Source organism: Castanea sativa, chromosome 4, assembly GCF_040712315.1.
Source record: "Castanea sativa cultivar Marrone di Chiusa Pesio chromosome 4, ASM4071231v1".
In the NCBI taxonomy this organism is placed as follows: domain Eukaryota; kingdom Viridiplantae; phylum Streptophyta; class Magnoliopsida; order Fagales; family Fagaceae; genus Castanea; species Castanea sativa.
In genome coordinates this window covers 36,850,860-36,995,038 of record NC_134016.1, presented here as the reverse complement: position 1 = coordinate 36,995,038, position 144,179 = coordinate 36,850,860, and the positions used below count along the sequence as shown (strand labels likewise).

General features: G+C 37.8%; 9 protein-coding genes and 1 pseudogene across 9 annotated transcripts; 5 read left to right on the top strand and 5 right to left on the bottom strand.

The window, feature by feature from the left end:
* Positions 1–13,013: 13,013 nt before the first annotated feature.
* On the bottom strand, positions 13,014–14,045 carry LOC142632816 (uncharacterized). Its single transcript, XM_075807147.1, has 3 exons — positions 13,767–14,045; positions 13,535–13,715; positions 13,014–13,087 (listed from the first exon to the last, which is right to left on the bottom strand). Exons 1-3 carry the CDS (start codon positions 14,043–14,045, stop codon positions 13,014–13,016), a joined length of 534 nt encoding a protein of 177 aa, XP_075663262.1.
* Positions 14,046–31,672: 17,627 nt separating this feature from the next.
* On the bottom strand, positions 31,673–32,152 carry LOC142632814 (uncharacterized). Its single transcript, XM_075807146.1, has one exon. It carries the CDS (start codon positions 32,150–32,152, stop codon positions 31,673–31,675), a length of 480 nt encoding a protein of 159 aa, XP_075663261.1.
* A 31,742-nt stretch (positions 32,153–63,894) lies between these two features.
* Positions 63,895–64,988, top strand: LOC142630401 (pentatricopeptide repeat-containing protein At3g47530-like). Its single transcript, XM_075804389.1, has one exon. It carries the CDS (start codon positions 64,077–64,079, stop codon positions 64,815–64,817), a length of 741 nt encoding a protein of 246 aa, XP_075660504.1. The 5' UTR covers positions 63,895–64,076; the 3' UTR covers positions 64,818–64,988.
* Positions 64,989–65,835: 847 nt separating this feature from the next.
* LOC142632813 (carotenoid 9,10(9',10')-cleavage dioxygenase 1-like) lies at positions 65,836–67,905 on the top strand (annotated as a pseudogene).
* A 1,769-nt stretch (positions 67,906–69,674) lies between these two features.
* LOC142630893 (pentatricopeptide repeat-containing protein At3g47530) lies at positions 69,675–72,186 on the top strand. The gene has a single exon (XM_075804951.1). It carries the CDS (start codon positions 69,742–69,744, stop codon positions 71,632–71,634), a length of 1,893 nt encoding a protein of 630 aa, XP_075661066.1. The 5' UTR covers positions 69,675–69,741; the 3' UTR covers positions 71,635–72,186.
* A 1,044-nt stretch (positions 72,187–73,230) lies between these two features.
* LOC142631534 (malate dehydrogenase, chloroplastic) lies at positions 73,231–76,721 on the bottom strand. The gene is made up of 2 exons (XM_075805703.1): positions 76,588–76,721; positions 73,231–74,821 (listed from the first exon to the last, which is right to left on the bottom strand). The coding sequence occupies exon 2, from the start codon at positions 74,811–74,813 to the stop codon at positions 73,575–73,577; it is 1,239 nt and encodes a 412-aa protein (XP_075661818.1). The 5' UTR covers positions 74,814–74,821; positions 76,588–76,721; the 3' UTR covers positions 73,231–73,574.
* A 5,216-nt stretch (positions 76,722–81,937) lies between these two features.
* On the bottom strand, positions 81,938–84,132 carry LOC142631144 (geranylgeranyl diphosphate reductase, chloroplastic). The gene is made up of 2 exons (XM_075805236.1): positions 83,344–84,132; positions 81,938–82,865 (listed from the first exon to the last, which is right to left on the bottom strand). The coding sequence occupies exons 1-2, from the start codon at positions 84,040–84,042 to the stop codon at positions 82,164–82,166; spliced, it is 1,401 nt and encodes a 466-aa protein (XP_075661351.1). The 5' UTR covers positions 84,043–84,132; the 3' UTR covers positions 81,938–82,163.
* Positions 84,133–88,474: 4,342 nt separating this feature from the next.
* On the top strand, positions 88,475–90,506 carry LOC142631711 (GDSL esterase/lipase At1g74460). The gene is made up of 5 exons (XM_075805996.1): positions 88,475–88,788; positions 89,047–89,177; positions 89,291–89,530; positions 89,624–89,873; positions 90,001–90,506. Exons 1-5 carry the CDS (start codon positions 88,554–88,556, stop codon positions 90,309–90,311), a joined length of 1,167 nt encoding a protein of 388 aa, XP_075662111.1. The 5' UTR covers positions 88,475–88,553; the 3' UTR covers positions 90,312–90,506.
* Positions 90,507–97,324: 6,818 nt separating this feature from the next.
* Positions 97,325–98,215, bottom strand: LOC142630700 (uncharacterized). The gene is made up of 3 exons (XM_075804726.1): positions 98,062–98,215; positions 97,915–97,973; positions 97,325–97,798 (listed from the first exon to the last, which is right to left on the bottom strand). Exons 1-3 carry the CDS (start codon positions 98,141–98,143, stop codon positions 97,682–97,684), a joined length of 258 nt encoding a protein of 85 aa, XP_075660841.1. The 5' UTR covers positions 98,144–98,215; the 3' UTR covers positions 97,325–97,681.
* Positions 98,216–135,143: 36,928 nt separating this feature from the next.
* LOC142631671 (cyclic dof factor 3) lies at positions 135,144–138,562 on the top strand. The gene is made up of 2 exons (XM_075805901.1): positions 135,144–135,483; positions 136,925–138,562. The coding sequence occupies exons 1-2, from the start codon at positions 135,151–135,153 to the stop codon at positions 138,194–138,196; spliced, it is 1,605 nt and encodes a 534-aa protein (XP_075662016.1). The 5' UTR covers positions 135,144–135,150; the 3' UTR covers positions 138,197–138,562.
* Positions 138,563–144,179: the final 5,617 nt, after the last annotated feature.

Genomic DNA, 144,179 nt, shown 5'->3' with positions numbered 1-144,179 from the left:
CCACAAGGTTTGTGGTCCGAGGACTACACTTAACCAAGTTTCGTTTGATTCTTAAGAACGGTAACTTCAAATGTTAATTTCCCCAAAGTAGGAGGTCCGAGGACCCGCATAACTAAGGTTCTGTTTTAACAAATGACAAGACATCAATTTCCACAAGGTTTGTGGTCCGAGGACTACACTTAACCAAGTTTCTCGTTTGATTCTTAAGAACGGTAACTTCAAATGTTAATTTCCCCAAAGTAGGAGGTCCGAGGACCCGCATAACTAAGGTTCTGTTTAACAAATGACAAGACATCAATTTCCACAAGGTTTGTGGTCCGAGGACTACGCTTAACCAAGTTTCTGTTTGATTCTTAAGAACGGTAACATCAAATGTTAATTTCCCGAAAGTAGGAGGTCCGAGGACCCGGCATAACTAAGGTTCTGTTTAACAAATGACAAGACATCAATTTCCACAAGGTTTGTGGTCCGAGGACTACACTTAACCAAGTTTCTGTTTGATTCTTAAGAACGGTAACTTCAAATGTTAATTTCCCCAAAGTAGGAGGTCCGAGGACCCGCATAACTAAGGTTCTCCGTTTAACAAATGACAAGACATCAATTTCCACAAGGTTTGTGGTCCGAGGACTACACTTAACCAAGTTTCTGTTTGATTCTTAAGAACGGTAACTTTAAATGTTAATTTGCCCAAAGTAGGAGATCCGAGGACCCCGCATAACTAAGGTTCTGTTTAACAAATGACAAGACATCAATTTCCACAAGGTTTGTGGTCCGAGGACTACACTTAACCAAGTTTCTGTTTGATTCTTAAGAACGGTAACTTCAAATGTTAATTTCCCCAAAGTAGGAGGTCCGAGGACCCGACATAACTAAGGTTCTGTTTAACAAATGACAAGACATCAATTTCCACAAGGTTTGTAGTCCGAGGACTACACTTAACCAAGTTTCTGTTTGATTCTTAAGAACGGTAACTTCAAATGTTAATTTCCCCAAAGTAGGAGGTCCAAGGACCCGCATAACTAAGGTTCTCGTTTAACAAATGACAAGACATCAATTTCCACAAGGTTTGTGGTCCGAGGACTACACTTAACCAAGTTTCGTTTGATTCTTAAGAACGGTAACTTCAAATGTTAATTTCCCCAAAGTAGGAGGTCCGAGGACCCGCATAACTAAGGTTCTGTTTAACAAATGACAAGACATCAATTTCCACAAGGTTTGTGGTCCGAGGACTACACTTAACCAAGTTTCTGTTTGATTCTTAAGAACGGTAACTTCAAATGTTAATTTCCCCAAAGTAGGAGGTCCGAGGACCCGGCATAACTAAGGTTCTGTTTAACAAATGACAAGACATCAATTTCCACAAGGTTTGTGGTCCGAGGACTACACTTAACCAAGTTTCTGTTTGATTCTTAAGAACGGTAACTTCAAATGTTAATTTCCCCAAAGTAGGAGGTCCGAGGACCCGGCGTAACTAAGGTTCTGTTTAACAAATGACAAGACATCAATTTTCACAAGGTTTGTGGTCCGAAGACTACACTTAACCAAGTTTCTGTTTGATTCTTAAGAACGGTAACTTCAAATGTTAATTTCCCCAAAGTAGGAGGTCCGAGGACCCGGCATAACTAAGGTTCTGTTTAACAAATGACAAGACATCAATTTCCACAAGGTTTGTGGTCCGAGGACTACATTTAACCAAGTTTCTGTTTGATTCTTAAGAACGGTAACTTCAAATGTTAATTTCCCCAAAGTAGGAGGTCTGAGGACCCGGCATAACTAAGGTTCTGTTTAACAAATGACAAGACATCAATTTCCACAAGGTTTGTGGTCCGAGGACTACACTTAACCAAGTTTCTGTTTGATTCTTAAGAACGGTAACTTCAAATGTTAATTTCCCCAAAGTAGGAGGTCCGAGGACCCGGCATAACTAAGGTTCTGTTTAACAAATGACAAGACATCAATTTCCACAAGGTTTGTGGTCCGAGGACTACACTTAACCAAGTTTCTGTTTGATTCTTAGGAGTGGTAACTTCAAATGTTAATTTCCCCAAAGTAGGAGGTCCGAGGACCCGGCATAACTAAGGTTCTGTTTAACAAATGACAAGTCGTCAATTTCCACAAGGTTTGTGGTCCGAGGACTACACTTAACCAAGTTTCTGTTTGATTCTTAAGAACGGTAACTTCAAATGTTAATTTCCCCAAAGTAGGAGGTCCGAGGACCCGTCATAACTAAGGTTCTGATGAACAAATGACAAGACATCAATTTCCACAAGGTTTGTGGTCCGAGGACTACACTTAACCAAGTTTCTGTTTGATTCTTAAGAACGGTAACTTCAAATGTTAATTTCCCCAAAGTAGGAGGTCCGAGGACCCGCATAACTAAGGTTCTGTTTAACAAATGACAAGACATCAATTTCCACAAGGTTTGTGGTCCGAGGACTACACTTAACCAAGTTTCGTTTGATTCTTAAGAACGGTAACTTCAAATGTTAATTTCCCCAAAGTAGGAGGTCCGAGGACCCGCATAACTAAGGTTCTGTTTAACAAATGACAAGACATCAATTTCCACAAGGTTTGTGGTCCGAGGACTACACTTAACCAAGTTTCGTTTGATTCTTAAGAACGGTAACTTCAAATGTTAATTTCCCCAAAGTAGGAGGTCCGAGGACCCGCATAACTAAGGTTCTGTTTAACAAATGACAAGACATCAATTTCCACAAGGTTTGTGGTCCGAGGACTACACTTAACCAAGTTTCGTTTGATTCTTAAGAACGGTAACTTCAAATGTTAATTTCCCCAAAGTAGGAGGTCCGAGGACCCGCATAACTAAGGTTCTGTTTAACAAATGACAAGACATCAATTTCCACAAGGTTTGTGGTCCGAGGACTACACTTAACCAAGTTTCGTTTGATTCTTAAGAACGGTAACTTCAAATGTTAATTTCCCCAAAGTAGGAGGTCCGAGGACCCGCATAACTAAGGTTCCGTTTAACAAATGACAAGACATCAATTTCCACAAGGTTTGTGGTCCGAGGACTACACTTAACCAAGTTTCGTTTGATTCTTAAGAACGGTAACTTCAAATGTTAATTTCCCCAAAGTAGGAGGTCCGAGGACCCGCATAACTAAGGTTCCGTTTAACAAATGACAAGACATCAATTTCCACAAGGTTTGTGGTCCGAGGACTACACTTAACCAAGTTTCGTTTGATTCTTAAGAACGGTAACTTCAAATGTTAATTTCCCCAAAGTAGGAGGTCCGAGGACCCGCATAACTAAGGTTCTGTTTAACAAATGACAAGACATCAATTTCCACAAGGTTTGTGGTCCGAGGACTACACTTAACCAAGTTTCGTTTGATTCTTAAGAACGGTAACTTCAAATGTTAATTTCCCCAAAGTAGGAGGTCCGAGGACCCGCATAACTAAGGTTCCTGTTTAACAAATGACAAGACATCAATTTCCACAAGGTTTGTGGTCCGAGGACTACACTTAACCAAGTTTCGTTTGATTCTTATGAACGGTAACTTCAAATGTTAATTTCCCCAAAGTAGGAGGTCCGAGGACGCGGCATAACTAAGGTTCTGTTTAACAAATGACAAGACATCAATTTCCACAAGGTTTGTGGTCCGAGGACTACACTTAACCAAGTTTCTGTTTGATTCTTAAGAACGGTAACTTCAAATGTTAATTTCCCCAAAGTAGGAGGTCCGAGGACCCGGCATAACTAAGGTTCTGTTTAACAAATGACAAGACATCAATTTCCACAAGGTTTGTGGTCCGAGGACTACACTTAACCAAGTTTCTGTTTGATTCTTAAGAACGGTAACTTCAAATGTTAATTTCCCTAAAGTAGGAGGTCCGAGAACCCGGCTTAACTAAGGTTCTGTTTAACAAATGACAAGACATCAATTTCCACAAGGTTTGTGGTCCGAGGACTACACTTAACCAAGTTTCTGTTTGATTCTTAAGAACGGTAACTTCAAATGTTAATTTCCCCAAAGTAGGAGGTCCGAGGACTCGGCATAACTAAGGTTCTGTTTAACAAATGACAAGACATCAATTTCCATAAGGTTTGTGGTCCGAGGACTACACTTAACCAAGTTTCTGTTTGATTCTTAAGAACGGTAACTTCAAATGTTAATTTCCCTAAAGTAGGAGGTCCGAGAACCCGGCTTAACTAAGGTTCTGTTTAACAAATGACAAGACATCAATTTCCACAAGGTTTGTGGTCCGAGGACTACACTTAACCAAGTTTCTGTTTGATTCTTAAGAACGGTAACTTCAAATGTTAATTTCCCCAAAGTAGGAGGTCCGAGGACCCGGCATAACTAAGGTTCTGTTTAACAAATGACAAGACATCAATTTTCACAAGGTTTGTGGTCCGAGGACTACACTTAACCAAGTTTCTGTTTGATTCTTAAGAACGGTAACTTCAAATGTTAATTTCCCCAAAGTAGGAGGTCCGAGGACCCGGCATAACTAAGGTTCTGTTTAACAAATGACAAGACATCAATTTCCACAAGGTTTGTGGTCCGAGGACTACACTTAACCAAGTTTCTGTTTGATTCTTAAGAACGGTAACTTCAAATGTTAATTTCCCCAAAGTAGGAGGTCCGAGGACTCCGCATAACTAAGGTTCTGTTTAACAAATGACAAGACATCAATTTCCACAAGGTTTGTGGTCCGAGGACTACACTTAACCAAGTTTCTGTTTGATTCTTATGAACGGTAACTTCAAATGTTAATTTCCCCAAAGTAGGAGGTCCGAGGACTCGGCATAACTAAGGTTCTGTTTAACAAATGACAAGACATCAATTTCCATAAGGTTTGTGGTCCGAGGACTACACTTAACCAAGTTTCTGTTTGATTCTTAAGAACGGTAACTTCAAATGTTAATTTCCCCAAAGTAGGAGGTCCAAGGACCCGGCATAACTAAGGTTCTGTTTAACAAATGACAAGACATCAATTTCCACAAGGTTTGTGGTCCGAGGACTACACTTAACCAAGTATCTATTTGATTCTTAAGAACGGTAACTTCAAATGTTAATTTCCCTAAAGTAGGAGGTCCGAGGACCCGGCATAACTAAGGTTCTTTTTAACAAATGACAAGACATCAATTTCCACAAGGTTTGTGGTCCGAGGACTACACTTAACCAAGTTTCTGTTTGATTCTTAAGAACGGTAACTTCAAATGTTAATTTCCCCAAAGTAGGAGGTCCGAGGACCCGGCATAACTAAGGTTCTGTTTAACAAATGACAAGACATCAATTTCCACAAGGTTTGTGGTCCGAGGACTACACTTAACCAAGTGTCGGTTTGATTCTTAAGAACGGTAACTTCAAATGTTAATTTCCCCAAAGTAGGAGGTCCGAGGACCCAGCATAACTAAGGTTCTGTTTAACAAATGACTAGACATCAATTTCCACAAGGTTTGTGGTCCGAGGACTACACTTAACCAAGTTTCTGTTTGATTCTTAAGAACGGTAACTTCAAATGTTAATTTCCCCAAAGTAGGAGGTCCGAGGACCCGGCATAACTAAGGTTCTGTTTAACAAATGACAAGACATCAATTTCCACAAGGTTTGTGGTCCGAGGACTACACTTAACCAAGTTTCTGTTTGATTTTAAGAACGGTAACTTCAAATGTTAATTTCTCCAAAGTAGGGGGTCCGAGGACCCGGCATAACTAAGGTTCTGTTTAACAAATGACAAGACATCAATTTCCACAAGGTTTGTGGTCCGAGGACTACACTTAACCATGTTTCTGTTTGATTCTTAAGAACAGTAACTTCAAATGTTAAAGGTACTTATAACTTTGAAATGTTAACCAACAAAAGCACGTTTTATTAATAATAATACCTTCTAAGGTTATTTACATTCCACGGACGTGGTATAATTCTTTCATCTAGGTCAGCTAGCCGATATGACCCTATGCCTGCTACTGAAATAATGCGATAGGGGCCTTCCCAGTTGGGTCCTAGCTTACCCCAAACTGGGTTCTTAGAAGTCCCTACAACTTTTCTTAGTACAAGATCACCAGGTGCAAGTGGCCTTAGCTTCACATGGGCATCATATCCCCGTTTTAGCTTCTGTTTATAGTAAGCCATTTGGACCATAGCTGCCTCGCGTCGTTCCTCAAGTAAATCAATACCTTTCTCCAGGAGTCCATTGTTATTCTCCGGGCTAAAAGAGCTCGTCTTTAGGGTGGGAAAACCAGATTCCAGAGGTATCACCGCCTCGGCTCCATAAGTCATAGAGAATGGCGTTTCTCCCGTGGACCTGCGCGGTGTGGTCCGATACGTCCATAGAACATGAGGGAGCTCTTCTACCCATCTGCCTTTCGCATCGTTCAACCTTTTCTTAAGCCCACTGACTATGACCTTGTTAACGGCCTCGGCTTGCCCATTTCCCTGAGGATAAGTTGGGGTGGAGTATCTGTTTATGATACCCATGTCACCACAATATTGCCTAAAGGCCTTGCTGTCAAATTGAACGCCATTGTCTGAGATAAGTGTGTATGGTATACCGAATCTAGTGACAATATTTTTCCAGACAAACTTCTTGGAATCAACATCTCTGATATTTGCTAAGGGCTCGGCCTCAACCCATTTAGTGAAATAGTCCGTTCCCACAAGAAGCCATCTTTTGTTTCCTGCAGCTCTCGGAAATGGCCCCACTATGTCCAATCCCCACTGCGCAAAAGGCCAAGGACTGGAGAGAGGGTTAAGAACTCCACCAGGTTGATGAATATTAGGGGCGAACCTCTGGCATTGATCACATTTTCTAGCATAGTCCTGAGCCTCTCTCTGCATATTGGGCCACCAATAACCCTGAGTAAGAGCTCTATGGGTTAAGGACCTTCCCCCAGTGTGGCTTCCACAAATCCCCTCATGCAATTCCTCCAGTAATGCTTCCGTTGATTCAGGGTGCACACACAACAAGTACGGTCCTGAGAAGGATCGTTTGTACTGCTTCTGGTCCTCGGACAACCAGAAACGTGGTGCCTTTCGACGTATCTTTTCTGCTTCAGATTTATCCTCAGGAAGGATATCATCCTTAAGAAAAGATATGACCGGGTCCATCCAACTAGGTCCAAGCCTTATTAGATGGATGCGAGCCGCCTTGGCGGGGATAAGAGTTGGCTCTAGCAAATCCTCCACAAGGATAATCCTGGGCAAATCCTGAGCCGAGGACGTTGCTAACGTAGCCAAAGAATCCGCGTGGGTGTTTCCACTCCTAGAGATGTGAGCTAAGACAAAGGAGTCAAATTCTGCTTGCTGACGCTTGACCTGGGCCAAATATTCCTGCATTCTTGGGTCCCTAGCCTCCATGGTCCCCATGACCTGGCCGACCACTAACTGAGAGTCCGAGAACACATGGACTTCCTTTCCACCCATCTTATGTTCCTACCAGAACTGCTTCGTACTCGGCTTCATTATTAGTAGCCGAGAATGACAGCCTTAGAGATTTTTCGAAGACAATTCCCTCAGGGGATATCAGGACAAGTCCGACACCAGACCCTCTTTGATTAGCTGCCCCATCCACATACATTTTCCAAGTCGAAGGCACTGTGGCTGTGATCACACCAACTGATTTTCCATCCATGTGTGCTTCTTTTAGAGTTTCTTCTAGCAATGGTTCAGAAAACTCTGCCACCAAGTCAGCGAGGACCTGGCCTTTCACTGAGGTGCGAGGCCTGTATTTAACGTCAAAAGCTCCTAAAATGGTTCCCCACTTTGCCCCATCCACATACATTTTCCAAGTCGAAGGCACTGTGGCTGTGATCACACCAACTGATTTTCCATCCATGTGTGCTTCTTTTAGAGTTTCTTCTAGCAATGGTTCAGAAAACTCTGCCACCAAGTCTGCGAGGACCTGGCCTTTCACTGAGGTGCGAGGCCTGTATTTAACGTCAAAAGCTCCTAAAATGGTTCCCCACTTTGCCACCCTACCAGAGTAGTCCGCGCTGCGTAACACCGCCTTGAGAGGCAATTGGGTCAGAACCACTATAGTGTGAGACTGGAAATAATGAGGAAGCTTGCGCGTGGCGTGAACTATGGCCAGAAGCGCTTTCTCCAACAGTAGATAGCACACCTCGGCCTCATTCAAAGACTTACTAACATAGTAGACCGGTCTTTGCACCCTGCTGTCATTCCTTATAAGGACCAGGCTGACCGCGTGGACGGCCACTGCCAGATAAGCAAACAAGACCTCGTCCGCCTCGGGGCGAGACAAGATGGGTGGCCGAGAAAGATATTGCTTAAGCTGCTGGAAAGCTAATACGCAGTCCTCGGTCCATTGAAACCTTTTCCACTTATTCAACAATTGGAAGAAAGGACGGCATCGGTCAGCTGACCGAGAGATAAACCTATTCAATGCAGCAATCATTCCGGTCAATTTCTGGATCTCTTTTGGGTTCCGAGGCGGCTGCAAATTCTGAATAGCCTTGACCTGTGCTGGGTTCACCTCTATGCCTCTGTGAGTAATCATGTATCCCAAAAACTTTCCGGACCCCACGCCAAAAGAGCACTTTTAGCACCTGGAAGGTATCGGCTAGATCTTTGACGTGTGAAGGTATTGTTTTACTCTTTACCACCATATTGTCCACATATATTTCAATAGTCTTCCCCAGTTGCTGTTCGAACATCCTGGTCATCATTCTTTGGTAAGTAGCCCCAGCATTTTTCAATCCAAATGGCATGACCTTATAGTGGTAGTTCCCCGTTGGAGTAATGAAAGCAGTCTTCTCTTGATCCTCCAACACCAGGGGAATCTGATGGTAACCCTGGAAGGCATCCAAAAAACTCATCCGAGGATGTCCGACAGTGGCATCCACTAGCTGATCAATATGCGGCATTGGGAAAGAATCCTTGGGGCAGGCCTTGTTCAAATCTGTGAAGTCCACACATACTCTCCACGTTCTATTCTTCTTTTTTACCACAACCGTATGCGCCAACCATTCGGGGTAGAAAATTTCTTTAATAGCCCCAGCCCTCTTGAGTTTGAGCACCTCTTCCTTCACAGCCTCGGAGTGTTCTTTAGAAGAACGCCGAGGTGGCTGTCTTCTCGGAACAATAGCAGGGTTGACATTTAAATGATGACAAATGAAGTTCGGATCCACGCCTGGAGCCTCATAGGGGTCCCACGCAAAAACGTCAATATTGTCCTTCAGAAATTCCAACAACTCCATCTTCTCCTGGTGTGGCAAACGTATGCCAACTTGGAAGAACTTCTCTGGGTCATCTGCTATCAAAAACTTCTCCAACTCCTCACAATGAGCCTCCTCTCCTGTCATCAATCCAGATGCATTAGGAGCTGTTAACTGCTATAATTCTTTGGTGACCAGAGCCGAAGATTCGGCTTCCGTCTGGTGCAGCACTGCAGCCGATATGCATTGCCTGGCCACCGATTGGCTGCCGAGGACCTCTTCAACACATTCCCCCGAGGGGAACTTAACCTTAACATGTAAGGTAGAGGAGACAGCTCCAAGAGCGTGCAGCCATGGCCTGACAAGGATGGCTGTATATGGAGAGTAAGCGTCAACCACAATGAAATCCACCTCAACCGTTTCTGAGCCGGATTGAACGGGCAAACGGATCTGTCCTTTCGGCACAACGGCTCTCCCTTCGAAGCTTATAAGTGGCGAGTCATAAGGAGTAAGATCTTCCAGCTTCAATCTCAACCCCTTAAATAGATCAGGGTACATGATATCTGCACCGCTGCCCTGATCTATCATCACCCTCCTCACATCATAGTTCCCTATCCTAAGCGTAACTACAAGAGCATCGTCATGGGGTTGGATAGTCCCTACCTTATCCTCCTCGGAGAATCCCAAGACGGGCAAATTTAGCTTCAACCTCTTCGGCCTGCAGCCCAACTCCTCGGCCTGAGGATGTGAAACTGTCATCACCTTGGTGGGAGCCGAGCCGGTCCTGCCAGGTGCAGCAAAAATAACATTTATTGTTCCTAACGCCGGCCGAGATGAATTATTCCTCTGATTGTTTAAACCAGATTGACTGCCCTGCCCGCTAGGTTGGCACAGGTGCTGCTTCAGTTTTCCTTCACTGACAAGCTGCTCCAAGTGGTTCCAAAGGGTCCGACAGTTCTCAGTAGTGTGGCCCACATCCTGGTGGTACTGGCAAAAGAGGTTTTGATTCCTCTTCGTAGGGTCTCCTGCCATCTTATCAGGCCATCTAAAGAAGGGCTCCTTACGAACTTTCTCCAGCAACTGATGTACTGGTTCTTGGAACACAGTGTTCACTGCCTGAGGTGCTGCCGAGCCGGACTGTCCAACGTAATCTCGCCTCGGCTCGTTATTGTGGTACCTGTCCGACCTGAAATCCCTTCTCTCCTGCGGGATAACCTTCTCCTTACCCTTTCCTTGCTGTTGGTCTTCCTCCACTCTCTTGTACTCGTCAATTCGGTCCATGAGGCGACGTACGCTGCGGATAGGCTTTTTAGTCAAAGACTTTCTCAGGTCGTGATCAGTAGGAAGACCTACCTTAAAGGTATTGAGCGCCACCTCATTAAAGTCGCCATCTATTTCATTAAACATCTCCCAATAACGGTTAGAGTATGCTTTCAACGTCTCTCCATCCCTCATAGTCATGGATAACAGCGAGTCCAATGGCCGAGGTACTCTGTTACACGTGATGAACCGCGAAGCGAATGCTCCAGTGAGCTCTCCAAACGAACCTATAGACCCCGATTTAAGGCCGTTGAACCACCTCATAGCAACAGGTCCCAAGCTAGAGGGGAAAACTTTACACATCAGAGCCTCATTATGAGAGTGCATCGCCATCCTCTGGTTAAAGTGACTCACGTGCTCCACCGGATCAGTCCGGCCATTGTAGATGGTAAAGGTGGGTTGAGTAAACCTCCTGGGAAGCCTCCCCTTCTCTATCCTCCGTGAAAACGGAGATTTGGAGAGTTGATGCAACGCCCGACTCATAGCATCGTTCCCTAAGCCCCTAGAAGGAAACTTCTTGCGTCTGCGAGCTGGTTGGTCGTCCTCCTCGCCAGAGGACATTGCACTGGGGGGTGAGCATGACCTTGAGCTGTAGCTACCTCCCCGTACCTCCTCCGAGGAAGGATTAGATGAGGACGGTGAAGACCTGCGTCTGGCGCGGCGTAACTTTCTTTTCAGACGACCAATCTCCCTCTGCATGGCCCTAGCACCATCCTCGTGGGTGGTGCTACCCCCGCCCTGAGTATGGCTAGCCCCGGGGTATTCTGTATGGACACTTCCCTCACGATCCCTTTGACGCTCAAGGCGCTCGAAATGATCCTTCGGTTGTGATCCCTGTGACTCTGCATGGTGAGAACCTAGGCCTGCCATGGTATCCCAACCTTTTCTAGACTAGATTCCCTACAGACGGCGCCAATTGTAAGTGCACAATTGCACCTGGACCCAAAGAAGATTATGGGCTCAGGCCCAATGAGCCTTAAACAATAAAATTTGTAGAGTGTGGGCTTGAAATCTAGGTTAAAGATACTGAGAACTTGACAACAGCCTGAGAGTTACAAACACTTGTGAATAACAATTGTTAACTGCAAATAGGCCTCCTCGGATATAAGCCGAGGACCAATTCTGTATTATTTCTCTTTCTTTCTTACAGGTTACAATCCTTAATTTCTTTTCTTTTTCTTTAGAGAGAGAGAGTAAGCGAGAGAGAGAAAGAGAGAGATCCCCCATTCTTTTGCATTCCTCCCCCTTAAATACCCCTTTTTTAGATGCCTTTTGGGACCCTGACTAGAAGTTTCTGCCCTACTGTTCAGGGGTCACTTCCCCATTAATGCGGCCAGGGAGGTAGGTGCAAAGCCTTTAATGCGGAGGTGGCAGCCTTTGCTCTAGATATTTTCCTTAACACTGGTGTATCGAGAAGGTTCAGGGTTTCCCCCTTTAACCATTAGTCTTTCTAGAGTTGTGCTTTGACCTTCATAATGAGGCTTTGAATTCTCTTGGGCTTGTCCGAGGAGAAGCTCGTCCTCGGCTGCACCCTTGGACCCTCGGCGTATTGGCCAATTCGTAGAGTTCAAATCTGGGGCAGGTCGGCCTTCCATGCTACAGTCCAAAGGCCCATATGCCCATTTGGGTCCTTTTACTCCCCACAATTATATTATTTTTTTATTCCACCGTCAACCACGTCAGCTTTTGCCGTTAGTTGGGTTGCAGAAAGGACCTAAATGTCAGACGTTAATTGGTTTAGGGACTAAAAGTGATAAAAAGAAAATGTAGGGACCAAAATGAAAAAAGTGCAAAATATAGGGACAAAAAGTGCATTTACGCCTATATTTTTGCCAGATAAAATACAAATAAAAAAGAAAGAAAAATGCAATGTTCATAATATTTTTCACAACACTTTTACAACAAATTCTAAGTAGTAGGTTGTTACAGCCTGTTATTGATGGCAAAAAAATAATTATAGTGATATTTTCAAATAGAAAACAAAAAGTAACTTAAAACTTAGGATTTGTTGTAAAAAATATTGTGAATGTTACACTTCTAAAAAAAAGGAATAATAATAAGAGTTGAGTTAGCAAACTTTTACTAGTTTTCATCTAAGGGTCCGTTTGGATAGAACTTATTGCTGAAAACTAAAAACTGAAAATACTGTAACAAAATAATTTTTAAATGTGTGAATAGTACTGTGGGACCTAATTTTAATAAAAAATTGCTGAAAAAGTGCGTGAACAGTGCGTGCACAGTACGCTTACAGTGTGCACACAGCGCGTTTTGTCCCCCGCAGAAGAAATGAAAAAAAAAAGGAGAAAACGCAAAAAGCAAAATGCAGCTCTAATAATCCGGATCCAAAAGGGCAATAAGACTACCATTAACACCACTCTTTTACTTACCACTATTAATCTACCATATCAACAAGTATAAAAATTTTTTGTCAAATTCTGTTTATAAAATTTCTAAAAAAGAAAAAATTCTATGTAGTTTATGTTAATTAGTAGTAATTTTGAATCTAAAAGACAAGATAGTTAATTTTTGTCTTAGGCCCCCAAATGCATCAAGCCGCCCCTGTAGTTTCTGAAGAATCTAGTGGAGAGAAACTAAGTTCGATGACATTAAGGAAGCTTAAGGCTGAGAAGTCCAAGAAACAACAGGCAGAGTGACTCGATAACGGTTAATGTGTGCCCTTAGGGCATATATTAACTATTAAGCATTCATTTTAATCAATTTTTTTTTATAAAAAATTAAAAGTAAATAGCAACCTAAATCAGTAAAATATTAAAAGTAAATAGCAATTTGCTACAGTAAACTAGTAGCGGATTGTCAAAGATTTTTAAATATGGCATCATATGTACCTCAGTTATTGTAGTTTGTGGTGCTAAAAATAATATTTTAGCAATTTTGCTAATGCTCTAACACATATATATAACACCAACGGAAAATTAATACACATATAGACACAATCAATAATACTGGGACTCCATAGGTCATTATGCGGCATTGGGTATCGGCACAAGGGACAGATGTGACTTGTTTCTAGCCACCTAACAATACAATCTCCATGATAGATATGCGAACACGGCATGCGAGTGACTTCAGAACCAGTATGGAACTCTTCCATGCAAATGACACATTCTTGAACCGACTTCAACCCTTGTTGAAACCTAACCTTCTCCAAAGCCTTAATGGAACATTTAGTTGCCGGAATAGGCTCATACGTCTCCATGGAATCCAAAATTACACTATCAAGCTCCTCCTCCTCCTCATTAGAGTCTTCATCATCATCATCATCAATAATCTCCTCTATTACAAGTTTCACTATGCGCAACAGGTTCACAACAATTGGCATCCTTGACGTCCCAGCAGATCCAGCAACACTAGCTATTTCTTGTAACACAGGATCGTGATTTTCAACTGGGATGTCAAAGTCGCAAAGCAAAAAGGATAAGCGATCACCGTTGTCTTGCAACAGAACCTCATGTTTGGGGAGCCACACTGATTTTCTGTGAAGGCTTATTTGTTCGTAGGAAGTTGTCGGTGGTTCATGATCATGACTGTTGCCAACGTCTAAGCTCTCTTCTAGCCGCATTACCTTAAGCATATAAATTTCGATAGGAAAGCCGTCCAAACACTGCGATGGTGGCTGGTTCCTGGGTTGGCTTTCCTGCCATACCCTGAATTTAACGTTTTCATAGAAGTTGGATCTGCGTCGGGACATGTTTGAAAGTTGACAAGATAGGGAACGAAAGAAAAAGTAAGAGATGTTGCAGAGACCTCGAGAAAGAAATTGAGAGATCTTTGGAACGTAACCTATGCAATATTTTGTGTGTGTATATATATTAGATATAGAATTATAGACTAAATAGACATGTTGGGAAACAGCATTGTTCGCGGAATAGAGTTCTTGTTTACCCACTTGTTTTTCAAACTTTATCTTAAAGAAAGAAATACCCAACCTTATATGAAAAAAAAAAAAAAAACCTACCCACCCCAATATTTTTCCTATCCTTTTAGATTTAGGAAACCAATTACTTTTAAACTTTTATAAAAATAAATAATTGATTAATTCTCAGAATGACAATCACACTTAAGTTTAGGCTAAATTGCATCCTAAAGTTTGGGGGTATTTGAGTTTTATACCATAAAATTTTATTCTGTTTACATTAGCCGCCGTTTGCGTTAGTAGCCCATTTGTCTACATTTTTTGTTAAATGTCACATAAGTTTGCCCCACATATTTGTTTTTTATGATATTGTTTTTTATGAAGGGAGTGAGAAAAAAATTCCTAAGAGGACTCAAAAAAGAATAAATTATTAATTAATTGAAAATAAAGCCAAATAAAATAAAATCAGTAGAAATCCTAATAAGCGTGAGATTTGGAAAATGATAAATAGTTTAATTAAAACTTGTTTCTTTGTGTTTAGATTTTGTCAAATAAAATAATAATTTAAAAAATATAAATGACGTTGAAAATTGTGAGCACATCAAGCTTATGTGCTATGAAGTCAATAATAAGTCAAATACTTTAATTTTATATTATACTAGTTGTAGGGATGACACACCTAGTAGTGTATGTTGAGCTGTGGGCCATGTCCGAGAACACCTAGTAGTCTGAAGAAGGATAAACATCATCGCAGAAGTCCACGTTATTGAATGAAGAAAGGGGTTTGGTCATGAGGGTTCAGGAAGGAGGTTCAAGGACAAATGACACATCGGCTAATCGAAGCAGAGGTAAGAAGGTGTGGTATGCTATCAAGAGCAACACTCCGAAGGCTTCTATTAATAAGGATAAACATCAGGAAAACATAAGACAAAAGGAAGCTAAGAAATATCTAAGAAAAAGCTGTTATCACAGCATTGAATATTCTGCAGCTAACTCTCTAGTCGCATTAATGTGGAGGTGATACCTAAATAGTGATATTTAGCCTTAGAGTTACTCCCAAAGGCTTCAGGAATGTGCTGATGGGACAAGGATCAAAGCTAGCAACTTGACCTACACGTGGAGGGTGGAGATAAAACAAAAGAAGGGAATATAAGGAAGAAAGACACCATTATAGAAGAGGGGCATATGAGAATTGAGAGAAAGACACGGTAGCAATAAAAACTAGATTTGTAGTCAAATTCAAAGGAAATATATTCAAGAACTAATCTCCTCGGATTAAACCGAGGTCGATTTTCTCTGAATAAAACTAGTATATTTTTGTTTTCTTGTCATCTGGACTCACTATAATTGTTATCCAACTCATTAGAGCCTAATTTTCTAACCCACTCTCTACAAATTCATTATATTGGGCTCTTTGGGCTTAGATCATTTTACCTTTTAAGCTTAGGAACAAAACTGTGTCCTTACACTAGTATTATTCCTGTGCATTTCACGATTTTGACTATAAATTTTTAGAATAATTTTATTGGAAAATAATATATTAATAAGAACTTGAATCTAAATCATATAAATTGTATATAAAGTATTGCTCTTAAAAGGCCCCAAGCAATCACACAACATATATATGAAAAAATTCCATAATTTAATAATTAAAACCTAAAAAAACTTAACTAGAATTTTTCATTTTCCAAAAAAAAAAAAAACGTAATTGTTTTATGCACTTCAAGAGCACTACAATTTTTTTTCTTTCTTTCAAACCTTTATTTACAATTTTAATGGCCTCTTTTATCTAAAGAGGATCACCTTAAAGATGAGTGGAGAGTAATGAAAATATAATATTAGAGGATTCCTAAGGAAGATATTGGACATAAACTGTGGGTACCCGAGGGCCGAGGATGAAGTTGAAGAGTTGCAATATGGGCCACGGGCCCGAGGAGGAAGGTTGCTCGGGAGGAGGAAGAGATGAGTCAAAATGACTCTGGGGCGTTCCAAGTGGGAGGAGGAATCTGATGAGAGAGAATCAAAGGTCATAGGGGAGTTTCTAGTTTGAAGTAGGCTGTTGCCTCCGCATCAAATGGTGAACAACAGCTTTATTAGCTGTATTGATGAGGAAGTGACCTGAACAGTGCGATTCACAGCTAAGCAACTTCTTCTACCACCTTTATCAAATGTTTAAGGGGGGAGGTGTCATAAGGAGAATTTGGTTAGGTAAAGATAGGAGGTCAAGATGTGAAGTAGGGGAGAGTATATAAGAAAAAGAAAGTTTTCAGAGAAAAGGGATTCGGATTTTAGATAAAAGAAAAAGGAAAAGTAAAAGAAGAACATTGAGAGAAGAGAGTGAATAGTATATTTTCTATAATATGAAGTCTTCCTTCCTTATTCTCATCCTCAGGTTGAGCTCTCTATTGTTGTTTGTTTCATTTTCTTACAAATTTATTGATTTGGGCCTAGGTTGAATTGTACAAACTCACTGTTCTAGGTGAGCTTGGGCTGATAGATTTCCTGGTCCTTACATAGACAATTGTTAAAAAAATTATTAGTTCAAGCAAAGTTGTAGGATCAGATTGAGGTGTGGATTCTTTTTCATGATGTAGGTTCAATATTTCTTGGTTATAGCGATCTTGTGAAGGAATATTTTTTAAATGTCTTGTGGGTGCTAAATATAAGTATGAATATTGGTATTTGTAAAAACCAAAACAAAAATGAATTAGAGTGAAATTAGACAAGGACAAAATTTAGCTACAAAATTGGTTGTAGCTTAAGGCTACAAACTCACTCAATAAAATAAATATTACAACATAATTTGAAAATTTAACCGTTGAATTGCATGTTCTTACACACATGTTAAATTTTGTGTTAATCAGATATTATTTATTATATAATTGATAAGCTTATATTTCGTGCATAATTTTAAATTACAAAAACTTGCAATTTAATAAATTTATTGATGACACAGCTATTGATCTTTAATTTTCTTGAAACTTTGCAAGTATGAAGGATATAAGAAGAAGATGTAATCCAATGGTGGATTTGTCAAAATTCATCTCCAATAAAAAGATATTAAATAAGTTTGTAACCTAAGGCTACAACTAATTTTGTAACTAAACTTTGTCCATTAGACAATCTTTTCCACGCACATATAATATTACTAACAACAAAAATAAAAATGAGAAATAGTAACATGAAAATTTTACTATTCAAGAAAATTAATTTAATCTAATAAGGCATGTATAAACATAACACAAATACAAACCAGCTGAAATAAAAAGATGAAACCCTTTTTGTAGTAGAGAATACAAAATTTGATCATTCTTAAATAATAAATAGATAAAGTGTAAATATTTATAGAGGTTTATATAATGTATTTCATGGATTTAAAATTGCCTTTATGACTCATAAGCAAAACCTATAAAAAAAAAAAACACATAAACGTAGAAGAGAATTACATGCTTGCAATAGTGTGGATGATATGTTTGATAAAGCATTCTACTATATGGATTTCACAAGTATCAAATTGCCTAAGTAAAAAGAAAAAAACAATATAAAACAAAAAGAGCGTTAGATTTCTAATCAACATAGAAATTATGAGAGAAGGAGAATTATTGATAATGGGGGAGAGAATTGATTAGAATAATAAGTAGTGTTTCTTTCCAAAAAAATAAAATAAAAAGAAAAAGAAAAAGAAAGAAGAAGCCTTAAAAAGAAGAAGTTGTGATAGGAATATATATAAGAATACAGTAAAAACTCTCTCTCTCTCTCTCTCTCTCTCTCTCTCTCTATATATATATATATATATATATATATATATATAAAGAAATCCTAACTTAATTAGGATTCAAAAAAGTCTTCATCAAATAGATAATCTCAAAATATAATAATAACCATTATAATTTTCAATCCACGTAAATGGCACCCATAATCCTATTTTGATAATTTCAGAGGGTCCTAGCCATGAATGTTTCTCTCTAATTGGTCTGTCTCCATAAGAAAAAGATTTTTTTTTGGAAAATTACAGTAAACCCACATGTGGTTAGACTCATTTTCACTTTGCCTATCCACCCGTGATTTAAAACTTGGCATTTTGCCCACCTAAGGTTACCTCTGTTAACATTCTATAACCCACCTCTGTCAAAAACATATATAAAAAAGATCTAAATGCATATTTGTAAAAATTGTGAAACTTTAGTTGAAGAACATTCTTCATCTACCTAAGAATTTTCTTGAGCCAATCAATTCAAATAAGTCACAAGAATTTACCAATCAAATCAAATCTTTCTTTTGTGTGTTTAATACGCATAAAAAAAAATCTAGCATTCAAAGCAAAAAAAAAGAAACCCACAAAAGTCCGAACACCACCATGACCTAGCCAAAAAATCCCAGCAAAAACTCATTTTCCACGATGACCCACCTTTCATAGCCATAAAAAACCACAACAGTAGTCATGAATCTATTAAACCCACAAAAAACTTAGCACCACCATTAGAGATGGCAAAATATGCCTGACCCGCGAGTACTCAATCTGACCCGACCCTAATGGGGCGGGTCTTACCTAACTCTTGAAGCAAATGGGGCGGGTTTGGGTTTTATTAAGAAATCCAAAACAGGTTTGGGTATTATGCAAACCTGGCACGAACCTGACTTGTATACATATATAATATAAATAAAAAAAAATTTTAAAAACCATAACCCTAGGTATAAATATCTTCTAAACTCTCTCTTCATCTCTCAGCTCTCTCACTCACACGACCACCTCTCCCTCTTCATCTCTCAGCTCTCTCACTCACATGGCCACAATCAGTCAAGCATAACTCCCTGACTCTCTTATCTCCGGTTTGCCCTTGTCGATCTCTCACAACCCTTTCATCTCCCTTGCCCATCTCGCACAACCCATATGGCCATATCCCTCACCTATCTCGCACCGATACCTTGCCAGTCAGCCACCCTCTCACGGCCTCACTCAATCCCCCTCACGGCCTTACTCAACTACCCTTTCACGGCCTCACTCCACCTTGTTCTCCATTTTTTTTTTTGGGTTTAGTTTGTCTCAATCATGTGAGTTAGTGTTTGTGTTTATGATTTCAGTGTTTATGTTTGCGTTAAGATTTGTGTTTGTGTTTGTGATTTTGGGCTGGAAAATCATAAATTTGAAATTTGTGTGTTTGTAATTTCTCTTTTTGATTTTGGGCCAGGCATGATGGGACGGGACAGGTTTAGGGTGAAAAAAAACTCTTTTATTAAACGGTCGGGTTCAGGTCACAGGGATAGGCATCCGGGTTGAGTTCGAGCATTAAAAAACCCGCCTCAAACTCGATTCATTATCATTCCTAACCACCATGACCCAACCAAGAAAGAACCCAGAAAAAATTCCTTTATCCCAGTGATTCACCCTTCATCAGCCACAAAAAAACACACAACAATAGTCATGAATCTAGTAAAGTAGAGAAGGATGAATCTGATTTGTATAGGAAACGTTGAATTTGACTTGGTGAGGTAGATAGGTAACCACAGAGTTGCGGGAATAATGCGAACAAGTGTGGCGACTAAGATTCAATGAAGGTGCTAACGCGAGTCATCGGCGGATCTACTTCTCTCACGCTAGATCGCTGGTGGATGTACTTCTCTCTCATGCAGATCAACATTGGATCTCTCTTTCTCTCTCTCTCTCTCTCTCTGTGAAAGGGCTAGAGTTTGGGGAGGATCTCATCTCTCTCTTGGCTGTGGATGGCTTTTCTTTTGCATTTAGGCACTAATTGTGTTATATTTTTCTCTTTTCCTTTTTCCTTTTTGGATTTTTATGGATATCACAATTTTGTTTAAATTTTTAGCTTAAAGAAAATTTTTACAAAGAAGTAGAATGTTCATATAAAGCCAAACCTTCATAATATTTACAAAATATCTTTAGATCTTCTTTTCTCTTTTTTGTTTGTTTGTTTGTTTTGTTTTAATTTTAACGATGAAATTGATGAGGTGGGTTACGGAACCCTAATAGAGGTAATCTCAGGTGGGCAAAGTGTTAAGTTTTAAACTATGAGTAGGTAAAGTGAAAATGGGTATAACCACAAGTGAGTTTACTGTAATTTGCCCTCCTTTTTTTTGAGGGAATAAGAAAAAGACTTGAGTTATCAAAAAAAAAAAAAATTGGGTAATGAATTTATGTATTTAAAAAAAAAAAAAAGACTTTATGGGGTTACCAAGTAGACTTGGATGTGTATGTATATTCCAATATGTGTATGTAACTCCTTTTATTCACGTAAAAAGGAAAAGAAAAAAAAGTTAATATGAATAAAATGTAGGTTGCATGTTTTCTATTTATTTAAATTTTTTGTATATAGAAAGTAGCCGGCATGTTTTGTTAAAACAATTATTGATGTAAATTGCATGTTTTGTTAAAATATTTATTGTTATTTTATCCAAAGATGTTGATAATAATAAATAAACGGTTGTTTTTTTCTTAAAAATTACTATAATTTGGTGCAATCAAAACTTCTAAACCCAATTTTTATTATATAGTATATAATATATCATATAGATATCAATATAGATATGATAATTTCCATTAGTTAGCTAGGGGAACAAGGGAATTCTACTCAAGATATTATTAGGGCATATGTGATTTGATGTTAGGAACATATGTCAACATTTTATATATTGACTAATCCTTTAACAAAACGCACTTTACTTGTAATTGGGTAGATCTAGGATGTGTTTAATACTTCAAGAAATAAGGTTTCAAGTTCAAGTGTTAAAGCCATGCAAATCTGTCCAAGAATTAAGTAAGGAAGTGTTGTTCATTAAAGCTCAACAGATAACTCGACAGCTAGTATCTATCGAGGTTTAAAAGAGCTGTTTTAGCCTGAGGCTCGGCAGTTGCTCGACAGCTAGGGTATTTGTCGAGATTTATGAAGTTCAGTTTTTCAGAGCTGATTTTCATCCAATCCGTGAATGTATGTTTGGGCTTTCTTTTCTCACAACCCTAAACATGTATAAAAATTATTTTAAGGGCCATCTAGGATTGCGCGAGTATTGAGCAAAGTCTTGTTCATGCAAATTGTGACCGGAAACAATATTTGCCCTAGTTCTTCTTTTTCTTATAGAAGATGCTGTGTTTGTACACCATAAGATTTTGTGACCAAGCAACTTCATGATTTTCATCGTGTGATGAACAGAAGAACTTTGTAGCCAAGTTACGTACTAGGATCCGCGCATCTATTGGTTAGTTACAACTAGGAGCCATGCAATACAAGAAGAGATTGTTAGTACAGAACAAGTCCAATTGGGTATTGAGATAAGGGTTCAACTGTAGGTTGGTATAAGGTATTGAGATTCTTTTACTTGTAACAACTTGTTTTGATAATAGTGGATTCTTAGAGTGGTGATCTTAAAATCACTTGGTGGGATTTTTGCCTCGGAGGTTTTCTCCATTCGTAAACAAATCACCGTGTCATTTAATTTCCGCTACATATTTAGTTATTTGGTGATTTGTTTGTGCTACCACGCTCATTGCATGTATTTGAACCTAATTAATTCACTTGGCTAATTAATTGGTTAATTCATTACAAAGGGGTCAATACAATTCTTGGCCTATCTGATATTTTTTATAAAAATGATATATTTTTTAAAAAATATTATGATTAAAGTTTTTTAATGACCAGGAATAATATTATTACACATAAAACTAATTAGACCCAAAAGTTTTAAGCAACAGATTAATTAATTGATAAAACAAGTTATTATTATCAATCAAGAAGACTGAAGAATTTTTGTAATAAAAAAAAAAAAAAAAAAGACTCAAGAATTCGAACTATGGTTGAGTTAGAAAAATTTTTGGGATTAAGTTAAACATGTAAAGATTACTTACACATTAATTAGAGTAAAAGTAGTTTTAGAAAACATAAAATATACTAAACTAATTAATTTAAGATAAAATAAAATAATTATGAATGTCATTTTTATATGCTTACCAATTAACATATGCTATGAAAAAATAATATGCACAAATTAAATATGATCAAATCCAAGGGGCCAACAAGGATAAAATATATCACGATTTCAAGATCTTGGTACAAAATTTTTCATAATGACTACTAATAAATAAAGAAACAAACTTCAATAACAACTCATTCTCAAAAAAAAAAAAAAAAAACCTTCAATAACAACTAATATTTTCAAAGAAATTGAGCTAGAATCACATATAAACATAAAACTAAAATTTGATCAAGAAATTGGTGCTTAATTCCCAATCTTAACAGCCTTGTGGCATTGGGTATCGGCACAAGGGGCATACGTGACTCGTCTTCAACCACTTGAAGATACATTTTTCGTGATAGACATGCGAGCATGGCATGCGAGTGACATTCGAATCAATTTGAAACTCTTCCATGCAGATAGTACATTCTTGAATCGAGTTTGGTCCTCCTTAAAACATAACCTTCTCCAAAGCTCGAATGGAAGATTCCGCCGCCGGAATGGGCGTAGGTTCATAAGTCTCTACGAAGTCCAAAACTATTCTGACACTGACCACCTCATATTCATCATTGAATGAAACCACCACATCATGAATTGTCATGGGTATCTTTATTACGCGTTTCATAAGGCGCAATAGATCCACAACAATTGGCATCCTCAATCCCCTAGCCGATTCAGCCACGCTTTTTATTTTTTGTAACAAAGCACCGTGATATATCAATGGGATTCCCAAGTCGTGAAGCAAACAGAAGCGGTCACCATTGTCACGCAACAACACCTTATCATCTTCAGACAACAAGGAGAATACCGTTGATGAAGCAGAAGCTCGTCAGTTTCTTTGGGTTCGTCCAGACGGTGCCGGTAGCGCTCTGGCGACGCGATGGAAGCGAGAACTCACTCAAATGGTCACCGGTGTGGTGTCTGCCACAACGCCTTCAATGCCAAAGTTAGAATGAAAGAAGGTGGCAGTCAAAATATCAAAAATAGCTCAATATATGTTATGATTCTGTGTGTACCTCGTATTAGTGTTGTGAGGGCTTTATATATCCTTCTGGACTATAGCCGTTGTGGTGTTAATGTCTTCCTTGATAATGTCTCTGGCGGAGTAATGGATTTTAATACGTTTCCACCGGTTCGTCCAGCTGGTCTTGTAACGGTCCGGGACATTATTGGCAGCATTGAATAGTATTAACGTTCTCGCCAATGACGCAGATAATCTGTCAGGTTCGTCTGTGGAGGCGACCTCGTCCGTGTTCAACTTCGTCAGCCCCATCAGCTGCCCCCCCGGGTTCCATGGTCGTCAATGCGTGTCCTGATGACCGTGGAAGACGAAAAGTTTTTTTTTTTTTTAACCTTTGGGATTTCGTGACACATTGAATGCGTAGTGGCAGCGTTACGCGGGTCGTGGCCATGTGGCATGATATGGTTGGAGAAGGTTTATGTCCTCACTGCATGACCCTTGGGTTTCCCGCCGATTTTCAGTTTTTTTTCCTTTTGGTTTTTAGACTTCTCTTCTCCAACTTTACCTTTCATTTTCTTCCAATTTTCAGTTTATCCCTCTGAGCATCTTTTTCACCTATTTCTCCATTTTCCTTTGAGCTGGTGCGTGTTTGGTCGTTGGGCTTCCTGCTTCTCTTCTTTGAGGTATGTTTTTCTTCTTCCTCTTTCTTTTCTCTTTTTCTCTTTGCAAATATCTGATTTCTTTTTCTTTTTGGCTTCTGCTTCTTCTTTTTTTTTTGTGGGGATTTTAGCACTTTCCTGTTTACTTGTACTTTGCCTGGGTGTCCATGGTTAGTAATTTAGAGGTTAGAGTAGCTTGCCCTTCGATTTCCTTTCTTTTTGCTCGCTTAGGGGGGTCCTTAGGTGTTTTTCCCAATTTGGAGGGTTTCATTTTTTAGGGTAACAACTTAGGTGTTGTCTTGGGCGACTTGTTTCCATTGCTCCGACAGTCAGTCGATTGGTTCAAAGGTTTGGTGAGGGAGCCACGGTCGATGTCTGAGGTTAGGTCTAGTGATCTCGAGATGGGGTTGTCGTCTAGCGGCGACCTTATGGAGGGGGACACAACCGCGTCGACCTTTAGAGAAGTTAGGCCTTTTCATGCCCTCGTGGAGGCGTGTGGGTTAGACTTTGACGCCGTGGGTAGGTTTAGGGATAGGTTTCAATTTCCGGAACGGGTTCGCGTTGGTCGGCCTACTGACGAGGAGAGGGCTTGTCAGTTTTTTCCAGGTGAAGTGTGCTTCTATGAGGCCACTTTTACTTGTGGTCTTAGGCTTCCCATCCATCCGTTTGTGATGGAGCTCTTAGCTTATTTGGGTATCGCTCCTAGGCAGCTTATGCCTAATTCATGGAGAATAGTGGTCAACTGTATGGAAATATGGTTGGCTGCTAACGGGGAGATGATCAAGGTAAATGAGCTTGTTTATTTGTATCGTTTGAAAGAGTCCAAAGAGTACGGGTATTATGAGCTTGTACCTTGGGAGAGAAGAACTAGGATCGTCAAGGGCTTACCTTCGTCCTTCAGGTACTGGAAGTCCAGATTTGTGTTTGTGTCTAGGGACAATTTTGAGACCCCCTCTAGCCAGGATTGGGGTGATATCCCCAGATTGCTTCGTCGGTGGGGAACCCCAACTTTAGGTGCGTCAGTATCCTTTCTTGTGTTTTTTTGTTTGTTGGACCCGATGTTATCGTCACTAACTTCTTTCGTTCATGTGCAGTTAAACGGAGGCTAAAGCTCAAAAGCAGGTACAAGGAGCGTGTTGAGACGGCCATCATGTATTCCCAGACTATCGAAAACTGGGACAACTTAGTAGATCCGCGGACGCTTGCTTTTTACAACCTTGGCCCCGATCCATCCCCTTATGTCCCGCGGAGCCTTAATATTGAAGGAAAGAAGAGTAAGCATTTGAGTTCGTCAAACTCGATCCCATACCTGTATTTAGTTGCCTTGCTCCTTTATAAGATTTTCCTTCTTCGCAGAGATGACGACGAAATTTAACAAGGGCATGTACGAGAAGATGCGATCTAAGAAGGACGAACCGCTATCCAACATTGGGAAGAAAGTGGTCCATGTCAAAGGGAAGGTTTCCTCCGTCATTCCGACTGCTTCGGCCACTCCAGTGGTTTCCGGTGCCGAGACGACGAGGACGGCTTCTCCGGCCACTTCGGTTGAAGAGATTCCGACTCCTGCTTCGAAAAGGCCTCGTACGTTAAATAGGGGGAAGGAGGCTGCTTGCTCGTCCACCATTTGAGACGACGAGAAGTTGGCGACGGACCGGGCTCATGGGGTCGTGATCGCAGAAGACCTAAAGGTGATCTCGGGTTTGCCCCCAAATGAGTTGATGAGTCGTCATCTTCATAAGCTCGTCCAGGTAACCTGCTCGTTTTAAGTGACATATGTACATACATATATATATATATATATATATATATATATATATATATATATATATATATATATTTCTTAAATAGGTGTGCTAAGGTTAGATTCTTTCGCGTGTCTTTTTTTTTTTTTTTTTTTGTTAGGTGCTGGGGGAGACCATTCACCTTTCGTCTGAGTATCTTGCTCAGGAGGCTAAGGTTGAGTCCTCACTTTCTCGGATCAAGGTCTTGGAGATGGAGAACTCGAAGTTGAAGAGGGATCTGATAGCGTCGATGGAGGACGTTCACCACTCCAGGGAGGAAGTCAAGAAGTTGAGTGACGAGCTAAAGGTTGAGCAGCAGTTGGTTCTGGAAAAGGACGAGCAGCTTGCAGCCGCGAAGGAAAAGATCAAGGTCGTCGCTTCCAGGGCTATCGAAGGTTTCCAGTAGACTGAGGAGTACAACTTTGTGCTCTTCAGCTGGTATTTCAAAGGGTTCGAGCTTTTGAGGAGGTACTGCATCAAGCACCCTTCTGGGATAGACTAGGAGACGCTGGAAATGGAGGAAGTGGACAGGGAGATCTCTGCTGACGAAGCTGCCCAAGCGACGGCTGTTGACGTTCCTGGAGACCTTCCTGCTCTTGATGTCCCAGTCGTCGAAGCTCCTGCCCTTGATGCCCCTGCCGAGGACGATGCCATCCCTGATACCTGATCCTATTACTTGTTCAGAAAAAATTCTTTTTCTCTTTTTTTTTTTTAGGTGCCTGATATGTTTGAGGCTCAAATTCCAGAACATCTTTAAAATTTTTCTTTTGTTAAGTATATCTTTAGCCCAGTGTTTATGGGTTTTTAGATGTAAAAACAATGGTAATTACCTTTGGTTTTTAGGCTTTTATAATATCGCATTTACTTACACATGTTGTCCCTGTGTGCATTCATCAAAGCTCGTCAACTTCTTTGTTCCCGTCAGGGTCAGATCTTATTTCTTTTGCCTTCGTCAGTAACGTACTTCCGTCTAAGAGGAATCTTATTACCTTGGTATTTTTCTTTATCTTTTTGCCTTCGTCAGTAATGTATATCCGTCTACGCGGAATTTTATTACTTAGGCTATTTTCTTTAGCCTTTTGCCTTCGTCAGTAATGTACATCCGTCTACGCGGAATTTTATTACTTAGGCTATTTTCTTTATCTTTTTGCCTTCGTCAGTAATGTACATCCGCCTACGCGAAATTTTATTAATTAGGCTATTTTCTTTAGCCTTTTGCCTTCGTCAGTAATGTACATCCGTATACGTGGAATTTTATTACTTAGGCTATTTTCTTTATCTTTTTGCCTTCGTCAGTAATGTACATCCGTCTACGCGGAATTTTGTTACTTAGGCTATTTTCTTTAGCCTTTTGCCTTCGTTAGTAATGCACATCCGTCTACGCGGAATTTTATTACTTAGGCTATTTTCTTTTTTATTGCCTTCGTCAGTAATGTACATCCGTCTACGCGGAATCTTATTACTTAGGTATTTCTCTTTGCCTTCATCAGTAATGTACATCCATCTACGCGGAATCTTATTACTTAGGCATTTCTCCTTATCTTTTTGCCTTCGTCAGTAATGTACATCCGTCTACGCGGAATCTTATTACTTAGACATTTTTCTTTATCTTTTTGCCTTAGTCAGTAATCTACGTCCGTCTAGGCCGTAACGGGTTTCCGGGTTTCCTACCGACGATACTTGTATGAACACATTATTTGAATTGTTATTTCATTAATTTTCAGGAATGGGTACATTCTTTGGTTACATCTGTTGATGGTATTTCTTCAAGTGTTCAATGTTCCATGGTCGTGGGAGCTTCTGCTCGTCTAGGGTCTCCAAATGATAGCTGCCTTGCCGGGAGTAGTGCACGACTCTGTAAGGTCCTTCCCAGGTGGGACCGAGCTTCCCATGGGCAGAATCTTTGGTTGCAGTGGTGACTTTGCGTAGGACGAGGTCGCCAATTTCAAGTCTTTTGAGCTTGACCCTCTTGTTATAGTATTCGGTCATCTTCCACTGGTACTTCATCGTCTTGTTGGAGGCCTCGTCTCTTACTTCGTCTAAGCAATCTAGATTGATTTGAAGTTGGTCGTCGTTGTCCTCCTCGCGGAATACTTCTCGCCTGGTGCTGGCCACACCCACCTCGACTGGGATTACCGCCTTAGTACCATAAGTGAGCCTGAAAGGCGTCTCTCCCGTTGGGGTTCTTGCTGTTGTTTTGTAGGCCCACAAGACATTGGGCAATTCTTCGGGTCACGCGCCCTTTGTCTCGTCTAGTCGGGCTTTGATGATTCTGAGCAGTGTCCGATTGGTTACTTCTGTTTGCCCTTTCGCCTGTGGGTGTCCAAGTGACGAGAACTTGTTCCTGATACCTAGTCCCGAGCAAAAGTCTCTAAATCCCTGGCTGTCGAACTGACGACTATTATCTGATATAATTGTTCTTGGAATCCCGAACCTGCAAATTATATTCTTCCACATGAAGCTACGGATCCTCGCCTCTGTGATAGTCCCTATTGCTTCTACTTCGACCCATTTTGTGAAGTAGTCGATAGCAATAAGCAGGAACCTTACTTGTCCTTTCCCCTGGGGCAATGGGCCGACGATATCAATCCCCCACTATGTGAACGGCCACGGGGAGGTTATCGTCGTCATCTTTTCTGCTGGAAGTCTCTGGACGTTCCCAAACCTCTGGCACTTATCACACCTTTTGACGAGCTCTATAGCGTCTACCTGCATGGTTGGCCAGAAATACCCTGTTCGAATGACTTTGCTTACCAGAGATCTAGGCCCAGCGTGGTCTCCACAAATTCCTTCGTGGACTTTTTGAAGAACGTACTTGGCTTCTTCCTCGTTGACACACTTCAAATAGGGCAGGGAGAAGCCTCTTTTGTATAAGTTATCATTCAAAATCGTATATTTGGCCGCTCTCGCTTTAATCTTCCTGGCTTCTAAGGCGTCACGAGCGAGATACCCGTCTTGGAGAAATGACACGATCGGCGCCATCCAACCACTTGCGCTCTGGATGGAAAATATTGGGACTTCTTCGATGCTGGGGTGTTTCTGAATCTCCATGAGAAATTCACTGTTCGTCTGTTCTTCTTCTGACGAGGCCATTTTCGCAACCTCATCTGCCGCCATATTCTGGTTTCTCGGGATCCGAACGAAGTCCAACTTATCGAACTCACGAGCTAAATGTCTCGTCAGCTTGAGGTACTTCTGCATTCTCTCCTCTTTTGCCTCATACTCTTCCCTGATCTGCCCTATTGCCAACTTGGAGTCGCTCTGAATAAGCAAGTTCTTAATCCCAAGGGCTTTCCTGAGTCTTAGCCCTGTCAGTATCCCTTCGTACTCGGCCTCGTTGTTGGTCGCCGGGAACTTTAATTGGACTCCATATCTGAGCTTTTCTCCGTCGGGGGTGTTTATGATGACCCCTACTCCCCCCCCTCTTTTGGGCTGATGAGCCGTCAGTCTGAATCGTCCATTGTTCCACCTTGTCTCTGTCGTCGTCATCTTCTGGAAGGGTGAACTTGGCAATAAAGTTTGCTAGAGCTTGCGCCTTGATGGCTATTTTGGGATGGTATTCGATGTCGAACTGGCTGAGTTCGATTGCTTACTGGACCATCCTCCCCGCTACCTCAGGTTTATTCATGGATTGTCTGATTGGTTGGTCCGACATTACAAGGATACGGTGTGCTTCGAAGTATGGTCGTAGCTTCCATGAAGCTACTATTAGGGTGAATGCGATCTTCTCTATCCTGGGATACCTGGCTTCTGCTCCCTCGAAGGCTTGACCGACGTAGTAAACTGGAAGCTGCTTCTTATCTTCCTCTCGAATCAAGGTCGTACTGACGGCCGTGGCTGATGCTGCCAGGTATAAATAAAGGTTTTCCCCTGCCTTTGAGGGACTCAAGAGGGGCGGATTGCCCAGGTAACATTTGAGCTCTTGAAACGCCACCTCGCATTCGTTAGTCCAGGAAAAAGCTTGCTTCAATGTCTTGAAAAAGGGTAGGCATTTGTCGGTTGCTTTAGAGACGAACCTATTGAGTGCAGCGATCCTCCTTGTGAGCTCTTGGACTTCCTTGACGGTCTTTGGTGATGCCATGTTGAGTATTGCTTGTACCTTTTCCGGATTTGCTTCTATTCCTCTTTGGGACACCATGAATCCTAAGAACTTCCCTGAGGCTACCCCGAACACACACTTACTGGGGTTCAGCTTCATCTGATATTTTTGGAGGGTATCAAACGTCTCTCTCAGATCGTCCAGGTGTGTCAACTCCTTTTTGCTCTTAACGAGCATATCGTCCACATACACCTCCATGTTTCTACCAATTTGCTTGTTGAACATCTTGTTTACTAGTCTTTGGTATGTTGCTCCTACGTTCTTCAGTCCGAAGGGCATCACCTTGTAGCAGTAGAGCCCTCGACTAGTGATGAAAGCAATTTTTTCCTGATCTTCCTCAGCCATTTTTATCTGGTTGTATCCTGAAAAAGCAGCCATGAATGTCAGCAACTTATGCCCAGCTATAGAATCTACCAGCTGATCTATCCTAGGCAGGGGAAAACTGTCCTTCGGGCAGGCCTTGTTCAGGTTCGTAAAGTCTACGCACATTCTCTACTTCCCATTCGCTTTTTTCACCAGCACGACGTTGGCCAGCCACTCGAGATAATAAACCTCTCGGATGAAGTCTACCTGCAACAACCTGTTAACTTCGTCGGTGATTGCTTGGTTTCATTCGAGGGCAAAGACTCGTCGTCTTTGTTGGATGGGCTTTTTTCCTGGGTCTATGTTCAACTCGTGCTGGATTACTTGGCGTGGTATGCGGGGCATATCCTTGTGACCCCATGCAAATACGTCCAAGTTTTCCTTAAGGAATTGGACGAGTTTCTTCCTCATCTCGGGGCTTAAGGTTGTTCCTATCCTCGTCACCTTTGTAGTTTCCCCCTCGACGAGTTCTACTGTTTCCATAGCTTCCATTTTGTCTTCTTTTTCTTCCTCGATCGTCCACGTGTGGTTTTCCCCTGTAGCCAGCACGGCCTGGTAGCATTCTCGGGCCAAGACTTGGTCTCCTTTTACCTCGCCGACTCCGTCTTCGGTTGGGAATTTTACCTTTAGGCAGTAGGTGGACGTAGCTACTTTCCACCTGTTGAGCGTGGGTCTCCCGATGATCACATTATATGAGGAGGGACAATCTACCACCAGGAAGTCCAGCTGACGGGTCTGTTGCTTCGGGTAGGCTCCTATTGTGACTTTCAGCGTCACAATGCCCTTGGGGTATACCCTGTCTCCGTTGAAGCTGACAAGGGGGGAATCGAATGGGCACAATCTACCAGGATCTAGTTTCAACTGTTGGAAGGCCGGTAAGTACATGATGTCTGCGGAGCTGCCGTTGTCTACGAGGACCCTTTTAGTGTTAAACCCCTCGATTGTGAGTGTTATAACCAGGGCGTCATTATGCGGCTGCCTTACTCCCCGGGCATCCTCTTCATTGAAAAATATATCCTGGTTTGTCCGTCTCTGCTTCTATAGGGGTTCCATATGGACGCTGTTTACTTGCCTCTGGCATGTTTTCTTGAGAGACTTGTATGATCCCCCCATGAATGGCCCCCCTGCGATTGTGCTTATCTCCCCGATCACGTCCTGTGATGGTTGGGATGGACGAATCTCATTCTTGGACGAGGATTATCGTTGGCTCTTGTTGCCATCTCCGAATCTGCTGGATTCGCCCTTTTTCACATACTTCTGAAGTTTTCCTTTCTGTATCAACTCCTCTATTTGTCCTTTCAGGTCTCGGCAATCCTCTGTGTAATGGCCGTGATCCTTGTGGAATTGGCAGTATTTGTTTTTGTCACGCACGTTAAGTGACGAATGCAAGGGTCTTGGCCACTGAAGGTAGTGTTGATCCTGGATCTGTGTCAAAATTTTGTCAACAAGCATAATTAGAGGTGTGAATTTTACCGGTCGTGGAGCTTTCTCATCCCTTCGCTTGTCTACGTCACCTCCTCGATGGCCTGGGCGCTCCCTCTTTTGTCCCCTACGTTCGTCTTCCTTCCTTCCTTCTTCGGCCTTTCCTCGTCTACGATGGCTGCCAGTGCATCCTCGGCATTCATGTACTTTTGGGCTTTCAGTAGCATCTCGGCCATTGTCCGGGGCGGATTCTTTGCCAGCGAGACGACGAATTCTCTGGATTTAAGCCCCGCTTTAAATGTTGTCAGCTGGACCTTGTCGTCCACGTCGTCCACCTCTAGGGTCTCTCGAGTGAAGCGTTTCACGTACGACCACAAGGTCTCCCTCTCCCCTTGCTTAACAGTGATTAGGTGATCCGCTAGTCTCTTGGGATGTTGCCCCCCGACAAAATGGCGCAGAAAGGCACTACTTAACTGGTTGAAGTTGTCAATGGACGAAGTGGGCAATCTCGTGAACCACTCTCTTCCAGCTCCCCTCAACGTAGTAGGGAAAGAACGACACATTATCTCATCAGGGGGCTGTTGAAGGCCTAGGGTTGTCTTGAAGGTATTAAGGTGATCTTGGGGATCCTTGAGCCCATCAAAAGGCTCGAGTTGAGGCAACCGAAATTTTGCTGGTACCAGTCGTTCTAAGACCGCCATGGTAAAGGGCGAGTCCGTTGCCCTGACCATCCTATCTAGGCTTCGATCTGTCTTCTCTTTGATGGCATTTCTTAGTTCGTCCATCTCCTTTCTCATTTCTTGGAGGAGGTCGGAATGTTGTTCCTCTGGAGTAATGGTCCTTCATCGGTCACTTCTCCCGTGGCTGTCCTCTTCGTCCTCTTGGACCGCCCTTGACCGATTCTCCTCCTGCTGTAGCCTTTGTCTCATCTCCTGATTCTGTCTGGTGAGTTCTTCGACGGTGGCCGCGAGAGTTTGAACTTGTTGTGCCAAGGCCGCTGAATCCTGGTTGGATTCCATACAGATATTGGAGCTGGTAGGAACCGCGTTTTCGTAGTATAAGAATTTTGATTCCCACAGACGGTGCCAAACTGATGAAGCAGAAGCTCGTCAGTTTCTTTGGGTTCATCCAGACAGTGTCAGTAGCGCTCTGGCAATGCGATGGAAGCGAGAACTCACTCAAATGGTCATCGGTATGGTGCCTGCCACAACGCCTCTGATGCCAAAGTTAGTATGAAAGAAGGTGGCGGTCAAAATATAAAAAATAGCTCAGTATATGTTGTGATTCTGTGTGTACCTCGTATTAGTGTTGTGAGGGCTTTATATATCCTTCTGGACTATAGCCGTTGTGGTGTTAATGTCTCCCTTGATAACGTCTCTGGCGGAGTAATGGGTTTTAATGCGTTTCCACCGGTTCGTCCAGCTGGTCTTGTAACAGTCCAGGACATTATTGGCAGCATTGAATGGTATTAATGTTCTCGCCAATGACGTAGATAATCCGTCAGGTTCGTCTGTGGAGGCGACCTCGTCCGTGTTCAACTTCGTCAGCCCCATCAACCGTCTTAATGGATATACTATCGAAGGGAGTAAGTCGTTCGGGACGATTGCTTTCGTGGATTTCCAATTTCTCTACCCAACGCATGTGAAATTCGATGGGAAAGACGTTCAACATAGTCGTCTGAGATGGTGGCTGGTTGTTGCTGGTGCTGGCGGGTTGGCTTTGCTGCCGTACTAAGAAATGAGTATCATCAAAGTCAGTGACAGAGATGGAGGCTAAGATGGAGACGGGAACAAGGACAGAGATGTTGCTAAGATATGACATGTTTGATAATCAGTAGGAACAAAAAAGAAAACGTAAGAGGATGCTAACAACAATTAAAGAGCTCTGAGAAAGGAACTGAGACTTTTGGAACATAAGTCTAGCCTATGCGTGTATATATAGCATCTGTTTGGATAGAACTTATTGTTGAAAACTGAAAACACTGTAGCAAAATAATTTTTAAATGTGTAAATAATATTGTAGGACTTATTTTAAAATTTTTTTTTTCCTGAAAAAGTGCTTGTAGGTCACATGAATAGTGCATGAATAGTGCATAAATAGTACCTCTGGTCTCCCGCACAGTAACTCCATGTGCATAAACAATACCCGTTACTGTTCACGCGCTGAAAAAAAAAAAACTAAAAACGCAGCGCAGCAACATAGCAGTTAAACGTGGATCCAAACACATTCATAGTCATGTTGGGATACAAAATTAGTCTCCAAATAGAGCACTTATTCCTATCCCTCTGGGCTAAGGAAACCAAATACGTCTAAACCAATTATGTTTCTCTTACTACGGTGGTGGCTAGTTCCTGGGTTGGCTTTGCTGCTTTACTCTGAATTTAACATTTTCAGAGAAGCTTTATCTGCGTTGAGACATGTTTGAAAGTGAGAAGGGAACGACAAAAAATATAAGGGATGCTAAAAACAAATACCTCGAGAAAGAAATTGAGAGACTTTTGGAACGTAACCCATGCAATATATTGTTTATATATGAAGGGGAATAAAAGTGATCTTAATGGATCTACCTGGTAGATATGACGACATAATGATGACGGTATTTAACGTGACTAAGGAGGACGGATCCACAGTGGACGGACGGGTACATGCAGGGATCAACCTTCCAGGATTATTTCCAAGAAGTCTTAAATAAGGGTTCACGCTATATAATTAGGGCTGATGTGGCCTTAATTATTCTCCACATAAAACCTGCATAAGAGGAATTCTTGCATCGCACGTTTAGCCTTGATAGAAGGTATACGAAAGGAAAGAGTTCTAATCCTAAAAAGAAAGGACTTTGTAATCAAGGCATGGATGCTAACCCTACACCATTATAAATACGCCAAAATCCTCACAAATCAAGGTACGCATAATTAACTCGACTCTGGCACTCTAGGGTTGTAAAAAAACAGACTCTAACTTGACCTTCGGAGGGTTTTTGGCCGGCACCACACTGGTGCTCTCTTTTAGGTCCTCTATTTTCTTTTTGCAGGTGTTGTTTCGGTTTGGGGAGTGCTTGCAGCTTACTGGTGATTTTTTCGGCATCATCAGTTGGCGCCATCTGTGGGAAAAAAGATTATTTAGCCTTTGCTCTATTCCTGAGACAAAAAGTTGCATGATACTCACTCGATCGATGGCAACAACCAACAATCAAGGCGACAAACCGCACGCCACAACTCTAGAGAGGCAAGTCCAAATGCTTGCGGCGGCGGTTGAGCGCCTCACCAAGCAGAATCATGATTTAGAAGAGCAACTGCGACAAAGGAATGCACACCTAAGTGTACCAGAGGAAGACCAGGAAGGTGCTAGTCCAGAGGGGAGGAACGCGGAAGGGCCTGAGGGTAGCAACGCTCCAACTAGACCGGAGCGGTAGGAGACCAATCGGCCATCCGTCTCGGACACCTTGCCGACTCACATAGCAGCTGAGATGCAAAAGATGAGGGAACGTATGGATGTGATGATGAACGCCCTTAGAGGACGAATCTTCAGCAACCTGGATGACCTAGTCCATAGAACAGATTCGCCTTTCACAGCGCTCGTGAATTCATGCCCCCTTCCTCCAAAGTTTCGCATGCCTCACGTGGAGAATTATGACGGATCCAAGGACCCATTGGATCACTTGGAATCTTTCAAGACCCTAATGCATCTTCAGGGCGTACCGGATGAAATCATGTGTAGGGCTTTTCTCACCACATTGAAAGGGCCTGCAAGGGACTAGTACAGTAGGCTAACACCTAATTCCATCAGCACTTTTAAGGAATTAGGCGCACAGTTCGTATCACACTTTATCGGGAGTTACCGGCATAAGAAGTCTACTGCGTGTCTGTTGAACATTAGGCAACAAGAAGACGAGACCTTAAGATCATACATAGCTCGCTTTAACAAGGAGACCCTCTCAATAGACGAGGCAGATGAAAAGATACTTGTGGCAGCATTCACAAACGGGCTGCGAAAGGGTAAGTTCCTGTTTTCTCTGTACAAGAATAACCCAAAGACTATGTCCGAAGTGTTTTACAGGGCAACGAAGTATATGAACGCAGAGGATGCATTGCTGGCTCGAGAGGACAAACCCAGAAAGAGGGAAAGGTAGGAAGATACACAACCGGACAAGGGACGAAAAATGGCAAGAACTAGAGAACGACGAGAAGATCGACGACCCGAACTGCCTACGGGAAGATTTACGAACTTTACCCCCCTCACAGCCCCAATTGACCAAGTGTTAATGCAGATCAAAGATGAAGGAACCTTGACTTTTCCTGGCAAGCTGAAGGGAGATTCGAACAAGAGGCCAAGAGACAGATACTGCCATTTTCATGGTGATCATGGCCACGATACGACGGATTGTTATGACTTAAAGCAACAAATTGAAGCCCTCATTAGGCAAGGAAGGTTGCAGAGGTTCGTGAGGAAGGAGAGAACAGATCAACTCCAAGAACAAAATCCCCGACGGGAAAACGAGCGTCCCAGACCATCTGTAGGAGATATACAGATGATTGTAGGGGGCACTACTCCTACAGGGTCGTCCAAAAAGGCCAGAAAGACCTACTTGCGAACGGTTCAAAGCGTCCAGTCGACAAGTTCCTCACTAAAAGTGACACGACAAGATAGCCCCAGCATCGGGTTTTCGGAAGAAGATGTGCGACGCCTTCACCACCCACATGACGACGCGCTCGTGGTCATCATACAGGTAGGGAACTACAGCATGCATCGAGTTTTGGTGGACAACGGAAGCTCAGCAGATATCCTCTACTACCCCGCATTCCAGCAAATGGGGATTGCTAAAGAACGACTGATCCCAACGAATGCACCTCTTGTTGGCTTTGGAGGAACAAGGGTCTATCCTTTAGGCATCGTCACGTTGTTTATGACAGTCGGAGATTACCCACAGAAAATAACCAAGGATGTAGCTTTTCTTGTGGTTGACTGCTCTTCAGCATATAATGCCATCCTCAGACGGCCCACTCTCAATGCATGGAAGGCTGTTACCTCTACCTACCATTTAATGGTCAAATTCCCCATCGAATACGGAGTTGGAGAGCTGCGGGGAAATCAGGTGGCTGCACGGGAATGTTACATCACCATGATGGAAATGGATGACCACCTACAAGCAATGAGCATCGAGGAATAGAGAACAGTGGCAGAACCGGTGGAAGAGTTAGAAGAAGTACAACTGGATGATTCTAGGCCCAACCGAACAACTAGAATCGGCACCCTCGCCAACCAAATAGTTCGACAAGCGCTCGCATTATTCCTTAAAGAAAACCAAGACGTTTTTGCATGGAGTCACGAGGATATGCCGGGAATAGATCCAATAGTCATAGTTCACAGGTTGAACGTGTCACCCTCTTTCTCTCCTGTTCGACAAAAGAAGCGAGTGTTCGCCCCCGAACGAGATCAAGCCATAGCAGAAGAAGTACGGAAGCTACAAGAAGCAGACTTCATACGCGAGGTGTACTACCCTGATTGGTTGGCAAATGTAGTAATGGTCAAGAAGGCCAACGGGAAGTGGAGAATGTGTGTCGACTTCATGGATCTGAATAGGGCCTGCCCTAAGGACAGTTACCCACTCCCACGCATTGACACCCTGGTAGACTCCACCGCAAGACATGAACTTTTGAGCTTCATGGATGCCTTCTCCGGCTACAACCAAATCAAATTAGATAAGATTGATCAGGAGAAAACCTCGTTTGTAACGAGTTAGGGGCTTTTTTGCTACAAGGTAATGCCTTTCGGGCTTAAAAACGTGGGAGCCACATATCAAAGATTGATGAACAAGATATTCGCGCACCAAATTGGCAGAAACGTGCAGGTTTACGTGGATGATATGTTGGTAAAAAGTGTAAAAGTGTCTGATCACCTGAGGGACCTCCAAGAGACTTTCAATACTCTTCGGACATACAAAATGAAGCTGAATCCGAACAAATGCGCATTCGGAGTAACCACTAGAAAATTCTTGGGATTTATGGTATCCCAGAGGGGCATTGAAGTCAACTAAGAGGAGCAGAAGAGAGATACCCTCAAATGGAAAAACTCGCATTTGCTCTTATGACCGCAGCTCGAAAGCTCAAGCCATACTTTCAAGCACACACCATAAATTTCCTAACAGATAAGCCCTTACGGAGAGCAATGAGTAATCTCGAAACTGCTAGACGGATGGCACTATGGGCAATCAAGCTAAGTGAATTCAATATCCAATATCAGCCACAGACGGCAGTGAAAGGACAGATATTGGCAGACTTCGTTGCCGAATTCACTACCGTAAAGGAGCAGGGGGCAGAAAAGACGCCCATATGGAGAATTCATACAGACGGATCTTCCAATAAGTACGCTGGAGGTGTTGGAGTCATACTCCACACCCCGAAAGGAGACAAGATTGAATGCATGATCCGTATGGACTTCATCACTACTAACAACGAAGCGGAATACGAGGTCTTGGTTGTGGGATTGGAGCTTACGATAGCGGCAGGAGCTAAGAGGGCAGTCGTCTACTCCGATTCTCAAATCGTGGCCAGTCAAATTAATGGGAGCTATGATTACAAGAATGAGAGGATGAAAAAGTACCTTGGGGAAGTGAAGGGTCGAACGAATAACCTCCAATTCACGATGATTCAAATCCCAAGGGAGGAGAACCAAGAAGTGGACCGACTTGCAAAGGAAGCTTCGGCCGAACCCATGATCATCCCTGAACAGGTATTGTCCTTCGTTCAGCTTTCATCATTATTAGATGACATTAGCATGCAAGAGGTAAGCAATGAGTATTGTTGGACGGCTCCAATTATGGCGTATCTTAAGGAAGGCAAGCTGCCCGATAACAAAGAAGACGCAAGGAAGTTGAAGGTTAAAGCTGCCCGGTTCGTCTTGATTAAAGACGTCCTGTACAAAAGAGGATTCTCCTGACCATATTAAAGATGCCTCGGCCGCGGAGAAGCAGACTACGTGATGAGGGAGGTCCATGAAGGAGTTTGTGGAAACCATTTTGGATCAAGGTCTCTAGTGCACAAGCTACTCCGAGCAGGATACTACTGGCCAACAATGCAAAAGGATGCCCACACATATGTTAGAGCTTGTGACAAGTGTCAACGATTTGGCAATTTCATTAGGCAGCCAACGGAAGTACTTACCCCTATGACGGCTCCATGGCCGTTTGCACAATGGGGGTTAGACATCATGGGTCCATTCCCAACAACGGTGAGGCAGCTGAAGTTCTTGGTGGTTGGTATTGACTACTTCACCAAATGGGTAGAAGCAGAGGCTCTGGCTACTATCACGGAGAAAAACATCCGTAGTTTTGTGTGGAGAAGTATTATTTGCAAATATGGAATTCCGAGGGTGCTCGTTTCAGACAACGAGAAACAATTCGACAACGACACATTCAGAGACTTTTGTTCTCAGCTTGGAATAAAAAATCACTACTCATCGCCCACCCACCCGCAGGCCAACGGACAAGTTGAAGTCACGAACCGGTCCTTATTGAAGATTATCAAGACCCGGCTCGAAGGGGCAAAGGGCATATGACCGGACGAATTACCAAGTGTTTTATGGGCATACAGGACAACGGCGAGAACATCAACAGGAGAGACACCGTTTTGATTGGCGTATGGTACTGAGGCCCCATACCGGCAGAGGTAGGATTAACAAGCTACCGTGTGGAAAGCTATGATGAGAGCAAGAATGACGAAGATTTGCGTTTACAACTCGACCTTGTAGACGAAGTCAGGGCAGCAGCTGCACAAAGACTAGCGCGATACCAAGACATGATGGCAAAACATTACAACTCCAAGGTGAGGCACAAGAATTTCCAAGTGGGAGATCTGGTCTTACGAAAAGTACTCGGCGCTACAAAGGATGCCTCCCAAGGAAAACTGGGGCCTAACTGGGAAGGACCATACAGAATCATTTCATGCCATAGGAAAGGAACGTACTACTTAGAGACATTAGACGGAAGAAAGCTGAGCCATCCATGGAACACAGAGCACTTGAAGAAATACTACCAGTAGACGAAGGGCAAAGACAACAACAACATCTACCTCCTCGTTTTCAGTTTATTTTTAAACAGTCATAATTTTTACTTATTAAAGCCAAAGTTTTTTTATTTTCCATGAACAATATAGTCTACCAGTATGTCATAATGAGAGGAGTTTTGTTTAAAACGTATGGAATGTGTTTTGCTCAAAATCTACTAAGTCCGCACAATGGACGGATCATCCAAAAAGGATGAAAATCTACCAAGTCCACACAGTGAACGGATCATCCAACCAGGATGAAACTCTACTAAGTCTGCACAATGGACGAATCATCCAAAAGGATGGAAATCTACAGTCCACATAGTGGACGGATCGTCCTAAATGGACGAATATCTACCAAGTCCACATAGTGGACGGATCATCCTAAATGGATGAATATCTACCAAGTCCACATAGTGGACGGATCGTCCAAAATGGATGAAAATCTACGAAGTCTACATAGTGGACGGATCATCCAAAATGGATGAATATCTACCAAGTCTACATAGTGGACGAATAATCCACAATGTATTAAGTCCACATAAGTGGACGGATCATCCAAAGTGAATGAGAATATAGTCCACTTAGTGGACGGATCATCCAAAGTGTATTGAAACCTACCAAGTCCACATAGTGGACAGATAATACAAAATGGATGAAAAGTTATTAGTTCCACAAGGTGGACGGATCATCTAAAGAAAGATGAAAATGCATCAAGTCCACATGTGGACGGGTTATCCAAGAAATCTAAAAATACAGTAAAGTTCACAAAATGAACGGATTGCCCAACGAAAAATAAAAAATGAATTAGATTATAAAAAAAAAGAGTCATACACATTACCAAAATAAAGTTAACAAAAGACAATGATAAATTGTTTTCGTTCACTACAACGGTCTCTTCGTTATTCTCGGGACCTTCTGGCAATGGCTGGTGGGTGTCGACGATGACGGTTTCTTTTTCAACTTTGGTGACCTCGTCATCACCAGGACCTTCGCCAAAGAGCTCCTCCGTCCCCTCAGAGTCGACGGGGCGAGCAGGGGTTTGGGCCTCAGCGTTGATGTTGATGTGAGCAAGGTCCAGGTCAGGAAATGAGGCCTTCACCTGACGGAGACAGTCGTCGAACCCGTCGCTAAAGGAGGAGCCAAGCTCGACCAGAAGGGAGTCAGAGTCACGGTATTCCCTAATAGCTTCGACTTTTGCTTGGCAAATGTTGTCGTCATTAGCTTTTACCGTCTCCCTCAGCAACTTCACTTCTTTCTCCAAGTTCTCACGAGCTTGGTCGGATAGTTTCAGTTTCTGCTCATGACGAACCCTCCCAAGCTTTAGTTCGTCTAGCTCCTCCGCCATCGCCTTTGCCTTGGCACGAACCCGTTCAAGAGCTCTCTCTTGGGCCAAGCAACGGTCCATCAAGCCTTTGGCCATAAGCACCCCCTGCACCAATTTCAATAAGTTAGTTCAAAGCATAAAGGTACAAGACGGAGTAAATATGCGACGGATACTGACCTGAGTTAAGCTGAACAAACAGGTTTCCCCCATAGCCTCAGTAGCATGGTTTCCGAGATCTTCATAGTCTTCATCCGTTATTATAGACCTGATCTGACGGAGAGCATACTGGGGATCTTCCCGGAGCAGGACGGGAGACTTTTCCTTGACGGGGTCGGGGTCAGGGTTAGTCATTAGGCCCTTACCCTTGCCTATTCCCAACTTGGGAGGCAGCCTCACCACGCCGGACCCTTGACCGGCAGGTAACCCCGTCACCAGCTTCTGCTTTTTGTTGTGACGGTCCCATTTTTCAGTGGCAGGTCTCTTTGTGGCCGAGGGAAACGGATCCGTCTTAGGAGCGTCACCTCCTTGTTTCTTCTTGGATGCCTGCTGCTTGATAATAGCCCGTCTCCTTCCATCGTCCATTTCTGCAAAAGAAGACGGTTAAAAAAAGAGAGAGAAAAGTTGCATAAAGTAGAGTAACGATGGAAGGATTACAGAACTTACGTTTGCGTACTCCTGTGTCGTATCAACGGGCTGCAGCTGTGGGTTCTGGACCGTCACAATACCAGTGTAGCGTGTCTAAGGTGACAAGTTTTGACCAAGTCCTCTCCGACAACTTAGTTTTTTGAAAGATTTTCTCCAAAAAACCAAACTGCTCTATCGTAACAGGTGGACGGTCCCTCACTGTAAAAATAAAAAAAAAAAAAAAAACTGAAACTGAGAATAAATCCATAGAAAGAAGGGTGATGGTTAAGAATAAGACGGTCTCATACCAGACGGGGGCATTATTCCCCAAGTTTTATCTACCGGCATGTAGTCGTCATCACCTGGACGACACATCCAGTTATCTCCTCGAAGGAAGAAGTATCTACCCTTCCAGTTACGATTGGAGTCCAGGGTCTCGGACACTAGCTTAAGTACCGGACTCCTCGGCACAAAGCTGTACATGCCCTTTGATTTGGTAATCTCAGACGGACGGTAACAATGAAAGAATTCTTCCACTATTAACCGTCTCGCCCCGTCCGACATTACACCGTACAACACCTCGACGCTCAGGAAAACCCTCCAAGCATTCGGTGAGATCTGAGTGACGGCCAGACCCAGGTATTGAAGAAGACGACGGTGTAATGCACTCAGAGGAAAACGGAGGCCAGCTTTTAGCATCTGCTCGTAAACCCCGACGTCTTCAAGACCGTCATAATAACATTTCTTTGATTTAAACGGAAGGCAGATGGGTATGGTGTCAAGTATTTGGTACTTTTGCCTTAGCGTATTGAAGTGCGCTGGCTTGATGGTTGAAACAAAGTCGTTCACCGTCCACAAGGGGAGTAGGACGAATTCTCTGAAACCATCAGGGCCTATGATAGATTGGACCGGTGGATCTATACCATCTAGGTCGTCGGTCGAGTCATACTCTGACCCGTCCCCATCCTGCCCTTCATCTTCCACATTGGAAGGAGAGCTAGCTGACCGTTCCCTCTCCCCGCTGGAGGTGTCTTGGTCTACTTGACCTGACGGGAACACCTCTTCGTAGCCCGCTCCCTCGCGGGCATAAGATTGACTACTTGACGCCTCACTAGACATCTGACACCTACAGATGACGGGTAAAGGAAGCCTAAGACTCTAGATCTGTACCGACGACAGGACCAACATTCAAAATAAAGAAAAACTAAGTAAAAAAGGTACTTACAGGCAGACGATGAAGAAATGCAACGGACGAGCTAAGAGAACGCTAGATCTCGGCTTCTAAAGGCGACGGATCACACAAGGTGGACAGTTGCGCTCTGAACAAGGTGGACGGTTGCGCTTTGAACAGCAGACAATTTTCTAAAAGTGTAAAAATGAAAACGGTGGGTAGTATATATAGAGGGAACGGCGCAATAAATGAAGGGACGCATCGATTCCAGCAAACAACCAGTAAAGTACCCCCACGTGTCCCTGTGCATTTATGATAGCATTCCAGTTTGTCCGTCAAAAACACACCTGTCAAATGTCATGGCTAACCGTCATTCCATGAAACCGCAAAGGAGAGGTGACGGTCTCATGGAATGAGGGGGCAACTGAAGGGGAATAAAAGTGATCTTGACGGATCTACCTGGTAAATATGACGACATAATGATGACGGTATTTAACATGACTAAGGAGGACGGATCCACAGTGGACGGACGGGTACATGCAGGGATCAACCTTCCAGGATTATTTCCAAGAAGTCTTAAATAAGGGTTCAGACTATATAATTAGGGCTGATGTGGCCTTAATTATTCTCCACATAAAACTTGCATAAGAGGAATTCTTGCATCGCACGTTTAGCCTTGATAGAAGGTATACGAAAGGAAAGAGTTCTAATCCTAGAAGGAAAGGACTTTGTAATCAAGGGGTGGATGCTAACCCTACACCATTATAAATACGCCGAAATTCTCACAAATCAAGGTATGTATAATTAACTCGACTCTGGCACTCTAGGGTTGTAAAAAAACAGACTCTATTTTCTTTTGGCCGGCACCACACCGGTGCTCTCTTTTAGGTCCTCTATTTTCTTTTTGCAGGTGTTGCTTCAGTTTGGGGAGTGCTTGCAGCTTACTGGTGATTTTTTCGGCATCATCAATATATATATATATATATATATATATATATATATATATATATATATATATATATTAGATACAGAATTATAGACGAAACGGGTTGGGAATTAGCAGGATTTGGTAGTAGAATAGAGTTCTTACTTGATTGAAATTATTAAATACCCAACTGTTTTCTAACTTTATCTTAAAGAAAGAAATACCGGTACCCCACCTTATTAAAAAAAAAAAAAAAAAAACAAATATCCCAATATTTTTCCTTTCCTTTTAGATTTAGGAAACCAATTACTTCTAAACTTTTATATAAATAAATAATAATTAAATCACAGAATCACAATCACACTAATGAGTGTTTAAATTTTAGGCTAAATTGCAAATTACATCTCTAAAATTTGGGGTGTTTGAATTTTAAATTATGAAATTTTAGAATTTAAATTTTACTTTCTAAAGTTCTATTCCGTTTGCATTAGCAACCCATTCATTCATATTTTTCATTAAGTGCTACATAAACTTGCCACGTGTGTTTAGTTTATCTAATAAAATGATATCACATTATTTTTATAACCTAAAAAAAGTAATAAAATAATTAAAAATGACATGACATAATAAAAATGACGTGACATCATTTTATTGGATGAAATAAACATGCGTGTCAAGCTTTTTTGGTTTAATAACTGATAGTCCACTCTTCTTTTCGGTGCAAGCTTATAAGTGAGAAAGTGAGGGGAGCAACTGATGAGGTAGAAACAAGTTTCTCAAGGAGTACAAAAAATAGTTTCCCTGGGAGTACAAAATCCTACTCAAAAGAAGTTTCCTTTTAATGTGTGGGCAATTTTTGTTCTCCAAGGAAATTTATTGTGTACTCCCTGGAAACTTGTTGTTGTTCCACATCGCAAAGATCCTCCCCCACTTGCTGCCTTATAAGCCTGAAGCTGAAGGAGTAGTGTACCATCAGTTATTAAGACAGCAAGTGGGGGAGGATCTTTGCGATGTGGGATAACAACAAGTTTTCAGGGAGTACGCAATAAGTTTCCCTGGAGTACAAAAATTGCCCACACAATATACATCCTATATACTTATGTTATGGTGCTTTTCAAAGCACATGTATATATTTGAAGTGCGTTAATATATTATGCTATGATGTATTATGTTAACTATTATAATCTTTGTATTTCTTTTAGATGCGATCAATTTAATGTCTCTTTTGACGGTAAATATAGATGTACTTTTAAATTACTTTAATTAAAATTAATTTAAAAATCAATTTATTTATATTTTGCCTTCATGTTAAAAATATAATTTAAATTTAAACTTAATTACTATGAGGGATGATTTTTTTTGTTTTTTAATTTATGAATATGAAGAGCCACCAAATATCTAGAAATGAAAAAAAAAAAAAAATATATATATATATATATAGGGTATATAAAAATCAAATGGAAAAAAAAAAATCCAAGTTATTTGGGACAAAAATGATAGGACCTTTTCCTACGCTAGTTATGACTGTTGAGTATAGCATATAGCAGTAAATCTCTGATGCTTGTATTATTTTCTTTTCTTCTTTTCCTCTTTTAAGTATATTTTGTAATTAATCTCTAACTCGTGTGATGAATGAGAAAACTATTAATTATAAAATATTATTTAATCTTGGTTTTTTTTTGTAAGAGTCATCATATCATAAATGCATAGTATACTTAGAAGGAAAATTATTAAATAATCCGAAATGTGAGATAACAATGACATTAATAATATATAAATTATAGCAATTGAACTTGCATAATAAATTGTTTTTTTTTAATTTTAAAAAACCTACATAATAAATTAAGTATTGTCCAACAAATATTGTATAACTCTTTTGGGAATGAATGTTAAGTGAGCCTAGGTTTTAGCAAATTTATTTTTCCAAGATGTATATGAATGTTTTGCAAATGTAACTTTCATAGATTTTTGTATGAAGATTTAAATAATTCTTTATTTCTTCTTCTTTGATTGCACATAGAATTTTAATCTCAAAAATCCCTAATCTCAATATGAAATATTCAATTACTAAATGAAAAATATCAATTAAAAAAATTAAATAAAAATTAGAATATGAAAAACAAATGAAAGAAAAGCTATGAAGAGAAATTAATATATCTTGAGGACAAAGAGTTTGTAGAAACAAAAGAATGAGAAATAGTCAATTTGCAAGTCCCTTTTGGAGAAAATGGGCTTTTGCCGTTATTTTTTAAAATATCTAGCAATATGTCCCTGTTTTGAAACTATTTAAGTTTGTGTCCCTATTTTGAAACTCGATTTTCTTAAAATCACGTTTCAATGTAAAACTCAATTTTTAGAAAATCGAGTTAGAGGCAATCAAAGTTTAAAAAATAAAAAATTTCTCAAGTTCCATGAACTTGAGTTCCACAATTTTTTTTTTTTTTTTTTAAGTTTGATTTGGCATAACTTGATTTCATAAAAATCGAATTTTACATTGAAACTTGATTTTGAGAAAATCGAGTTTTAAAACAGGGACACAGACCTAAATAGTTTCAAAATATAGACATATTGCTAGATTTTTTGCAAAATAAGGGCAAAAGCCCAATTTCCCCAATCTCTTTTATGATATGGTTCTTTATGGCATTCTTATTCTTAGAAATCCCTAAGCGGACTCAGAAAAGAATAACTAATTAATTAATTAACAATAAAGCCAACAAAATAGAATCAGCAGAAATCCTAATAAGAGTGGGATTTGAAAAAGAATGAATAGTTTAATTAAAACGCTTTTATTTGTGTTTAGATTTTATCAAATAAATGAAGAATTAAAAAAATGAAAATGATGTAGAAAATTGTAAGCACTCCAAAGCAAAGCTTATGTGTCAACATATTATAAAGTCAACAATAAATCGAATGCTTCAATTTTATATTATGTATAGATATGGTAATTTCCATTAGTCAAGGCAACAGGGGAATTCTACTCAAGATTTTTTTAAAATGGTTCGAATTTTTTAATAATATGATTCAAGTTTTTTAATGACCCAGGAACAATATTATTACACATAGTTTATATATAAAACTATGTGTAATAATATTTACTGAAGTTATATTAGCAGAGCAATCCTTTTGATGTATTTTATGAATAGTAGCAAAAAGTGCAGTGAGATCCATAAATAGTAGTAAAAATAAGCTGGCAAAATTAATCATACCAAACGGACACTTAGTCTCTTTTTTAAAAAAATAATCTTTATGTTGTTCATCAAAAAATAGTTTAGGCTGGATGCTTCGGACTTGAAAGGACTACTGGTTCTTTTTACGGCCTGAAAAAGAAAGAAAAGCGTATCAAAGGCGGCCATGTCGCCGCTAAAAATCCTCCGATGGCAATGTTAGTTTTTTCCTCTAAGTTATTCGAATTCCAACTTTTTTGGAGTAAAAAACCGAACATACCTTGGCCTTGTTCCGAAGTAGCCTTTATATAGTGTTCTTATAGACGGTTATTGAGACAGAACCCCTCTCGATTCAAGGAGGCTTAACGTAACCGCCATAACCGTTTAGGAGTTACACTTCTATTCCACAACGCGCGTACATGACCGTTATGCGTGGGATAAGGGATTGTCACATTATATTCGGAGATTCTCCTAAGTATGATATTTTCGTCCCGAATTCCTTCATCGAGTGCGCCCGTTAATTCTAAGTGTAACATCCTAGTCCACGAATCTTTATATGGACGAGTCCTCACAAGGTAGTGCGCATCCCATGGACGAGGGATGTAGCTCGCATCACCCTCCGGACGTCCTTGTCCGTTACCGTCTTGAGGATAACTTCGGACGGCCGCGAAGGTGGTGACGGGTCCGCGACGGGCCGAGTGTTTTCATCCCACATCGGTTGCCCCTCGTCCGGGAGTTATACGATGTATCGCCAGATTCTAAAATGCACCACGTGTCGCATATCCATAGAGGTTAGTCAACCGGGTTTACTCCTTCGAGGCATGCGCCACGTGTCACCTTCTAATTAGGTCCGTCGTTGCGGTTACCGAGACTTCTTCGCCTATAAATAGTGGTTTCTCTCTCGTGCCCCTCTCACTTTTCCAAATTTTCTCGCTTTGACACTCTCGTCCGTCGCTTCGTCTAAGAATATCCTCGCCGTCCTTAGTGTTCCTCGTCTAGAGCCGGTAATCTTTCTATACTTACTTTAGCTTTCCTTTTTAAGTGTTAGGACGTTTTCAATGGCCTCCCCGCTCGTCTAGCGACGCAGGTCGGGGCTATAGACGAGTATCACGACGGCTCTAGCGTGACACCTCTAGTAACGTCGCAGTAGTAGTGGTCACACAACTGAGGAATACACATCTGGTGTTCCTGGAATCCCTGTAGAAGCTTTTCAAGAGAATATTAGGACGAGGACAGCCTCTGGGGCTGACACCTCGACGAGCTCCCCCTCGTCCTCCCCTTTAGACGAACAGGAAACCGTATATAGTTATGCTTTAGAGGTTCCTTCTAGGACGGACGAGAGTGTCAAAGCAGAAAATTTGGAAAAGTGAGAGGGGCACGAGAGAGAAACCACTATTTATAGGCAGAAAAGTCTCGGTAACCGCAACGACGGACCTAATTAGGGGTGACACGTGGCGCATGCCTCGAGGAGCAAACCGCCTGACTAACCTCCTATGCGGATATGCGACACGTGGCATTTTAATCCGATACATCGTATAACTCCTGGACGAGTGGCAACTGATGTGGGATGAAATCTCTCTACCCGTCCTTGGACGGTCACCACCTTCGCGGCCCCGAAGTTATCCTCAAGACGAGAGTAACGGACAAGGACGTCCGAGGGTGATAGCGAAGCGCTACATCCCTCGTCCATGGGATGCGCACACCTCACCTTTGCGAGGACTCGTCCATATAAAGATTCGTGGACTAGGATGTTACACTTAGAATTAACAGGCGCGCTCGATGAAGGAATTCCAAGACGAGGGTATCATACTTAGGAGAATCTCCGAATATAATGTGACAATCCCTTATCCCACGCATAATGGTCATGTACCCGTTGTGGAATAGAAGTGTAACTCCTAAACGGTTATGGCAGTTACGTTAAGCCTCCTTGAATCCAGGAGAGGTTCCTGTCTCAATAACCGTCTATAAGAACACTATATAAAGGCCGTCTTCGTACAAGGCCAAGGTATGTTCAGTTTTTACTCCAAAAAAGTTGGAATTCGAATAACTTAGAGGAAAAAACTAACTTTGCCATCGGAGGATTTTTGGCCGGCAGCCCCGGTCGCCTTTGATACGCTTTTCTTTTTTTTATATTATACTTTCTGTTTGGACGATGGTCTGACCTTAGTTTCTTTCTTCTCTTTCCAGCCGTTGGACGACCCTCTTTGAGCAAGTTCCATCGTGACCGCGTCCACAGGGCCCGTCTACATCCTGAACGAGACTTCCACTCGTTAGTGACCCTTAAGCGTCTACACAAGTGGGGACTCGGCCCTGAACCGTCCGTCGACGCCTTAGCACACGAGCTAACCACCCGTAGACGTGAGTGTTGCACTTTAAGACATGTCTTTTCCATTTTTGTTTTATTATTATTTATATGTCTTTTCTAAAGTTTTTTTTTTTTTTTTTTTTTTTTTAAGGAAAGCTTTGGACGAGCAGTCCTTGGCTTCTTTCTCTTGCTTTATCCCTTTTTTTTTTTTTAAAGGAAAGCTTTGGACGAGAAGGCCTTAGCATTTTGCTTGCTTTATCCCTTTTTTTATTTTTTAAAGGAAGTCTTAGACGAGTTTTCCTTCGTCCTGAGATTTTATTCGTCTAAGGCTTTTGCCTCGTCCGTGGATATTATCAAGGAAACTGGAATTCAAGTACATAAGAACTCCAAACCATATTATTACATGAACATTGTTCACAAACTTGGCACACGCTTACAAGCTAGTGCCTTATTAAGATATCAAGTACATAGCATCGTCTTTCATAAGCTAGTCTGTAAGTAGTGCAAAAGTTTAAGAACTAGTGCACTTTTATTCATAACACACCATAATAGTAGTAAAAGCACAAGTAAACATAAGCAAACACGCAAATCACAACTGTAATTTTGCCACTGACTTCCCTTGTCCCCGCTCATCACTGATAGTACCTTCGCAGATGTTCCACGTTCCAAGGATGCTCTAACTTCCGCCCGTCTAGGGCTTCCGTGCAGTAGGACCCTTGCCTTTGCGATTGATCACCCCGTAGGTCCTTCCCAATCAGTCCCAGTTTTCCATGTTCTGGTCGCCAAGGAGACCCTTTTAAGGACAAGGTCCCCCACACCGAACCGTCCGGGGTTTCACCATGGCGTCATGCCGTCCGGCCATGAGATTTTTGCACCTTGCCGTCCGTTGTTCCGCATCCATTCTTACCTCATCGATAAGATCGAGGCCGAGGCGAAGTTGTTCCCCGTTGTCTTTCTCCCGGTACTCCATCACTCGGTGACTCGCCATGCGGACCTCCGCCGGTATGACAGCTTCACTCCCATAGGCTAGTTTGAACGGGTCTCTCCCGTTGGAGTTCGTGCGGTCGTCCTATAGGCCCAAAGAACACCCGCAGCTCGTACGGCCATATCCCTTTGCCCCCTCGCCGAGTCTTGATGATTTTCAGCAGGATCGGTTTGCTACTTACTCGCTTGCCCATTTACTTGTGAATGGGAGGGTGAAGAGTAGTGATTCTTAATTCCAAAATGATTGCAAATCCCCGAAGGGTGCGTTGTCAAATTGACGCCCGTTGTCGATACTAATACCCCGGGTACTCCGAACCTCGCATAGGATGTTCTTCCATACGAAATTTTTCACGTTCGCCGAGTGATTGCCGCAAAGAGGCTCGGCTTCTACCCACTTGGTAAAGTAATCTATTCCAACCACCAAATTTCATCTGCCGGATTCCTACGGGAAAGGACCCGGATATCCAGCCCCACCGTGAAAGGGCCGCTGGGCCGTCATTGGGGTCCGTAGTACTACGCCGTCTAGGCACGTTGCTATAACGCCGGCATTGGTCACATACCTTGACATAGGCTTTAGCGTCGCCCGTATTAAGTCATTGGCCAATAGTAGCCGGCACGGATGACCTTATGGACAAGGGACCTCCCCCGAATGATTTCCACACGATCCTTCGCATGAACTTCCCTTAGATTATAGTTTGACTCGTCGGGAGCCAAGCATCTTAAGTAGGGTTGGGAAAAGCCTCGCTGTACAACACTTCATTAATGAGGACATACTTGGCCGGCCGACCCTCAACTTTCTCGCCTCATCCTTGTCCTCTCGGAAGCCTCCCATCCTTGAGGTACATTATTATCGGACTCATCCAATTCTCTCCTCCTCCTATTTGCTGTATGTCAGGGATGTCTATACTCGGCATGTACTGGATGTCGTCGAACTCGTCTATGACCCCTGCCGAGGCGGCTTTTGCCAAGGCGTCTGCTTCTGCATTCTCCTCCCTGGGAAGTTGAATAAAACTTATGGCTGAAAATTTTCGGGCAAGGCGTTTCACTTTGTTAAGGTACTTCTTCATTCGATCCTCCTTGACATCACACATCCCATTTACTTGGTTGATGACCAGTTGAGAGTCTCCTTTGATTGTTAACGACTCCACCCCTAAGGACTTGGCCAATTCCAACCCCTTGAGTAGAGCCTCATACTCAGCCTCGTTGTTGGTAGTTGGATACTGCAGACGGGTCGCATACTCCAGCTTGTCACCCTCAGGGGACTTCGCATAATTCCAATCCCTCCCGCATACATTGTGGACGATCCGTCTACATTTACCACCCACATTTCATTTCCTTCGTCCTTGTTCGTGAATTCGTCCGGGGGTAAATTCTCGCAATGAAATCTACCAACGCTTGCGCTTTTATTGTGCTCCTCGGGAGGTACCTCGACATCGAACTCGCGCCGAGCTCAACGGCCCACCGTACCAGCCGTCCAGCCTTCCAACCCGCTCATCGCCTTTTTATGGGATGGTCTCGTCGAGGACGTTGATGACGTGTGCTCGAAAATAATGTCTCACGCCCGGAAGCCGTGACTAACGCGAAGGCTAGTTTCTCCATCATCGGGTATCGTCCTTCGCCCCTCTCATCGCGTGGCTTGTGTAATAGACCGGCCTCCGGACTCTTCCTCTTCTCTCGATCAACGCCGAGCTTCTTGCGTGTGGGGACACTGCCAAGTACAAGTACAACTCTTCCCTAGGTATAGACGGACTCAACAATGGGGCCATCATTAGATACGCCTTCAGGTCTTGGAAGGCCTTTTGACACTCGTCCATCCATTCAAAAGCCTTCCTAAGGACCTTAAAGAAAGGTAAACATTTGTCGGAGCTTTCGATACAAACCTCGTTGAGGGCGGCGACTCGTCCAAAGAAGAGACCGGACTTCCTTGATATTTCTCGGTGGCTCCATGTTCGCATCGCTGGATTTTATCCGGATTCGCCTCAATTCCCCCGTGCGACACCATAAACCCCAAGAACTTACCCGACGAAACTCCGAAAGCACACTTGCTCGGATTTAACTTCATGTGGTACCGTCGCAATGTGTCAAAAGTCTCTTGAAGGTCTTCGAGATGTTTATCCTCGTCCTGGCTCTTTACCAAAGATGTCGTCCACATAAACCTCCACATTTCGCCCGATTTGAGGACGGAACATATGGTTAACCGGCCTTTGGTAGGTCGCCCCCGCATTCTTCAAACCGAAGGGCATAACCTTGTAGCAATACAACCTCTTGGCTTGTGACGAATGAGGTCTTCTCCCCGATCCGCTTCATTCATCCGAATCCGTTGTACCCCGAGAAAGCGTCCATGAAGCTAAGTATCCCGTGACCCGCCGTCGAGTCCACTAACCGGTCAATGCGTGGCAATAGGTAGCTATCCTTGGGGCAAGCTTTGTTGAGATCGTTGAAGTCCACGCACATCCGCCACTTGCCATTGGCTTTTCTCGACCATGACTACGTTCGCCAACCGCCCGGGTAATGAACTTTCTGGATAAACTTCGCGGCGACCAACTTCTCGCACCTCTTCCTTAACGGCATTATCTCGCTCGGGAGCAAAAACTCTTCTTTTCCGACGCACCGGTTTCGAATAGGGACACACATTCGTGGGCGTGGGTAATGACGTTTGGATCAATTCCGTGTATGTCCTCATGACTCCATGCGAAGACATCGAGGTTTTTCCTCGAAACCGGACCAAAGCGTGCTTCGCCCCTCTTCCATGCTCGCCCCAACTCCGGTAGACTTCTCGGGCTGGTCATCGTCCAAAGGGACGTCCTCTAATGCTTCAATGGGCTCGGCCCACAACCCTTTTTCCGTCTATGCTCATCGTCCGTATATGCTCGTCCATGGCCGCATGGCTAGGTAGCATTCTCTCATGTGCAGCCACTGGTCTCCTTGTACCGCCTACTCCGTGCTCGGTCGGGAATTTAATGGACAGGTGGTAGGTAGAGGTTACCGCTTTCCACTGCTCAAAGTTGGCCTTCCAATTATGGCATTGTATGACGATGCACAATCAACAACAAGGAAATTCACCTCTTTGGTTGCTCTCTGCGGATACGTCCCGACGACTACGGCAACATGATGGTGCCCACAAAGTTGCACCTTCATTCCTCCGAATCCGACCAACGACGAGTTCATCGGTCGAAGCCGATCTCGTCCTAGCTTCATTTGTTGGAACGCGGGGTAGTAGAGAATGTCCGCAGCTGCCATTGTCTATCAATACCCTCCTCCCGGTCATGTAGTCGAGGGATGAGCAGGGTGATGACTATCGCGTCATCGTGTGGATGGTGAATTCGTCCCCGCCTCCTCGTCCGTGAAAGTAATGTACCGTTGGTCTACCTCCTTCGTCCTAGTAGGTCGTCCGACATGGATGTTCCGTACCACCCTCGTGTACGTCTTCCTTGATTTGGACGACCGCACCGTTGAACTTCCTCCTATAATTACCCTTATTTCTCCTAAAGTGGGGGGCGTGACGATTCTTCCACCTTGGCCTTCATTTTCTCGTCTCTCCGGTCTCGTCCAAGGAAGTTCCTCAATTTCCCCCGTCTAATGAGATTTTCTATCTCGTTGCTTCAAGTCAAAGCACTCGTCCGTATCATGCCCGAAGTGGTCCCTATGAAAACGGCAAGATTTGCCTCCTATTACGCTTGTTGGGGTCTCCCTTCATTTTGTCCGGCCACTTCAAGGACGGATCATCCTTGATCCGCATAAGGACCTGCTCTAACGGCATAGTCGTGGCGTGTATTGCTGATTCCTTACGAGGAACCGGCCTTCTTACCATCCTTATCTTTTCTCTCGTCTACCCGAACTTTCTTCGACGAGGTCCCCGGTCCTCGGTAGCGATGGTGGCCCACCTCCGAGCGCTCTCGCCCTTTTCTTTTCTTGGCTATGATGGCGTCTTCGGCATTCATAAAATTCCCGGGCCGAATGGACAAGCTCGGCCATAGTCTCCGTGGTTCCCGCTCGTAGAGCTTATGAATAAACAAGTCAGAATTGACCCCATCAGGAGAGCGGCCAGCAATAGCTTGTCATCCATCTCGTCCACCGTTAAGGCTTCTCCGTTAAACCGGGTGATAAAAGATCGCAAACTCTCATTGTCCCCTCGCTCTATGGTCGTAGGCTAGAGGAGGATCGCTTGACGCCGTCCTCCAATGAAGTTGTTGACAAACAAACCCTTACTCGGCTTCTTCAAATGATCCCACCGAGTTTGGGGAATCTTCGAACCACACTCGCGCCGGTCCCCTTGAGTGTGGTGGGAAAAGCTCGCACATGATCTCGTTCCGGGACCCCCGTGTGCATGGTCATCTTGAAAGTTGCAATGTGATCGCAGGGTCGCGATTTCCATCGTACGAGTCTAGAGAAGGCATTTTGAACTTCGGGGGTAGAGGGTGACCGTTGATGGAGGCCGGTAAAAGGGGAGTCCGTTCGGTGGACCATATCATCTACCGGGTTTGCTCGCCTCATGTTTTCCTCATTTCATCCATGGCTTTTCTCATCCGGTCCATTTTTTTTCCAAGTGCGGCACCCTTCTTGAAGCGCACTCCTTGTTTGATCTTCGGACTCCTACATTCTCCCCTCCTCCTTCCCGACTTGGGGCCCTTCCCTCAATGTGTCCTTGACGCCGCCTCCCGAAGTTGATCTCCTTATTCAATTCTGGTTCGACGCGTCGGCCGCGCCATAGGCCGCCATGGATTGTATGTGCCGCATAGAAGGCGGTTGCATTACATTGCCGATCCGCGATCACGGGGGGGATTCTTGGAAGCATCCCTACTCTCTTGGTGGTTCGGGCTGGTAGCCCTTGATCTTGTTCGAACCATTCAACCTTTTTGTCCGGGATAGAATAACAAGTTTACTTCTTTCCCACGAACGGCGCCAACTCGATGATGCCAAGAAAATCAAAAGAGGCCGGATGCTTCGGACTTGAAAGGACCACCGGTTCTTTCTACGGCCCGAAAAAGAAAGAAAAGCGTATCAAAGGCGACCGGGCCTGCCGCCAAAATCCTCCGATGGCAAAGTTAGTTTTTTCCTCTAAGTTATTCGAATTCCAACTTTTTTGGAGTAAAACCGAACATACCTTGGCCTTGTCCGAAGCCCTTTATATAGTGTTCTTATAGACGGTTATTGAGACAGAACCTCTCCCGGATTCAAGGAGGCTTAACGTAACCGCTATAACCGTTTAGGAGTTACACTTCTATTCCACAACGGGTACATGACCGTTATGCGTGGGATAAGGGATTGTCACATTATATTCGGAGATTCTCCTAAGTATGATACCCTCGTCCTGGAATTCCTTCATCGAGCGCGCCTGTTAATTCTAAGTGTAACATCCTAGTCCACGAATCTTTATATGGACGAGTCCTCATAAGGTAGGCTGTGCGCATCCCATGGACGAGGGATGTAGCTTCGCTATCACCCTCTGGACGTCCTTGTCCATTACTCTCGTCTTGAGGATAACTTCTGGACGGCTGCGAAGGTGGTGACCGTCCAAGGACGGGTTGAGTGTTTTCATCCCACATTAGTTTGTATATAAAACTAAGTAGACCCAAAAGTCTTAAGCAACAGATTAATTAATTGATAAAAAAAACTTATTATTGATTCATACCTAAACTACGATTATCTAGGGGTGTCCAGCTAGACCCGCCACTCGCCCAACCCGGCCCGAAAACCGTCCGACTTGGCCCAGTGGGTCGATTGATAGGTTTAAGCATGAAAAACCGATGTTCAATCGACCCGACCGAAAAACACATTGGAATTAAGTTCTCTACTGATTGGAGTGGTTAGCCGACCTCATTTTGTCCAATCTGTCGAGATTTTGTCGATCTCTTTGACTTACACTGAGATCTCGCCGGACTCTTCGAGATCTGGCCTGATCTCGTTGAGATCTACCTAGATCTCTTCAAGATTCGGCCTAAATAGAGAGAGAGAGAGAGAGAGAGGATGTTTCACAGCAAAAACCAGCAAAATCTAGAGATTTTGGCAAAAATTCAGCGACGATTTCTGCAAAATTTGGCGACTATTCACACAGTTCGAAACCGCCAGATACCCGACCAGAAACTGATGACATCCGACCACCCAAATTGATACCTCTGCGAGTCGGCGGCGGGTCCATGTTTAGGATACTCGAAGTGATCGGGTCGGTTTCAGGTTGGGCATAAACCTGACCCGTGGACAGGCCTACCGTTATCAATCAAGAAGAATGACTCAAGAATTCGAACTATGGTTGAGTAAAAAAAAATTTTGGGACCATGTTCAAAATTAAGTACACATTAATTAGAGTATAAGTAGTTTTATAAAACATAAAATATACACAAACTAATTAATTTAAGATAAAATAAAATAATCATGAATGCTACTTTTATATGCTATGAAAAAGTAATACATATACGAAAATCAAATAAGATCAAATCCAAGTTATGGGGCCAACAATGATAAAATACCCTGCATGCATAATGATTCCAAGGTCTTGGTACACATTTTTTCATAATGGCTACTAATAAATTAAGAAACTGTTAAATATTAGCATTGATACACCATGTTGAATATGATAGTATGGATGCAGAAACGAAAGCATAAAGTATAGAATATAATAACACACGAGAATTACATAGTTCAGTCTAATGGTCTACATTCACGGAGGAAATCTTAAAATGCTACATCAATAATATATTACAGTGTAGTACAAATCTTGTGTTACAATGAATCATAACATGTATATATATAGTAGCCTAAACCCTAGACTAATAGACTTCTAGTACAAGTAGGAGATTTGGCTTGCACACAAAGTAGAATTAGGCTTGGGCCTATGCTAATGAGCTAATATATCTCTAACACCTCCTTTCAAACTCAAGATGGAATCTTGAGACTTGATAAGGTTGAGAAGATCCCTTGAATGAAGTTTGGCTCTATGACGGTAATTTGAGGAAGGCAATAGTCTTGCAGTGTTAATGCGATTTCTAACGGTGGCATAACTATACCAAAGAATTTTGACGACAACAATGAGAAGCCAAAAAAGATGAACGCAATAAAAAAAGATCGAGGAAGACAAAGATTGGTCTTAAATATACTGTAAGGACAGAAAACTATGGCCACACGAAGGTGGCTCTAAGACCATGCTAAATATTAACATTAATACACCATATTAAAAATGCTAGTATAGATGCAGAAAAGAAAGTATAAAGTATTGAACACAATAACACACGAGAATTACGTGGTTTAATCTAATGACCTACATCCACAGAGGAAACTTTAAAGGGCTACATCAATAATATATTAAAGTGTAGTACAAATCCCGTATTACAATGAATCATAACATGTGTATATATAGTAGCCTAAATCTTAGACTAATAAACTTCTAATACAAGTAGGAGACTTGACTTGCACACAAAGTAGAAATAGTTTTGAACCTATGCTAATGGACTAATATATCTCTAACATAAACAAACTTTAGTAACAACTAATATTTTCATAGAAATTGAGCTAGAACCACATATAAACTTAACACTAAAATTTGATCAACCAACAAATTGATGCTTAGTTCCCAATCTTAACAGTCGTGTGGCATTGGATATCGGCATAAGGGGCAGAAGTGACTCGTCTTCAACCACTTGACAATACAACCTTCGTGATAGACATGTGAACACGGCATGCGAGTGACTTCCAAACCAGTCTGAAACCCTTCGATGCAGATGGCACATTCTTGAACCGAGTTCAACCCTTGATGAAACTTAACCTTCTCCAAAGCTTGAACAGAAGACTTAGTCGAGGGAATGAGCTTAGGCTCATAAGTCTCCATGGAGTCCAAAACTACCATATCATCGGCCACATCATCCTCATGAAATGAAAACTCCAAATCATCAATCCTGTCTACCTTTATTACATGTTTCACCGTGCGCAATAAATTCACAACAATTGGCATCCTTGATCTCCCAGCCGATGCAGCAACACTTGCTATTTTTTGTAACACAGGACCATGATTTCTCACTGGGATGTTCAAGTCTCTAAGCAAAGACGACATTAAAAGAATGCCATCATTGTCATGCAACATCACTTGATTTTTGGGGAGCCTGACGGATTTTGTGTCATGAAATGTACATTCGTAGGAAACCTGTGGTAAGGGAAGATAGCCGATGTAGTTCTCCTCTTTCACTACTCTACGCATGTGAAATTCGATGGGGAATTCATCTAAACAGTTTGATGTTGTCTGAGATGGTGGCTGGTTATTGCTGCTGGGTCGACTTTCCTGCCATACCAAGAAATTAGTATGGTCGGAGATGCTGTATCTGGGTCGAGACATGTTTGTAAGTCACTAGGAACAAGAGGATTTGCTAACAACAAGAACTCTCTGTGAAAGAAACTGAGATTTTTGGAACGTAATTCTATGTTTTTGTGTGTATATATATAGCTGTGTTGGGATGCCAAATTAGTATCGAGATAGAGTTCTGTTTATACTATAATTCTAACTTTATATTTTTTTTAAAAGAAAAAAGAAAAAGAAAGGAAAGAGCCACTTGCTCTAACCTTTTATAGTTTTATCCCAAAAAAAAAATTTTATTATTATTCGAATATGATTCCTATTACTCCAAGATTGAGGAAACCAATTACTTCTAAACTTTTATTAGAAAATAAAAATTCGCAATTAAGCTAATGAATGATTTGGACTTTTACTAATTACATCAATATATAACAAATCTTAATTAATTATCATCGTTTTATTTTAGTATTTATTTAACATTTTGATAATGGTGAAACAAATTCTAATTTGCTTATTTTAAATATGAGATATGATTATATATTTTTTTTTTTTTTTGTGCAGAGACATCAAATATTTAGAAATAAAAAAAATAATAGGGTATGTAAAAATCAAATGGGATCGAATCCAAGTCATGGTATCAATAAGGATAAAACACCCTTCCTCCACTAGTTATGATGAATGAGTATAGCATTAAACCTTGGATGTTCATAGTTCATACTCCCCTTTGAAAATATATTCTATCTCAAAAGTCTTGGATACAAACATAAAAATTTTGATTTAACTTTTTTTCTATAATTTGATTCAAGTTTTTTAACAACCCAAAAACATTATTTTTACACAGTTTATATATATAAAAAAAAATGATTTAGATCACAAAATTCTTAAGCAACAAATTAATTAATTTATAAAAAAATTACTTATTGATACCACACAAATAAATACTCCAATTGTGGTTATCCGTCATTGAAAAATGACTCAAGACATCGAACAGTAATAGAATCAGAAAATTGTCCTATGGACCCAAGTTAAATATATTAAGATTACATATTAAAGTATGACAATAGTTTTAGAATACATAATATATATCTCAAATAATTTTAGATACAATTAAATAGTGAATCTCATTTTTTTAGAAAACTAATGAATGTTGTAGGGGGCATTGCAGGAGACCAAGCCCAATAAGAATACATATGGGCTAAAGTTCAAGCCCAATGCAATTTATTTGTAGACGTGGGTAATTATGGTCAATCTTTCGAGTCTTAGTAGTTTTAATTGTCACAATTGGTGGATTTAAAGGAAAAGCAATATATGAGACAGTAGTTAAGGGAGCTTCCTCCTTGTATTGCTTGCACATCTCTACTTCCTTCCTCAGTCTTCAGTCAAATGTCCTTAGTAGTTCGTCTACAGTCTCCCGAGGAGTGTACGTTCCTTAGGTTTCTCGAGCGGATTGACTTCCTCAATTTCTCAATCTAGATTACCCTTATTGTGCTGGGCTTGTGATAAGGAGTAGTTGGGCCCAATTGCTTCCTCAGTCTGAACCTATTCTGGAAATATTCCTATTTTAGGCCCTATTCCCCCCCCCCCCCCCCCCCCAAATGTCATTTTTAAATGTCTTAACATATATATATACTATATAAAATAAAAGAAATATAATACTGACAAAAAATAAATGAGTATTTATTATCAATAACAAAATAGAACAGCCCACAAAATTCTATCCATAGAAACCATAATTTATTTTCTTCTAAAGTTAAAAAACCATACATTCCGATATTCCTAACTCAATCAAAAAGCGTTTGTTTCTGGAAAAGAGAGAGTTTTTAAGTAAATAGATTTACTAATATATTTTCATGAATATGTACTGTAAATGCTCTTAAAGCTGATGAATTATATAGGACAAAAGAAATATATATATATATATTGAAAGAGAAAAAATGATACACTAATGCTTTAAGTGCCTGTATAATTATCTATAATAATAATAATAAAATGAGGAGGGCCATTAAGTAAAATTTAAACATAATGAAAAAAGTTTATTAATAATTTAGGGAAGGAGGTATGCAGTAAAGTGACTCTTTGTGTCCTTTGTGATGTGCAGTTTGTGTGCATTATGTGTTTCTAGAGTGAGGTGTATTTGTGAGTCTCTTTTTCTTAATTTTATTTTAGAAATCGCTACCAATTATTGATTTTGTATTAGGTGTGTTAGTCTCTTATTTGTCTAATTCTTTAAGTTACTTAATTATTTAAATCAATTTTAAGGGTTAATTAATTAAGGTAAACTGAATGTCTCAAACTAAAGATCTTGGATTCAAAAGTTTGGCTATATGCGAGGAAGGTGTTAGACACTCCAAAATGTCTATCCAAAGGATAATACCTCATTTTAATTTATTTCAAACGTTATTATTTTAGTGAGAAATTTTGATTTTTGACAAAGTTTTGTTCAAACTATATATATATATATATATATATATATATATATATATATATATATATATATATATGTATGAGTATTTATTTACATATAAAATATTATGTAAATATTTACAATAAAAACATGTGAGATATATACATATATATTATGAGGGATATTTACCACGTAGCTAAAGAGGATAGTATATTCAATAACATGTAAGTATTTATTTACTAGATAGATGGCAATTGGATATTGACTATTCTACACAAATAAATTACAATGTGAAAATAAAGAGAGAGAGAGTTGACACTTTGAACATCGTATTAGCTAGAGATGGGACCAAGATTTGTCACTTTGAACATCCCAAGTACTTTTCGTGAGCCTAACCAGCTTAAATCCCCATGGAAGCCTGATCTGATTTTGAAAAGCTTTGATCTTATTGGTGTTAATTTGTTGATCCAAAGCAGGAAATCCGCTTCAGTAGCTTTGCCAAACATTTCTAATCAGTTTAGAAAATTAAAGCATCTGAGAAGTAATATGAGAGATGATTGTTTTTTATGATTTATGGAAAGCCAAATAATATTTAGAATGACAAAGTAATAGGATATATATACAAAAATCAAATGGGGTAATCATAAAATCCATAAAAAAATTCAGTAGCAATATAACAACTTAATAAATATTGAACAACAACATGATCCTTAATTCTCATTCTCAACAATCATGTGGCATTGGGTATCGGCATAAGGGACATAAATGACTTGTCTTCAACCACTTGAAGATACATTCTCCATGATAAATATGTGAACATGGCATGCGAGTGACTTCTGAACCAATCTGAAACTCTTCCATGCAGATGATACATTCTCGAACCAACTTCGACCCTAGTTGAAACCTAACCTTATCCAAATTCTCAATGGAAAAATTAGTCGCCGGGACGGGTTTAAACTCGTAAGTCTCCATGGAGTTCGAGACTACTGTATCATCAAGCACCTGCTGGGATGAAAACTCATAATCATCAAATCTAGTTACCTTCACCGTGGTCAATAATTTCACAACAATTGGCATCCTCGATCTCTCAGCCGATGCAGCAACCCTCGCTATTTTTCGGGACACAGCAGCGGGATTTTCCAACTGGGTGTCCAAGTCGCGAAGCACAGACAACAAGCGAGCACCATTGTCATGCAACAACACCTGGTGTCTGGGAAGCCAGATGGATTTGCTCCAACTGAATACTTGTTGGTAGGAATCCACTGGTTCGGGACAGTTGCCGACGTAAATCTCCGATTTCACTAGCTTACGCGTTCGAAATTCGATGGGGAAGCCATCCAACAAGTGCAACCTCCTCCGAGATTGTGGCTGCAGCTGGTTGCTGCTGCTGCTGCTGGGTTGGCTTTCCTGCCATACCCGGAAATTAGTGTGTTTGGCGATGCTGAATCTGGTTCGAGACATGTTTGAAAGTAAGATATATAGGATGATATATAACAACAAGAACTGAGAGAGAAACTTAGAGACTTTTGGAACCTAAGTCTATGCCAATGTGTGTATATATAGTTTGTGTTGGGAAACCGAATTAGTCTCGGAATGAAGTTCCTATTCCTACTAGATTTAGGAGAGCAATTAAGATTAATTAAGTCATCAAGAAATACCCACCTGTCTTTCTAACTTTATACTAAAGATAATACTTATACGAATTTGTTTCCTATTCCTCTTAGATTTAGGAAACCAATTATTTCTAAACTTTTCTTCTAAAAAATGAAAATTTGTTTCTAAACTTATATATATATATCGATTCAAATCACAAAATTAGTAAGCAACAGATTAATAAACTGATGATAAGCCAAGTTATGCATTGATAACACACGAATAGATACTCCAACAGTCCAACTGTGGTTATCCATCATAGAAGAATGACTCAAGACTTCGAATCGTAATAGAGTTAGAAATATTTTCCAGAGAACCAAGTTAAATATGTTAAGATTACATATTTAAGTATAACAATAGTTTTAGATACATTATATTTATAATTAATTTTAGATAAAATTAAACAACTAATGTTATTATTATTATTTTTTAGAAACAAACACATAGACGAATGTTTTTTTTTCTTTCTCAAAAAAAAATCTATTTTTTTCCAATGAGAAAAAATCATGCATTCCTATATCCCAAATTCAGAAAAAAAAAAAAAAAAAGCGTTTGTTTTTTGAAAGTAAAAGAGTTTTTAACTAAATAGAATTACTAATATATTTTCATGAATATATACTTTAAATGCTATTAAAACTAATGAGTTATATATGAGCAAAAAAAAAAACAAAACAAAACAAAACAAAAGAGAAAATATTAAAAAGAGAAAAATGAGACACTAGTGCTTTCGGTGTTTGTTTAATAATAATAATAATTTTTTAATATGAGGGCCATTGAGTAAAATTTGAACATAATGAACAAATTTTATTAATAAATTAAGTGGTTGCTCCAAATTTTATAATTCCAGTTAGGGGTGTGCATGGGTCGGGTTAGAAGGATTTTTTGACCTAACCCACATGAGTCGGTTTGAACTAATGGGTTGGATAATTTTTTTTATTACTATTATTATTAAATTGAGCAGAAAAAATATAAATATTAAAATATTAAAAAAAACTCAAAGATTAGTATCAAACTCCTTAAATGCAATAATAGTAATTTATTAGGATTTGTGTAAACTAATTGGCTTTTATATAAGATAGGAAGAGATAATTATTTTAAAAAATTATTAATTATATAATATATATATATATATATATATATATATATTAAATATATTGGTGGGTTGGGTCGGGTTTGACAGGTTTAGAATTTTATGACCCAAACCCACTATCAAAAAAAATTTGTTACCCAATCCAACCCAACCCACCAAAACCTTAAAACCAACCCAACCTAGCGGGTTGGATTGGATTAGGTCGGTTTTGGTGGGTTAGCAGTTGGCTGCATACCCTTAATTCTAGTCATGCAAATTGTAAAATGACGAACTGATTGTATATTCTTTGAAAACCTAGGGTCTTCTCTTTGACGCTATTAGAATATACCATTGCCTATTGCTTCTTTGATTGAATTGTATTCATGCCACGTGAAGTGTGATTAAGCAAATAAAGTGTTTGATGAAATGCCTGAGAGAGACACTATTGCTTGGAATGTGTTAATTTCTTGCTGTGTAAGTAATAACAGGACCCGGGATGCATTCGTTTTGTTTCATACTATGATGCAGAGTGAAAGTAATGGATGTGAACCCGATCGTGTTACGTGTTTACATCTTTTGCAAGCGTGTGCCCACTAGAATTCATTGGAATTCGGTGAAAAAAATCCGTGAGTATATTGATGAGCATGGTTATGGTGATGCTGTCAATTTGTCTAATTCTCTTATGACAATGTACTCGCAGACTGGACGTTTGGATAAGGCTCGTGAAGTGTTCAAGGGAATGCGCAATAAGAATGTGGTTTCATGGAGTTCTATGATTTCCAGTTTAGCAATGAATGGACGCGCAAAAGAAGCTATTGAAGCCTTTAGGGAGATGCAGAAATTGGGTGTTCAACCTGATGATCAGACCTTTACAGGAGTTCTTTCTGCTTGCAGTCATTGTGGGTTAGTTGATGCGGGATTGATGTTTTTTGATTGTATAAGCAAAGAGTTTGGGATAGTGCCTAATATTCATCATTATGGATGTATGGTTGATCTCTTGGGTCATGCTGGTTTGCTTGATCAGGCCTATCAGCTTATAATGTCGATGGGGGTCAAGCCAGATTCAACAATGTGGAGGACCTTAGTTGGGGCTTGTAGAATTCATGGCCATGTTACACTTGCAGAGCAAGTGATTGAACATTTTGTTGAACAAGGCTCAAGAAAAAGGGGATTATGCTCTGTTGCTAAGCATTTATCATTCAGTTGGCAACTTAGAGAAGGTAATGAAACTGAGGAAGTATATGAAGAAGAAAGCACTACAAACCACACCTGGCTATAGCACGATTGTATTGAATGGTGTAGTACATGAGTTTGTTATGGATGATTTTTTATATCCACAAAAGGATGAGGTTCATGCGATGGTGGATGAGATTAATCAGCAGCTGAATTGCTGGATGACAATGCTATAGCTCTCATTCTCAAATTTGGTGAGTTGCAGCACTATAATCAGGCATGGATTTTTAAAAGGCCCACACAACTTGCACCAATTTTTCCGATGTGCGTTCATGTTGAATTTTTAAGTGTAAAATGCAAAACCACCATCTAGGATTTGTGCCATTTTCAAATGCTACTCAACGTCAGTCCCAAGCTCTGAAGCTCAGCAGAGTCAGCACTGAATACCTTCTCAAATCTGCTGTAATAAGTGTGAATTAGAAAAAAACAGACATGCACAAATAGAGAGGTGCGCATGTGTCCATTTAAAAAAAAAAAAAAAAACTAGGGAATTTGTGGTAGTTAATTTAAGTGCCCTTGATGGACTTGTTGATTTCCCAACTGAATCATAAGACAATTCATCTAACTTGGGAATGTCAATTGAAGATGATACTTGCCACTTTTTGCTGTTGGTAGGCATGGCTTCAACCTTTCCACTTTCTGTATTTGAAAAATCTAGCTAATGAGAGTTTAAAAAAATTAAATAAATAAATTTCAGAACATTGGCATAACACATTAATTGTTAATATGCTTGCTATCCTTCTTTTACGATCCCTTGGCAAGCTCAGCTGTTTCTGTATTACTGAAGGGGAAAGAAAATTTGATTTTAGTTTGCTTATATCATTTCCTATTTTGATGATGTTTATTACATTTATCTAGTGTTATATTCTGGTTAGTTTTGGTGAATTGTGTGTCTGTGTGTTTGGTGGAGAGCACTTGATTGTTTCTAACCATCCTGCTAGTTTTATATTAGTATATTATACTTGGATATGTTCTGATATTCTGTTCTGTGTTTTAAGCCTTACCACTTTTTATTAATCTTTTAAAGCAAGAAGGGATTTAGGTGATATCTTGAACTTTGCAGTATGGTTCACGGTTTGCGCATCAAAAATGGGAAAGCAACCTATGTCTCCCACTATGTAAGGACATCTAAGCTTAAACATGAAGAGTATTTTGGAGGTGCTAAATTTTGAAGGTATGCCAGTAAGCTATAAGGTTCGTTTGTTCTTTTGTTCTCTTTTCTAGTATGTTCATTTAGTGCTTCATGTCATTAGGATTTTTCCCCTGTTTAGTGACATCTTTTGCCTGTGCATATGAAATTTTGTGCTAATGTGGTGATGAAAGACAAGTTTGTGATAAGGTAATTGATGATTGTAGAATTAAAAATATCAAAAGCAGATAAATCATCTGTCGTATATTTTTACTTTGGTGGTTACATTACAGTGTGTTGTGTCTTTTTTATTTATAAAAAATTTCATGTTCAGCTTGGAGGTCTCAAAAGGTTATTTGGATTACTCATGGGGATCATGAAAATGCTGATAGAAAAATTGAAAGTATTAGATGTTTCATATGGAACTGGCACTGGTAAATGAGTCTAGTGTTCAACTTTTTTGCTGAATTTAAAAGACATCTGCTGGGATTGTGCTCATAGTTTCCTTTAGTACATTTCAAAAGCATTATTTTATGTATTATTCTGTTTTGGATTTTACTAAATCTTAATGTTGAATGGGCTCTTCTGCGTTGGGTACTAGTGTATGTATAGGTCTTTTATCAGTTGTATCCCTAAACATTAAGGTGCAGGTACACTGGTATACTAGGCAATTTTATTTTTTATTTTTTATTTTTATAATTTTCCATTGCTAAGATGCACACCATATAGGACTTGAACATAGCACCTTACCCATCACCCATTTTATGAGTGGGGTGGAGGTGTCAATTAACCCAAAGGTCATTGGCAACTATTGGTGATATATAACGGAATGTCCCATAAGTCTAAGATATTAGGATAGGGTGATCACTGAACCATTATTCTTACATTCCCCATCAAGTGTGAGCCCAAACTTCCCCTTGCATGAAAGTGCCAGGTGCATTTGATAGCCTAAAAGGCATTACTAGCCATTTGTATTGAGTATATAAGTTTTTCCCTATTTTTCATCTGTGTCCAGGTAATACTGCTCTCATATATCACCATGGGAAACTTCTAGCACTTCAAGAGGCAAATTAATCTTTTAAGCTTGTCTTCTTTTGTTTTTACTTCTGAAAATAAAAGGGCTAGAGTGGGGGGCAGTTAGTTTGTGTCTGCTTCCCTTGATCAGATAGCCTAATGGTGAGGTATGTCTATATATGTGCTTTCTATGGTGGGGCAAAAAGCAATTATAGTGCAATGTCATATATAGACTCTTTCAAATAATTCTTGCTTCAACGTAGAATTGCGTTTGTTCTCACTGCATTACTTAGATGTCCTTAAAAGTTTTAGAGCATGAAGATTTCCAAACTCTTGGCATGCTGGATTATGATTAGAGATTGACACATTCTTTTACTGCTCATCCTAAAATTGACCCATTCACTGCAAAAGACATCCTTAGTTAGCCATTGTAATGGAAGAGTTCCTTTTAACTTACAGAATACTTCCATGCAGGCGAGATGTTTACATTTTGCTATTCAAATACACCACTGTATATTACTTACAGAGTAATTTCCAACGATGGTTCCATGCATGAACCTGTACTAACCAATATTAGACCTCATCATGATGCATGCTTTCGCCATTAGTGAGAACTAATGCAACTTTCATGGATCTTCTGTTGTGTTTCAGAACAAAGTTATTGTAATTGTAAAGTTGTTGCTCCTACAAATTTAACATAATTCAGAAAATTCCATGGACAGAACGGTTCTTTATTGAACATCATATCAATCACATCACATGCAGCCTGGAATGATTGTTTAAAATTTGATTTCCAGGATATGGTAAGGAAAACAAGCTGGTTTACAAATTTGATGCAACAAAAGAAACCCGCTTTGGTGTACTTCCTCGGTATGCAAAGTGTGAGCTGCAAATCAGGCAGTTTGAGCTTCGAAGTTGCTTCATCTTCCATAATGGTGTGCTTATTGACAGAGACAGGGATAAAGATAAACCCAAAATGACTGCATCTTAAGGGTCTGCCATAAACAGGAGCATTTCAACTCATCAAGCTTCGGTATTCTCAATTCACAATGGCAACGTTATGAGCCTATGTATTAAAAAGCAACGACATCATTTTTGAATATGGCATTTAACTCAATCTCATCAGAAGCAAATCCCTGCTTCTGTATTTAATCAACATATTCAACATATATATGTTAGAATTGTATTACTGCTCGTGTGTAATTGTAAGTTGTTAGAGTTGTTAGCTAGCCATTAGGTTGTTAGTAGTTCAATTTTACTGCCAAAGGTTTGCTACGGTGCTTAAATCTGCTCTATAGAGCCCCTGTAATGTAATTTAGTGTGTAATGCATTTGCATTTTCTAATTTTCATTCAGTCACGATCTCTCTCCTTCATTACAATTCTCTTTTCCTAGAATTTTCCCATGGTATCACACCCTTTGACCATGGCAACCATGTCTTCCTCTTCCACAACCAGCAAAACAAATTCACAATCCACCAACACAGCCTTTCCACAATCTCAAACATCATTGATACTTCCATGATTCCGTCCAATATGTCAAACCAAATGTCAATCAAACTGGATCACAACAACTATATCCCATGGAAGCACCAACTTGTTACTATTCTTGAAGCCTATTCACTGATCGAACACATTGATGGTTCAATGCCACAACTGAGTCAATTTCTCCTTGAAATTCAAGGAAATCCAACTTCGACAGTGAATAGAGAGTTCCAAACCTAGAAAATCAAGGATAAAGCACTCCTTTCCTTCATTAATTCTGCACTAATGCCACCAGTGTTTTCACTAGTTGTTGGCATCACTAATGCTTGCAAAGTCTGGAACATGTTAGAGCAAAGATTCACTTCAACCTCAAGAGCCCAACATTCTAAATCTGAAACTTGAGTTGCAGAGTTTGAAGGAAATGAAAATGTGAATGGCTTCTTCAGAGGTGGCCATGATCACCACAAATACTGCCCCCTGGTGGTCTACCATGCCAAATGGCTAGTTCCCTAGGCTCACACTGCGATCTATCTTGCCTTGAACCCAATTTCCATCATCCTAGAATGTTGAATTTCTCGTCATTACTTAGGTCTTCCATTTTCTTTTATTGAGGTGCTCATTTGATGTTTTTTACGTGCCCTCTAATCTTTCTTTACTTTTCTTTTCTTTTCTTTTTCTGTTTTTTTTTATAGAAATAATAGGATTTGAACTTATGATATCCACTCTACGGTGATAGCTCTCTCTATTTGATGACATGAGTTTGCCTAGTGAACTAACTACAATTTATACCCTTTGGCCTTTCTTTTGCTTCATGGAAGAAATAAATACAAATAATTATTCTTTTTACAAAAGTAAAATATCACAAAGGTGGGGTGAGAATGAGATCATAACTCCTTATCCTCAAATCCATACAAAAGAACACTGCGGGTCTTTGATCTCTTCTTTTCTTGCTAGCTGTGTTGGAAGCACAGCCATGATCGTAGCTGCTCTGATATCATGAATAGTCTGCAATCATTGCCTGAGCCCTTGAAGTTGAAGAAGAAGCAAGTGAAAACAGAGAAGAAGGCTGGTAAGAAATAAAAGAACAGAGGAAAACAACATAGAAAGGGAAAGAATTTATTAGAGAAAATGTCTGTCATTGATTGAATGAAAAGAATCAGTTTTAGATACAAGGCTGCTATATATTTATACATACAATCTTAGCACAGCAGAGCTAGAGTATTTAGCAGTTAGCAAATGTACAACGTGCATCTAGTATGACTGTTTTTACTATTGTAACAAAAATACTGTGACACAAATAATGGTATAAAAGAGCATGAATGAAAGTGAAAACAAACTCAGCAAATGGCAGCAATTCCACACCGTCGCTCTCTCACCACGCTTGCATTTCACACCTCTCAACAACACCAACTGAAAAGCACAGCAATACCAATACCAATCCCAATCCCAAAAGAGCACCAACAAGCAAAGTATTCAAAACCCATCACAGAAACTCAATCCCAAAGACAAAAGCAACTGCTTTCTCTCATAAAAACATGCACCCAAAAGACCCATTTCCTCCAAATCCATGCCCACCTCGTCTATACAAATCTTCTTCTAGACCCCACCATATCTCTCAACTTCTTGTCCCGCGTGGCACTCTTTACCACACGAGATTTAAACTATTCCCGCCAGTTCTTTTCTCAAATCCCAAACCCATTGGCTTCTCACTACAACACTATGATTAGAGCCTACTCTATAAGCAATTCACCTTTGGAGGGGTTTTATATGTATCGAGAAATGAAAAGGCAAGGCTTGCCCGTCAACCCGATGTCGTCTTCGTTTGCTATCAAGTCTTGTATCAAAGTTTCTACATTGTTAGGGGGAGTTCAGGTTCATGCTAGGATTTTGAGAGATGGACATCAATCAGATAGCCAATTGCTCACTACTTTGATGGGTTTCTATTCGTGTTGTGAGAAGTGTGATGAGGCATGTAGAGTGTTTGATGAAATGTCTGAGAGAGATACTGTTGCTTGGAATGTGTTGATTTCTTGCTGTCTTCATAATAATAGGACCCGGGATGCGTTGGGTGTGTTTGATATTATGCAGAGTGAAAGTAATGGGTGTGAACCCGATGATGTTACGTGTTTACTTCTTTTGCAAGCGTGTGCCCACTTGAATGCATTGGAATTCGGTGAAAGGATTCATAGTTACATTGATGAGCGTGGTTACGGTGATGCTGCCAAGTTGCGTAATTCTCTTGTAGCAATGTACTCGCGTTGTGGGTGCTTGGATAAGGCTTATGAGGTGTTCAAGGGAATGCAAAATAAGAATGTGGTTTCATGGAGTGCAATGATTTCTGGTTTAGCAATGAATGGACATGGTAGAGAAGCTATTGAAGCCTTTTGGGAGATGCAGAAGATGGGTGTTCCGCCTGATGATCAGACCTTTACAGGAGTTCTGTCTGCATGCAGTCATTGTGGGTTGGTTGATGAGGGAATGATGTTTTTTGATTGTATGAGCAAAGAGTTTGGGATAGTGCCTAATATTCATCATTATGGATGCATGGTTGATCTCTTGGGTCGTGCTGGTTTGCTTGAACAGGCCTATCGGCTTATAATGTCAATGGGAGTCAAGCCGGATTCAACAATGTGGAGGACCTTACTTGGGGCTTGTAGAATTCACGGCCATGTTACCCTTGGGGAACAAGTGATTGAGCATTTGATTGAACGTAAGGCTCAAGAAGCTGGGGATTATGCTTTGTTGCTGAACATTTATTCTTCGGCTGGCAACTGGGAGAAGGTACTGGAAGTGAGGAAGTTTATGAAGGAGAAAGCAATAGAAACCACACCTGGCTGTAGCACAATTGTATTGAAAGGTGTAGTACATGAGTTCATTGTGGACGATGTTTCACATCCTCGAAAAGATGAGATTTATGCAATGCTGGATGAGATTAATCAGCAGCTGAAGATTGCTGGTTATGTTGCAGAAATTTCATCTGAATTGCACAATTTGGGTGCTGAAGAAAAAGGGAATGCTCTCTCTTATCACAGTGAGAAATTGGCTATTGCTTTTGGAGTTCTTGCAACTCCGCCAGGCACAACAATAAGGGTGGCCAAAAATCTTCGAACCTGTGTTGATTGCCACAATTTTGCAAAGTTTCTCTCAGGGGTTTATAACCGAGTGGTTATTGTTAGAGATCGTGCTCGGTTTCATCATTTCAAAGAAGGACGCTGCTCCTGCAATGACTATTGGTAAAACTATTTGTGGTCTGAGGAACACATGCGCAAACCTACAGTAAGTTAAGCAACTGGGTTTGCTAGAGATTCATTCGAGGGCAGGCTTGTGTATTACACTAGTCCCCTTGTGTGAGTTTGGGGCAGAGAAGGAGTTCTGTTTGCCCAGGCCACTTATGTCATGTCACAGAAGGATTCATTTTCAACTTTCAACCCAATCTGTTGAATGGCTGCTTCCATCACTAAATTCATGAAATGTGTGTTATCTCATTCTGCTACATGACAGGTTGCAGCCTTGTTTCTAATAGCACTTCTCATTTTGGATTGCAAATGTTGAACAGAAGATCCCATTTCTTAAAGCTGGCCCGACCTCCCTTTGTGATGATGTCCCCATAACTTTGAACATCTTACACATACTATTTCAACAGCAATTTCCCTAGCAAAGAAATTTGAACTTATCAAAGGTTCACTGATGTCTTAAACCTTGAAATTCTGAATTTCTAAATTTTGTGCTGATGTCATTGATATGAATGATTTGTTCTTATTCTTTGAGTCAAAATAAATTATTACACAAGGAGTTGGCCATTGCATGCCTCCTAAGCAGTCTTATATTAAAGTACCAAGGAAATAGCTGCAATTTTAGGCTAACTGAGTGGTACAGTTTGTTAGAGATATGGGTTAAAGGCCCAAAACCTTTGTAACATCTTGCTTTTAGTTGTACTAGCAATCCTAACTGTACTACATGTATTGTGATTCTCTGATTAGTCTATTATATATACTTTTCACTAGCTATTTTGTGATGCACAAAGCGCTATAGTAAAGTTGTAGTCATTTAGGCTTTTTCACTGTGAAGGGAAGCTGCTAAGGCCAAACGATGTTGGTCCCTTGTGTTGTTTACTTATTTCTCTCTTACCTTCTCTTTAATTCTGACTAATATTTTCATATTTTAACAAGGTTATAGGGAGTGCAGCAAACATGAAAGAATAGGCAGAGACTACAAACAATGTTACAATAGCGTAGAATTCAGCATGTGTTACACAACGAAATCCATGAACCTTCTGTTTGATCCCAAGAATGAATCATTATAATCCCAGAGCTCTTGACAATTTGTACGAAAGCCTTCTAGAGTTGGTCAGTTTCATTCCAAAAGATGAGCCGGTGGTCAAATCCAAGTTCACCCTTTGGAGGGGAGCCAAAGGCATTTGATAATTTATACAAAAGCCTTGCCATAACAAAATAGCAAAATATTCAAGCATATCACATGTGCCAGTGAGGAACTAAGGATATATTTTTCACTTAACCGTAAAATGTGCACCCACCCTAACCTCTAATATGGCAAAGCTCGGTTTAACGGAAAGGAAAATTAATTGCAAAAATCACCCTCTGCTGAGCAATGATGAATCTTCAAAACATATTAATCATAGACCGTTATTATGCTCCATCCATTCTTGCATATTAAATGCTTCGAATTAGGATGTTATATCCTTCATTACTAATCACATACACTTCTTATACCAATCCATCACAATTTGTATATATAGAGCTGAAAAGGATACAACGATGGAGCTGAAAACAGTAAAGAGTTCTTAAACAAAAGCTAAATTTAACTTCTTTGAAATGAATACAAGCACTGTGATTTGCCACATCACCAACTATTTGAATTTCTTTGCTGATAGATCTCTACTGGTGATCAATATAATGCAGCAGGCATGTTATTCCAAAACTGTCAATTACTACCTGCTCCAAATAAGAATGATTATATTCTTTGAATCTACAACACCAAGATGCGAAACCTTGAACTTTCTTACTGAAAGGCTTTGACATAGTGAAAAGAAACAAAAATTTTTCATTCTACAAAACTGAGTACTGACCCAATTATAAATCGGCAAAAAATAACCAGACAATGTCACATCTCTCTAAAGCATATGATGTAATGAGGTAACGACTTCAAACACTTGAAATTTATGCAGCCACTGCTTGCTTATTAGCAAATGCAATTCCCTTCTCGATGCTGGACTTCAATTCCGGCTTAAGGGCTTCCAGAGCCTTCTGCTCATATTCAGTCAACCCTTGGAGGTCAGAGGTAATGAAAGCTTCAACCCCTTTCTTTCCAATCTTAATCCTTGATGCAAAGTATGGAAGCTCAGTCAGATCTGACTGAACATATGAGCACTCGTATACATCCCCATCTCCGTCAAGTGCACGAAGTGATGACTCTACAAATCTAGCTGCTGCATATGCCATTGATAATGTAGCAGATCCAGTACCTGCTTTTGCCTCCACGACTTCTGTCCCAGCATTTTGGATCCTAACAGTTAGCTCTTGAACTTCTTCATCAGTAAAGCTAACTGAGGGTTTTGTCTTCGAAAGCAGAGGTAGAATAGTTATCCCGGCATGCCCTCCCACAACTGGGACATCAACATCAATCAGCTTTAAGTTCTTCTTCTGAGCAACAAAAGTGTTAGCCCTCACGACATCCAGTGTAGAGACACCAAAGAGCTTCTTTGGATCAAAAACACCCTTCTGCTTCAGAATTTCCGCTGCAATTGGCACTGTTGAGTTCACTGGATTGCTAATAATGTGAATGAAGGCGTCAGGGCAGTTATCAGCAACAGCCTCAATCAAGTTCTTAACTATGCCAGCATTGATGTTGAAGAGGTCATCACGAGTCATACCAGGCTTTCTTGGAACTCCAGCAGGTATAACAACAACATCTACACCTTTCAAAGCACTGCCTAATTCAGAAGCTCCGGTGAAATCCAGAACTTGCGAAGGAGTGTTGCAGTGACTGAGATCAGCGGCAACTCCCTTAACATTTGCTATATCATAGAGGTGCAAGGCAGAAACTAATGGGGACATCTTGATAAGAAGTGCCAGGGGCTGACCTATACCTCCAGCAGCTCCAAGAATTGCCACTTTGAATGCTGCCTGGGGCTGCAGGTGATACTGGTAACTCTGATTTTCTTTTTGGGCTTTCAGAGCAATAGATCCTCGAAGAGCAGCACTAGTTTCCTTGCCCAAGAAGGATGAATCTGACTCACAACTCACAGATGTCGCAGCCTTAAGGCCACTGAAACTCTTTAGGTAGTTCTGGGAATTGAACCTCACACCAAAAGGCTTTGATTGAGAAAGTGAGCCCACTTTGCAGCCAAAGGAGACATTTGTTCCAATTGAAAAGGTAGCTGCTGATGTTGCCGCCATTTCACACACTGTAAAACAGAAAGAATATCAGAGCCTTATCCATTAGCAATAAGTCAGATCACTTCATCACTCAAGCTTAAAAACTATTCCATTTTGCTTAGACAGATCTAATCTAAAAGACTATAACTTTTGATAAGTAACAAATCTAATCAAAAACTTAAGGCTCAAATGAAAGAACTTTGTATTCCACAAAACTACAGCCAATATTTTTGTAGTTCCTGCCCATAAATTTTTTCAATGAGTGTCAAAACCACCAATTTGTAATGCAAACATAACAATCAAAACTACAAATATTAAATGTAGCAACTCCAGAGAGGCAGAGCCAATGTATTCCGAGTTGAGAGTTCACTCAAGAAAACTTAACAAAATGATAAGTCCAGCTCCAGATAACTTACAAGTGGATTAGGTTCACAAGAAAGCTTTAAGAAGTAATACAAATTTTCAAACTCAGAATATTTTCGGTTCAAATAGAAATTAGACAACATAGCAAAATAACAAACATTATGCTATCAATATGGGCCAGCAATCTTCATGATCAACAATTATACAAGAGAAAATTGTTAGTATGTACGCATAATGCCTGTTGGTATTATTACTCTAGGAAGTAGAGCTTTAGTAATAAAGGTTCTGATAAATAGAGTTGTAACTGAAAAGCTCTTTAGTGTTTCGAGTGTCCGGTAAATTACAGTGAATAGTGAATTAAATTTCTGGAAAGCTATTTAGCAAGCGGAAAATTATTGTGTACTCCCGGAATACTATAAATGCGTACTCTCTCCTCTCACATAAATGGTGGATTCCACTAATTAAATTCATGATAAGACCTACCATTTATGTGAGAAGGAGGAGTACGCATTTATAGTACTTCGAGAGTACCTAATAATTTTCCCAAGCAAAATTGTCGACGTTTGGAAATTTCAGCTAAAAGAGCTATAACCTACTTTTCAACCCCTCCAACCAAACAAGCCCATAAACTCCAAGTCATAGCCAAAAAATTCTATTTGCTCCAGAATTTCAGAGCCGGATGACATATCCAATATTAGTGTTTGCTTAAAAAAGATCAGCAAAAGACACTACAACCTCAATGCAATCCTAATATACCATATAAAAGAAGAGACCCCATCACTAAAATAATTGTAGAAATTAGTCAAATTACATCAAAGTTGAAATGGGTCTCCAAAAAAATACCCCAAACCCAAGAAATATATTTCTTCATCGATGCCTTCTTCATTTTAAAAAACAAATCAACCCCAAAACCCAAATTAGATTCTTGCTTTCTAAATCCGAAAAAAAAAAAAAAAAAATCAATCATATAAAATTCATCACTGTTCAGTTGGCATATTCACACTCCTACTTTCTCTACACTACTTAACTAGCAACCTCAAAAGTTTTTCAAAACAAAATCAACATGAACAACAAAGCCTTAGTCCCAAGACCACGGCGTCGGCTATGAATCCTTAACAGTCTATTCTTCTCCCTCATTCTATCCCATCCAAAAGTGTTTTCAAAAGCACAAAACTTTTGCTTTCAAAAACAAGAAATCGACTTCAGAAAAACGCAACTAACATGCCCAGATCCAGAAATAGTGAGATACTCAAACCTACAACAGATCTATTCATATCACAAATACCCCATATGAAATAAACTATAAAGTTTGTAGCTTTACACTTAACAAATCAAAAAAATTATAAAAACTAAAACTTTGGAAATGAAATGACAGGAATCGGAAATTTCCAGAAATTGAGAGACACAGAGAATAGTCAGAATATGTGCGTACCTTAAGATCTCAGACTCAAAGAGGGTTCTGAGACTTATGAAAATGGTTTGGGGTTTATAAGACACTTTTTTTTATGTGAGTGAAAATGAAATGAGAGTAGAGATATTTTTATTAGACACTTTTTTTTCTTTTTATGTTTGTTTGTTTGCTTGGAAACTCCGCCTAGGATCTTCGAATGAATCACCAACTTTTTCAACAACCACGATTGACTGATTTTTATTTGGGAACACGACATACATTTTTGGAACACTTTGGCATCAAATTTTAAGGAATTATGCTAGGATCATCGAATTAAGTATTATAATTTTGTGTCACAATCTGTCATATGACGAGTTATAATTGATAAAAAGTACATTAATAGATTCTATAAAACTTATTTTTACAAATCACAACTTACAATGTTGCGAGTCATGACACAAAATTGTGCCTAATTCAGTAGTCTAAGCACTACTCAATTTTAAATGGCTGTTGAATAAAAGAAATATTTTAAACAGTTCATTCAAATCAGAAATTTAGAACTTTCTAAAAAAAAATTAGAAATTTAGAACAAGTAATAATTTACTGTTTTTTAGTTTTAAGTTTCTTTTGTGTGTCCAGAGTGGACCGCCGAAATGTGAGGAAATCGAATCTACCAAAAATGTTCGTTTCCCTTTTGGTGCGTCCTGGCCGCCGCTTTTTGACGGCTGTGATTCAATCTTTCTGTCTTCTTCTTTTGGCAGTTCAATTTTTGTTTTAATTTTTTTAAAACTAGTTTAACGGCTGTGATTTATTCTTAAAAAGACAGATCAATGGAAGTAGATAAGTTTTTCAATTTTTGTTTTCTTGGAAAGAAAATCTCATTTTAATCTATGTTTGTATTTTTTTTAAGGATAGTTTTTTGTTCTTACTTTGAGATTCATAGAATTAAGAGAGTTAGTTTGGAGTCATGTTACCTACTAATTTATAAATATAATTGTTACAATTAAGGCAAGAAAGGAATCATCAAACCTGTCAAAAATTTTGTAGTTCAACTTACACATTATAGTGTATTAAATGAAAACGTGTTCAAATTGTCCTATTATAATTATTTAATTATAAAAATAAAATAAAAAAATATTATGGAACTTTTTTTAAAAAATAGTTTTAACCTATGACGTTCACCCTTGATAATAGTTCTTTATCATCAAACTAAGACACTTATCGATTTTTAGTGTAGGCAGGAATCAAGGGCGGCTCCACTTGGAGCTCAAGGTTCAAATGAACCCCCTACATTGAACCCAAAAAAAAAAATTATTATAATTTTTTTTCCCTATTTTGACACTTAAAATAAAAATTTGAACACCCTAACGTTTAGCCCAACTAAAATAAACTTAAATAATCATCTTAACCATATCTTGACATTTTTAAACATAAAGAAAAATCTCAATAACAAATCAATTTGATCTAAAATTTGGGGAAACAAATTTTAATTAGCCTAACAAAAAAAAAGTAGAATTTGCTAATCTTAAACCTTAGAAAAAGCTTCTTTAGATCTTAAGAAATTTTAAATAAATCAATCAAATGAAAAATTAGTGGATGAATTATTGCTTGAATACATACATTGAAACAGATGTAGCTAGTAGGATTGATAATGAAGATATCATGCAACAATTACAAAATACAAAACATCGTAGAAGAAAACTGTAAAACTTTATGTAATACAGATTTTTTTTTTGGTGATGTCAATATATTTAATCTATTTTTTGTTAAAAATTTTGTATAATTTATGTTTCTTATTGAACCCCTTAGAAAATAATCCTGGAGCCGCCACTAGCAAAGATTAAACTTCAAATCTCTTATTCAACTATCAGAAATTTTACTAATTGAGTTAACTGGAACCCGCACACTATGGAACCTTTTAAGATTGCAAAATAAGTCGAAGGATGACGAGTGAATTCTTATAAACCATAGTGAGACACTTTTTGAGAATAGATTATGCCCAAATTAATTCATAACTAAAATCAAGCCTCCCTGTATACTCTTTTGTTCCACTTCCACATGTAACAAACAAGTATGAAATAAATATTATTCTACAATTTCCATCACACTGATTAGCCTCTCTCCTCTAAAAGATTTAAAGCCAAAGGGCAGGAGAAGGGGGGTTTGGAAAGAAAGAAAAACAAAACAAAAAAACAAATTTCGTTTCTAAGTGTGTTACAAGCTAAGCAGTACTTAACTCTACCTTATTAAGAAAATTTGGATCTTGTCTACTCATGAATCTGCAATCTTCCTTCATCTCTTTTTTCTTACTCATTGCTTTTTTACACTTGTCAACGCTTATATATCTAAGTATAAGAATAGTTGGAAGCACATATTGTGGTAAGCGACTGGAAATTTCATTGAAGAAGTAAAAACTAAATGGTGCTTCTTCTTTTTTTTCTTTTTTTTGCTGAGAAAAATGGGTGCATTTTTAAAACTTATTGACCCATTGTTTTAATAAATTGATCCATTCCACATAGCCCATAATGCTCGTAAATGGACATTGTTGTTAGTGTTGCTTGGCTCTTGAGCACTACCTAGGGGTTTGGAAATTGGGGCACCATTTCTTTCTTTTATTTTTACATTGTTGTTAGTGGTGCTTGCCTCTTGAGCACTACCTAGGGGTTTGGGGCACCATTTCTTTCTCTTATTTTGTTCACTTTGGTTGGTGGATGAAAGTTGAGAGACACATCACAGTAAGAACTTCAACTCCAACTGAATTATGATGGACCTTCCAGACCGAATTGGCCACTTGTTGAAGAAGAAGACCTCATACTGTAACGACAAATAAGTGCAAGACAATAATTGAATTTTCTAGCTTTACCAAAGCAGTGTTGACTGTGCTGTATATATATAATAAGTGTTTGAGTTACAAATTACAAGAGGATAAAGTTACAGATAAAAGGAGTTTAAAATTAAATTTTTTTTAAAAAAATTAGTCTATCTTGAAATACAAAAGAATTCTATCTTTGACCGCTGTTTTTATCATAATTTTGGAATTCAAAGACTCCTCTTTATTAGAACTAGCTTGGATTCGTATTTTGGAGTTGTTGCTGATCTTCTTATCCTTAACACATACCAACCAAGACCACATGGAGGGGTGGACACACGGCAACTTTGATGATCAAGTCAGAAAATCAACCGAGAAGAAGAAGAGTGAAAAATGAAAGAGTTACAGTGCATAGAGCTTGCAATATTTACCTTTTTTTACTAAGTGAAATGGGTATTTAATTTAAACCGCATGGGAAATAGGTTTTTTTGGTAGTCAGCCATAGTTTTTTTGGACAATTTGTATTCATATTGGGTTGTAATCCTAGCCCCCTACAAAAATGAGTTTGGCATACCATTTTCAATAACTTACGCTCCATTTGTTTCAAAGTAAAATATTTTCAAATGTAAAATATTATACAAGTAAAAAATTTTACAGTAAAATATTTTTAGTAAAATATTTTCAAGTGTTTGGATTGTCTAGACACTTGAAAATGCAAGCACAAATCAGCCACCACCAATGCAAGTACAAATCAGACACTTGAAAATGCAAGCACAAATATGACACTTGAAAATGCAAGCACAAATACAAGCACTTTGGTAATAACCTTATTTTACCACAGTTGTTTTGAATCGAAAATGTGAAAGGTTCTTTCTGATTTAAAGCTCTACATCATATGTGAACGATAATGAACCGTGTCATAAGGTGTTTCATGTAACAGAACACATTGTCCTCCTGGTAGCATTTTTCAGTTCTTATAATCATTTAAGTAGTTCAGCTTCTCTGCATTGACATATGGGCTTGCCTTTAAGAACATTGGTCTACTTTCTTTACTGACAGATTGAACATTGCTCTATAAATTTGTTTGATGCATTGAACTGTGTTAAAATTGTTTTTGTGGCTTACAAAATGACTAATTGTTGTTAAGCTAAGAAATCAATCTGCAGATTAGAATGGTGTGACTGAAACCAATATTAGAGTCATAGCCCGTCTTGGGCTCAAGGCTCACCCAAAGATCTCAAGAAGGATGACAAATTTTAACTAAATTTGTTTTTTCTACTTTATTTTCAATAGATTTTATAAGATGAGCGTCCAATCAGCAAGTCTTGTTGCTACCTTCAAGCTATGGTTTGTCGGTGAAACACAAGAAAAAAACCTTCACCAATCACAAGAGATTATCCAACATTAGAATAAAAGCTAGCCCACTGATGTACAAATACTAAGAATCACATTAGTCCAGACAAATCATACATTGGGAACATCATATATACACTTATGAGTATGATGATATACATAAACAGCAAATTACATAAATCCCTACCTAGAAGTGGGTGCTTTATACACAGGTACAATATTGAACCGATGACCATCGGTCACCCAACACCATACCTAGCCACCAATCTAAAAATAAAATAAAAAAAACCCACCAACACCATACCCAGCCACCAAAACCCAAAACTAAACCCACCTACCAAACTCAAAACCAAACCCACTACAAACAACCCACTTATCCAGATCTAAGAAATGCGGCTTGAAAGAAATTAGGAATATGAGGAAGAGTGTAAAAGGGAGGACGATCTACACCGCCAACCTAGATTGACGATTTGTGCTGCCGACCCAGATTCACCACCTCACCACCTACCTAGATTGATGATCTGCACCACCTACTGCCTCATCGCTCACTAGTAGGAGTCCTAACTGCCAGAGAGAAAAGAAGAGAGAGGAGGGAGAACTTAAGAGTGAGAAGGTATAGTAGTCATGAGAGAGGAAGAGCGAAAACTAAGAGAAATTGAGGTGTGAGGAAGTGAAAGTATCGAGTAAGGAGGGAGAAGAGAAAATGTAAAATGTTTTACCAAAATTTTAAATGTAAAATATTTTACAAAAATTTGTCTAAGTTGATTTGGTTGGCTGAATATATTTTACTTTTGACTAAATATTTTACTGTAAAAAAAAATCGTAAAATGGAAAAATATTTTACATCAAAATAAACAACAGAGCGTTATTTGCTAAAAGATGAGACAAAAAGAATTGCCTTTAAAAAAAAAACTAGTTTATTTGGTAAAAAGTAAGACAAAATGTGGTTTAAGTAAAAGGTAGCAGACAAAATTTTGCTGCCAAACATATTAGACATGGTTGCAACGATTGAAAAAGGATTAACAAAACAGAGGCATAGCATAGACACCTTATCTATCATAAAAACTAAAATAGGCCCTGTTTATCAAAACAGAGCTGCCAATCAATATCATGCTGCCCTCTTTACTAAAACAGAGAGCTGCCACTGCCAGCCACCAACAGCATGCTTTTCTGGATACACATAAGAGCTAAACAAAAGCATAGATACAATAAGGTAACAGGCACTTGCAATTGATTAACATTAATAATATTCATGTTGCCTATAGGCTATAGGTCTATAGAACATAAAGGGCATTGCATTGATGCACTTTCTGTGTCACTATTACTACATAATTAATGAAACATCTCTGAAGTTAAACACGGAATGCAGCTTACTATCCTGGATGGCGGCAAAGAACTTGTTCTCATTCAAAAGTACGAAAGAATTAAATACATACATCGAACAAAAAATGCTCTCTCATACACTAAGCTTGTCCATCTCCTTCTTAAGTGCATTAGCCCTCACCAAGCTCCCAATTGTGTTCACAGCCAACTTCAAGTCCTGCAAAGGATTCCCAGGTGCCACTGTTTTGTACAAGTAGCTATCAAAGGTCATCTTCTGCACATACTCGTCCGCGCACATCTCAACAAATGCTTCCCTAGCCGGGTTTGACCTGTAGAACACCTTTTGCAACACATCCAAGACCTTGTAAGTTGGCCAGTAAGTCTTGTCCCACTTCTCCAAGTACTTCCTCAAATCCCTCTCATCTACCATCCTCTTCCCATTCTCTGACCCTTCAATGATTGCCTCAGCACACATCCTCCCACTCTTTGCTGCAAAATAGATACCTTCACCTGAGCATTTGGTCACGTACCCTGCTGCATCTCCTACCAATGCTACTCTTCCCAGCAACCTACGTGGCCGGGGGTGTTCTGGAATTGGGTGTGCCTCAACTCGGATAATTTTACCACCCAAAATCTTGTCCTTTGCTCTTTTCCTGGTTGCTAGTTGGAACTTCTTGATGTCTCCTTTGTGGGTCACCGTGCCAGTGCCAACAGCCACGTGATCACACTTGGGGAAGACCCAACCATAGAAGTCGGGCGAGACATCATCTCCAACATACATCTCCGCAAGGTCCTCATAATATGCCATTTTATCATCAGGGATTTTGATTCTCTCCTGCAATCAGAGAGACAAATCTTGAAATCAGGGCAGTATTACAATGTAAGTATTTGTATAGTAAGCAACAATTCCATTTCTGAAAATTGGGTCAAATTTGTGTCCATTTCTGAAAATCGGGTCAAATTTTGAGCCCCTTTTGAAACCTATATGTCTACTTTCCAATTAAACATGTTTCACTCATAAATTTGTTTAAGTGTAATTGATACTGTCATCTACTATTTGAGCAGCTTCTGAACCTGGATAAAACCGAACACAATTTAATTGATACATCCCAAATTTGATATGTTTTGGCATCAAACATATCTATAGACTATTAACGATAATGCACATGTTATAAGTATTTTCAACAATATTCAATTACTAGAAGTAATAATATATTGAAGCTGGGGCCACAATCATGTAGTAAAGTATATTATACCAAGCACATAATTGTAACATTACAAACCTGAATTATGTAAACTAAACATTAATTTACCTGAAACGCAATGGCGTAGTCATAATCACCAGCATCAATGGCCTTAGCGACACGAGAATTGGCCCCATCAGCACCAATCACAGCGTCCACCTCCAAAGTCCTCTTCTCCCCAACCCCACCAACCTTCCCATCGAACCCATTATAATGCAACACATAAGGCGAAACCCCATCTTTAGGCACATCCATCTTCAAAAACAGCCCATTGATAACCTCAGCACCATTAGTCTTAGCTCTTTCCCTCAAGTACGCGTCCAAAACCTCACGCCTCACCATGCCAATGTACTCATGGGGCTTCAATGTCTGCCCAATATCCACAGCCACGTTTGAGGGAGAGATCATCTTCATCTTGGTGACACGGCGGTCAATGATGTCCAATGGTAAATCAAACTCACCCACCATGCAAAGTGGGATAGCTCCACCACAGGGTTTGCAGTTGTCCATTTTGCGCTCTATGAGGTAAGTCTCTATGCCACCTTTGGCTAGAGTCTCAGCGGCTGCGCCACCAGCTGGGCCACCACCGATCACTGCCACTCTGAGGTTACGGTTGGTGAGTCTGGGGCTTGATTTGGAGGCCAAGACTTGGAATTTGAGCTTTCTGGGCGGTTTTGTTTGGGATTGGGAAGTGAAGAAGTAATGGGGTTTCTCTGTTGAGGCTTGTTGGCGGAGTCCCACAAAGGATTTGAGGGCAACGGAAGCCATTTTTGGTTGGAAGCTGAGCTGAGGGAACTGTGAGAGTTTTGAGTTTAGGACTGAAAGTCAGTGAGAGTTTAGGACAGTGCGTGTGATTTTTGTTTTTTGAAGGTGGATATGGTTTGGGATATAAGAAAATGTTGTACGTTGGATGTTGGGAATGGACGGTTGGGATTGGATGTGGATAATGGGGTAGATTTTCGGGTCTCTTTTGCTTTGGGTGTGACGGTTTTTTCGTTTGCGTTTATCAATAAGGTGGTTGAGTTTAAGCCACGTTTGTTTTGGTTTGGATTTTAGTAGGGGTACTTTGGGTATCCCACATGCAACCAATGAGATTTCCACACGTCATTTTTGGAGTTTCAACTTTCATACATTTGTCTTTGTGGTACTATTCTCAGTCTCACAATGACGTCCGTACAAGAGGGACCTATGAATCTGATGCGATGACAACCACGTTTAGTATGAGGTGAACAAATATCTAGATTTGCATCCTTTCCTTTCCTTTCCTTGAGATTTTCTTTACCTAAACAATATTGTTTTTGAAGGCTAGAAATGCAAAATTTAGGAGGGTGTTAGCCCATATCTTAAAAATTGGAAATTATTATTTGAAAATATGTATAGAAATATATGTGAGTAAAAAAGTGAATAGAAATACTTGTAATATTGTTTAAAAATTAAAAATTGTTGTTTAACAACATATACCAAAAACCCCCTTATTCTCTATAGTAAGTTTTAACACATTAAAACTTACTTTATCTATTTTACCACATCAATTTATAATACACTATATATCACATATTCTATTTAACATTCAACAAATTAACATAATATTATCAAACCATTAAAATAATATAAACAACAAACACAACCCATAAATCAAATCTGAACAGACATATACACTTAGATTAGGCTAAAGTGTAATTTTTATCTTGTACATATATTAAAAAAAAAAAATCAAAAATCATAACCACCACCATAATAGCCTTCAAACACAAAGATCACCAACCACTAGAGCTATCCAAATCTACCGCCCGCCTGCCCGGACCCGACCTGAAACCACCTGATCCGATGACTCTGGCGGTCGGACTCGGGTCCCGACTCCAAAAACCTAACGTCGACAAGTCAGGTTTTGGATCTCTTCCTCTAAAACCCGTGAAACCCAACCGACCTGAAGTCCATTAAAATCTAGCCATTTTTTCCAGATTTCGACCACTTTTTCACTTAAATCTGTTAATTTCTGGCACAATAAACACCGGATCTAGCGATATCTTTCCGCGTCTTGGCAAATTCCAGGGATTATCGGGTTCACTCGAAACCGACGACCTCCCTCGGCAACCAGGACCGATGAATCCGTTACTGTTATAGGTCAATTGCGGGTTGAAAAATCACCGACCCGATCTTGTACGGGTCAGTTGCAGGTTGGGCAAAAACCCGACCCGCTTGACCCATAGATAGCCCTACCAACCACCATACTTGAGCCATTGCCATTGCTAGAACTACCATAGCCAAGCCATAGCGACCACCCACACAAACCATAAAATCAAACCTAAAAAGACCCACAACTTAGCCCTCGCCACCAACAGCTCACCAACCACCACCAAAAATCAATTGAATTGAAGATATTATAGCTAAATTTATGTGTCTCATCAACTCAATGGCTAGGTTTCCCCACCACTGATCGACCTTGCCACAACTCATTGATCCACCATACTACAACCCACCGATCCACATCTAGAGAGAGGAAGAGAGATTGTGAGTGAGTGAGAAAGGAAGAGAGGAGAGGTTGTGAGTAAGAATGAGAGAGGAAGAGAGGCTGAGAGAGAATCAGACCAGAGAGAGAGAGAGAGAGAGAGAAAAGTAGAATAAAATACCCACATTTTTTTTACAATTTCCCTCTGTACCGTTCCAAATTTAGAATTGTATTGTCCATGAATGCCAAATTTTTTAGCATTTAGGATATATATTGTGAATGGTTTTTTGGTATTTGGTGTGCCAAATGCTTAAAATTTAGCATTTTTTAGCATTTGGCACATTTGATACCAATGCTCTAAGTTTCACAAATTTATTTAAGTGCTCTAATTTTATTTTTGTACATTTCAATTGTCTAAATTTTAAGTTTATTCAACTAAGGTCTCTTTTTTTACTTCCGTTAAACTTAAAAAAAAAATTCTAGAAAAGGATCTTCAATCATTAATTGGACTTTTTTTTAATTAAAACAATTTGAAGAAAGAAATTCAAAATTTGGACAATTAATTGTAACATTTAATAGAAGTTGATGGAGATTCCTTAATTGAATAAACTTGAAATTTAAATAACTAAAATAAACAAAAATAAATTTAAATGATTGAAATGAATTTTAGTGAAATATAGATCTTGAGTTATACATTTTGGGATTTTTTTTTTGAATGAACAAAAACTGGTAGGCAGGACAACCGAAGTGACTTCCCCACTTGAATGTTACCATAATAGTAATATCCTCCCAGCTTCCCTAGATTTCATTTCTTTACGTAACACTTACACATTTAAAAAAATTTGAATTGATGCACTTGCATTATTCTCATTAACTCTGTTGGGCTTCCTTTGATGCTTGTTGTTTCCATGGGTTCAATCTCTCTAATCAACTAACCCATTTCAATGGGCCCATCTCTTTCGTTTCATGCCTTTGACCTCCCTCCATTTCCTTTAAAATTCTTAAATTCTTCCAGCCTCAACTAGGTGATAGGATCCTTATAATTACCTTTGTAAGTGCTTCTTCATTTCGGTGTCCATCTCTGTTGGGCCGCTTGTGGTTTTTGCTTACGCATCTAACTATGTTATAGCAGTTCTGGGCATTCTTTTTTGTTGTGGCCCATTTAACCTTAGCAATATCCAAAGCCTGCTAGTCGTTCACAACAATTTCCTCTTCCTTGACCGTTAATCACCTCAAGCCCATTGGGCTAGTAGAATGTGAGAACTAGTTTCGTTTCTCTTATTAGACAAAGTAAAAGACTAGTAGAAGACTAGAAGGTTTTCAAGTTGACTGGTTTATCTTACAAGTTGCAATATTTTATTTTTTGGCTTTAAATATAAGTTTAAATTTCTGGAAGATTACAAATAACAAGTTTCCCAAATTCATTTCATTAAAACATGTTCTGGAAAGTTCGTTTTCATGCAAATCAGCAACCAAATGGGCCTTCACTAGAACAAGTTTCGTCATATATACGATAGGACAAAATTTAGTTACAAAATTAGTTGTAATCTTAGGTTACAAACTCACTCAATAAAATAAATATTATTGCATATTTTGAAAATCTAACTATTGAATTACATGTTCTTTACGCTCTTAATACACATGTCAATTTTTGTGTCAATCGGATATTATTTATTATATAATCTATAATCTTATATTTTATGCATAATTTTAAATTACAAAAACTTGCAATTTAAAAATTTATTGATAATATAGCTATTGATCTTTAATTTTCTTGAAATTTTGCAAACATGGAGGATATAAAAAGAAGATGAAATCTAACGATGAATTTGTCAAAATTCACTTTCAATAAAAAGATATTGAGTGAGTTTGTAACCTAAGGCTACAATCGATTTTGTGGCTAAATTTTGTCTTATAAGATTATTTCATTTCTCTTATTAAACAAAGTAAATACTAGTAGAAGACTAGAAGGTTTTCAAGTTGACTGGTTTATCTTACAAGTTGCAATATTTTATTTTTTGGCTTTAAATATAAGTTTAAATTTCTGGAAGATTACAAATAACAAGTTTCCCAAATTCATTTCATTAAAACATGTTCTGGAAAGTTCGTTTTCATGCAAATCAGCAACCAAATGGGCCTTCACTAGAACAAGTTTTGTCATATTTACAATATTAGATTATTTCATACGGTTGGGAATTCTTCAATTACACAGCTCACCGATATTTAAACCACAAAAGCAAGCTGCAAAATATGGGTACAAAATTTCCTTACCTATACAAACCGAGAATGTCCAACAAATTAAACAATATAATTGTTTTACAATTGTTACAAACATATATGGTTGCCCCCGACATTGTGAAAACGATACGCCTCTAAATTCTTCATGCACAACATTTAAGCTCCTATAGTAGGTGAACTCACAAAATCGAACATATTAGAGCACGCAAATATTGAAAATCTAAGCCTCACCCACTTTTTCTCCATGTGTATATTTCTTAATTTTCATTCCCACGCGCTCCTTAACCACATGAAACATTATGGTATTCCTCTAATATAAAATATTTGTACAAAATTTTATATTGTTTTTGGGTTTTTTGGACACATATTGTTGCAACAAAATCATGGTAGTTGAAGTAGGTTAGAATCGCCCACGGTTGGTTTATCAAACACATCCTCCATCTTTCTTACGTTGCTTCTCTACTAGGATTTTACGCTTCTCCATATGTTTAAAATCCCAACCCAAATCTTCTTAAATCGTATCCTAAAACCCCATCTCACTAAAACATAACTTGGAGCTAAGCATTGAGAAAAGAGCTGCAATTTATCAAACATGAACTTCTTGGTGGTACTAACAATATTTGTGACTATCCTAGGAATTGCCATTGATGGATGCAATTGCAAGACAGTGCAGTTCATATTTGGAGACTCCCTCTCAGACGTTGGAAACAACATGCACCTAAGCAGGAGCTTGGCTCAGGCAAGCTTGCCATGGTATGGTATTGATTTTGGCAATGGATTGCCTAATGGGAGGTTCTCTAATGGACGTACAGTGGCTGATATAATAGGTACATACTTTATGCACATGCTATCTCAACAATAGATCCATTTTATGTTGCAAATTAGATATTACAAATTTAAATGTGTATCTAGTGTTACGCCATTTAAAATTTTAAATGACATGACAGTCTGCATACAGTTAGATACAATAACTGAAATATTGTCTCTGAAATGAGGGTGATTGTTTCGTATCATTATGCCAAAAAAAATTGATATGCAAATAATTTGGTATTACATTATTACAACACTAACTTGTGCATATTCAGGTGACAGTACTGGTTTCCCAAGGCCACCAGCCTTTCTGGATCCATCTTTAACAGAAGACATAATATTGCAAAATGGAGTCAATTATGCCTCAGGAGGTGGTGGGATTCTGAATGAAACTGGCGGCCTATTTGTAAGTTGTAACCATTAACAATTCATACTCCTTGTGTAGTTGTCTTATCCCTCTTATCTCATGAGCAACAAAACATGATCCAAGATAGACTGAAATTTTTTGGTGTCTTGCAGATACAAAGGCTCTCTCTTTATAGGCAAATTGAGCTTTTTCAAGGGACAGTTGAACTGATTCAAGCCAAAATTGGAAAGCAGGCAGCAGACAAGTTCTTCCAAGAATCTACATATGTGGTTGCCTTAGGGAGCAATGATTTCATCAACAACTTTTTGATGCCAGTTTACGCGGATTCGTACACTTACAATGACCAGACTTTCATTGAGTATTTAATGGAGACACTCCAAGCACAACTTAAGGTTAATTAATTAACTAAAAATTGTCAATATTCTTCTTCTCTATCTTCCTTTAAATTTATTTTTAACTGGATTTTTTTTTTTTTTTGGGTATAGATTTTGCATGGCTTAGGAGCTCGGCAGCTGATGGTTTTTGGGCTAGGTCCAATGGGTTGCATTCCACTCCAAAGGGTCCTCAGTACAACTGGGAATTGTCAGGATAGAGCAAACAAACTGGCTCTCAGCTTCAATCAAGCTGCAAGCAAGCTTTTAGATGGTTTAACCAAAACACTTCCTAATGCAACTTACAGATTTGGAGATGCTTATGATGTTATCAATAACGTGATTACCAATCCACAAAAATATGGTACGTAGTTATATTGACATTGAAACATGTAAACTTATTTTTATGCACTTCTTTTGAGCTTGGTTATTATTTTTGTTTTTTTAGTATCTACGCATGTTAAACATTGCAATGAATTTGATGCTTGCAGGATTCAGTAACTCAAAAGATCCATGTTGCTCCTTTTACAATATTCGACCAGCTCTCACATGTATTCCTGCATCAACATTGTGCAAAGATAGAAGCAAGTATGTGTTTTGGGATGAGTATCACCCAACAGATAGTGCCAATGAGTTAGTTGCTAAACAGCTCATCAAGAAACTTGGATTTTTGGATGGTGGCGCACCCTCCCCAGTGCCTGCAGCTATTGCTCCTTCCCCAAAGTCTGCTCATGCTCATTCCCCAAAATCTGCTCATGCTCATTCCCCAACTTCTGCTATTGCCCCATCCCCAGAGGGATAGTATATAATCTAATTAAGCAATTGTTTCTGTTCAGCAAATGCTATTATTGTTGCTCCAATATCTATATGGAAGATTTTTCTTTGTAATTTCCAAGAGTTGGTCATGAAAATAAGTAATTAATGTTATGGTTTGTGTATTCAATAATATGTACTATTTTTTAAAACATTTTGCATAAAGAAGAATGATCACATGAAATATCTTAGAAACTCAATGAACCGATAATGTAGTGGATTGAACTTGGTATCTCCGAGTTTACGTCACGCCCCAGACCAATGAGTCCACCACCTAGGAATCCCATGGGTAATAATAGTCATATTTCGCTTAATTTGAATTGAAGTGTAACACTTTAGTTGGACATTAATCTATTGTTAAATATCAATTAAATAATCTTTATTTATTTCTTTATTATAAATTTTCACTTGATATTCATTCTTATTGTTTTTTTAGAAGTAAAATTTAATTAAAATTTCATATTTATATTTTACTAGCATATTCTTTCAAAATGATCATAATATGAATAATTCATTTAATCTTCTTGTAATAAAATCAAAGTAGAGTAGGATTTTATTAGTTTTAATCTGAAAAACTTTTTCTATAGACAAGATTGTAATGTAAATTGTCCACAAAATCCGAGCGATTAGGTTAGAGTTTCCTTAGTAATTAATATGTGATTGGGTGGATTTGGGTGCTTAACATATTTCAAATCCTGTACCTTAGTTCCAGACTAAAAAATATACTAGTACATTTGCAAATAAAATTCAAACTAGTTTGCAACTCCTTTAAAACCAAGTGGTGACTCCTCCTCTTTGCCTTAGCCCACATGGTATGCGGTGTACTCTGGTTCATGTGTCAAATGGGCTCTCACTTAGAAACTCAGCATGCTTCACAACTATTCATCATTGAAGACCCATGTAAAAATCAATGGAGCCTGAGTTGGGGCGATCACAGTTTCCACCTATTGATTTTAAAAAATTCTAGACGAATTTAATGAGGTGGAATGCAATAATTTTTTGTTCTTAGTGCTACCAAATGTTACTCAAAAGTTGAAGCAAATATCACGTGTTGGAGTCTAGTATCTTTCAATACTTTCAAACTCCGAGCTAAAAATTTCTCCAGCTAGGGAAGTGAATCAAGTGATGCAAGAAGTGTTACTACAATTTCATTTTAATTTAGTTTTGCTTAATTTTAGAAGTCAATAATATTTTTATTGGTCATTAGACTTTATTTTAGGTATTTTTAGTTAATTATGTTATTAGTATTTATTTAAATCCCTAGAGTTAAACAGCATCTGTGTAATTATGTTTTATTTCTTATTTTATATAAACATATAAAATACTAATTAATATGTCAATGATGAATAAAGTTTCTCTTTGAAAGTTTTTCAATAGTCTAGTATTATCTTCTCCTAAATTTTCTATTGGCTTAAGGTTGCAACTTTTTGCTTTAGTTTTTTAACTTATTTATTTATGTATAACTTTTTAAATCCTTACTTCTTTTAAAGTATAAATATAATCTAACCAACTTTTAACGAATAAGCAAATAATTTAAACAAAAATATTTTGTCCAATACTTTATGCTCCACCAACTACAGTGTGATGTGTTCAAATTTATTTATTTTAAAATTTAAATTTTTGTTAATTTGTAAGGAGAAAAAGAAAGCTACATATAACATAGTGTGATTAGTGGAGTATAAAGTAAAACTTTCTCTATCATAGCGAGAATAAAACATTTTTATTCATAAGCTTCCAGCAAAAAAACTACATCTAAATACACATTAATGATGACTTCAAGCAACACTAGATGCTGACTTCTAAGTTTTTTCTTGTTTTTAAATTTCAACTTTGCATCAGCTTTTGTTTTGTCCTGCAGCACAAAACTTCTTAGAACCATAGCTTTGTACTAAGTAACAGGATGAATTTTGTTAAGCTACAGAGCCTATCTCGCTTGATGGACTCACGTGCAGGAGTTTCCATTGAATTGCCAAATAGCTCCATTTTCCTAGATTTGACGTCTATCAATTGTTAGCCGATGAATCTCAATAGGGCAGTAATGGCATGGCAATTCAATTGAAGCTTCTTTGACACAGTCCTGATTCAAACACTAGCTAGCTACCTTAATAGCTGAAATGGGGTGGCACTTTGCTTCCTCATGCTACTTTTCCTACTTTTTGTAATGAGCCTTTATGGCGTGGATTGCTTCCATTGGTATGGAGATATATTAATGGAATTATAGTGGTTGTTCCACTACACTCAAGGATTTGTGTCCCTTTGAGCCTTTCTAATTGACCCAATTGTAAACTCTACATCTAACTCTAGACCTCGTAACATCAATGTATACTTTACTAGGGTTCTCTGCATTGTACTCAGCATACAATCAAAATGTAGCTGATTTTTCAACTGTCTTCAGTAAGCTGATTTTTCAAACAGCATGTGTACTTTTAGCCTATCCAAATTAAGCAAGTGCCTACATTGAAAGCTGATGTTCATTTGTTTGAGAGAGAGATTAGATTCCTAAACAAGTTTAGAAGTATAGTTAGGCCTTAGATTTTGCATCATCAGACAGAACGAAAGCTGTTTCTTTATTTTGGATTTCCTGCAGATCCCTTTCAGTATTGCATGATAAGAGGCAACATTAACACTAGAACATAATCATGAGGATTTTATATGCAACGAGCGATGGCCTTCCTTTTTCTTATCCTTCTAATACAATTGTGTTTTAGGCTTTGAAGAGGTGGTGATGATCTCTATGTATTTCATTCTCTTCTAGGATTTGGAATGTGAAAAATATAGAATACGGTAAGTTGAATTGCAAGGAGTAGCATGCATATGAGTTACTGCTCACTTGCTCAGCTTTGTTTTCCCTATTCCAATTTTTCCTCGCATGGAATTAGGCCTGTATAGCAACATTAAAGTACTCCATTGAACTAAGGTGATTGTCACATCGTCAATTGTAGCTGTTGGTTTTCTACTTTTGGGGTCATAGAACATGTTTCTGGTTTATGCATTAGGAAACTAAATCTTAAAACCAACCAATTTCTCTATAATGGATTCAATTACATAGTGCCACCTAAGATCTGACTCGATCTTTAGAAGCCAAGTTAATCAAATACATGTTTGAACTTTAGAGCTAATGCAATTATATGAACTATTACACAACTAATTGGATGTGTCAATGACAAGTAAATCCTGAATACTGTCCCCAATCCTGGCAGGTGAATTCTATCACCTATCTTGGTATACATATGTCATATTATATATATATATATATATATAGAGAGAGAGAGAGAGAGAGAGAGAGAGAGAGAGAGATATTCAGAGAGGATGTTACCTTGGAGATTTCATTTTAATAACTCAGTCCACATTTGAGAAGCCACAGAACCTCGCACTAACAAACCGAAATGCTACATCATAATGGAAAGGATACTCCAATTAAGCATACTATGAGGGTGAACTATGGTCATGCCTGAATTATGACTCAACTTTAAATGTGGCATATAAAACTTTATTCCATCAGAAACATTTGACAGCTCACTCTGAATCTCACTCAGTTCAAAAATATCAAGACCAAGGTTATGATTTTGTGCCAGGTTTCAAGCAAGCATGAGTACAGATTGTGCATAGTTGGTATATATCCAGTGTGGAAAATTCAGAATTATTTAATTTGATACTCTATTCATAGTGTGGTAGCCTTTGAGCCTAACACACCTCAAAAGAAAGCTATCCTAGGATAGGACTCTTTACATTAGACACCAGAAGATAAGACTCCAATGCAATGATGTTGTTTGACAATGAGAAGCAGGAAAGAAAAGCTTAATCATTATACTTTAACTATGATAAATTGTTATGAAACTTCGTTAAGTTCTTTTCATGCACTTCTAATTAACTATTCTTGGTGAATTATATTTTAATTTAGTTGATATCGTCAAGTCATTTAATCTGATTGCCTATTAAACAAAACTATTCTTAAAACTAGTATGTACAAAACTAAAGTCAGTGCTAAAAGACAAAATTGCTAAAAGTTAAGAGGACAACAACTTAGCAGCTGCACTATCTCACTCCCAAAGGGAGGGGGGGGGGGGGGGAGGGTGAAGGAATAGGAAAGAGAAAAAGTGGTTAAAGAAGCCAATTAGAAATAAAGACTCAAAGTCTCCCTAATTATACGATCATTCAGCCTTTCCAAGGGCCACGATATCACACATGCCATTAGCATGCAGTAAATTAATGGCTGGCATGTTGCTTTTTACACTGTAATGGAAGAATATACCAAAGAGTTGCGTATCGTTTGTTTAACATTGCAGAGTTGACTTAAGGATTGTTTGTATAATCTATGTGCAAAAATGCATGTTGTTCTTCTGACTATTTTCTTTGATTCTTGATAGAACTCCTATCCTCTTTAAATTGGAAAAGCTGCCCCAACCTCCAAAAAAAGCAAGCAGTTTTGTAGAAATTATTTTCCACAAGCAAAAACTTCTACAAGTTCATACTTCATTGGCTTAGAAATTTTTCTTACTAAATATGTGAAAATGCCTTCAACATACATGAAAACCAATCTAACATCAGTTTATGATAGATAAGAAGACATTTCAAGTATCAAATCAAACTTTAGTCTATTTTATGGTAATAAATATGCTTTAAACAGATGATCATTTTTTAGTTGCAAAAAAAAAAAAAAAGAGTCCAAAATGCCAAATCATCATCCAATTGTTAGAAGATTTGTTGCTAGCTGCTACTGCCTTTTTCCCATCTGTCCTGATGTGCATGAATTTTCTACACACCACTGCTCTTGATATGATTTGTTTATACACCATGCTCTGGACTACTACTTCTTTTCTAAGTAAGGTACATTTTCATAATTTATTGAGATTTTATGTTTCCATATTTACTTTGTGGTCCAATCCTGTGGTACATCTGCACCTTCAAATGCCATAGTGACCAACATGTTATTGTCCATTTTCAGGGTGAAGTTCAAAAAGGCCCCCGGCAGATGGGGAAGTGGTAAGAAAGTGGGTGTCTACCACTTCTACAATCCACTTCCTCCACTTAACACAAGCAATTGTACAAATGCTTTGAGATTTTTTATATACAATGAACTTTAAGTGGTCTACCTAACATACGTCTTTAAAGAATGTAGATTTGTTACTAATAGGCTTTCTAAGAACTTTGTTGTCCAGCACCAACCCATCAAAAGAATTTTCTGCAATTTATTTCTCCTATCTCTTTTTCACCAAAGAAGGGTTAAAAAGGGAACCAATTTGGTGGTCCAAAAGGCAGTTGAGTTGTCCTTCACGTAAACAACTAGACAGGCATAGTTTGTTTATGTTCTTTTTTAATATTGATTTTATATTTGTGGGTGGTTTTTGCTGCGAGGTCGTGAAGTTTAAAGAAATCTTCAGCATCCTAAGTCAAATGAAGATACGTATCTCATTTTTTACAAACTCTATCATATAATACTACATGCAATTTATTATTGTTGAAATGAGACAAAATGCACCTTAAGAGAAATGAAAAGCAGAAGGATGAAAAAGCACAAGTTTCTTATGGAATTTCATTAGATCGGACATACTGAAATATAGAAGAAAGTCAAGAAACTGATTTCAAAAAGTGAATCAGACTCAAACTTAGTTCATGAGTTACACCACATGCGCTTAAGATGCCTATCAGTGAGGATTCATAATTTCTGAAGCTGTAAGGAGCAGTAGTGAATCAATGTTAGCAACTCAGTATTCACCCTGCCCTTCTTGCTCCAATTTAGATCAAATTTCGAAAATAATTTTCCATTTGTCTAAAACCATTTCATATAGAGAACTGACACCAAATTTATGATTCTTTCAGAAAACATGTTCAAGAGGAGAGTCATCATCCCTGTCCTTTTTGCAAAATGTTTGCAGAAAGAATAGAGGATGAAACTTTTCTGCGACAGGACCAACCATTTTTAGGTATAGCACTTGAGTAAATTACAGGGTGAGGAAGGTTAGTAAACCTCTTTTAAAGCCGGTGCCTTAAAAATTTCTCAGGCTATGCAGCAAAGGCTTTTTTGGGCAGATCTTACACTACACATTTGACTTTTACTTTCTAGATAACTTGCAAGCCAAGAATGAAGATTACTTAAAATAATCACAATTAGGATCTTTTGAAGGTAAAAGTAAGGGCTTCAAGAGATGCTTTTGAACATCTTATGCAGCAAAAGCAAGGAAAGCTCCTCCACAAAATTACCAGAGTCAAACTGGAATGGAGCTTATGCTGCTAAGTGCAAGGCAGTTGGAAGAGGTGGTGCAAGAAATAACTGAGGACAAATTAGGGATGGCACAAGTGTAATACCCTAGATTGTGTAAATTTTATTGGACTGGATTGTATTTGTGACAATAAGCTTTCTATATTCAAACTAATTGAGGTCAGCAGCTGAAGGTACAGCTTTGAGAGGTGTTAAGGCAGTGGAGAGCATGTACTTGAGAATAGTTATCATGGATACCGATGCCAAGCAGATTTATACCAAAGTGGTGAAAAATTAAACCATGACAGCATGGTAGATTGTTGTTATCCTCATAGATATGCAAACACTAGTAAAAAGACTTGCAAGCTTGATTCAAGGAACTGCAAAAGCTGCTACAACCGATGTTTGCTTGTGGCTGTTGCACCCTACAAAGGCACAAAAGGGTGTCCTGACCCCCATCCTCATTACTTGAACACTAAAACAAAGATTGATTTCATTTTTCTTGTTTTAGTTTGTTGTCACCATTTTCTGCTTCTCTTTTGTTCTGTTTTCTATTTCCTTATCTTCAAGCCAAACTAAAATGATAAAGATATTCCAAATATACCACAAAGTTTAATAAGAAAAAAGCAATAGATGGAAAATGTTTTACTACTGATATAAATTAAAGAGCTTTGTGAACAGACCAACTGTCTTAGAATCTGTAGCTGCTGCCTCAAATATCAACATTCTATTTGATGAGCTATGAGTATGTGAGATGTTACACAAACAAACACAATTGGATCTGAAGTTCACCATAAGGTCCATAATATAACAACTGGTATGCTATGCATCAAGCTTTTTATTAACTAATATTTTAAATTCAAGTTCATACAGATAGTTAAGCAGATCTACCTGCATCAAGGCAATTACATTAACATAACTGAATTCTACTCTAGTTATTCATATCTCTTTCTCTCGTCATACATTATTGCTATCCAAATTTGCCTTTGTCGCTTCCCACGCCCAAGGAAACAAGAAGATAATAAGGTTCTTGAGTCTTGATCTACTTAAATGAGAAATTAAGAAGCGTGTTCTTTACTACTGCTATCTTAAACACTATATAATATAATGAAGAACACTCCTATCACCTAGAAAAACTAACATTCACTGCAGCATTTCCCTTATACTGGTGGCTTTGGAGTGTGGCGGTTATTGGCTCCTGATCCCGGGTAATCATGCAGTTCAAATTCCATCCTTCCAGAAAAGATTTGCTCATCCCATTTTTCCTCAGTAGCTAGCTGTGTTTGAAAGTTAGAAAAATGAATTAGTATGTTGGAATATTAGTGATTGGCTCTTAGATATCATAAATTATTGAGTAAAATTTTGGACTATCTTTCATCAACTTTGTTATTACCATGTGGGTATTCTGTGAAACTAGATGAACTTGATGTCCATGCATTAGGTTTCCCGTTCCTACAAAGACAATAAAACATTTCATAAGAAGGAGAAAATAATACGATGATGCTGATGAACATCAAGTATAAAGTTATTGGAGATTTACTTGTGACTGGGACAGCGTTCAAGCTGATAAGTTGAGAGAACACCAATAAGAGTACAAGTAGAGGAGAGAAAGTGTTTGCCATTGCTATTGGAAGTGTTCCAAGTGACAACTTCTATGAATGTTGTTTCTTATACAGCTAGCACCCAATTTATACATATAGTTTAAAGATTTTTCTAGACTTTTTGTGGGAAGCAAAATAACCTTATTTCTAAAGTCAAAAAAGGTGATAGGAACACAACATTATTGGTGGGGGCTTAACGCATTACCAATCTTTTCGAACTTCTGTTTCTTTCTCTCTCTCTCTCTCTCTCTCTCTCTCTCTCTCTCAATGTAAACCATAGATGTGGAAACAGAATTCATGAAAATTATATTTTAGTCGGCAGTGAGAGAAAATGGAACACACTGTGCTAGTGGAAGGTGACAACATCATATGGTGTGGCTACACCCGAGCTCATGCATATTTTCTTGAGTCAAGGTCTAGTGGAAAAAACTATGATTATACCGAGAAATTCCACGAATTGACAAAAATCATGAAAGGTTCCCATCCAAGAACCTCACTAAAAGTAAGGCACTCATTCATTTGTGACTCTCTGACAAACATATTATAACCACCAATTGTGGCATGAATCTTTGCCAATTAAGTATGAATGTATGATCGACAAAATTGGATGATTTTGAGGTTACCATTATATTGTATTTTGTTGTCAATAGACAAATTCAGAGAACCAAAATATGGGAAAACAAAATTTTTGTGAATTCTTTAAAACTTGTACCTGTACCCTCAATATCCAAAGTCGCATATAGGATAGTGCAACAAGACCTTCCTCCACTAACATAGTGCTATAGTTCATATTTCACTGAAATGGGATAATCCCTACTTAATAATCAAGAAGTTAAAACAAATAGTTAACCAGATAAATTGAATTTGCTAGTGTTCCACTGTCACAAGCTACATGTGTCTCATTGCATGATCTTAAGTTTAAGGGTCTAGTGTTTTAGCAAGAATACTTGGTAACATGTAGCGTGACAATCCTGCCTAATATAGGTTTGTGTTGCTTTTCTTAGTCAATTGTGAAAATGTAATATAAGTTAAACTTATTAGGACTTTTAGGTTTGGTAATCAATGCGAAAGATCCGCTGACCTTGAAATCAACCTATTGATGAAATTTCCTGCTTCTTTCTGAGTGCTTTCTTTAAAGCTGTCCATTCCAAGAAATAGACAGATTAGGCATAGTGATTATCAGCATAATTCTGACTTAGAAAGTACGTAAAAATTAAAAGAAATCTGACTTAGAAAGATTTTCCAAGTTCTTGGTAGGTCATTTCTCTAACGTGGTCATACAAATTACGATTGTATTATATAGTATTAGACAATGTAGTGAACTACTTTATAATGCCATTACTGAATGTTTGTTATGGCCTAAAGCCAAATGAACCCAAAAAGCTTTAATGTGCAAATGGCTGAGAAAGTATACAAAGGTTAAAAAGAAAGCACAATCTAAAAAGAAGCGGTCCAGCTTGATTTAAAAAATACTCTATTACTGTCGGCGACTTTCCTTGCATCATCATGTTATCTTTGAAGAAATAACAGTCAACCCATGGAAATTCTTGGCAAGTTATGTGAGCACATGGACAATGCTGTGTACCTAACATTAAGGTTTTCCTTTGGAAATAAATTAAAACTTAATGCCATAAATAAAAGGCTGATAAATATTGTTTTACACCCAAAACAGAGGTATAGATTCTCAACAAAAAAAATAAAAAGCTTTAGGTTCACCAATTTAATTTCCCTTAATAAAATAATACGGTTTTTCGATACAATTATGTCAATTGAAAAACCTAAAAAAACGTAACTAAGTTTTGTCCTTATTTTACGCTTGTAATTATAGATAACTTAATTTACATATGTGTGATTATAGGGTATAATTATATTAAGATTCATTATTTATTTTATATATATATTAAAAATTGTCATTAGTTAAGGTTTTGTTTGTTTCATATTTCACATTTAAAATTGTAAACTATAGTGGATAAAAGTTGGATTCATTTGGAATTTGTATTAGTATTTTGTTAAACAATTTCGTGTGAATTTTGTGGTTTGTATTAATTTTAAAAAATGTGATACATTAATGGAACATTGCATGTGCTGTGTTGAACACTAATTGCTTAGTAAGGTCCTATAATTAAAAAAATAAAAATAAAATAAATCAATTGCTTAGCAAAGACCTTAGTTTTTGTGTCAAGATGGAGCGAGAGTAATTGTTTTGCAAGAACAAAAGTGGGATATCCATGATCGGCCTATTACCATCCCTAATGATTACATCACACAAATTTTTTTTTTAATTTATTGTTCATTAGCTTGCTCCATTATTGTAAACTTGAAATAAGGAAAGGTACTTAGAGTGAAGATCTAATAAATCACCATTATTTTTCAAGGGTCATGTAAATTAATATCACTAGTCGTGATCTACGCATGAGAATATATAATTATTTTATAATTTAATATAACGTATAATTCGTACTATGAAATTTGATAAAAATAATATATTAAGTTTAGCTGTCTTTTGAAGAAGTATACCTGCTTAGCCAAAAAAATGTATTATAATCAAAGAGGTATAATAACACTCGGTGGTGGTGGTGGAGGTTGTTTAGGATGAAGGAGATAACAATTTTCCTTTGAGCTCTCCCTCCCCTCTTTTCTATTTCGACATTGCCCATTTATATCTCTTTCTCTAAAAGAAAATATTTCTCCATCTATTTTCTATCTCTTTATCTTTACAAATGCATCTTTCTATTACTCTCTTGCTATCTTAGTTATTCTTTATTCTAATAGTTTGAATATGTTTGGTCAATATGGTTCTTTTTTAAGATGGTCCATATTCTTCTAACTTATGTCATAATGCATTATGTTTTCCGAAATTTTCTTTCATATAACTGAACTTTTTAAGTTTTTAATTTATTATTCAAATTTCTCATTCTCTGAAGGATGTTATCAAAATAATGAAAAATTATCTGAAAATTATAATATATGAACCAAAATTAAAAATAAAACCAAAGGCATTAAATATATATTTTATAATAATTTATTACTCAAATAATTGTGTTATATATATATATATATATATATATATATATATATATATATATATGTACATACTAGATTGTATTTTGCATATAAACTCAATTTTAATTCTAAAACAACTAACTATTAACCTAAACTAAAATCAAACCAAAGCCATAAGAGGGAGATAGGGATGACTTATGATGGGAAATTAAGACAACATTACACCAAAATGTATCAACACAAAGTACAGCTATCAAAAACACAAAAACATATCAACCAAAGTAAAGCTGCAAGAGAGGATAGTAAATTTATTAAAAAGAAAATGGGAGAAAGAGTAGTAAACAAAGAGAGATCAATGGGTTTCTTTTTTCTTTTTTTTTTTTTGAGAAACGAGATGAATGGTTGAAGGAAGAGTAATGGTAAAATGGGGAATAATGGAGAGAAAAAGAGGTAAAAGGAGAGTGGAAAAGTTGGGGGAAGTGTAACGGTAAGTAGGGAATAATAGGGAGAAAAAGAGAAAAGTTAATTATAAGCTTCCATTATTATATAATAATGATATTAATACTATAGATTACATACCTTATCAAAAAAAAAAAAAAATACTATAGATTATATACTTACCTAGAGTATTGTGACGTGGTCCTCATTTCTCTCACTTTCATGGTAGATTAAATTCATTATAGGATTAACCATAAATATGAGATGAGGGGACACCATATCATCATAATACCTAATAATCTTCTCTCATTTTAAGAGAAAACCCAAGATTCAAATCCCCCTAGTTCATTGTTGTATTTATTGCATTATTTAGAAAAGATTCTCAAAAAGATTTAATAATAAAAAAAAAGATATCCCAAAAGAAAAAATCACCATTACAATGAAAAGTAGATTTGGGATTTTTGGAAGTCAAGATTAGTCTTAGAGGTTATTGGTATTTACGGGTGGCAAAAGAATTAGAGCCCCCTTCTCCTGTCCTTATCCTCTTTTGGCCAAATCATATGGCTTTACACAAAAATTACAAACTTTCATACTCCTTTTTTCTTTTTTTCCACATTTCACGCATTCTATTCTAAAGTAGGATCCATTAGTGTCTTGCTTTTAATTTTTCCCTTTTGCCTTGGTGGTTTGCTATGATTTTGCTCTGAATATAGTTAGTGATTTCATGTTCAAATTATACACGACAAAAACGAAACCAATATCACACAAACTAATAGAAAATTTTCACAATTTTTTTTGTAATTCTATATTTCCATTAATTTAACTTTTAAATCCTTGTAAAAGTTTGATCCAAAGTTCCTAAATCAAATATTTTATAATTCACCTTTCTTTACTGGAAGTGGGAAGTTCTGGACCATCACGCTTGGCCAAGGCCCCATTGCAAGTACACATAGCAAATGCGATAAGACCTCAATATGGATCATTATAAAACACAAGTAAGGATTGGATCCAATGTATAAAAGTACTAAACCTATTGGAATGTTGACAATCTGAATGGGTCCAGTGCTTTTGTGCACCGGAGCCAAGCCAGTTCCATAAAAGACACTTTTGTTCTATAAAATTAAAATTTTAGCTCTTATTTTATTAAAAATAACACACAACTGACATTTTTATTGATTTTCGTCATTTTTAATGAACATAAAATGACCGTATGAACATGTTTTAGGCAGAAATCAATTACGATGCACTTATTTTGGTTCATTTGAGATGCGCACATGGTCATTTTCATCTGATAAAAGTGACAAAAGTTTAACAAAATGGTTAATTATGTTAATTACCACAAGGGTTTTAAAAGTCAATTTTATAGCATAAGGGTTTTTTTTCATAATGGCGCGTACCATTGGGGGTATTTGCATTTGACCCTATAAATTATATATAGAATAGCCAATTAACATGTTAGAACATTTGAATATTTATTTTAGTACTCTCACCATTCTCCTGCTTTCTTCTCTCTTATTTCTCTCACTCTTAGCAACAACAACATCGCCCTTTTAGTAGGACTGTTATTGAATCAAGTTGTTCATAAACAGACTAAGGAAAAAAAAAATTGTTTACTATTTATTTAGCAATGAGCCAAGTTTAAGCCTAAATTTAGATTTATATTAAACAAGCCGAACTCAAACATAATGATAAGCTCGTAAACAAGCTCGGTATATAATGATTAATTTAAGTATATATAATATGTTTTTATTGATATACATATAGAAATATATTAGATAAACTTGAAACTAGCTAGATTGTATAAGTTCGTAAATAAATTCTCTATAATTTGGTAAGATGCTTATGCCCATTAACGGTAAATAAGAAAAAGTTTCACTATTAAAATAGGAGATTACAATAGCGACACAAAAAATCGCAAAAAAAAAAAAAAAAAAAAAAACCTAAACCCCAAATACACTTTAGCATCCTAATGAATTCTTGTTGTGTGAGAGATTTCCAAGCCACAGTAGCCAAGATTTTTTTTCTTATTTTGTGTTTTGTGAGAGAGAGATTACAGTGTATTTGGAGTTGGGTTTCTTTGTGAAGTTTTTATGTCATTGTAATCTCCTTTTATACAGTGAAACTTTCTTTTGGTTGCCACCCATATTTGTAGGCATTTTGCTGTATAACATGAATTATTTTATATATATATATATATATATATATATATATATATATATTTTTTTTTTTTTGAGAAAGGAATTATTATATTCTTTATGTGTGTTTTTGTTAATTTATTTTGTGTTGTCGCATAACCTACACAATTTCATTTTTCAATTGTGTCTAAATCAAGTACCAAACGAAATTTAAGTTCCTTTTTAATTGGAAAACACACAAATATGCTAAACTCGTCTCATACACGTAAAAAAAGAGCTAATTGAAGAAGAAGTATATCATTAGTTTACAAAACCATTGGTACACTTAACACTAAAAATTAACTAACATTTAAGTACAATATTAATATATGCTTAATAGAGATGATGTGATTATTCAGGGCTTATTATTTATTGGATAACCCTTCATAAATTTTTTTGAGGAGTTTTCCGTTGAGGAGAAAGGATAAATCTTTTGTTTAATGCTCTAGACTCCAGTAGAGTCAACAAGATATAATGCAATGGTCAATTTTAAACATGTGTTCACATTGTATCTAGTCCAATGCATTGGAACACTAAACCCAAGTCATACGAGGAGTCTCCTCCGAAAATTGGCATATGCCACTATTATTTATTCATGGTAGCTTTTGCATGAGTAAGCAAAGGCAAAACTATATCAAGGCCAACATAATGTGTCACCATTGGAGAAAATCTTTTTTACTACATCTGCATTATATCCAAAATATCTAGTTCTCACATTTAAAATCTTTGACATCTTTATTATAGTCTACATACATTGCACTATAGGGCTCTCAAGGCATGTGACATTAATAAATTGGCTTTAATATCATTTATAATATCTCAAGAAAGCACTACCACATCTACATTGTACCCAAAATGACTAACCAAGTTACTATATGAATTGACCTAGTACAAGCCTATCGTGTGATTTAGCATCTACACACTCATATCCAATCCAATACCAATCCGAGGTATCCTATAATCACTAAAGTTAAAACTCAAATAAACAATTACAGTTCAATTTCCCAAAAGATTATTCTATGCTCAAGAAAGGACGAGGAGATGAGTTGAGAACTTCCTAATCATAAACTTTTCTCATTGTTTAAATGTGAATCTCTCCCTTTTTTCGGACATTAGAGGGGTATCCACTTGTTAAACATCATGATTTGAAGGCAGTATATGCTATTCTTCAACATATATTATCGCCTATAATTAATTCAACACGAATAGCAATAATGCATTATGGTGTTTAACGTGCAAAGCTAGGGGTTGCCATCATTTGTTAGGTAAATAAATAACTCTAGGGGAAAAAAAAAAAAAAAAAAGAGAGAGAGAGAGAGAAAAGGGTGTTAATTTTTTCTCCAACCAGAAAAGAGAAACACAAACACCTCCATGTGAAAAGACTCCACATTTTAAAGTAGCAATTTTTTTATTTGGATGTAAATAGAGAATCTAGTATTATTCAATACAAAGATCTATATATATATATGATTGTTTTAAGGATGTTTGGAGCATATGATTTCTCGCATAAGATATGATATGATACAATAAAATTGGGTGGCTCATTATAAAAGTGAACTTGTTCTTCCTGGTTCCTGTCATATTTCTGTGAGCTGGTTTTACACAAAAGTTGCTTCCAGAAAAAAACATGTTTGACCTCGACCTACCAGTGCCAAACAAGTAGGTTCATGCAATCATAGATAAGAATATGTGTCACTAATAATGGTTTAGGCCCTTTAGGCGTTAGCTCAGTACTTAATTAATAGTGGTGTGAACTGTGAAGTACTGTGAACAAAAAGGGAATCACCTCTAAGAAAGTTACTTGTACGTAGTCTTATTGCTTAGAGTTCAGCCCCTATACTTGGACAATTTTTAAGTTATTTATCAAGTTGCTTTTGTATAACATCAGCGAAAAACAAAGTGTCTTTTATCAAGTGATCAAAAGAAAAACTAAGCATATCAATCTCGTTGTTACCTTAAAAATTAAAATAGAATGGTGAATGCCGATCTCATGGGCAAACTGAATAGCCCGTCTAGTAACCCTTTTTTTTTTTTTTTGGTTGAGAAAAAGCCTGTCTAGTAACTAGAATATCTAGAATCACCATACTAGATGGCAAAGGAGTCTTCTTTGACAGAGAAGCTAAAACTTCCCCCCATGAGAATTGCATATTACAACTCCATGTTAGAATGTGTGCCCTTAAATCCTATTGTATGATGTTATGTATGTTATTATGTATGACATTATGTATGACTTAAAGTTGTGTTTAATAAAATTAATTTATTATTATCTAAAATAATGGTAACATGAATATTGAAACATTATCATATAATCCATGAGATGCATATTATGTGATTTATGTGAAAAGTCATAGAAGATATAAATCACAAGTTCTTTGTAAACTCATAATTTTAGTTCGTAGTCGGTGATGAAATTGGGCATTTCATTTGCGAAGACTATAACATATCAACTTATCTTGATCATGGAAATAGAGATTTCTAGTTGATATATTGATATATTTTAAGAGTTAAAACATGTTGAACTAGACCGGTGTGAGATTTATTATTCTCTTAACGATTGTCAAATGAATAATAAACTCACAACTTGTATTTGCATGAACTCTTAATTCTGAGAGAATAATGGACTTGATCATGAGATGTAGGTTACTTTGATATATTAGAAGTGAGATCTAGAGTTACGGTTAAAATCTCAGTATGTTGGGCAACCACATTTAATGTTGATGGAACATATATTCTCAAGATGGAATTAATAGTCTCTTAACGGAGATACAAAATATTCCCTTGAGATAAGTTTAATCGGTTTGTTATTCAGAACGTTAGGCCTAACTACTTTAGTAAATTGTTGCTAGAGTATATATTTATGAAATTGAATTTCATAAATATATGATGAATAACTTAAAGGATTAAACCGGGTACTTAAGGATAAGATGTAGTAATTTACAAAGTGGCAATTTACATTCATGACTTTGTGTTACTACGAATATTTTATGAAGGAGTTGCATGTACAATAAAGTCTTGGGATATAATTTATAAATAAGGCCTAAAGTGCAACTATATTTATATAGTGGTATTAAATATAGTTAATGGTAACTTTGGACTGGTCAAGAGTTGACAAAAAAGCCCAAGGCCCATTGGAGCTAGTGTCTTATTGGTCTCTTTTGGTCCTACTCCAAGTCACACACTTAAGCCCAATTGGAAAGGCCCAAAAGGCCGGCCCAATTAGATAATCAGTTAGATGCAAAGGAAGAAACATACAAAATTTTCTATTGAGAATTGAAAGAACACTATTGTGAAGTGGTGTAAGAAGTGTTAGACATTTTTTAACATTCTCCCTTTAGAACTGATTGAGAGACCACACATCTTGGGCATTAGTGGAATTGGAGTGAAAATTGAAAGTGTTCTCAAGTGCTTCTGATCTTCGGTTTTGAAATTCACCGCTCCAAGGTACACTCTCTTGTTCTCAAATTCTAAAACTTACATAGTGCATGTTAACATTTATGAATGAAGTAGATCCATTATTTTTCTGCTGCGTATGTTTTGTATGTGATACAAACATGTTGTTTTCCATCAAATGGTATCAGAGCGCGGTCTTCATTTCATATCTATTTAACATGTTTTGAGTTTTGGAATTATAGACAATAGTTTCATGTTGTTAGAAATTCGTTTTCTGCATAGTTGTTGAAATTATTTCTGATAAAAACTGATTTTGATGTTATGATGTTATTTAATTTTTAGTTTAAGTATGTTAAACTGAACTTTAAGGCTATAGCATCAATGAAATTCATTATGATCGTATGATGGTTGTTTTGTTCATGAAAACGTTAAAAAACTATCTTTAAAAATTTCAAAAAATTCGAAATTCGTGACGCTCGATCAATCGAGAATCTGTCGAGCATCTATTGAGCTGACAAAAGTTTTCTCGATCGATCGAGGATCTATCGAGCATCCAGAACTTTTCTCGATCGATCGAGGTACATCCTCGATCGATCAAGGACTGTGGATTTAAAATTTTTTTTCTAAGTGTTTTCACATATATAAAGAGCAAGGCTATGTGTAATTTGTTTATGCATGTTTTAAATTAAAAACCTTATTTTAAAACATCTAGTGGAAGAGAGATACAAGGGTTAGATCTCACTGCCTCCATTGTTAGTTCATAGTAATGTGAAATATGTACTTTGTCTTTGCTTCGAGCTTAGCATTCCATGCGGATAGTATTTATTTTCTAGTCCTACAAGATTGAATTTCCTAGTTTATAGTGGTTTGATCAAGCGCCTTGTCTTAACTTCGAGCTTTGCATTCCATGCGGATGGTGTTTTATCATAGTACTACAAAATAAGCCTGTTAAAGGGATGAAATGTGGCTACACATGATTCTAGACAATGGTATACACTAGACTAAGTATTATAGTATTCTCTATGATGAGTTCTTACTATTATTACTTAGAGGCTAAAGGTAATACGACATATTATTAGTGTTTGATAAGAGTTATCATGATAGCACTAATAATGAGAATAGTTCTCAATCAATCATAGTATTTAATGTTCACTCTATGCTGAGGGATATTGAATAAAGGATTGGGTTGTCGTTGCATATATTATGTTATGGTTTTATTAAGGTTCCATACTATGTGTTTATATGCTAAATTGATAATGTCCAGTTTACTTATTATATTCATGTTTATTATTTTCAGATTTGAACATGGCATCATTTAGCCCACTTGTTTTTATTCTTAATGAAAACAAACTGACTGGATTCAACTATGTTGATTGGAAAAGAAATTTGGACATAGTTTTAACAGCTGAAGAGCACAAATATGTGCTTACTCAACCATGTCCTAGCTTTCCTTCATTAGATACTTCTTCTGAGGAAAAACAACGATATGATTGTTGGCAGAAATCTAATGAAATGGCCAAGTGCTATATCTTAGCATCCATTTCAAATGTTCTACAGCATTAAATGCAGGATGTAAAACTAGCTTCGGACATTATGCATAGTCTGAAGGAGATGTTTGGTGAGTAAGGCCGTTTTGTAAGTCAAGAAACCATGAGGCAAATTTATAATACTAAAATGGCTGAAGGTAGTTCAGTGAGAGAGCATTGTTTTACAATGATCTCTAATCTGAATACATTAGAGGTTTTAGGTGCCGACATTGATGGAGAATCCCAAGTGGATATGATACTCTAGTCACTACCGGAATCATTCAAGGAATTCAGACTAAATTATAATATGAACAAAAAGATTTATTCTTTATCTGAATTAATGAACAAGTTAGTAGCGGCGGAAGGCATCCTTGGTACTTCTAGTGTTGAAGCCAATGTGGGTGAAACTTTTACTTCTCAACCTAAGTCGAAAGGCAAGGGTAAGAAGAAGAAGAAGAAGAAGAAGAAGAAGGATTTCACTAAGCAAGAAGGTAAACAAATTGTCTTAGGGGTTTCTGACAAAGGAAAGAAGCTCAAAGGAAAGTGTTTTCATTGTAGTGAGAAAGGACATTGGAAGAGGAATTGTCCAAAGTTTAAAGCTGCCAAGAACAAGGGTATGAAAAGTTCCTTTCTTCTTGAAATATGTTTGGTACAGAATCCCACGAATTCCTAGCGTGTGAATTCAAGTTGTATTAATCATATCTGCAATTCTTTGCAGGGATTTCAGGAGATTAGAAAATTGAATAAAGGAGAATTTTTTCTTACCTTAGCGGCTGGGAGTAGAGTTCCAGTTGTAGCTGTTGGTGTTGTTAATTTATGCTTTGAGTCTAGGGTTTTAATATTGGAAGACTGTCTATTTGTACCTAATGTTCGTAGAAATTTAATTTCTGCAACTTATTTAGATAAACATGGATATTGTGTTATCCTTAAAGACAATGTTGTAATAAAGAAGAGTAAAGTGTTTATCTGTTTTGGCAATATTGTGGATAGTCTTTATATTTTAACTCCTGATAAGCATGAATTATACAATTTTGAATTAGATAATAATACACATGTGAAATCATTAAAGAGAAAGTTTCCTTCTATTAGTGAAGCATATCTTTGGCACTTACGTTTGGGTCATATTAATTCAAACAGAATTCAAAGACTTATCAAAGATGGACTCTTGGGGTCCATGGACTTTAATGAATTTCCAGTTTGTGAATCTTGTTTAGAAGGTAAAATGATCAAACGATCTTTTAATGCAAAAGGTAGAAGAGCTCAAAATTTGTTAGAACTAGTACATTCAGATGTATATGGTCCTATGTCAATCCAAGTAAGAGGTGGTTATGAGTATTTCATCACCTTCACTGATGATTACTCTAGATTTGGTTATGTGTACCTAATGAAACGGAAGTCCGAAACTTTTGACAAGTTCAAAGAGTTTAGGGCTGAAATTGAGAATCAATTAGGTAAACGCATAAAGGCCATTCGATCTGATCGAGGTGGCGAATACCTTCTTGGGGATTTTAAGAATTACTTGATTGAAAATAAGATTATATCCCAGTTGACTGCACCTGGAACTCCACAATAAAATAGTGTAGCAGAAAGAAGGAATAAGACTCTTTTAGATATGGTTAGATCCATGATGAGTTATTCGACTCTACCAATTTCTTTTTGAGGATATGCCTTAAGTACTGCAATGTTTCTTCTGAATTTAGTACTTTCGAAATCTGTTCCTAAAACGCCTATAGAGTTGTGGAATGGGCGTAAGCCTAGTATGAGACATCTCCATATTTGGGGTTATTTAGCACATGTGTTGAAATGAAAGTCTGACAAGTTATAGTCTAAAACAAAAGTAGTTTTCTTTGTAGGATATCTAAAAAGAACAGTTGAAGATTTATTCTATAGTCATAAGGATAATAAAGTGTTTGTTAACACAAATACCAAATTCTTGAAAAATGACTATATGAATAATTTTACTCCTAGAAGTAGAGTTGTCTTAGCTGAAATGAATGAACCTATAGCTAAACAACCAATGGATGAAATTAGGGATAATGTGGATGTATTGGATACACCACAAGATACTACTCATGATATGTCTAGTACACAAGTGCCTCGTCGTAGTGGGAGAATTGTTCGGTCTCCTGTGAGATTTATAAGTTTGGGAGAAACTTATGAAGCTATCTTAGAAGAGGCTGAATCAGATCCCTATACTTATGATGAAGCAATAAATGATATAGATGCACATCATTGGGTCCAAGCTATGAAATCTGAATTAGATTCGATGTATTTCAATCAAGTTTGGGATCTTGTAGAGGCGCCTAACGGCATTAAACTTGTTCGTTGCAAATGGGTTTACAAGAGAAAGAGAGGGATAGATGAAAAGGTTGAAACCTTTAAAGCAAAACTAGTGGTGAAAGGGTATACACAAAAAGAAGGCATTGACTATGATGAAGCTTTTTCGCCAGTAGTCTTGCTTAAATCTATCAGAATTCTATTATTTATTGCTGCTCATTACGATTATGAGATTTGGCAAATGGATGTCAAGATTGCATTTCTTAATGGCAATCTTGAAGAAGAAATCTACATGTTGCAACTAGAAGGTTTCATAGTAAAGAACCAAGAGCATATGGTATGCAAGTTGAAAAGGTCCATTTATGGACTTAAACAAGCATCTAGGTCATGGAACATTAGATTTGATCAGGCAATCAAATCATTTGGTTTTGAACAAAATCTTGATGAACCATGTGTGTACAAAAGACATCAAGATGGAGTAGTAATGTTCCTAGTGCTTTATGTTGATGACATTCTACTCATTGGAAATAATGTAGGAGTAATGTCATCGGTTAAAGTTTGGTTGTCAAGCCAATTTGATATGAAGGACTTGGGCGAAGCTAACTATATTCTAGGAATCAAGCTTTGGCGAGATCGAAAGAATAAGATGTTAGGTTTGTCACAAGCTGGATATATAGATAAGGTTCTAGAACGGTTTAGCATGCAAAACTCCAAGAAATGATTATTTCCTTTCAGACATGGAGTTCCTCTGTCTAATGACCAAAGGCCTAAGACTCAAGAAGAAAAAAATATGATGAGACAAGTTCCTTATGCTTATGCGGTAGGAAGTCTCATGTATGTCATGCTTTGTACTAGGCCTGATATTTGTTATTCAGTTGGCATGGTCAGCCGATATCAATCAAATCCAGGACCTAAACATTGGTATGCTGTAAAGCATATTCTCAAGTATCTACGGAGAACGAGAGATTATATACTTGTTTATCGTTGTGAGGATTTGATTCCCATTGGTTATACAGATTCAGATTTTCAGTTGGATTTAGATTTTAGAAAATTCACATTGGGTTGTGTATTCACCTTGGGAGGTGGAGCCATAAGATGGAGGAGTGTTAAGCAATCTTGTATTGCGGACTCCACCATGGAAGCCGAATATGTTGCTGCTTATGAGGCAGCAAAAGAGGCTGTTTGGCTTAAGAAATTCCTTTCTGATCTTGGTGTTATGAGAATTAAGCAAGTTCCTATTACATTGTTCTGCGACAATAGTGGAGCGGTTGCACAATCCAATGATCCAAGGAATCACAAGAAAGGAAAGCACATAAAGAGAAAGTATCACATTATTCGAGACATTGTTACTCGTGGAGATGTGGTAGTAGCAAAGATTGATGGTGCAAAGAATCTAGCGGTTCCATTTACTAAAGCCTTGCCCCAAAAAACTTTCAAGTCACATTTGGAGGAGATGGGAGTTAGATTAGTGCACAATAATCTTTAGGGTAAGTGAAAGATTGTTAGGATGTGTGCCCTTAAATCCTATTGTATGATACTATGTATGTTATTATGTATGACTTAATGTTGTGTTTAATAAAGTTGATTTATTATTATCTAAAATAATGGTAACATGAATATTGGGACATTACATATGGTCCATGAGATGCATAGTATGTGATTTATGTGAAAAGTCACAGAAGATGTAAATTACAAGTTCTTTGTAAACTCAGAATTTTAGTTCGTAGTCGGTGATGAAATTGGCCATTTCATCTGCGAATACTATAACATATCAACTAAGATGATTTGTCTTGATCATGAAAATAGAGATTTCTAGTTGATATGTTTTAAGAGTTAAAACATATTGAACTGGACCGGTGTGAGATTTATTATTCTCCTAACCATTGTCAAATGAATAATAAACTCACGACTTGTATTTGTATGAACTCTTAATCCTGAGAGAATAATAGACTTGATCATAAGATGTAGGTTGCTTTAATATATCAGGAGTGAGATCTAGAGTTACGGTCAAAACCTCAGTATGTTGGGCAACCACATTTAATGTTGATGGAACATATATTCTCAAGATGGAATTCATAGTCTTTTAACAAAGATACAAAATATTCCCTTGAGATAAGTTTAATGGATTTGTTATTCAGAACGTTAGGCCTAACTACTTTAGTAAATTGTTGCTAGAGTATATATTTATGAAATTGGATTTCATAAATATATGATGAATAACTTAAAGGATTAAACCGGGTACTCAAGGATAAGATGTAGTAATTTACAAAGTGGCAATCTACATTCATGACTTTGTGTTACTACGATAATTTTATGAAGGGGTTGCATGTACAATAAAGTCTTGAGATTTAATTTATAAATAAGGCCTAGAGTGCAACTATATTTATATAGTGGTATTAAATATAGTTAATGGTAACTTTGGACTTGTCAAGAGTTGATAGAAAAGCCCAAGGCCCATTGGAGCTAGTGTCTTATTGGTCCCTTTTGGTCCCACTCCAAGCCACACACTTAAGCCCAATTGGAAAGGCCCAAAAGGCCAGCCCAATTAGATAATCAGTTAGATACAAAGGGAGAAACATATAGAATTTTCTGTAGAGAATTGAAAGAACACTATTGTGAAGTGGTGTAAGAAGTGTTAGACATTTTTTGACATTTTCCCTTTAGAACTGATTGAGAGACCACACATCTTGGGCGTTAGTGGAATTGGAGTGAAGATTGAAAGTGTTCTCAATTGCTTCTAATTTTCGGTTTTGAAATTCTCAGCTCCAAGGTACACTCTCTTGTTCTCAAATTCTAAAACTTACATAGTGCATGTTAACATTTATGAACGAAGTAGATCTGTTATTTTTTCAAAGCGCATGTTTTGTATGCGATACAAACATGTTGTTTTCCATCACTCCAAGCTATGCTTCATTCGAATCTTCAAACACTACATCATCATAGTTTGTTTTGAAGCTATCATGGTCAAGAGTAGGGGTGGCAAAGTAAGCCCAAACCCATTTGCCCACCTAAACCCATCCACTTTAATTAAACCCAAACCCACCCAATTATTAGTTGGGTTAAATGGGCATCAACCTAATTAGACCCAATAATTATTGGGTTTTAAATAAAAACTCATTGGATCCCATTTAACCCAAAAACAATTCCCCCAAATTCAACCCAGCCCTTCCCACCAAAAAAAGAAACCCAGCCCTCAGAGTCTCTGACGTTTCAGGTTTCAAGAGGGTTTTCATTTTCCCTCATTTTCTCGACCTCCAATCATGTTTTAGTCAGAAACCCAACGGCTTCAGCAGTTTCAAAGGTTCTGACACATCAAAATTCTTTAAAGCTTCAGCAGATTTCTGAGTTTTTCGCCGAAATATTCACGTTATCTCTTTCTGGTCACTCCTGCACTCATTGGTAAGCTTCGAATCTCGGATTTGGTTCCTCTTTTTAGTAACTAAAAGTCTTCTTTTGCTTTCCTTCATTTTCTCCGTTACCAAACAGTTTACGTCTTCTAATTTTATCTTTTCGGTAAGCATCGGTAATGCTTTGTTGAGTATGTTTGTGAGGTTTGGTGATTTGGGTAATGCTTGGTATATGTTCGGGAAGATGGAGGAGAGGGGTGTGTTTTCTTGGAATGTGTTGGTAGGTGGGTATGCAAAAGCAGGGTTTTTTGACGAGGCATTGGATTTGTATCATAGGATGTTCAAAGTGCATGGTTTGTGTTTGATAGAATGCCAAGGAGAGATAGAATATCATGGAATGCAATGATTTCGGGTATTAAGTTAATTATAAGTTATTTAGCAATGTAATATATTAAGAGAAATTTATAATAGATGTGAATTGTTCCTATATCTATGAAATTTTTATTAGACCATTGAATACAGCAAGGTAAGAGATGGGATACCATTTTAATAAAGTTATAAAATGGAGTAAGAGTTGATGTGTTGAGTAAATAGCTTTTTTAACAATAATCACAAGAATAACTCTCCTATAATTTTGTCAAGATTCTACAAAGAAAGATAGAAAGGATCATGACAGAAGCAAGGATCAAGTGAAGAAGAAGCTTCCCAAGTCTGCTGCTTAAACGACAATTTGTACACTGTCCACTGTGTTAGTTTTATATTTATACTACATGTAGCTTTGCATTTCTGTGTTAGTTTTTAATGAGCACGTGGTTTACATGTGTGTGGTAGTTATTTTTATTAATCAAGTTTAGAGGGAAATCTGGCAGTTAGTTAGTGATTAGTTAGTTAGTCCGTTTCCCCTGTTTTCCTTTCCTTGTATATATATACATTCAGCTCTGTAATTTTTTTTCTTTAATGCAATATACACAGACATTCTCCAAGTCCAGAAACTGTTTACTCTGTTTTCCTAATATGGTATCAGAGCAGTTTTTAGCTTCCGCTTAATTTTCTCAATTCCTTTTCTTCCCAAAAGTTAGGGTTTTTCTTCTCATTTAGAATCTTGAAGCTTCATCAATGGCTTCTTCCGATCAAGCTTCTGCAATCATCACAATTGATGAATCTCATCCATTTTTCCTTCATCATGTTGAAAATCCTGGTGCGATATTAGTCTCACAATCATTGATTGGAGGTGAGAACTATCCTACATGGGCAAAATCAATGGAGAGAGCCCTTAGGATCAAGAACAAGTTCTGGTTGATTGATGGATCAGCTTCTTTGACTTCAGCCATGGAGAAAAATCCTCTCTTGGTTCAAAGCTAGTCACGGTGCAATGAAATTGTGGTTTCTTGGATTGTTAATTGTGTCTCTCCCAGAATAGCCACGAGCATGGTGTATTGCAAGACTGCTAAGGAAGTCTGGAAGAAGCTCCAGAACATGTTTTCTCAGGGTAATGGACCTAGGGTTTATCAATTACAGAAGGATCTTGCAAGTTTTTCTCAAGGTGAGCTATCTGTGACTGAATACTTCACCAATCTTTCAATTCTATGGGATGAATTACAGAACTATGAACCTCTTCCTACATGTTCTTGTGAGAAGTGTGTGTGTCATATAAATGAGAAGATCTCAAATATTCATCACAGAGAAATTGTTATGCAATTTTTGATGGGTCTCAATGACTCTTTCTCTCACATTCGAGGACAAATTTTGTTGATGGATCCTATTCCATCTGTTGAGAAAGTATTCTCCTTGCTGATTCAAGATGAGAAGCAAAGATCAGTTGGGCATGGCAGCAACAATGGTCCTTTTGTGGACTCCACAGCACTTGCAGCTAAGGCCATGAATCTTGATTCCAAGACTTTCAAGAAAACTAAGGAAAAGCCTACTTGCAGCCACTGTGGATTGCGTGGTCACACCCTGGAGAAGTGCTATAAACTCCATGGCTACCCTCCTGGCTACAAGACTAAGCCAAGGGCTAATCAAGTTTCATCTTTTGATGCTGATCAAGAGTCTGTTGCTGTTACCACTCAACAAGCATTTCCTTTTACAATGGAGCAATGTCGGAAATTGCTTGCCATGATTGGAGGGAATGATGCCCAGGCCAATACTGTTGCCATGGCAAATAATGTTGCTCTTAATCAAGCTTCATGTTCTCAGTCCACACCCCTAGCAGGTAATCTCAAGCACTCCATATTTTCTGCTAAGCTTGTGAATAGAACTGCCTTTGGTGTTGATACTTGGGTCATGGATACAAGAGCAAGTGATCATATTGTCTGTTCTATTTCTCTTTTTCAGTCATATACTACTGTTTCACATTGTGTTGTTGAGTTGCCAAATGGTGAATCAGCACATGTCACTCACATTGGCATTGTTAAACTTTCTAACTCTCTTATTCTTGAACATGTTCTTTGTGTTCCTTCTTTCTCATTCAATCTCTTGTCTGTCAGCCAACTTACTCAAAGATTGCCTTTGTGTCTTGTGTTTTTGTCTCAATACTGTTTCATTCAGGACCTTTCATGTTGGAAGACGATTGGAGTGGGTGAAGTCCATAATGGTTTGTATCTACTACAGAAGAGAACTTCCAGGACTACACCTTCTCTGTCAGATCATCTTTCCAATCACAAGTCCTTCAAGTCAGCTTTTTCTTCTTTTGTTTCTTCTAAAGACATGTCAGTCTTGTGGCATTTTAGGTTAGTCCATCCATCCTTGAGTAGAATGTCTATTTTACAGAATGTTCTTCCTTCTTTTTCATCCAAGTGTACTGATGTTTGTACCATTTGTCCTTTGGCAAAGCAAAAGAGATTGTCTTTCCCTTCTCAAAATAATCAATGTAATAAGCCTTTTTCATTAATACATGTGGATGTTTGGGGTCCATATTCTGTTTGTACTCATGATGGCTTTAAGTTTTTCCTTACAATTGTTGATGATGCTACTAGGTCTACTTGGGTGTACCTCATGAAAGCTAAGTCAGATGTTAAACATCTTTTAATCTCATTTTATAACATGATTTACACCCAATTTGACACTGGTATTAAAGTGATCAGGTCAGACAATGCTTTTGAATTCTCTTTACCTGATTTTTATAATACTCATGGCATTGTGCATCAAAAGACTTGTGCCTATACACCACAACAAAATTCTGTGGTGGAAAGGAAACACCAACATCTTTTGAATGTTGCAAGGTCTCTTAAGCTCCAATCTAATCTCCCTTCTACTTATTGGGGTGATTGCATCCTCACTGCCACATATCTCATTAATAGGCTGCCTGTTCCTTTGTTACAAAACAAGTCCCCTTTTGAACTTCTTTTCAATAAACCACCTTCATTTGATCACCTTAGAGTTTTTGGATGTTTGTGTTTTATCTCTACTCCTCCTGTTCATAGGTTGAAATTTGATTCTAGAGCACTTCCTTGTGTCTTGCTTGGTTATCCTTTCAATGTGAAAGGTTACAAAGTTCTTAATTTGCATACAAGGAAGATCACTATCTCTAGAGATGTTATATTTCATGAATCAATTTTTCCTTTCTCTCCTTCTTATAAGTCTTTGTTATCAAAGACACCTCCATTGTCAATTCCTTTACCTGCTTCTTGTAATCCTGTTTTTGATGGTTCTTCTAGTCTTAGTTTTGTTTTTGCAGACACACCTTTGAATCCAGGGACCCCTCCATCTAGTCCTTCCACCATTTTAGTTGGTTCTTTGCCAATTCCCTTGCCTACTGATCTTGATCAGTCCACTTCCTTGTCAGTTGATCTTCCTGCTGTGTTGCCTACTCAGCCCTCTTCCATGTATAGTGATCAACCTCTTGTATTGCCTGATCAGCCCCCTTCCTTATCTACTTCTGATCAACCTGTTACCCTTAGAAAATCTACTAGGGTCAGTCATAAACCAGCTTATCTAGATGCTTACAAATGTAATCAAGTGTCTTCCCATTGTCATTCCAATTCCTCTAGTACTGCCCATCCTTTGTCTTCCTACTTGTCTTCTCACAGGTTGTCCTCTAAACACTTGCATTTCTGCAATATGATTTCCTCCATTGAGGAACCTAAGTTTTATCACCAGGCAGTCACTGATCCCAAGTGGAGAGAAGCTATGGCTGCTGAGATTTCTGCTCTTGAAGCTAACCATACTTGGGTTCTCACTCCTTTGCCTTCTCATAAGAAAACTATTGGGTGTAAATGGGTGTATAAGGTGAAATATAAGTCTGATGGAAGTGTGGAGAGGTATAAGGCCAGGTTGGTTGCCAAAGGCTTCATTCAAAAGGAAGGCCTTGATTATTTGGAGACTTTTTCTCCTGTTGCAAAGTTGGTTTCTGTCAAATGCCTCCTTGCAGTAGCTGCTGTGCAAGGCTGGTTTTTATGTCAGCTTGATGTAAACAATGCATTCCTTCATGGTGATTTGAAGGAAGAGGTATATATGGACCTTCCACCAGGCTTCCACAGCAAGGGGGGGCTTGTATGTAAGCTTGTCAAGTCCTTGTATGGTTTGAAACAAGCCTCCAGACAGTGGTTTGCTAAGTTTTCCACTGCTCTATTCATGTTGGGTTTTACTCAATCTAGAGCAAACTACTCTTTGTTTACTAAGAAGACTTCTACCTCATTCATTGTTCTTATAGTATATGTTGATGATATTTTACTTGCTAGTGACAACAGGCAAGCAGTGGATGAATTAAAGGTTCTTCTTGATCAACAGTTTAAATTGAAGGACTTGGGTGACTTAAAGTTCTTTTTGGGTCTTGAAGTAGCAAGGGCTGCAAATGGCATTAGCTTATGTCAAAGGAAGTACATCCTAGATCTATTGAAAGAGGCTGGCATGATGGGGTGTAAACCAGCCAAGATTCCAATGGATCCTAATGTCAAGCTCAGTAAGTATGAAGGTAAAGCCTTACAAGATCCTAGTTCCTATAGGAGGCTTATAGGAAGGCTTCTATACTTAACCATAACCAGACCAGATATAACCTTTGCTGTGAATCGTTTGAGTCAATTCATGGCATATCCTAGAGAACCACACTTACATGCAGCCAATAAAGTCTTGCAATACCTCAAGGCAACACCAGGTCAGGGTCTATTCTTTGCAAGCAAGTCAGACCTGCACTTGAAAGCCTTCACTGATGCAGACTGGGCTTCTTGTCCTAACACTAGAAGGTCTGTGACAGGGTTTTGTGTCTTTCTTGGTGAATCTCTAGTCTCTTGGAAGTCAAAAAAGCAACAAACAGTCTCAAGATCATCAGCAGAATCAGAATATCGAGCCATGGCAGTAGCTGTTTGTGAGGTCATTTGGTTTTTGTATTTGCTTAGTGATCTTCAAGTCAAGCACCCTCAAGCAGCACTTTTGTTTTGTGACAGTCAAGCCGCCCTTCACATAGCTGCAAACCCGGTTTTCCATGAACGAACGAAACATATTGAGATAGATTGTCATCTAGTGAGGGATAAGGTTTTGGAAGGGTATATCAGAATGTTACATGTTAAAACTAATTCCCAAATTGCAGATTTGTTGACAAAGGCTTTAAATGCTCATCAATTCTCATTTCTTGTGTCCAAGTTGAATATGGTCAACATTTATGCCCCTATTCCACTTGAGGGGGGGTGTCAAGATTCTACAAAGAAAGATAGAAAGGATCATGACAGAAGCAAGGATCAAGTGAAGAAGAAGCTTCCCAAGTCTGCTGCTTAAACGACAATTTGTACACTGTCCACTGTGTTAGTGTTATATTTATACTACATGTAGCTTTGCATTTCTGTGTTAGTTTTTAATGAGCACGTGGTTTACATGTGTGTGGTAGTTATTTTTATTAATCAAGTTTAGAGGGAAATGTGGCAGTTAGTTAGTGATTAGTTAGTTAGTCCGTTTCCCCTGTTTTCCTTTCCTTGTATATATATACATTCAGCTCTGTAATTTTTTTTCTTTAATGCAATATACACAGACATTCTCCAAGTCCAGAAACTGTTTTCTCTGTTTTCCTAATAAATTTCTACTCTTTCCGAGCATGCCACATGCATTAGATGTCATTATGTTGACAATCCAAGACAAGGCAACCATATAATGGTAGATGAGCTTAATAGGAGAAAATTTTCAGGGGTGATTTAAATGGACAGCACAAAGAAAGAAAGAAAACTCATATGAAGAATGACATTTACTGCAAAAGATACAAAGGCATTATTAAAGAAACCTCATAAAAAAGATCAAGAGGAACTAGCTTTAATAATAATGCATCATCATGATTGGTGTAAAAAAGATATGGAATCCCAATTAACTCCATCATGGGCCAGATGACAAATCATCAAAAAATAGCGTGTAGAAAGAAACTGAAAATCTCAACCCCAAGAAAGGTATGAACCAACCAAACAGTAACAAAAATTGGAAAAGTAATCCCAAGAAAATCTGAAAATGGGCAAGGAAAACAAGACATCCCAAAAGCATATTGCAATGCTTCGTCAAGTTTAAACAACAAGTAAGGAGGTTTAGACCATCGCAAAGTGCTTAAAAATATAAAGCAATAGATAATTCATAAATTAACTGGAGCATGAAGCGTCATAGAGTCTCCTACAGACCAATGCTTGCACTCAATTTTTGACAATATCGAATAATTATATGGAGTTCCATCTCACTTTCAACGATTCTCAAAAAATTTATAAAAAGCGAAAGAGAGTCACCTTGGAAACAATGGTCCCACAATCTGCCTTAACTTGTCGAAACTTTGGCGTGTTGGGAAATGCACAAACCAAGAGAGTGCAATCCGGGTTCCAGTCAGGCGGAGATTAGTAGGTTCGCTTGAGATCACTTTCTTCATTTTGAACTCCACAAGTTCAAGAAGGTTTAGGTACGTGAACATTGATAAGATGTCATGAGCAAGCATATTTTAAAAGCACATTCAAATGAAAATTTCAAAGCCATTCCCGTATACCGGGGAACAACATTATATACACCCACAAAGCAATAACAGCTTATCTTTAACCTCCCAAGGCATTCAGAATTTAGAATGAATTCATCTAACTAATTTTGCAGCAACATTGTTTCTCTAAATATTTCAGAGTTGACATCAAAAGATAAAATGAATATGTGGTCCATTGTTATGCTATAGAGGGTGAAGCTCACAAATAGATAAGGAAAGCAAACACAACAATAATAACTTCATTTGATCCACAAATTTAATATATACAAAAACTTTCCAACAACTTCAAATGAGACAACACCTTACTTGTCAATATGAATTTCAAAAGATTACCACCTTACGGTTTACTCATTGTGTAAAACTAAGCTCTCCATGAGATTAGCTATGTAAGCCTTTGGTTCATAATCTCGACTAAGATAGTTCACATTTAAACTCTCAGGGTCAAATGAATAGATTTGAACAGGATAAATTTCCGCTGTAATCAAAAGCTCACCACTATTCGTGCAGTCAAATAAGGAGTTAACATCTCATTATGGTCATTCGAGGGTATTTTGGTCATTTTTTAGGTTTCAGGGGTATTTTGGTCATTTTTTGACTTCAGAGGTATTTTGGTCATTTTTTGACTCCGGAGGTATTTTGGTCATTTTTTGGGCTTCGAGGGTATTTTGGTCATTTTTGGGTTTCAGGGGTATTTTGGTCATTTTTAGGTTTTGGGGGTATTTTGGTTATTTTTTGGGTTTCAGGGGTATTTTGGTAATTTTTGGGTTTTGGGGATATTTTGGTCATTTTTTGGGTTTCGAGGGTATTTTGGTAATTTTTTTGATTTCATGGGTATTTTGGTTATTTTTTGGGTTTCAGGAGTATTTTGGTAATTTTTAGGTTTTTGGGGTATTTTGGTCATTTTTTGAGTTTCGGGGGTATTTTAGTCATTTTTTGAAGATTTTAGAGTACTTTGGTCATTTTCACTTTAATGGAATTTTGGTAATTGTGATAATTGGGTGGGTTGGGGTTTACCCATAATAATTGGGTTGGGTTAGATTTGTGTTAGAAACAATTAGTTAAATGGGTTTTAATGGGTAAATGAGTTTTATATACCCAACCCAATTAAACCCACCCCAAATCCACCCAAGCCCACCCATTTGCCACCCCGGGGAGGGGGCAAGGTATATATATGTATAACTTATACATGGATTGAATGTTTGTAATTTTGATTTAATATCTGATATTTTCTTACTTAAATAAAAATATTTACATCAAGTAAGTCTTTATATCTTTGCAAAAAAAAAAAAAAAGTCTTGAAATTTCTAAAAATATACAAGTCAATTTAATAAAAATAAAATATAATTAAATTACATATGATATAAATAAAATAAACTTCAATCTTTTTGATTTCATGGGTATTTTGGTCATTTTTTGGGTTTCAGGAGTATTTTGGTAATTTTTAGGTTTTTGGGGTATTTTGGTCATTTTTTGAGTTTTGGAGGTATTTTAGTCATTTTTTGAAGATTTTAGAGTACTTTGGTCATTTTCACTTTAATGGCATTTTGGTAATTGTGATAATTGGGTGGGTTGGGTTTACCCATAATAATTGGGTTGGGTTAGATTTGGGTTAGAAACAATTAGTTAAATGGGTTTTAATGGGTAAATGAGTTTTATATACCCAACCCAATTAAACCCACCCCAAATCCACCCAAGCCCACCCATTTGCCACCCCGGGGAGGGGGCAAGCTATATATATATGTATAACTTATACATGGATTGAATGTTTGTAATTTTGATTTAATATCTGATATTTTCTTACTTAAATAAAAATATTTACATCAAGTAAGTCTTTATATCTTTGCAAAAAAAAAAAAAAAAAGTCTTGAAATTTCTAAAAATATACAAGTCAATTTAATAAAAATAAAATATAATTAAATTACATATGATATAAATAAAATAAACTTCAATTTTTTTGATTTCATGGGTATTTTGGTCATTTTTTGGGTTTCAGGAGTATTTTGGTAATTTTTAGGTTTTTGGGGTATTTTGGTCATTTTTTAAGTTTCGGGGGTATTTTAGTCATTTTTTGAAGATTTTAGAGTACTTTGGTCATTTTCACTTTAATGGCATTTTGGTAATTGTGATAATTGGGTGGGTTGGGGTTTACCCATAATAATTGGGTTGGGTTAGATTTGGGTTAGAAACAATTAGTTAAATGGGTTTTAATGGGTAAATGAGTTTTATATACCCAACCCAATTAAACCCACCCCAAATCCACCCAAGCCCACCCATTTGCCACCCGAGGAGGGGACAAGCTATATATATGTATAACTTATACATGGATTGAATGTTTGTAATTTTGATTTAATATCTGATATTTTCTTACTTAAATAAAAATATTTACATCAAGTAAGTCTTTATATCTTTGCAAAAAAAAAAAAGTCTTGAAATTTCTAAAAATATACAAGTCAATTTAATAAAAATATAATATAATTAAATTACATATGATATAAATAAAATAAACTTCAATTTAATGTGCTATGTGTGACATAAGAGTAATTAATGGGAACAAAAAATGCATTTGTCAACTATATCCAATTTTTTTTTATACAAAAAATACAAGAGAATGAGAATTTTTGAAAAGTCAAGGGAGTCTTAGCCATCTCCCCCCCGGGGCGCCTTTGGACCCAGCTTTTGGCGGATTTAAATCTCCCTCTTCCATTATAACTAATGAATTATAAAATTAATTTTAAAACTATTTTAAAGTCAGCAAATTGGCAACGTAGCCAACATACCCAAAAATGGAATGTAGGACTTGTGTTTTTGGGTCGTCACTGGAGTCTGGCTATATGGATGAAGAGCTGGTACGTTATGATGGTTGGGCCTAATGACTTAGTGGGCTCTTCTAGGTCCCGGCACTTTACTAGGCTTCAAATATTGGGCCAAGGCCGAAAACACTAAATATATATATATATATATATTTTTTTTTTTGCTCAGAAAAAAACACTAAATTTCAATTTGGGCCAACCGCATAGCCATTCCGCAGTGTGATAATCATCACATAAATAAACTATGATTAATTAAGATATATGCATATCCGTATAATTGTATAATAAAATAACTGCCTTCTTTTTTCTTTTCTTGTTTTCAATGGTAAGTCTCTTAATCTTCTTTCTTCTTCTTTTTTTCTTTTCTCCCAAAGGCAAGCCTCTTAATTATCAAATACAAAAATCTTTTCAAAAGGTCTCATTTACAGTGATTTGGTCCTAATAACTGTACTCAAGCCAACTTTTTGAGGAAATTAGATTTTTTTTTTCTTTTATCAGAGGGGAAATTAGATTAACCTTGGAAAAAATAAAATATTTGAACGGTTTTAATTATAATTTTATTTTCTATGAGAATTTTGGATATAAGGTATGTTTGATATTGAGGAAGTAGAGTTTTAGCTTTAAAATTTTAGCTATAGGTTTTTGTGATAAAGATCTTTAACTTAAAAGAGTTTTAACATTTGAAATGTTTGGCAAACTACAATGATACTGAGTAAGAACTTTGTTATGGCAAGTCACCTCAATTTCAAATGAAAGGGCTACGCGGTAGTTCAGACTGATGCTACTAGCTCGACCATAGCATCTTAAATCTAGCTAATTTCACTAAAGTTAACATTTGGATGAATAGAGTCAATCCCTTAATTCATGTGCCCCAAACTAACGCATTGATCAAGAGCATGTTAGCCAATCAAAAAAATTACTCCCCTATTAACCAAACCACCGAATTGTTCATGGGCTTTGAGTGTGATTTAAATTGGTTTGATTGTAACTTTTATGACCTTGTTGCTCTTGTTTATGAATGATTGGGCCCTCAATTTTTCCATGTAAGTGAAACAAGACTTATTATCTTGAAAACAAATAATCTTCTACTTTTCTTTATCTGTTAACTTGGGCTTCAAAACCTAAAGTATAATTTTCCAAAAAGTACATTTCATTGATCTTATTTAATGTATTCCAAATACAAAAATCCGAATCATTATCCTAACTTTTTTCTCCTTTTCGTTGGGAAATCTTTATTCTAACTTAGATTGGGTGTACTTTTTTTTCCTTTGGGTGGGGGAAATCTTTACTCTTACCTAGATTGGGTGTGTGCATAGTTCTTAGCTAGATACCTTCAAACATCTTTCTTTTTTCTTTTTCTTTTTTTCTTTTTTTTTTTAATTTCAATGTATGACGTTCAATAACTCTTTATCATTAGATCAAGACACTAATAAGTTTTTGGTGTAAGTAGGTATTGAACTCCAAATCTCTTATACAACTATCAGCGACTTTATCAAATAAGTTAACTAGAACCCGCCCTCAAACATCTTTGATAGCAGTCTACCTTATATACTTATTCTAAAATTTTCTAATATTTTTGGGCAAAATTCATCCTAATCCATTTGTTTAACTTTAACCTGTCCAAATCAGAATTTGGCTGTTTCCAACTTTATGAACATATAAGCATGTATTTTAATACATTAAACCGCCCACGCGACCGTCCTGCATTTAACAAAGAAGCTTTACATAACAAATTAACTTTCTGAATTAGATGTGTTTACTCATATTAAATTTCTAGCTTCAAAGTAAAGTGATTATGTTAAACTAAAATAAAACCCAGTTGACCTGTTTGCACCGAAAGCTCCTAAAGATAATGTTGGAAAACTTTTTATCCCCAAGTGTACCAATAGTAATTTTCTAAGCATAAATAATTTATAGTGGATAGGACATGTGTCATCACGAGGGAGAATAGTTTGTCAAGGAAAGTGAAAATAAAAAATGTAAAGATTAGCAGATTGTCTACACGTGTCTCCCACTTGGACACGTGTCAGGTATCTTGGATCTTTCTAAGAAACTAAATTTTTTTTTAAAACTTTGGTGGGTCCTACATTTGGAAAATGTATGGAGATGATGATGTGGCAAGAACCCTAGTGTAATGTACACTTACTAATTAATTAATTAATCTTGCTCTCCTTTTGTCTCTTTATTCCTTAATTTTTGAATGTTAATCATGATTCATGGAAGCTTTATCAACACATTGCTTACAGAACAGGGTTTTTGTACATTGTTTCAAGTGGCACTTAGCCAAAACCTTATTTGTGAAACATGTTTTGTGAATTATTATATACATATTGAAAAAGACTTTAAAGAAAGGCAAACAAAAAATCATATAAAATGTGTATATAATACTCTTATTACATCTTTATCTTGCATTTCATTGCACATATCTTACCAAAGTGAGGGTTTTCATCAGTACTAAATTATGTGGAAGATTATTAACCATAAAAAGATTTTATATTTGGACCTTGGTCATACTGCTGAGTCAAAGGCGAAGAGGTGAGATAATCAGATTAGATCAACTTGGAGGAGAAAGGGGAAATTTTGATATTTGCTTAAATTATGGTTACTACTTGAGAACTAAATTATGATTACTTTCAACAGAGGCTATGTTTTAACCCTTTTTTTTTTTTTTTTCCTGATAATTCGATAGTTGGGAAATAAGGATTTGAACTTTGAATATATCTAAAAATATAAGATATGACAACCAATTGAATTACAAAACTCTTTACAACCCACCAGGAAAAATTCCCAAAGGCCAAATTGGTGCTCTTTAGTCAATCTGGTATTGGTTCAATTAAGGGAACTTTGAATATAAATAACCACAAAAAAAAAAAAAAATCATAAGAGATAAGACAAATAAAAAAATACAAGTCAATAAATATAAATTAATGCCAAGCCTTTATTTGTAATAATAAAAGAAGATACAAGCAATTACCAATTTAGAATACCTTGAGAGTAGTTGTCACTCTCCATCAAAATATTCAAACAAACGAGTAAGGGAAATGTAAGTTACACCCACTCCTAAAAGGTTAAGTTATATCTACTCATAAGAGATAATCTCATAATCCTAAGATAAAGAAATGATAATTTAATGACTTGTTCTTTGAAAGTTTGAACCCTTCTTCATAGGCAGTCCTTTACTTTTTATAGACAAAAGAAGTTATTAATTTCCAAATAATATCAGACAAGGGAGTTTTTAACTTCTTGATAACCATGCTTCTTCTTTTTTTCCAAGTGACAAGTGACATTTGAATCATTTGATGCCACAAGTATCATAAACAAGAAAGTAGTTTTTTCCTACAAAGTATAACAACTCTCAAGAAAAGATATAACTTTAACTTCTTATAACTATTTCTTCTTAACCTTTCAATCTCATAACATTTCCTTTTATGTGACTGTGACACATGACGTAATTGTTAAGGTTACACGTGACGTAAAACCCAAACTTTTATGTGCTTTATTATAAACTCATGGCCTTCAGTTGTCAAGATTAAGCACACTGATGACTAAGTGTGTTCTTGAACTAAGAGTAGCTAGGCTAGTCTTTGATCTCGTTCAAGTGAGAGTCATTGCTTTGAAGAAAACTTCATTGAACAAGACTATTACAAAGTTATTTAGCTCCATTAGTGAAAACACAGTGCCTTCATGGCTTCATGCATCTTCCTTCAAACTTATATCATTAGAAAATTGTTTACTAATGGGATAATTTTAAGATCAAGTAGTACGCTTCAGCAGTCATCAATTCCATCATGAGCGAGATTGCAAAGTTGGACTATCATCCTCCATCTATAACAATACAAAAGAAGGATACAACTCAAGTAAGTATTGTCGTTTGAACATGAAAGCTCCAATAGTGTGAAAACACTATTATTTGTTTAGACTCCCAAATTAAAACTTACAGCTAGATTGTTATTTCCCTACTTAATTAAGTGTGGAAAGAGTAAGTGTCAATGAAACCAGAACAACTCTCTAAAGCATAAGCATGTACAATAAGCAATAAATGTAAAGTTTAAAGAGAAGGGAAGCGAGATGCAAACACAAGATAATATCGAGATATGTTATTGAGGAGGAAACCGAAGTACTCAGTGAAAAATCTCTCTGTGGCTCTCCAAGCCGAATCAATCTACTAGTGAATAAAGTTGGAGTACAAAAATATCAATAAGACCCTCCAAGCCTAATTTACCCAAAGTACTTGAACTCTCTAAGTTCCAGCTACCAACGAGCTTCACTGAGTTATGTCTTCACTAACTATTTGAATCCCGTAATTAGCTCCAAATTGCATCTGCCAATCAATGGCTTCTTCCAATGCTTCTCATATGTACCAAAACTTCTCACAACTCTAAGATTGGGTGATGTAAGTGTTTGGGCTAAGGACCTCTCAAGGATTTATAATTAGAGAGGTAGGAGTAAAGGAAAACTAAGAGAATTTGTGTAGATGATTGTGGGTTTACAATTTTCTAACTCTTAAGTGTTTTGCTAGGATTTTCTCTCTGAAAGTCTCCTTACAATTGCGTGGGTAATGTGAGCTTATATATTGTGGGTAAATAAATGAGAAAAACACACTTTAAAAAGTTTTAGGCAGAGTTTCATGGGTCACTTGTGACTTGACCAAGTCCAAAGTGACTCACGAAATCCAACCTAGCTTAAAGACTATTCAGATTCCAGCATGTGCATCTCACGTGGCCTTTTGCGGGTTGTTCACTCGCGAGCTAGTTGCGAGCCAGTCATGAACTTCACTGTTTTCACAATTCTTCACCAAACTCTCACACTTAACCCTTACATTAAATCCCACAAATATACAGGGAAAAGATTGAATAAATACAATCAAATTTGACATGGAATTAAAACCAATAAAAACATAGTTGTAAATCACAACTTTACGGAACAAATATTCATATAATTGCTATATGCATCAACTCTTAATTTGTCTTGAGGGGATGGTGATCTCAAACATAAAGTTTAGGTTGCTTTGATTTTTGTTGAAGTGAGATTTTGTATGGTCAATACTTCAATATGTTGGGTAATCGCATGTAGTGTTGTAGAAATAATATTGCTTAAGAGGAATCTATAATTTCAATAAGAGATACGAAACATCCACTTGAGATAGAATTAATAGGAATTGATTATTCTGAGTATGTGTGCCCAACCACTTTAGTAAGAAGTTGCCAAAGTTTATATTTCATGAAATGAATATAAGAATAATTAAGAGATTAAACTGGGGACTCAAGAACTTAAGATGTAGTGTGAACAGAGTGACGGTAATTTATGACTTTATTTCACTGTGGATGATTTCATAGAGGGGTTAAATACAATCTAAGGTAGTCAAGGAATATCTTAATTAAGTAAATATTAATCAATAGTGCAACAAGTACGATGGAATATATATGGTTAATAGTAATTTTGGGTTTGTTATAAGATAACCGGAGGTCTAAGGCTCATTGGGGTTAGGATTTTATTTTTCTCTTTTGCTGCCACCTCAAGCTTTGATAAAGCCCTTATTGGGCTAGCCAGCTTTGACCCTTGCTAAGCTCATCAAGAGTCACATGCATATAAGAGTAAATAGTTGAGAAAAATCCGAATGATCAGTTTGATTAGAGAGGGAGAGAGGGGGAGTTGAGTGGAGTTGGTTTACACAAGTAGGGTTTAGATTCTCAACAAAAAGAGCCCACTCTCTTAGCTTAGCCAATATAATAATCGTTGAGGTGAAGATCAAGAATGTTTCAAGCAAGTCAAGTTGTTGGAATTTTTTAAGAGAAATTCAAAAAAAAAAAAAAAAAAATTTAACGAATCAAGGTATGTTTCTTTTGAAACCCTAATTTTAGATTCTGGAGAAGATGAACTTCCATTTCAATTTAGTCCCATAAAATTCGAGTGTCATCATCAAGCTGGTAGGTAAGACTCTGGATTATAAAGCTCTACAGTCAGGATTGACATGTATATGGAAGACATCATGTAAATTTCAAATTATTGATGTTGGTTATGGCTTTTGCATAGTTAAGATTGCACTTCCATCAATAAAGACTTGAAGGTGGGCCGTGGCTTATAGGAAAGCAACATATTTCCATTCAACTAAAAGGCAATAGCAACATTACAAACAAATTATGAATTTGTGTAAGGAATTTAATTATCTTAAGCCATTGCAAACTCATAGAAACACCACTACGTTATGAGCCTGCAAGAATGTCAAACTGGAGTTACACGATCGAACATATTCTTGAAATCGAGATTTATCCTTGAGCTCACTTGGTCTCTCCATGATGCTGAAACCAAATTTGGTATATTTTGTAGTGTAAACTGACGAATATAGATCATTTGTATCAGTTTTTTTGTTCCACTTTATATTTTACTAATCACAACTTGCAATGTATTTGTTTTACTTTCCTTATAAAATAGCTAAAATTTAAAATGAAAATAAATAAACTTATGACAAGTTGTGATTGGTGGAATACAAAATGTGGTACAAATGATTTATATTATTAACACATAAGTAATGCTTCCATATATATACTTTATAAAGTAATATACATTAATACATAAATTAAACTTTAGGGTCACGAGGAACTCTTAGTTAGGCTTATTTAGATCAAAGAAAATCATTGTTGGCAAGTTTAACTTAATTCCCAGTTAACAAAATTGAATAAGTTAAAGAGGGTATATCATATGTGTAACCTAATGTTGCAGTTTGGCAGAAGAAAAGAAAAAGTGCTAGACTAAACTAAGCACATTATTCTTAATCCAGTCATTGTCAACGATTAAAGAGCATGGTCCACTGCCATTAAAGATTCATAAAAGCCATGGCCTATAAAGGGGCTTTTTCCCCCTTATCTATATATACATAGAGAGAGAGAGAGAGTGACAGGGACTCATCACCAAACAGACACTCACAGGAGTGAGTCTCCGGGTTCATGAGTTACAAAATCTTGTGTTTATTTAATGTAATAAAAATAGATCTTTTTAATAGATATGATAAGATTTTTTTCTAAACAATATAAAAATTTTACTCTAATTTAATTTAAGTGTATATGTGTGAAACTCTCTCCTAGAAATTTGAACCCAAACCTTTACTCCCACGCCCCACAAGCACTTGAGTATTTGTGTTATGATTATTGCTCCTTATTAATATGTCTAGAAATCAATTAATTTCTTTTTGTTGCAAACAAAATTCGATCTTAAATTCATTGTTTGTCTTTAAAAAACTTAATAAGTTAAACTAATTAAAATACAAGTAAAAAGAAAAAAATAGTTTGAACCATGGATAAACTTTGTAACTCAACGCCATGTCATGCTCTCTTTTAAGTTTAATTATTGAGGACTAGGGTTTGAATCTTCCCTCTCCATTATTGAAAGAGCATTGATAACATGCTCAACAAATGCTACTTTTAGTTAATACATAACCAACTAAAAAAATACTCCACTTCAGACTCAACAAACTATCAAAAAAGAATTAACAATATTATTGAAATATTGTTCATCAAAAAAGCTTTTTTTTTTTTGGCTCACATTGATCCTAGTGTCTTTACTCTCACATCTCTCTCATGTCACAGATAGAAGCTTTAGAGAGTTCAAAGCTTTCAAAGCAGATCAAACCATTATGATGCATGCCACTAGGGATGGAGCTAGAACTTTGAATTAGGGAACGGTTTTACTGTTGGCTGTGTGTGGCGGTTTCAATCTCTGACTCTGCTACTACTTAACTGCTGAGGCTTTTTTTTTTTGTTTTTTTTTTGTGTGTGGGTAAGAACAAAATTCTTTTTGCTTAGAATTTTTTAAAGGATAGGATTTTGGATAATATTGGTTGATTGGGCTTAATATTTTCTTTATTTTACTATTGATAATTTTTGTTGTTGAGCTAATTTTTGTTGGGCTTGTAAATTTTGTTTTAAATTTTAAATCTATAAATTTTTTGTAGTCACTAAAATAAAGAAAATGCTAGAGCTGCAAACTTTTTTATAATTTGCTAATGTAATAAGTAATTATTTGTAAGTAAAAAAATGATGTAAATGGTAAACCTATACATGAACTAATAAGAATTTACTATCAAAACAGTTTGTAAAAATATTGTAAAAAAGTTTATGAGTATAACATTACTCTTAAAAAAATCAATGGTGTTATCTAAGGGGAGCAAAATGTAATTTTATAAAACAAAATTGCTAAAATTAGTACACATATATATATATTTAATAATATATATTTTTTAAAATAGTGGGGGGCTATTGCCCCCCTATTCCAACAGTGGCTCCATCCCTGCATACCACCATACCAGAGCTCAAGTTGGATAATGAGTGACAGAGTAATGGTGAACAAAGCTCTAGTTTGGTGTGATCAAAGCTAGAGCAGCCTAAGTTGGTCGGTGATCACATGAGTGGTGGTGAATGAAGTTAGATTTGGTACAATCGAAGTTTGATTGGTATGTTCTTGGTATTTGCGTCCATGATGGCTTGATGCACTAAAAAAGATGTGAGGGGGTGGCTGTAGAAAGAGAAATAATAGACAGAAAATAATTTAAATAATTAAATGATATAAGAGTATTCACATGGTGCTAAAAAATTTAGTTTTCATTAATTCAAAAAGTTATTTTATCTATTTTAACACTTTACTTAATAATACATCCTACATAACATCTCTTACTTTAGCACATCACCCATAAAAATAATATAAACACCCATTAAAATAATATCAAACAATTCCACAAAAATTCAAGCAACCACCTACTACCATAACCAGTCATCACAACAACAGCCATAACCAATTAACACAACCCAACAACCACCATCGCAAAGCCTATTAAAATAACCATTAAAATAACTACCAGCCACCATAACCCAAACCCACAACCACATCACCACCATGGGCAGAAGGAAAGAAAAAAAAAAAAAACAACAACAACAACAACAACAAAACGAAAAAAAAAAAAAAAAAAACACAAACACAAACACTAGCCACCGAGACTTACAAAACTCATGATAATTGGACCCTTGCAAATTGGAACCACCATGACCCATGACCCATGACCCACGACCCTACAATCCAAATCGAACTCACAAACAATCGCCACTGAACCACTGCCATCAAAAACCAAATCGGAACAACGAACCACATAGAGAGAGAGAGAGAGAGAGGAGAGAGATGCAGTGAGAAGAGAGATTTGTGTGAATATTTTATTGGAGGATCGAGAGAGATCGAGAGAGAGAGAGAGTTAATAAAAAATTGATTTTTTATTTTTAAGTAATTGCTATAGTAGATGCTATAAATAGCAACTCGGATAAAGTATGGTTTTTTGGGTTTAGAGAGTTAAAATAACTTATTTGCTAAAAAAGAACCTCCAATGTGAATGCACTAGAGTATTGAGTCTAGTGTATATGTATTGAAAATGCACTTGCTAACCTAGGAAAAAAAGAAGAAGTTTTTGATTAATTTAGCAAAAAGTGTGTACAGTCTAATGTAAATGCTCTAAGAGCACTCGCATTGGGGGGGGGGGGTATAAGAACCCCTCCAATTGCTATTTTAGCAACCAACAACCCAAAAATAGTCACATCCGAGGTATGGGTTGCTAAATATTTTTAGCACCTATGAATAGTTGGTTCTTATATTTAAAACCTATTGTAGCTGAGGATGTAAACTAAAAAAATATTATTTTATTAAAAGATCTCATCTTTCTCTCTCTTTCAATCACACAATACTCCTCTCCTCTTTTCTCAATCTCATTTCCCATCTTTCTCTCCCTCTCTTTGTTTCGGTGGCTCTCTCTCAAATTAGCCTCTCTCTCAAATCAGTGTCAACAACATGGACTGGAGATCGATGTCGACGGTGTGGACAATCAGCATCGATGAACTAAAGATTAGCCTCACTCCAATTCTCTCTAATTCTCTCTCTCAAATTGGGTTTGGGTTTGGGTTTTGCTTTGATTTTTTTTTTTTTTTGTGAGTATCGGTGCATTTGCAGGTTGATGGTGGTGGTGATGGAGGGTTACTGTGGTGGTGGTGGAGATGGGTTCACTATGGGTTTACGACTCACTATGGGTTTATGACTCACTATGGGTTTACGAAGGTGGTTGGGTTTTGTTCAGGTTGGTGGTGGCGATGCCTTTAGGTTTTGGTTTTGGGTTTTGTTTGGGTGTTTAGTGACTTTCAGTTTAGGTGTTTGGTGAGTTGGGTATTGGGTTTAGGTTAGAATTGCTCAGCGGTGATGGTGGGTGGTGCGATTTGGTTGATCAGCAGGTGGTAGGTGGTGTTGTAGGGTTGCTCTATGGTGGTAGTAGGTGGCTAAGAGAGAGATAGGAAGAGAGATCGAAATTAGTGAAAGTTGGTTTTTTATATTATTTTAATGGGTTATATGTAAAAATAAAAATTATAATGTAGGGTGTATTGTAAAATGAATTGATATAATAAATAAAATAGGTTCTTAGATGATAAAATAGCAACCGGTTCCCATTCTTGGATGCTAGTGCTCTATCTATCTTAGAATTTTAAGAAAAAAAGGACAATAAATAAGAGATAATTAATTACAAAATTTGTTTTGTTCCAGGCCGGTTGATATGGCCAAGTCACAGGGTAAGACCTGGACCAAAAAAAAATATATATATATTTTATACAAGATAGAATTTCTACTCTAGCATAATCTAGGTGTATATGTGTGTGAAACTCCCTCCTGGAGACTTGAACCCCGGCCTTTGTCCCCCACACCCCCACAAGCACTTATACTTGTGGAGTGACCATCACACTAAGGGTGTGCATCTTGACCAAAATATTGAAAGACCTCTAAACAAGTAAACTTCACAAACTCAAGGACAGTTTTATCCATGTTACCAGCAATCAAACCCTTCCACGTCCCTAGCCGCAGCCAAATCTCTATACCCCAAAAGATTTCAACAACCAAAAAATGCTGACAAGGACTCACTTTTTAAACTTTGGTGTACCAAAAATCTGTGTGCAACACAAAAGAAAGAGAATCAAAAAAAATATTTGGGAAAGAAAAAGAAGAAAAAGAAAATCTAATAGAGGCCACAAGAACTTGTGGCTGAGAATCACACTCTAGTGCTGACGTGGCATCCACCTTTTGGATTAAACGAGATCAAAAACATAAACGACGTACGTCTAATGCCAACTGAGATACCAACACCCAACACCCCTTTTTTCTCTCTTAACGAAAAAACCGGATTTTCTACGCGCTTTTTTTTGTTTTTTTGGGTCTCCCCTTTCCCCTGTTTGGTTGCCAAGAAAAAAATGCAAGAAAATAAAGACCCCACCATCAAGCTCTTTGGCAAGAAGATCCCCTTGACTGCTGAAACTGATGAGGTGCTGTTGGTGAGTTATTTGGAGAAGGAAAAGTGTGGCAGAGTTGAAGTAGTAGTAGAAGAAGAAGAAGAAGAAGAAGAGGAAGATTATGATGATGATTATGAAGAACAAGAAGAAGATGATAAAGAAGAGAAGGTACGGTGACTGAAAATTCAATTACAGGGTTTTATGAAATTTTGAGGATGACCCATTTGTTAGAATGTTAAAACAATTGGTGGGTCGGTTTTACTTTTTCTCACTTTTATCTTTAATGACCATGCTATAGTGGTTGTGGTATAATTGTTACTGGTACTTCTTTTTTTCTTTTTTCCTTTTTTTGGTGGTTTTGAGGTTTGCTTTTCAAAGTTTGTTTGTTTGTTTGTTTTTTTTTTTTTTTTTTTTTTAAATTTCTTCTATTTTGATTTGATTTTAGTGTTTAAAAAAAAAAAAAAAAGTTTTTAGACTTTAATGTTTAGAAGCTGAGAAATGTAAGAAATGAATTTGCGTGTTTGATTATTCGAAAATGGGGAGTAGGGAAAGCTAAATTCCTACTCAGTTGAGCTTGGGTGAGTTCCACTTATTTTTAAAGCTAAAAACTTTATGGCATAAGAATCTAAAACTTTGATTTCCTTTCTCAATTCTTATTCAACCACTAGTTTTTAACCATGATTATTACATACTTCATACCAAGTCCTTTTTCTTTTTTCAAAAGTTTGGTACTGTTCTTGATAATTATTCAAACTTTTGTAATGACTTTTTAAACCATTTTAAGGATAATTTGAATTCACTTTTTCATATAACATAAATTCCATTTCCTATTAATCAATTTATAAGGTTTTAAATTAATTCTAGTTTTCCAGATTCCCTGGTTTAATTTAGTACTTTCCCATTTTTGTGCTTATTTGTCAAGTTCTTCTAGAGCCAGGGAGATCCTTTAGTTATAACTAATAAGGAATTAACATTTATTGTTAACACAACCATTTTAAAATCCACTAACTGGGTCTATTTCTTAGGTTGATTTGTTTGACAGTTGGTTGGTAGTGTTTCCCTGTTGAGTTTCTGACAACCCCACACCCACACAAAAAAAAAAAGGGGGATTGCGGGTTCAAGTCCAAAAATCAACCTCTCCAAAAAGATTTGGGGTAAATTTGTCTATCAATCATCTCTCCCAAACCCTACAAAAGTAGGAACTTTTTTTTTAGTCCTTAGTCAATTGCGTAGCAGCGATGTAAAACTTGACTTTTCTCTAAATTTCTAAAATTTACCCAACATACTTTGACTCTAAGGAGGTGATTGGCTACTCTAAATTTCTGGAAGTCTCTAATGCTTGGATTGTGTCAAAAGAATCCCACTTTTTTTTTTTTGATAAGATGAATCACACATTTACAACAAGAGTGTTACAAAGAACAGATTTTAAATAGACAAAGGAAGAAACACCATTGTGAATTCCTAAGTTCATCTTACTTCTTTTTTGTTGCATGTACTCTGATGTTGGTACTATCATATTGATCAGGCTTATCTTTGGAAAATAGTCATAATGTTTTATAGTACTTGTATTTAGTTACTTATAAAAAGGAAAACTATGTTCTACTTGCAGGATCCAACAGCAGAAGGCAGTGAGACTAGAGAACAAGACGATGATCCTCCTTCGAATGCAGAAGAGCCAACCGATTTGGAAAGATTGCCTGATGGAAATGTGAATCCTAAAACACCCTCTATAGAGGAAGAACATGGAAAATCAAAAATCGCCAAGACCGAGAAAGATCAGAGTGAAACAACCAACTCACAAGAGAAAATCCTGAAGAAGCCGGATAAAATTCTTCCCTGCCCTCGCTGCAATAGCATGGACACAAAATTCTGTTATTATAACAATTACAATGTTAATCAGCCACGCCATTTCTGCAAAGCTTGTCAAAGATACTGGACTGCAGGTGGTACCATGAGGAATGTGCCAGTGGGAGCTGGACGCCGCAAGAACAAGAACTCTACCTCACATTATCGCCACATCACCATCTCAGAGGCTCTCCAAGCAGCTAGAGTTGATGCTCCAAATGGAACTCACCAGCCCTCATATAAAAGCAATGGTAGAGTCCTTAGCTTTGGCATAGATGCACCCATTTGTGATTCCATGGCTTCTGTCTTAAATCTTGCAGACAATAAGGTTTTGAATGGTACCCGGAATGGGCTTCATAGTTTCGAAGAACAAAGAATTCCAGTTCCTGGCAAACGTGGAGAAAATGGTGATGATAGCGCAAGCGGATCGTCTATTACAGTTTCAAATTCAATGGAGGAAGGAGGAAAACATTTCCCTCGAGAACCATTTGCCCAAAGCATTAATGGCTTCCCTCATCAAATTCCATGCCTTCCTGGTGTTCCATGGCCTTATCCATGGAATTCTGCAGTACCCCCACCAGCTTTCTGCCCTCCAGGATTTCCTATGTCCTTCTATCCGGCTGCTTACTGGAACTGTGGTGTCCCAGGAACTTGGAGCATTCCTTGGCTGTCCCCTCAATCTTCTTCAAACCAAAAGTCTCCGAGCTCCAATCCCAATTCTCCAACACTGGGGAAGCACTCAAGAGAAGGAGACATGCTTAAACCAGATAATTTGGAGAAAGAGGAGTCGCCAAAACAGAAAAACGGTTGTGTTTTGGTACCAAAAACTTTGAGGATTGATGACCCAAGTGAAGCTGCAAAGAGTTCTATATGGACAACACTTGGAATCAAGAATGAATCAATCAGTAAGGGAGGAATGTTTAAGGCCTTTCAATCAAAAGGTGAGGAGAAGAATCACATATCTGAACATTCTCCGGCGTTGCTGGCAAACCCTGCAGCCTTGTCTAGATCCCTCAACTTTCACGAGAGCTCTTGAAGCAGTAGCTTATGATGTAATTTTCATTTAGGTTGGAAGCGTGAGACTAAATTCAACATAGTTTGGTGTGAGTTTGAAACACTAACAGCCAATCCAGCATAAGCCATTTTGGTTCATCAACCTCATTGCAAACAAAATTGGTGAAGCTAATCACTAATCAGTTTCAGACCAAGAACATGGAGACTTTTTCTCACAATGGTAGCTAATTAATCTAGAAGTTCTAGTAGGTAGTGGGAGCTAATTTTGTTTTCTTGTAGCTATATGAGCATGTACCTGTTGATGTACTTAGTTTGTTGAGTTTGTTGAGTTCATGTTCATGTACATATTTATATATATATGTGAGATAATGGGATAGAGTTGGAGAAAGATCACCCATGTGTATAACAATCCAGATCTTCTGGGCTAAGATTTTAATACTGCCTGAAAATGGATCTTTTTCCTCCATTTTCCTTGCTTCTTCGTACAATAAACCAATGCTTTTGTCATTGATGAAACTATCTGTATAATCCAATCCAAATAATAGGGATTCTATAGAACTTACTAAATTGCAAAAATAAGTATCTACTTTCCCAATAATAAGAAAAAGCAAAGCAAACAAGATTGAAGAATAAATATCAAATTATAGGTTAATAGCCTCGTAGCTCAAATTTTTTTTTTTTTTTTATTATTATTTGAGAAACACACACATATATAAGGGAATGGATGAAATAAGAAAATACATATATGCTAATACTAAAACTGCATGCAGTCTTGTAACTCAATTGATTAGTACATTTTGATGTTTCTAAAAGAAACATCCAGAGTTTAAATAATTTTTTCCTGTTGTAAGTTGTAACTATTTACTGTTGTATGATGTAAATATCGAATTATCTAATAATAATAATAATAACAACAACCCAGGGAAGTTGAAAGGACTGACGGCTACACTCGTAGAAAGATAATGGATGCAATTATATACTCTTGGATGATGCCAAGGTAGTGGTAGCTATTCCTTACAGCTATGCAAGAAATAAATACTTTGAGGGGTCTAGTGGGGCTACAGTAAAGACTGTGACAGAAACAACAAAATTGAAGTCCTTTTTAGACCCTCCCTTGTGAGTTGTGGGGATCAACTTTATTTAAATTCACATTAAGGCCAGGTTTCTATCCTTTTACGTGCTCAAAAGGGACCAAAAGTTCCCTAACAACTTGCACAAAAAGGTGGGAATGCTGGACCAGAGTTCCTTTGATATTTCCCATGCCCTCTCTTCCTCTAAGGCTCTAACCCTCTATTGGTTTCATTCTTCCTTTTGAAATTTTATGATCTTCCATAGAAATAGGACCAACATGGTTGCAAATTTTGTTTGCTCCATATGATTTTAGGGAATAACAACAACAAAGCTATAGGGTTTGAGATTCACTTATTTTGCTGAAATTGAAATTTTTTTGCTGAAAGTACTGTAGATAAAAGTAAAAGTTAACTGAAATAATACCGTGTGACCCATGAATAGTAGTAAAAAATACAATGAAACCCATGAATAGTAGCAAAAATAAGTTAAATAGTAAAATATGTTTGCAAAAATAATTTTTGCCAAACACACTGTCTCAAAATTTTGAGATCAGTATAGATTCTCGATAAACTAAATTGAGTCAATCATACGTATTCTTTTATGCAATGCATCACAATTAGGGAATGCCAAATTTGGGTACAAAGGTTTCATTCATAATGAAGTATATAAATTTTATATTTTTTGTTAATCTATTACAAATGTACAACCTTCCTTTCTCTTTTAGGCTTGGATCTAACTATGAATAATATATATCAGTAAACATTGATATTGACTAGTTGCATGGTTCCTGGAGAGAGAAAAGGAAAAAATACATTATTTATGCTCAGCACATTATAATATTATGAACAAAGTTCCTTTCCAAATTAGTTTGGAGAGAAACTTTTCAAACTTTTCATATATATCTTTTTTTATATGAATTTTGAAAATCTAACCGTTAAATTTCATGTTCCTTATGTTCTTAACATGCATATCAAATTTCGTTTAAATTGGATATTATTTACTATTCGATCAATAAACTTATTTTTTATACACAATTTTAGATCATAAAAATTTGAAATTTTAACATTTGTTTGATGAGAGAGCAATTGATCTTTGATCTTTTTGAAATTTTACATGCATGAAGAATATAATAAGAACATACAATCTAACGGTTAGATTTTTAAAATTCACACTCAATATATAGATATATGAAAAGTTTGTAGAGTTTCTCTTCAAATTAGTTTGGAGAGAAACTTTGTTCATTTGTTCTATTATTATTATTATTATAAGGACAAAACTTATATACAGTTTAGGTGTTGTTCCTTTGGTTCATTTCTTAAGATTCTGTTATGTGGTTACTTAACTTAAAAAATACACTTCCATCCATAAGAAAAAGTCACATGGCAAAATTTTAAGAGAGAAACCTAAGAAACAATATCTAAATACTGTACCTAAGTCTTACTATTATTATAATAATATTTACATCACATAGCTGATAGAAGACATGGTTGTGTTGTAATTAGATATTACAGAGATCAACCCATCAGTAGTGACAAAAACGCGGAATGGATTTTTATCTATTTGACAAAAAGTTATGGATATTTGGATTATTCACTAGATGTATCAACCCAAATTTCTTCAAAACACATGATGAATACATCAAAATCAACTTAATATGTGTCCCTAAGCAATATGCAAGAAAAAAACAACCAGATATTTTTTCTGCTACCAGCAAATACAGGCCACATTTTATGTATAAAATGAGTTGTTATGGGACCCAAATGCACATAATGCCATACATCCTTTTGTCATTCTCGCTTGCTTTTGCTTTATTTTCTTTTTGCTCTTTTCAATATTTTATGTGAAAGCAATTGGCCATTACATTTCATCCATATGGCTAGATTCAGCTTTATGGGCTGCTAAAATATTAATGACATATTGAGTCATCATCAATTTGTAGCTATTAGGTTGAATAATGTGATTTTTTCTTCTTGCTGAATGGTTGAATAATGTGATTGTGAATTTAATGGTCTACCCTCATATTTGGGGAACCAATGACAACCTTAATACGGTAAAATTGATGGAAATATGTGAGAAGGGCAACAGAAAAAAATGATGGAAAAACATAGGAAAGAAAGGCAATAGTATTATTTTCTATTTTACTCCTTTTATTTATTTATTAATTTGATAGTTATAATGAGAAGGAATTTAAACTTTAAATGTTTCATTGAAAACATGAGGAAGTATCAGTTAACCTACAAAATACTTGACTCCACTATAGCTATTTGGTAGGAAGAATTAAGAAAGATGAAAAATATCTTGTTCTAAATATCTACCATGTACTTGTTTAATTTTTTTTAATAAATAAAACGAGTAAAATTGTCTAATTACTCAACTTCACCAACTTACCTACCTCGCTTACCTCTCCCCACTTAATAGCTCTATTAGGCAAAAAGTCTCCAGAAACAAAATATGTTTGTCACAAGAAAATTACTATTAAATCCATAGACCATAAAGGTTCCTTGAAGCTGAATCCATATCCCAAATTCTTGATGTGGGGACTTAAAGGACCTAAGTAAGTATTTGGGCCTTGGGCTTTATTGATGGGCGCTAGTTTGTTTTAGACTAAAAGCCTTTAGAGCTGCAGGTTGGCCCATGGGTCGAGAGTCCAAGGACAAGTCTTTCCTCGGACGGACCCGCGAAGGCCCTGGGATTCGCCAAGAAGATCAAGGCAGTGTTCTGGACGAACCGTTGGTTAAGAGGGGGATCTATATACTTTCTAGACGCCATAGAGTGAAGGAAATATCTTAGGAAAAGGCTGCTACCTCCCCATTAAAGACTCTGCATCTACCTTCCTGGCCGCATTAATGGGAAAATGACCCCTGAACAATAGAAGTCAGCATTCTTGTTATCATTTGAAGACTTCCAGAGGGTGGTGGATGGGACAGGTGTCCCGTAGGGTAATTTGCGTTACACGTGGATAAAGTGGGAGGAAGAAGAAGTATTTAAGGGGGAGAGGGAGGTGATAAAAAGGGGGACTGTAACCTTTATAAGAAAAAGAGAAATAATATACATAAATCAGCCTCGGCTTACGTCTGAGGAAGTTGATTTGCACTACTTGTCCATTGTTTGCAAATACTCTAACATCCTAGCCTGTTTATTAAGCTCCGAACATCAGCAAACTAGATTACGAGCCCACACTCTACAAATTTCATTGTTTAAGGCTCATTGGGCCTGAGTCCACGTGTGTTTATTGAGTCCAAGCGCAATTGTGCACTTACAATTGGTGCCGTCTGTGGGAATCTAGTTTGAAAAAGAACTCGAACACCATGACAAGCTTAGGCCCGTACCATGCAGAATCTCAGGGATTGCAACCTGAGGATCCTTTCGAACGTCTTGAACACCGGGAGGATCGAGAGGGTAGCGTTCATACTGAATATCCTAAAGCAAGTCATACTCACGATGGAGGTAGGGCCACCCACGAAGATGGTGCCAAGGCCATGCAGAAAGAGATTAATCATCTTAAGAAGAAGCTGCGCCGCGTCAAATGAAAGCGTGCATCATCCTTATCTAGTCCCTCCTCGGGGAGATCCCGGGGAAGTAGTTACAGTTCAAGGTCATGGTCGCCTTCCAGCAGAGCATCCTCTTCTGAAGGGAATGCTCCACCAGGTCATAGACATAGGAAGCTCCCCTCCCGAGGCTTGGGGAATGATGCTATAAGCCAGGCGTTGCACTGACTCTCCAAATCACCATTCTCGCGTAGGATTGAGAATGGAAGACTCCCCAGAAGGTTCACCCAGCCCACCTTTACCATTTATAATGGTCGGACTGACCTAGTGGAACATGTGAGCCACTTTAACCAGAGAATGGCAGTGCATTCTCATAATGAGACTCTGATGTGCAAGGTCTTCCCTTCTAGCTTGGGACCTGTTGCTATGAGGTGGTTCAACGGTCTTCAATCTGGGTCTGTATGTTCGTTCGGGGAACTGACTAGAGCATTCGCGTCACGGTTTATTACATGCAGCAGAGTTCCTCGACCGTTGGATTCGCTGTTGTCTATGGCTATGAAGGAGGGCGAGACGTTGAAAGCATACTCTGACAGGTATTGGGAGATGTTTAATGAGATAGACGGAGATTTTGATGAGGTGGCGATCAATACTTTTAAAGTAGGCCTTCCAACCAATCATGACTTGAGGAAGTCCTTGACCAAGAAACCAGTACGGAGTGTACGTCGCCTCATGGACCGTATTGACGAATACAAAAGGGTCGAGGAAGACCAACAGCAGGGAAAGGGTAAGGCGAAGGTTATCCCACATGAGCGAAGGGATTTCAGGTCGGACAGATACCACAACAACAAGCCGAGGAGAGATTACCCTGTGCAGTCGAGCTCGGCAGCACCTCAGACAGTTAATACTATATTCCGAGAACCGGTGCACCAACTACTAGAGAAGGTCTGTAAGGAACCCTACTTCAGATGGCCCAGTAAGATGGCAGGGGATCCTGCTAGGAGGGACCAGAATCTCTTTTGTCAGTATCATCAAGATGTGGGTCATACTACCGAGAGCTGTCAGACCCTCTGGAACCACTTGGAGCAGCTTGTCAGCGAAGGAAAATTAAAATAGCACCTATACCAACCTAGCGGACAGGGCAGTCAGTCTGGCTCGAATAATTAGAGGAATAATTCATCTCGGCCCCCCTTGGGAACGATCAACGTTATTTTCGCTGCGCCTGGCAGGACTGGCTCATGTCCCACCAAGGTGATGGCAGTTTCGCATTCCCAATCCAAGGAGTGGGGCTCTAAGCCAAAGAGATTGAAGCTGAGTGTGCCCGTCTTGGGATTTTCAGAGGAAGATAAGGCTGGGACTATCCAACCCCATGACAACGCCCTAGTGGTCACTCTGAGGATAGACAATTATGATGTAAGAAGGGTCATAATTGATCAAGGCAGCGGCGCG

Excerpts from the sequence above, each read along its gene's own strand:
- LOC142632816 (XM_075807147.1), bottom strand. The coding sequence starts at position 14,045 with ATGCGGCTAGAAGAGAGCTTAGACGTTGGCAACAGTCATGATCATGAA. Across the intron at positions 13,716-13,766 it reads TGTTGCGCATAGTGAAACTT|GAGGAGGAGCTTGATAGTGT; the intron begins GTAATAGAGGAG and ends TCTAATGAGGAG. Across the intron at positions 13,088-13,534 it reads TGAAGTCACTCGCATGCCGT|CCTTAAGCTTCCTTAATGTC; the intron begins GTTCGCATATCT and ends TGGACTTCTCAG.
- LOC142632814 (XM_075807146.1), bottom strand. The coding sequence starts at position 32,152 with ATGTGTCGTTCTTTCCCTACTACGTTGAGGGGAGCTGGAAGAGAGTGG.
- LOC142630401 (XM_075804389.1), top strand. The coding sequence starts at position 64,077 with ATGGATGTGAACCCGATCGTGTTACGTGTTTACATCTTTTGCAAGCGT.
- LOC142630893 (XM_075804951.1), top strand. The coding sequence starts at position 69,742 with ATGGCAGCAATTCCACACCGTCGCTCTCTCACCACGCTTGCATTTCAC.
- LOC142631534 (XM_075805703.1), bottom strand. The coding sequence starts at position 74,813 with ATGGCGGCAACATCAGCAGCTACCTTTTCAATTGGAACAAATGTCTCC.
- LOC142631144 (XM_075805236.1), bottom strand. The coding sequence starts at position 84,042 with ATGGCTTCCGTTGCCCTCAAATCCTTTGTGGGACTCCGCCAACAAGCC. Across the intron at positions 82,866-83,343 it reads ACTACGCCATTGCGTTTCAG|GAGAGAATCAAAATCCCTGA; the intron begins GTAAATTAATGT and ends CTCTGATTGCAG.
- LOC142631711 (XM_075805996.1), top strand. The coding sequence starts at position 88,554 with ATGAACTTCTTGGTGGTACTAACAATATTTGTGACTATCCTAGGAATT. Across the intron at positions 88,789-89,046 it reads TACAGTGGCTGATATAATAG|GTGACAGTACTGGTTTCCCA; the intron begins GTACATACTTTA and ends GTGCATATTCAG. Across the intron at positions 89,874-90,000 it reads TACCAATCCACAAAAATATG|GATTCAGTAACTCAAAAGAT; the intron begins GTACGTAGTTAT and ends TGATGCTTGCAG.
- LOC142630700 (XM_075804726.1), bottom strand. The coding sequence starts at position 98,143 with ATGGCAAACACTTTCTCTCCTCTACTTGTACTCTTATTGGTGTTCTCT. Across the intron at positions 97,974-98,061 it reads GAACGCTGTCCCAGTCACAA|GAACGGGAAACCTAATGCAT; the intron begins GTAAATCTCCAA and ends TTGTCTTTGTAG. Across the intron at positions 97,799-97,914 it reads TTTCACAGAATACCCACATG|CTAGCTACTGAGGAAAAATG; the intron begins GTAATAACAAAG and ends TTTCAAACACAG.
- LOC142631671 (XM_075805901.1), top strand. The coding sequence starts at position 135,151 with ATGCCAACTGAGATACCAACACCCAACACCCCTTTTTTCTCTCTTAAC. Across the intron at positions 135,484-136,924 it reads AAGATGATAAAGAAGAGAAG|GATCCAACAGCAGAAGGCAG; the intron begins GTACGGTGACTG and ends TTCTACTTGCAG.